This window comes from Tenrec ecaudatus, chromosome 12 (assembly GCF_050624435.1).
Source record: "Tenrec ecaudatus isolate mTenEca1 chromosome 12, mTenEca1.hap1, whole genome shotgun sequence".
NCBI classification, from domain to species: Eukaryota; Metazoa; Chordata; class Mammalia; order Afrosoricida; family Tenrecidae; genus Tenrec; species Tenrec ecaudatus.
The window spans coordinates 119,200,696-119,314,491 of record NC_134541.1 but is presented as its reverse complement, the minus strand read 5'-3'; the positions used below and the strand labels follow the sequence as shown (position 1 = coordinate 119,314,491).

The 113,796-nt window shown below is 44.7% G+C and overlaps 1 protein-coding gene across 1 annotated transcript; it reads left to right on the top strand.

The window, feature by feature from the left end:
* Nucleotides 1–9,677: 9,677 nt before the first annotated feature.
* On the top strand, nt 9,678–104,910 carry COG7 (component of oligomeric golgi complex 7). The gene is made up of 17 exons (XM_075564611.1): nt 9,678–10,026; nt 10,909–11,057; nt 12,790–12,906; nt 16,109–16,277; nt 32,471–32,553; nt 33,241–33,363; nt 48,142–48,340; nt 64,596–64,723; nt 65,867–66,021; nt 78,208–78,324; nt 81,391–81,456; nt 84,128–84,314; nt 86,241–86,381; nt 92,477–92,560; nt 99,801–99,915; nt 103,188–103,331; nt 104,414–104,910. The coding sequence occupies exons 1-17, from the start codon at nt 9,858–9,860 to the stop codon at nt 104,578–104,580; spliced, it is 2,313 nt and encodes a 770-aa protein (XP_075420726.1). The 5' UTR covers nt 9,678–9,857; the 3' UTR covers nt 104,581–104,910.
* The last annotated feature ends 8,886 nt before the right edge of the window (nt 104,911–113,796 follow it).

Here is a 113,796-nt window from a genome sequence, read left to right as displayed (position 1 = left end):
TTGGATCACTTGTTGTTCCCTTGTCCCTGGGTTTATTAACACCACTACCTTTCCCCCCACCTCCCCGTCCCCCATGTCCCCACGGAACTATCAGTCAGGTTGTTTTCTCCCCCGATTGTTCATCCAACCTATCTTATTTAGACAGACCTGCGGAGATAGTAACACGCACAGAGACAAGATAGAGCACAACCAAGCAACAATGTACCACAAAACAACAAACCAATGACAAAAAACCAAACACAACAAGAAAGAAAAGCTTGTAGTTAGTTCAAGGATTGTTGGCCTTTCGGAATGTTTTCCAGTCCTCCAATCTGTTGGGACACCATGCCCTGACCCCAAAGTCCACCTTCAGCTTTCCCTGGGGACCTCGCTGCTCCATTCCCTTGCTGTTTTGTTGCACCCTCTTGATGTTTTGCCTCAGTGTGGCGGATCCGATCAGGTGCAATTCCCACACTGTGTCTCCGGTGTTGTCGCCTGTAGGGCTATGGGTCAGTGAGGGACATCATGTCTCATAGTGAGGCCGGCCATGTGGTCCTCTCTGTCGACTGGCTGTTCTAATTGGGAACATCGACCTCCTGGCCTGGTGGGCCATCATGTGCTTCACTCTCTCCTCCTCCCACTTCATCTGCTCCTGTGTGCTCCGATCAGATATGTCTCTTTTCCAGAGCTGTAAGCTTCTCTATAAAGTTGAAAGTCCACCAGCACTAAAAAGTGGGCATGGGAGCTGTAAAAGGGAAGCTATCTCAAGCAAATGTGAACACTCAGAACAGTGATGGAGTGACTTCATTTGGCACTTTTTTTTTTTACATTTTATTAGGGGCTCATACAACACTTATCACAATCCATACATATACATACATGAATTATATAAAGCACATCCGTACATTCCTTGCCCTAATCATTTTCAAAGCATTTGCTCTCCACTTAAGCCCTTTGCATCAGGTCCTTTTTTTTCCCCCTCCCTCCCTGCTACCCGCTCCCTCATGAGCCCTTGATAATTTATAGATTGTTATTTTGTCATATCTTGCCCTATCCGGAGTCTCCCTTCCCCCCCTTCTCTGCTGTCCATCTCCCAGGGAGGAGGTCACATGTGGATCCTTGTAATCAGTTCCCCCTTTCCAACCCACTCACCCTCCACTCTCCCAACATCGCCCCTCACACCCCTGGTCCTGAAGGTATCGTCCACCCTGGATTCCCTGTGCCTCCAGCTCCCCTATGCACCAGTGTACAACCTATGCCCCATCCAGTCCTGCAAGGTAGAATTTGGATCATGGTAGTTGGGGGGAGGAAGCATCCAGGATTTGGGGGAAAGCTGTGTTCTTCATCGGTTCTACATCGCACCCTGACTGACCCATCTCTCCTAAACCCCTTTATGAGGGGATCTCCAGTGGCCGACAAATGGGCCTTGGGTCCACTCTGCACTTCCCCCTTCATTCACTATGGCATACACACACACACACACACACACACATTTTTATATATATACACGTATTCTTTTTTTTGCATGATGCCTTATACCTGGTCCCTTGGCACCTCGTGATCGCACTGGCCGGTGTGCTTCTTCCATGTGGGCTTTTTTGCTTCTGAGCTAGATGGCCGCTTGTTCACCTTCAAGCCTTTAAGACCCCAGACACTATCTCTTTCGATAGCCGGGCACCATCAGCTTTCTTCGCCACATTTGCTTATGTACCCGTTTGTCTTCAGCGATCCTATGATGAAGGTGTGCAGCCAATGATAAGATTTTTTGTTCTTTGATGCCTGATAACTGATCCGTTCGGGACCACCCGATCACACAGGCTGGTGTGTTCTTCCATGTGGGCTTTGTTGCTTCTGAGCTAGATGGCCGCTTGTTTATCTTCAAGCCTTTAAGACCCCATACACTATCTCTTTTGATAGCCGGGCACCATCAGCTTTCTTCACCACATTTACTTGTTCACCCGCTTTGACTTCAGCTGTTGTGTTGGGAGGGTGAGCATTGTAGAGTGCATTTGGCACAACTTATGGGAGACTGATTTGAACCAACAATTACTTTGTGTTCTGTGTAGCTTGTATAGGCTCCATACTTATTACATAAAAGCTTTAGGATGCACCTCCATAATGCTCGTGTGTGCCTATGAAGAACTTCACCTCAGAATATGTGACGGAGACCTAACTTTGAAAAGACAGAGTTGTGTCTCATGATCCAGGGGTGAATCCAGGTTTGTGTGCCTGGATATTCACCTGACTTGAGGTAGACAGCCTCCCGTGGTCGTGTTTCAGTTTAGCTGGGTAGGATGCCATGGTCATGGAGGGAGTGTCCTGAAAATGTCCTGGTTAATTAATATTGATGCCGTCTAAGAGGCACTTAGAGCCTCACTCACATCCTTCTGGCCAATAAGTGCTTATTGTTCACCTACCATGAGCCAGGCGCTGGAAGGAACTGACAATAGCGGTGACGACTTTGAACCTCGTGGAGAAAGGAAAGTTGATGGTAGATCTGGGGGAAACCAGATTTGGCGCTGACCAGCGTTTTCCCCACTCTGAACTCCTTCCTGCCTCCAGTTCACTCTTTTTTCTCTCTTTAATACTGTATTTTTGGTAATACGTTCAGCAGAAAACAGGGACTTTTCAGCGACATTGGTTACACTCTTCACTTTGTTAAAATGCTCATTATGTCTAATCTAGTTCATTTCTCCCCTGTTTCTTGACCTAGCTCCTACTCTTCTGTTGGCCCCTAAATGTGGCCTCCCTGGATTTACCATTGACATGCAAGCCATCCGTGGCTTTGTATTACCTAAAAACCACTTGATGGACCCTGGACCCATCTACCTTGCTGGCATTTGTATTTCAGACTGTTGGGGACGCCTGCAATCTGGAGGTTCCACTCAATGCATAGAATACAATTTATCCTCTGCTCTTTAACCCAGCATCTACCTAGACCAGTGGTTCTCAACCTTCCTATGCCACGACCCTTCAATACAATTCCTCATGTTGTGGTGGCCCCCAAATATAAAATTATTGTTGTTGCTACTTCATCACTGTCATTTTGCTACTGCTGTGAATTGAGTTACCCCTGTGAAAGGGTTGTTTGACCTCCAAACGGGTCACAACCCACAGGTTGAGAACCGCTGACCTAGATGCTTTGTGGATCCCCAGTCTATCCACTCGGTAATTTTGTGTCATCTAGCTTAAGTACTACCATAGCTTGCTCTTCCCTGCATTCACATTGCCACCCCCCTGGTGGTTTGTCCCTCACCTTTTTAGAAATAATACACTTGCCTACCGGGCCTGCTGACTCTCTACTAGGGGTCCTCAAACTTTTTACACAGGGGGCCAGTTCACTGTTCCTCAGACCTGTTGGAGGACTGGACTACAGTTTTAAAAAAACACTATGAACAAATTCCTATGCACACTGCATATATCTTATTTTGAAGTTAAAAAAACAAACAGGGTAACAACACCTGGCGGGCCGGATAAATGCCCTTGGTGGGTTGCATGTGGCCTGCGGGCTGTAGTTTGAGGACCCCTGCCCTAAGCCATGCTTGCCACCACCAGGATTCCCTAACCAATGAGAATTCTGTACGTGATCCCCTGCTAAGAAATCCCGAATGGTTTCCTAATGCTTACAACTCGGACAATCTAGGAGTCATGTTCGCGTGTCAGTCTGCCAGGCTAGAGCACCTAAAATGACTGGTGTTGATATTTGCTGATAGCTTTGAACCCTTCCTCGCCCCCCCCCCCCCCCCCCCCGTGCCCTAATCTGGACAAAGGAAGAAGCAACTTGTGACTCTGGTGGGAGAGATTCATGCTCTTACTTGCACATGGGGACTGCAACTGAGCCCCCCCCCACCCCCGCCCCACTAACTACGGTAACAACCCAGGCCAGGTTCCTCTTCATCTTAGTCCATTTCAGATGGGGATGGGTGGTGGTGGCGGCAGCGCTGTGTGTGTGTGTAAATCATGGAAACTTTTATTAAAATATTGAAATGTGAAGTTATTTTTATCTTGCCAGTTCCTCCATCTAGGGCCCTGTCAGCCCATTTTTGAGAAGCCTGCAGGCTTCTGTAGATGATAAAACTTGTGTGATATCAGTCTCAATATGTAGACCAAACTTTGGGTCACTTGTTTTCGGTAGGTGGCCATACAGCACTCTGTCCCAGCCACGTTCAGTCAGTCTTTGATCATGCCGTCTTTTTTTTTTTTTTTCCAATTTCTTAGAACTATACAAGAGGGCTTCCAAAAGTGCAGGGAAAAAGGATCTTCTCCATGAACTTTTGAAGCTCCCTACCCCTCCAGCTAATCCCTCCCATTTCTCCAATAAATTTAAAGGCTTGGATTATGGACTATAGTTTTTCATAAGTCGGCATTGGAGATGATGTTGAAGTGGCTTAATGACCAAAAGAAAGGCAATTGCTATCCAGTAGAAATGCACTTGTGGAAATAGAGATATACTCACAATTTATGTAAAAAAAGTACACAAGAAAGTGAAGGCAATATTCTAAAATATAATCTGCTTCATTACTACAAATCTAATTTAAAAAGAAACAATTCTGAATTGGGTGAAGGTTCCGTACACATTTTGTTTTGCCCTGGATGGCAGTCCCCATTATGTAATGTCAGTTATCCCCCTTCTCCCCGTGCTCCGTTTCCATGGCTCGTTCTCTCCTAACCCTTCTGAATTTCGATCTGGGGGATGTGCTGGCCACTTGATCTCAAATGGTTGGCTATTCCCTTGTGTTACTGTTCCCCTCATAGACCTGTGTATTTGACCAAAAATTGAGCCCGCAGTTCCAGACCTGAAGGGGGTCAGTCACTAAGGACCATAGTCTTGGCAGCCCCACTAATCTGACCATTAAGCCTGGTCTTTAAATTATGTAAAATCGATCCAATGTAGATGAATATATCCAATACAGCCTTTTCCAAATTCAAAGAGTGTAAAATTCTTTCAACTACCCTATTTTTTTTTAACTTAAAACAGGACAGGTCCTGGGATGATAAGTTAGCCATGGTATTAATTTTGGGGAAAAGGTGCAGCCTTGTCTTTTGTACCTGGAGAAGAGTAGGTGCCAAGCAGAACAAAGCAGGAAGTAGCTTCAGAAAGGGTGAGCTCAGTCTCTGACTAAGGAGTTGTGAACCTAAGAAACAAGAGTTGTCAATACTCACACAGCTGAGAAAGAATGCTCTAGGCCTTTTATCCCCCTAGCTAAGTCATTGCTAAATGTACCATGATATCAGAAAGCTTCCATTTAAAGAATTTTATAATCTCCTTTGACTTTTTTTTTAACAGTGGTGTTGGCTTATAATCCACGTACCATACAAATCATACAAAGTAAAAATAGAACAAAGACTTCAGTAGAAATGAAAGCAGAAAACACTAGAAATGAAAACACTTAAAGTGGGTTGGAAGGGAAAACAAATGATATGTGTTAAATTGTAACCTACGTCTGCGTTTATCCACTTTCAATGTCCTCTCCCAGCATGGCTGTGCACAGCCCCGGTCAACGGTCGGGATTGACTGGAGGCTTAATCCACGCGGTAGCCCTGTACGTTAATTTTGGGCTTTCACTATCATCCATACTGCTTGGCACACTAGGTGTACAACACTCAATACTGTACTTCCTCTGGTCTTGGGTTTTATTATTCTCAATCCTTGGGTCACATAGACTGCTGTGCTTCTGTGTAGAGTTAGCTGGCACTGCTTTACCTAAATGGCTGCTTGTTTTAAAACAATCCTTTAACACCCCAGATACTATTCTTCCCACCACTCTTTGCTATGGCACCCATACCTTCCGAGCCAGCAGGTGGAAAACAAGCACGAAAAAGGAATTTAAAAAATTCTTAGGCCAACCCTGGGAACTTCAGAGTACTGCCAACTTCTTGAGCACCGAGGAGGAGTCTGCAGCAGCTGCTGCTGCAGCCCCGCAGCACAGGAATGTGGGCCTCACGTCTCTGGAGCTCCACTGCTGGGTGGGTGGTGGGTTTTTTTTTAAGGCCCAGCCCAGCTCCAGCAGCACTGCCACTCAGACGCTGCTCTGCCTTTTCACGTCGTGCTTGACAGTGGGAGCCCCTGATAGGTTCTGGTGCACCTCTCTGGTGAGCTGCAGAAGCATTCGCCTTTTGCATTATTTGTGGCCAGTTCATTTTTGCCAATGGGGTGGCCCAAGGCTATTAGACATCCTGGCGGAGAGTGGGAGTAGATAAGCCCCACCCACTATCCTTTTCTACCTCTTAGTGGAAAACAGAAGAAAAAGAGGGAAAATGCTAATGCTGATCGGACCTTGGCCCCTCCATGCAATTGGTAGCCCCAGGGAGATAGGATGGGCCAGTCACCCCCATACCAGCTTCCCAGTGTGGTATGATGTGGTGGACACTTTGGATCGGACCACCCTGGGCATTCATCAGTAATTCATCAGTCGTTAGTTCTCAGTGAAGATGTTTCAGCTCACTCAGCTTTCCTCTCCTGGGATCCAGAGCTTCTGGTATTCAATATTGACTTTCTCTCGATTTTGTCTCACAAATTTTTATACTTGAAATTTCCTAGTTTAATGTTAATCTTACTGGTGAAAGTATTTGTACAAAACTAAAATATGAAAGATGAAAATTCCCATTCCCCAATTACTCTCTCAAGACACTGATAGTTTTTTCCCCCTAGAGTTGCTCTAAGCATGTGCAAACATTCTGTGTGTTGCTTTTTCCATGTACCAATATAAAATAGCTAGGAGATAATTCCATTATCAGTAGGACTTGTCAAAAAGATGACCAGTCTTTGGTCAAAGTTATGAATACTTTTTAGACACAACTAAACACCTTGAGGGAATCACTGGGCTTGAGGGGAAGTACTGAGGATCACAGAGTTGGGGGACACCAAAGTCAATTGACATAACAGTTCACAAAGGCAATGTACTATACCTACTACGGTGAGTAGCAATTGTGGTCTTAAAAGTTGCCACTACTGGTCTCACTATCCAGTGGAAAGAACTGATGGAAATAATTAGTTCAATGAGCCATAGGAATACCAGTATCAACACTGAGGCCATAAGAACTAGATGGCGCCCAGTACCAACTGCTCTGACAAGGATCTGATTAGAAGGTCCTGGATAAAACGGGTGACATGTGGAGCAGCTCAAGTCATGAAAGAAGCTAGGTCTGGTCAAAGCTGATGGGACTCCCAAGACAATGGTCTTTAATCACTGCAGATCTGGAGCTGCTGAACTCTCCTTTTGCCCCATGTTGGAATCATCAACTATTGAAGATGGAAGGCGCAGTATTCATTCAAGTACAATGTTCAGAGGGTTAGGAAAGGAGGAATGGAAATGGGAAGCTCAGGAAGTGGGGTGAACATTAGTGTATGGATGGGAGTGCAATGGATGAGTTGAAACTGGATGAATTGCAGAGTATAACACGTGATCTTCGCTGTAAGCCTTCACCTAACAGCATTTTTCAGAAAGTCTATTTTTGCCCTCTCAAGTTTGTCCCCAGCATCTACTTACATTGAAAACTGGCTTCCCCTTTGAGGATATCTCATTATGGGGCCTGCTAGACTTTACAGACAATTGACAAACCTTGTTGACCCCAAACCTTAATGATCATAATTGGTTATCAGAGAACTGAAAACTAAGATGACAAGTTACCACTACATTCTAAGTATTGATGGGAATATAAAGTAGTATGGCCACTCCAGAGAAGTTTAAATTTAACTTAGAACCTATCGATTCCACTCCTAGGAATCTATGCAGGGGAAATGGAAACATGCAAACAAAAGATATAAGTGAGTGTTCATACAAGCATTATTCATAATTGTTCCAAACATCTATTAATGGTGAATGGATAAACAACATAAATCCATACAGTAGACACAAAGACTATTCATCATATGGTATGACATGGGCAGATCTCAAAACAAATGAAATTTACATGGCAGAAGCTAAATGAAAAAATTACATGATTCCATGTATATGGAACGTCCAGAGAAGGTTTCCCCCATTCTCCCCCAAACAAGGCTTCATCTGATGAGGGTAGAGGCTTTCCACTTCTGAGTGCTATACAGTTTGGTATCAAAACTCTTAAAAGTTGTGAGATCATTAGATTAAACCAAATGGATTCTTTTAGTACTGTGGATTATGCCATACCAATTGACCAATTTAACCCTACTCAAAGGGTGAAAAATACATTGGTTCCTATGACACAGGAAGCCCTCCCAGGTGGTCCTAAGTGTCACCTTGTGAGTTTTAGGCCAAAAGAAGCAGTGAGTGCAAAGGCTATGGTGGATTTCATGTGACGGTGTTTCTGAGAAGTGCTTGCAAATGAGTCCAAACTCTGCCATGGAGTTGGTACCATCTCAGCAATCCTATAAGGCAGGCTAGAACTGCCCCGAGTTTCTGAGGCTGTTTTTATGATTAGAAAGCGTCATCTTCCCTTTCAGGACCAGTGGTGAGAGTGGCGATACCGGGAGGGTGGGGGGAAGGTGGGGTAGAAAGGGGTAAAAGATTACAAGGATCTACATATAACCTCCTCTCTGGGGGACGGACAACAGGAAAGTGGGTGAAGGGAGACGTTGGACAGTGTAAGATATGACAAAATAATTTATAAATTATCAAGGGTTCAGGAGGGGGGGAAATGAGCTGAAACTAAGGGCTCAAGTAGAAAGCAAATGTTTTGAGAATGATGGCAACAAATGTACAAATGTGCTTGACACGATGTATGTATGTATTGTGATAAGAATTGTACGAGCCCACAACAGGAAAGTGGGTGAAGGGAGACGTTGGACAGTGTAAGATATGACAAAATAATTTATAAATTATCAAGGGTTCAGGAGGGGGGGAAATGAGCTGAAACTAAGGGCTCAAGTAGAAAGCAAATGTTTTGAGAATGATGGCAACAAATGTACAAATGTGCTTGACACGATGTATGTATGTATTGTGATAAGAATTGTACGAGCCCCCAATAGAGTTATTTAAGGAAAACAGAAAGAAAGCGTCATCTTTACCCTACCGAGCAGCTGGTAGTTTTGAACTACTGATCTTGAGATTAGCCCAACGCTGTAAACCCTAAGCCACCAGGGCGCCTCTGAAAAGCATTCAAGCGCTTTTTAAAAAGTTAGCGGAAAATTACCATTTCGTTCCATTTTCCTATTTCCTTTTTGAAGCCCGACAGCGCTCTGCATAAGGAGGCCAACGTGGCGGGGGGCAAGTAAAGCATAAACGGGAATGGTGCGGGACCGGGAACCAGATGACGTGAGTCGCCATCACCTGTCCAAGGAAAGAAGAACCACAGAGCGTGCAGGCTCTAGTGGCAGCTTGCTTGAGTTCAAGTTCTGAGAGTCTCACTTTCCTGGCTGTGAGACGTTGCACCAGGAACTTCTCTGCACCTTTATGCTGGCGGAATAAGCACATTTATAGAATGGTGAGGCTCGAGCGCGCTCGTGCCAGGCGTTAGATTGCTGCTGATTCCGGGGTTGGCACCGATCAGTCGCTCTGTTTCGGTGAAGATTTACAGCCTTGGAAACCCTTTCAGGATCTCTGAGATTGGATGGCAGTAGGTTTGCAATATAGATGGAATATATATATGTATATATGTATGTAGGCTCCATAGTAAGCATGTAGTAGGTACCCTCCCTCTGGGACACGTAAACACCCGGAACAGCGCCGTCGCCATGGTAACGGCCGCCCACTTCCGGGAGTGGTACGGCGCGCGGCGAGGGTCATTTCCCGCGCCGGCCGGAGCGCGTTGAGGAGGGGCGGCAGCGGAGGCACGATGTGTCGGTGCTGTTGAGCCCGGCCGGCCGCCCGCACGCCACCCTGTGTCCTCGCTGGGTCCCTGACGTCCACCTCCTCCAAGCCCCCTTCCGCGGCCTGCACGTCCGCCCGAGACTGGCCGCCATGGACTTCTCCAAGTTCCTGGCCGACGACTTCGACGTGAAGGAGTGGATCAATGCGGCGTTCCGAGCCGGCCCCAAGGACGCGGCGGGCGGGAAGGCGGACGGCCACGCGGCCACCCTGGTGATGAAGCTGCAGCTCTTCATCCAGGAAGTGAACCACGCCGTGGAGGGTGAGCGCGCGGGGCCGCACTGCGCGCCCCCCGCCGTGCCCCCAAAGTTTCGTCCTCCTGGCGGGTCCATCCCTTCGGGTTGACACCTCCGGCAGTGCCGTCTACCGCACTAGGGAGACTTTCCGAAAAGAGAAAGTTTCGGGAACGGTAGCTAATCCGCAGTGGGCCCTTTTATTTGGCAACAGCCTGCTTCCCGCCCCTCTCTTTTCTCCTGGTGAGTGACAGGTGCAATGGAATCCAGAGTGGGCTGCCTCCGGAGCGGCAGGGGTGGGAGACCTCCAGCCGGAACGACACTGTGTGTTGTCCGCATCTCTGTAGGGCCTGTGTGCGTAGCAGGCCAGACTTGGAACTTTACCTGGGGTCGGGGTTGCAAGCAGGTTGTTCTTTTATGCAGAAAACTTCATTTTTTTAACCCCTGACCCTGGGTTTTGGAGTCCAGTGCTTAACCCACTGTGCTACCAGGGCACCTGTGTCTAAGAGGAGGCCGCTCTTACCTAGCAGGCTTAGCCCTCAGTACCAGATTCCTCCATTCTCTTTCCTTTCAATGGATGATTAAAATTTACCAGAATTGTAGGAGACAGTTAATGCTGGAGCAAGTTGATGGTTAAGGTGCCCCGCCCCCCCAACTTGGTAGATCACCAGCCCTTTCTTTGTGTGTGTGTGTGTGTGTGTGTGTGTGTGTGTGTGTGTGTGTGTGTGTGTGTGACATGATCTGGTGGGGACCACTTCCACATCTGCTCCCCCTTCCAGCCCTCCCATTTTTCCCAGTCTCGGAAAACTGTACTTGGTCAAGCTTTCGGGAAAATTCCTTTTTACGGGCTCATTTCCTTCCCCTGGTGCGTGGGTGCTGGTGCATGTTGCTGCTCTTGGTTTTTGTTACAGAAACGAGTCACCAGGCCCTTCAGAACATGCCCAAAGTTCTTCGTGACGTTGAAGCTCTCAAACAAGAAGCTTCTTTCCTGAAAGAACAAATGATTCTTGTCAAAGAGGACATTAAGAAATTTGAACAGGACACAGCTCAATCAATGCAGGTATTTCCTCTCCTGTTCTATGTTGATTTTTAGTATTTGGAAGTGGTCCATCCACTGGTGGTTTAGAGGAGACAATGCCGTGGGATGCCAACCTCAACTCAGACTTCAGCTCAAACAACTCTTTTGTCTGATCCTTACAACCTAGTCATCTCTCTCCCCCAGTGTCTCTGGACTTTATTTTTAATATATTCTTTGTACTGTTTCAGCACATTGGATCGCATCATTTATGGTGTTTGAATGATGTTTTCAATCTTAACATTTTAGTTTCAATGCCCTTAGAAATAATTTTTTTCCTGAGAAAGGAAAGCTTTCCATTTTCTTCATGACAGTTATACTAAGTTTTATATCCTTCGCTTTTTATTTATTATTATTAGCTGGGATTTAATACCTATATCATATTCTGTATTTCAGTCACGTCAAGGAAAACTGTACAATCGCTACTACAGTCAGTTCCCAAACATTCTTTTTCTAAACGGACTGCATGACATCGTCTCCCTTTGAACACCCTCTCCACCACCCTCAAACCCTTTATTTGCTGTTCCTGTAGGTTCATTATCCTTAACTTTTTTATTACCGTGTATTTTCCACTCATTTAAAATATCCTGGATTTTATCCTTTTCTTTGTTAATCTTAACTTTTTATTAGTTTTGTTTGTTTACTAAAAGTTATTTTTATCTTAATTTTTTTCTCCTCATTTTAAGTTTTCTTTGGTCAAAAACTTGGAGAAGCCTTACTGGTTTATCTTGTTTTCTTTCTTTCATTTTAAAAATTGGCTTTTACTTTATTAAAGCTCATTTCATTCCTTTTAGCCAGCATCAGTATTTTAATTTTGTCTTGTTTTTAAATCTTAATTGTAGCTAGTTAGCTTTCTTGTTCTTGACTCACCTTATTTTCCCAGGCATTATGTATTCTATTTCATAGTTTCCTGTGGGGTGATGAGCTCTGTGATCTGATTTTGTAATGAGCGGCAAGAAGCTTGTCAGTAAGGGTGTGAGAAGTGGTGAGAGACACAGCCCCCAAAAGGAACGGCGAAGGCAACCTGCTGGCTTCTTGCCATGGCAGAGTGGCTTCTGGATCGGCGGAAGAAAGGTCTGGTTAGCCGACATAGCCAGCTATAGAATTTGACCACATTGAGCTTCTGGCATCAGGCACTTAATAAAAGGGAAGAGGCCTGTGTAGAATTCATAAGAGCTGTATGAGCCCCCAATAAAATGATTTTTTTAAAGTGTTTTAATGCACTTTATTTCATACAAAGTTTATGTCATGTGGCAATGAGCGTAGAAAAATTAAGATGTAGAAATGCCCAAAGCCTGCTGTGTAATAGAAAGATTACCTTTTATTGTAAGAAAGAAAAGTAATCAAATTTATTTTATTCTTTATTTAAAAAAACCATTTGATTGGGGGCTCTTATCCCAATCCATTCATCCATCCATCCATTGTGTCAAGCACATTTGTACATAAGTTGTCATCATCATTTACAAAACATTTTCTTTCTACTTGAGCCCTTGGTATCAGCTCATTAAAGAAAATTGTTGCAGGAAAGAGATGGTCGCTGATAAATTCTTTCAGAATCTTCAATTGAAATCTTTGTTTGGTATCGGCTGGCCAGATGTCCCTGCGTGATGAGTGTTGTAGGGGCGCTGACACTTGCTGCAGAACGGAGCGTGACTGGTGGGAGATGGCACCAAGGAGCTGTCACAGCCTGAGGGTTGACTCCTCCTCTCTCTTCCAGGTATTGGTGGAGATCGACCAGGTGAAGTCCAGAATGCAACTGGCTGCAGAGTCGCTCCAGGAAGCAGACAAGTGGAGCACGCTAAGTGCTGACATTGAAGAGACCTTTAAGACTCAAGTAGGTTTCTTGATTCGGGGTTGCTGTGAAATGTTGATCAGCAGAAACTTGGGGTTTGGAAAAGCAAATGGGACAGTTCATTCAAAGCTAAAGGACAGTGTAAATAGTGGCACTCAGAAACGTTCATGTTTAGGGCAGGGGGGCCTGAAATTGCTCTTCGTATCATTTGCCCTTCTCTTTGTCCTTGTGAAGGAGTTCAGAGGAGCCTTGGTAGAAGTGCCCCGGCAGACAAAATGGGGTACATGAAAACTTGGGCAGAGGGACCTTATACACTATGTGGTCTTGGAAAGTTACTTAACTCCTCTGGATCTGCAAAGTGTGGAAAACGGTTGTTGGGTGCCACTGAGTTGGTACCAACCCATAAACGACCTTATGCACAACAGAACGAAAAACTGCCCAGCCCTGCGCCATCCTTACAATTGTTTCTGTGCTTGAGCCCATTGAGGCAGCCATGGCGCCATTCTTTTTCACCCCTTCTCTACCCTACCAAACATGGTGTCCTTCTCCATGGCCTGCTCTCTTCCCACAGCATGGCCAAAGTGTGTAAGACGAAGTTTCGCCATCTTTGCCTCTAAGGAGCATTCTGGCCATACTTCCTCCAAGACAGATTTCTTTGTCCTTTTAGCAGTCCATGGTACTTTCAATATTCTCCTCCAGCCCACAATTCAAATGCATGGGTTCTTCTTCCGTCTTCTTTATTCAGTATCCAACTTGCGCATGCTTATGAGGTAATGGAAAATACCGTGGTTAGGTTCAAGCACCATAATCCTTAAAATAGCATACTTTTCAACACTCTGAAGAGGTCTTGTGTAGATTTACCCAACATGTCTTGATTTCTTGACTGCTGCTTCCATGAACATTGATTATGGATCCACGCAAGACAAAATCCTTGACAACTAAAACCTTTTCTCCATTTATCATGATGTTACCTATTGGCCCAGTTGTGAGGATTTTGGTCTTTACGTTGAATCGCAATTCTTAATGAAGGCTGCAAATTTAGACCTTCATCAACACTGCTTCAAGTCCTCCTTACTTTGTGCAAGCAAGGCTGTGCCATTTGCATATCACTGGTTATTAATAAGCCTTCCTTCCGTCTTGAGACCACATCCTTATCCTTATGAGCCAGCTTCTCTGAGGATTTGTTCAGCATGCAGATTGAATAAGTACGGTGAGAGGATACAATCCTGATGCGCACCTTCTTGATTTTAAACCGTTCAGTGTTCCCTCCTTCCGTTCCCACAACTGCCTCTTGAATCCGTGTGTAAGTTCCTCAGAAGCGCGATGAAGTGGTCTGGAGTCCTCATTCTTTTCAGGGTTACCCAGGGGGTTGCTATGATTCGATATTGAATACCAGAAAGACGTTCCTTGGTTTTATTGATGATGCCAAGGCATTCAACTGTGAGTCATAACAAACTATTGAAAATAGTTAATATGCATGTGTGGGTGGTAAAAATATACAAAAATGACCACCGTAGCATTTTTTATAGTACACTTCAGTGATATCAGTCAACATTCCTTTGTTATAGAACCACTAGTCATTTTTCAAAAGTTAGGCCACTCTAAATATAAGCTCTTCTCCCTAAAAAGTGATTTCTGCCTCTCTACCGCTCTTCTGCCTCTGGTGACCACAAATGAACTTAGATATTATCTATAAATGTGTTCAGATAATATTTGCCCTTTTTTGACTGACTTATTTCAGTCAGCGTGGATTCAAGATTTACCTGTTCCAACCTACTCCCAATATTTTGTATTCTGGCCGATCCCCCCACACCTCCCAACCCCAGAGAAATGTAGGTTATGCCATGAGGCTTGCCTTGAGGCTATGTCCCCTATAGCGCACTGCCCTGTTGGTAGTTTGCTGTGTGTCAAGGTAATTTTCCAAATCTAAGTTTGTAGACTTCAGATAACTGTCCACCCCATCCTGTTGCAGGATGTTATTGTAAATTTTATTCTCAAATACTATGTACCCCCCACTGTTTCAAGATCTGAGATGGACTAATGCTTATTCTGGCCTCCGGAATCAGCTGAACTAATTAGAGTTGAATGTTTGTAGCTCAGAAAACAGGATGTAGCTGGAGTCCTGTACTGTGTAGCTGGAAAACCAGCATACAGTTTTTGCCTGTATTTGCCCTGCCTAACTACTATTCAGTGCTGTGGGGCTGGAGTGACACTAATCCTCCCATGTCGCCGGCTTAATAAAGACCCTCGTTTGGATTCTCGGCGTTATAGTGGTTTTTAATCTCCTACGGCCTATAACAAACTCTACTATGCTAGTGAGGCTGTTCTGTCATCTTGGTCTTAGACTCGTGGACTCATCCTCCAGTGCTTCCCAGCCCCCAGTGTAATCTCGCCTCTACAGCCACCCCAAAGGACCTTCTAAAGTGGAGACGATCGACTGGCTTCCCCTGCCTGCTCCTTTGTTTTAACTTCCAAGAGTCTTCCTTTTCCACTGGATAAATGATAGGCCCATTCTTACACAGGAGTGTGTCAGGTTGTCTTCAGCTTTTTGTCTGGACGCTCCCTCCATTTCCTTCTGTTCTGCTCTCGTCTTTTATAACCCCGTTCCCGCTCATGCCTTAGTACACATCTATAGCTTTTTGTAGAAGGGTAGACTGGTAATCATCCTCGAGCGTTCAGGTAAAGTGTCATCCCTTTCACATGTTTCCCTGCTGGCTCCCCACTCCTCAGCAAAAGCAAGTGTTCTGTAGCCTGTGCTCCTGTGACATTTGAGTCATACTTGAAACTTTCTTTGTTTTATTTGTATTGTGATTTAGGTTGAGCCATACTTAAACTGTAATAGCGTCTTTCCATCAATTTCTCCCTTCACCCACTGTTCTGTAGTCTGTCCCCTGGGGAGGGGGTTCTATATCGATCAGGATTTGAATATGTTTAAGGCGCCTGACATGTATTGCTAAATTGCCCTGCAGAAAAACAGTATGAATTTATGGCCAGACACATTTCTTGGTTCTTTGTATCTTCACCCACAGTAGTTATTTTAATATTTTAAAAGCTTTATCACTTTTGTGAAGTGGGAAATGGTACTTCCTGGTTTTGACCCGCATTTATTTGAGTACTAATGATGTTGAACACATTTACAGGTGATTTTTAATTTTATGGGTTGTCTTGCCATGTATTTCATGCACACTTGATTAAGGGAGCGGGGCATTTCAAACAAGTGTCTCGTATTCTGGCCTTTTCCTAGGACATCGCTGTGATTTCCGCCAAGCTCACGGGGATGCAGAACAGCTTGATGATGCTTGTCGATACACCGGACTACTCAGAAAAATGCGTGCATTTGGAGGCGTTGAAGAACAGGCTGGAGGCCCTGGCCAGCCCCCAGATTATAGCTATGTTCAACTCTCAGTCTGTAGGTGAGTGCGCCTGCGTTCTTGTCCCGGTACACTTCTTAGGGACGCCAGCCTTCTGAGTGAGCAGTAGCTATCTCAGGGTTGACTAAATGAGGTAGATTGGGAGTAAATAACTTTTGGATGGCGCCACTTTAAAAGATATTTTATTGTGAACATTTCCTGATGCACGGAAAAGTTGGAAGCATTATACCCTGAACACAGGATCTCGACTCTACCGTGAACATTTGCTACATTTGCCTTAGGACCTAATGGTTCGCCCACCCATCCCTTTATCTGTGTGTGCATCGATCCATCTTAGTTGATTTCACAACACGCCCAGCTTGGCAGTCTCTCCCTGTAACAGTCAGTGACGCTGACTGTAGTTCTCCTTTAGGCAACCCTCGTCGCTGCCCTCTCCTGCTTTATTTTACCGTCTCGAGCGTGACTCGCCACCCTAAGCCGCAACAGGGTTTGCTTTCTCTATATTTATTTCATCTGAACACCATGCTCATAGCATTTGTACTTTTACGACTGAATGATTTGGTGCAGTAAAATGTCTCCGGGTTCATTCGCATGGTGGCACGTGTTGGGACTTTACCTCTACAGCTGAGTGATAGTCCATTACGTGTACAAGTGGACTTCAGAAAGTTCGTGCAAGAATGGGATTCGTTCATGAACTTTTTGAAGCGGTCCCCCCTCCCCATGTATAATACCACATTTTGTTGACCTAGTTGCCAGTTCAGGAGCCCTGATAGTGTAGTGGTTTTGCACTGGGCTGTGATCTGCAAGGTCTGCTGTTCGAAACTACCAGCAGCTCCTCGGGAGAAATACTGGGCTTTCTACTCTTGTCAGCAGTCTCAGAAGCCCACAGGGGGTTGCTGTGAGGCAGCATTGACTCAATGGCAGTGCGTTTTGCAGTTGTCTGTCGATGGACGTGTCAATTGTCTTCGCCTTTCAGCTGTTGTGAAAGGTGCTGCAGTCAGTCCTGGGATATTCCAATCTATTTGTGTGGGAATATTGCAGTTCCTTTGGTCTGCGACAGGGGTGTTTAAAGGTATAAAGTCCAGTTCGCTTAGCGGGGTTTCCAAATCGGCTCCCTCTGGTGTGGCCTATGAAGGATGCTTGTCTTCATTTTTCGGTGGATTTCAAAGTGTGTCAGAATCTTTCATTCTGAAGTAGTCTAACAAGGAGCCCTGGTGGAACAGAGGTTAAGATACTTGAAGGTTGAGGAAGGTTGACAATTTGAATCTAGCTGCCAATTTTGGAGGGAAGATGTGGGAGTCGGCTTCTGTCAATATTACTGCCGGGCAGACCTTATAAGGTCGTTCTGCCTTACGTAGTTATTATGAGTCCGAATTGACTTGATCTCGGCCCAAAAAGCCACTGCCATCAGTAGACTCAGGACAGACTAGAACTGTTCCCTGGGGTTTCTGAGACTGTAGATCTTTACAGGAGCAGAAAGCCTCTTCTTTCTCCCTTGGAGAGGTTGGGGGCTGTGAACTGCTGACCTGCAGTTGTAATCCACTACACCATCTTCACTGACTTACTGATAGCTAGTAAACACTCATGAAAACAACTAGAATTCAGTATTGGTTTGTTTTCTTTTTGAACATATATTTTATGTTTAAGGAATTACATACCCTTTAAAATGTTTTAATTATGCTTTGGGTAAAAGTTTATAGAGCAAATTGATTTTCCTTTTAACAATTGTTACACATTTTGTTTTGTGACACTGATTGCAATCCCGCAGTATAACAGCACACTCCCCACTTCTTTCCTGTGCTTCCTGCTTCCGTTTGCCCTCCTTTCCTGTCCCTCTCTGCTTTCTGAGTTCTGGCCCTGGCAGTTGCCCCTTTGAGCTCACAGGGCTGATGGTTCTAAAGAGTGTGTGCCTCCCCTGTGTCACTCTGATGATCCAGCTGTGTTTGCCTGAAAGCTGAGCCACGCGTGAGTTCACTTCCAAGCCTGAAGGACTCCATGAGACCAGTGCGCCTCGACTTTTTAAAATTTGAATTTTAGGTTTTGTTCCATATTTTCTTCCACACTCTCCATACTTCACTGTGATCCCCGTCAGAGCAGTTGGCAGCGGTAGCCAGGGCCCATGGAGTCCTGTGGCAACTCACACATCTCAGATGTGCTATTTAAGTGTTGACCCCTAAGACTTTTTCCCCTCAGTAATTTTCCAACAAATAGCTTTCTCTAATGCTCTTTTCCCCTGCTCTCCATTGCTGTTGGTTTCACGGGCACCAGATAGATGAAACTGTGTTTCTGTGTCACCGCTAGTTTTAGAACACGTTCTCTGTTCTTGTACTCACTATTAGCCCTCCGATTCTCCCACCCTGCCTGCCATTTCTCCAAGGGCCTGTTAATTCGGTTACTGCCTCTACAGATTTACCTGTCCTGGATTTCATACACAAAACCCTAAAAACAAGAACCAAGTGAAACATGTCCTGGATGCCATTTCACAGCTTGTCGGGCTTGCTGCTGTTGGGGTTCAGTCTGTTCTTGGGGTGTTCAAGAATCAGGTGGAACATACTCGAGATTGTATTTTGACTCTTGTGGACTTATTTTAATTTGCTTCAACTTTAACCTGAACTTACATAACAACAGATGGTGGTCTGTTCCACAGTTGGCCCTTGGCCTTGTTTTAGCTGCTGCTAACGAGTGTCTCCCATCATCTCCTTCAGATGTAGGATGCAGTCGGTTTTATGTGTGTATTCATCTGTATATGTAAGTCCACGTTGCGTTTTGGGTTGATAAATAACGGTATTTGTGATGAAGAAGTCTCTGGTCTTGCAAACTTCTTTTTTTTCCCCAACTTCTTTAATGCAATCTCCAGCTTCATTTTCATAATCATCAGCATACTTTCCAACTACTGTTCCTTCTTTGTTTCTAAGTTTCACATTCCAACGCCAATATTTATCAGTGTCTTGATTTGCATGCTTGGCTCTATATAGAGTTTCCATGGTATTGTGAGTCTTTACAGGAGCCAACAGGATTATCTTTGTATCATGCTGGTGGGTTTGAACCGCTTACCTTGAGGTTAGCACTCAAATGCCTTAACAGCACACCAGGGCTCCCTATCTGTTCGTTAGTGCTCCATTTCCCCCTTTGTCATATTTTCTCTGAACTCTTTTGTTTCTTGATTCTTCCCCACCCCCGCTCCCTGCAATGTGTGATTTTACAGAGGCTTAGCTTCCTTTCGACTGATAGACAGGATTTTCTAAAGCTTCTGCTCTTTCCTTTGTGTTTCGAATTAATTTTTTTAAGCCAACGTCTATGCTTTAGTCAAGAGTTCCATATTTTTTATTGTGCTGAAATACATATAGCAAAATAGTTACCATTTTAACCATTTTTGAGTGTATAATGTATGACATTCAGTATATTCATAATGCTATGTGACTCTTAGAACTCTTTATTTCTATGTTTGTTTTATTGCCCCGAACAGAAACTGTGCTATACCCAGTGCAAATTTCCCCTTATCCCAGCTGCTGGTAGCCTGTGTTCTACACTCTGCCTGTTCTAGACACGCCGTGTAAGTGGAATGATACAATATTTGCCCTTTGTGTCTGGCTTATTTCACACAGCATAGTATATCCAAGGTTCATTTATATTATAGCATGCATGAGAACTTCATTCTTTGGAAATAAAAACATTTTGTTGTGCTTTAGGTGAAAGTTTACATAGCAAATAAATTTACCCGCCAGTAGCACATATTCAAATTGTTCTGTGACATTGGTTGTAATCCCTGTTTTGTACAGTGAGCTCATATAATATTTGTCCTTTTGTTTCTGACTAACTTCATTTGCATAAGGCCCTCTAAGTCATGAGGTGGTTCATGGTGTCATCGTTACTCTTTTATATTGGGTAATATTCCATTGTGCGTACCTATCAACGTTAAGTTTTCCATTCTTAGCACACACGTGTATTTAGGTTAGTTCCATCTTCTTAATTTCCATATTCTTAATGCCGCGATGAACATAGGTGTGTGTTTATCTGTTCGTGCTATGCTCCTTATTTCTATAGTGAGATTGCTGGGTCATAGGCTATTTCTCGTCCCAGTTGCTTGAAGAAGCGCCACATTGCTTCCCACAGTGTGTGTACTGATTTCAGTCCTACCAGCAGGGTCTGAGGGTCCCAGTTTCTCTACACTCCTTCCTTCTTTCCTGCCGTTTTTGAACTTTGAATGAATGCTGGGGTCGTAGCTCATTGCTGTTTTGATTTGTGTCTCTTGGATGACTGGTGATCGTGGATATGCCTTCATGTTTGTTGGCCTCCCAAATATCTTCTTTGGTAAACTGTCTGTTCCTGTCTTCTGCCCAGTTTTAATTGGGTCACTCATCTGTTTCTGGTTGAAGTGTTGTAGTTTTCTGTAGAATTGAGAGACTAGTCCTTTGTTAGATATGTCATTACCAATTTTCTTTCCCCCTCTGTGGGTTCTATTTTTACTTTCTCTGTGAAATCTTTTGATGCACACATATCTTAATTTTAGATCGCATTCAGAAGACTCTTCTGTCTTCTGTGTGGGTGTATTTTTCGTTATGGTTGATATTGTACTTGTCATGTATTAGCTCTAGGATTTACATTCAGGTCTTCAATCTATTTGAATTCGTTTTTACATATGGAGTGAGCTTTGAGTCCTGTTTAATTCTTTTGCAAATGGAATCCAATTAAGCCAGCCGCATTTGGAGGAGACTAGTTCCTCCTCATTTAATGTGTTTTAGTCCTTTGTTGAAATGAGTTGTCTGTAGTTGGATGGATTTATTTCTGGATTCTCCATTCTGTTCCATTGGTCTGTGTGCCTCTCATCTTATCAGTACCCGGCTGTTCTGACTACCACAGCTACCGCCTATGTTTTGAGATTGGACAGGGAGATGCCTTCCTTTCTGTTGTTCTTTAGTAGCCTTTGCTTATCCTGGGCCTCTTTCCTCAGAGAGTTGGTGATTCGTCTTTCCATCTCTTAGAAATATGAGTGGAGCCTTGGTGGTGTAGTGGGTATGTGTTGGGCTGCTAGCCATTCGGTCAGCAATTTGAAACCACCAGTGTTCAGCTCAGTAATAGAAATCATCTTTCAAACGCTGAGGCAATCTAATCCCATAACGATTCAGGCTTGAAGACCACAGGGGAAGTTCTACTCAATCCCATAGGGCCGCTATGAGTTGGAATCAATGGCAGTGAGTTTGATTTTCCGTTGTTTTGAAAAATGTTGCTGCGATGCATTGTATTTACAGATCACTTTGGGTGTACTGACGGTTTCCTATCCCCAAACATTGTAGATCCTTCTGTTTGTGAAGAGAACAGAAGAATTCTGTTTCTTGCAGTAGCGTTTGGTTGTGTTCTTTGTAATAGCCTTTTGTTTCTCTGGTTAGGTTTACTCATCTTTTGAGCGGCCATTATATTATGAATGGTATTGTTTTCTTGATTTCCTTTTCTGTGTTCTGTTGGTTAGTATACAGTAATCTGGTTGATTTTTAAAAAATAATTTTATTGGGGACTTGTACAATTCTTATCACAATCCATCCATCCATCCATTGTGTCAAGCACATTTGTACATTGGTTGCCCTCATCCTCAAATCATTTGTTTTCTACTTGAGCCCTTGATATCAGCTCCTCATTTTTTCCTCCCCATCCTCCCTCCCTTATGAATCCTTGATAATTTATAAATTAATATTATTTTGTCATGTCTTATACTATTCAATGTCTACCTTCACCCACTTTTCTGTTATCTGTCCCCCAGGGAGGGTGTTATATGTGGATCCATGTAATTGATTCTCTCTTTCTACCCTACCTTCCCTCGTGCTGAAGGGTTCATCCGTCCTGGATTTCCCGTGTTTCCAGTTCCTATCTTTAAAATCTGGTTGATTTTTTTCCCCCCTATCTTTAAAATCTGGTTGATTCCTATATGTAAAATCTGGTTGATTTTTAATATGTTGATCTTACAGCCTGCTGCTTTGTTGAATCTTTCAATTTTCCAACACTTTTCTTGTTGATTCTTTGGGGTTTTCTATATGTAGAGTCATATAACCTGCAAAATAGAGAACTTTGAACTTAATTTTTGCCAATTTGGATGTTTTAAATTATTTTTTGTTGTTTAATACCTTAGCAAAAATTTCCAGTATAATATTGAATGACAGTGTCGATAGAAGGTGTCCTTGCCTAGTTCCTGCAAGGGATATTGGAATATTTTCACTTTCTCTCCATAGAGCAATTTCTCCTTCAGTCTTGTAAGATAATTTTGCCAGGTGTAGAATTCTTGTTTGACTGTTTTTTTTCCTTTAGCACTTTAAATAAGTCACCCCACTGTCCTTGACTTCCATGGTTTCTCTGTGAAATCTTTTGTTAATCTTATTGAGGGTCCTTTGTATGTAAGGCTTTCTTTCTCTCCATTTAAATTCTTGGTCTCTGGTTTTAGACAGTCTGGTTGTTAGATGTATGCTCTGTTGATAATGTCAGCATGCTCTGTTCCCTTTTGCCGTGATATCTCTGCTTACGCTCCTTAGTAGAGTCCTCTTTCCTTTGCCTTTCCCCTGGTGGAGTAGTTTATTTTGGGGGAGGGGGGAACACCTGTTTTTTGTTTTTGTTTATTCATATTTGGATGTGGATGCTTTCTGTGGGCCTGATATTTATCCTAAATAGATTATATTAGAATCTCCGTGGAAGCCTCTTCTTGTAACCTGGCTCTATTGAGACTTCTGTCACCCTGATTTAAAGGCTTAAATTCTGTTGCGTTCTTTAGTTGCCTACAGAGAATGAAGGGAAGACTGGACTGGAGTTTGGAAAATCTTCATTGTTTAGGCATTTTATTCCTCACATTTTCTCATGAATGTGTTGCAATGTGCCAACTTTGTTGAATAATTTGGTAAAATAATTTCAGGAGTAACGTGGGCTTTTATTATATAAAATCATAGGAAAATAATAACTTAAAAGTCAATGCTTTGTGCATTTCTGCTCATTAAATTGTAATTCACTGGCACATCTTACAATCTAGCTAGGTGTCACCACAGCTTGCTTTCTCAGCATTTTATGGGCTTCCTAGAGATAAAGGGGCTTAAAGCATAAGGTTGAGGACCTGTTAACTCAGTTGTTTTATTTCCCATTCTTTTAAGTTTAATCCTCGGTTGCCTCTACACTTGACCAGCGGGTGGCAGACAGAAACCAGGGTTGTACTGTAGTATAGTAAGGTAAACTCACCAAACTGCCATCTAGCCTGTTCTGACTCACTCATATGGACAGGCCAGAACTGCCCTTGTCTACTTCTGAGGCTGTAGATCTTTACGAAAGCCAAGAGCTTCATCATTCTACCTTAGAAGGGCTGGTGGGTTCCAGATGCTAACCCAGTGGTTAGCATCCCTAAGTATAACCCTGGTGGTGGTGTGGGTTAGTGTTAAGATTGGTAGTTCAAACCCACCAGCCCCTGTAAGAGACAAAGATCAGGCTGTCTGTACCTGTTAGGTTAGGTTAGGAGGAGGAATGGAATCAGGAAACACAGGGAGGAAGTGCAATAAGTGAGGACATTGTGGCATGAGTTAACACAAAATGCGTATGAATTGTTCAATGGAAAACTGCAACCATTCATCCCTTCACGATAAAGCAGCAGCAGCACCTCTGGATAGACTTGAACCACCAACCTTTTGGCTGACAGTCAAGTGCTTAATGCTTTATGCCACTCAGGAGTTTGTTAGTTGTTAATTAATAACTGTGAAAATGTTATTGCCTAAATAGAAACTCCTGTATCTATCTATGTATGCTTTGACTCCTTAGTCTCTGATCTTTCCCCGTGCTCACTCACTTTAATGATTTTAATGGTTATTCTCAAAGTAGACCTTGATTTCCCCACTTCTGTCCCATTTAAAATATCTGTTTTGTCTGCCTCAAATGCATCTATTCACTTATGAGAATTTTAGCTTCACAGGGAAATTATTATTTTGAATACTAGAGGGAAAATGATACAGAATTGTATGTACTGGATATGTATATACTGGTTCTCAAAATGTTTATACATGCAATTGGGGGGGGAACTAGAAGAACATAGTAATATTTATCTCTGGGTGATGGGTATGCTGGTAAATAATTTTCTTTTTTATATTCTATATTTTTCTAGTTTTTAATAACCTGTACTTATTACTTTTATAATCAGAAAGAATTCTCCAAAAAATAATCCATCTCTTCTTCAAGGTCCTCCATAGATATTATACTAAATCTTTCAAAAAAGCTTCCTCAATTTTACTTCATCCTATTTGGGGACGCTTACATCATTTTATACCTTTTATCTTGTGATAAAATTATTTGTGTAATTGTTCGCATCCCAGCCCCCCTTCCAGCCCCCCCTCCCCCTTTTGTTTTCTTTTTGTTTTGTCTTCAATTTTGCTGTTTATCTGCTGTGGTAGTTATATAATCTGGTGTCAATTTGGGACTTGAGAGGATTGAGAGTGAAGGGGTGAAGTGTAGTCTGTCAATCGGATCATAGCCAATGAGGCCTCTGTGTGGGCATGGCCTTCTCCTGAGAATTCTGGGAAATCTGGATTTTTCTCCTTGGAGACTGCTCACTCCCTGAGAGACATTGCAGCTGACAAGATACATGGAACTACGCTAATGTACTTAGCTGGAGAAGCCACATGGACCTACCATGATGCAACCAGACCTCTGCAGTCAGAGAAGCCAAGTGAGACCCCTGCCAGTGCTGAGATGCTTACAACACCACTAGATCCAAAGACTTTCTACCCACTGGCCTGTGATTGTCCTGCATTTGGCGTTATTGCATGTGTTTTGTGAGTCTGAAGAGGACTTTATAGATTGGTATTGGACAAATGGGCTGATATAGGACTTATGGGACTGGACTGGGTTGGGTGCTTTCTTAATGTACAATTACCTTTATCTAAACCCTCGATTATACTCATATGAGTCTCTATGGACTTGTTCTCCAGTCTCCCCAGACGGACACATCCGCCTATATAAGATAGGCACGAGAGGCCAGCCTGAGGAGAAAGCAACAGGACCCACAGTTCAGGGCGCAGGGTGGTGGGAGACTGGTGAGCAAATAGTGCCAAGGACAGGGGAGCAACTAGGGAATTAAAATCAATGGCGAGAGGGGTCGTAGGGACCCTGGTGGCATTGGGGCAACAGTAATCCAGCTGAGAAGAATTACTGAGAGGCAACTGAAGGGTGAGTGTGATGGTGGGACCGAAGGAAGATACGAGGAAACAGAGGTAAGATCTAGGAAGCAAAACCATTGATAGAGTTAGAAACATAGGTGTGTACATATGTAAATATATTAATTCATAAAAATAGAGGTATTGGCCTGTGTACATATATTTATATGGCAATATATGGAGTAAGTGGATGGACTTTGGGCTTCTACTCCAGGCCTCCCTCAATGGAAGAATACTTTGTTGTATTAACTTGGCTTTCGGTGAAACTCTCCTGACACGATGGCTGAAGACAAAATGGTTGCATAAGCAAATGTGGTGAAGAAAGATGATGGTGTCTGGCTTAAAAGATAAAGCATCTGGGGTCTTAAAGGCTTGATGTTAAACAGGTGGCCATCTAGCAGAGAAACAACCCCACATGGAAGATGCACACCAGCCCGTGTGATCACGAGGTATCAATGGGATCAGGTAACAGGCATCAGAAGACCCAAAGCAAATAATATTGTTGAGACTGAGGGAGGTTAGAATGGACTCAAAACTTATCTGGAGACACTTGGACATCTTCTCACAGAAGGGATAAGTCAGCCAGGGTGCTATATAGTACCGGCAAAACACAATATTCATCTGGTTTCTTCACCTGCTATATCATGACCCCAGTTCTACCTTACAAATCCGGCTGGACCGGAGCATGTATAGTAGTACAGATTGGAGCTCTCAATACATGGGATCCAGGACAGATAAACCCCTTGGGAACAGACATGGGAGTAGCAATACCAAGAGGGTGGGGGGAGAAAAAGGAACCAATCACATTGACTGATGTATTACCTCTCCCCCTCAAAAGAGGAAGAACAACAGAAATGGGTGAAGGGACACAGAGGATGGTGTAAGATATGAAAATAACAATTTATAATTTATCAAGGGTTCATGAGGGTGGGAGTGTGGGGAAAGGGGGAAAAAAGAGGAGCTAATACCAAGGGCTCAAACAGAAAGAAAATGTTTAGAAAATGATGATGGCAACATATGTATGAATGTGCTTGATACAATTGATGTATGGATTGTTATAAGAGCCCCCAGTAAAATGATTAAAAAAATAAAATAGGTGATTCAGATAAGGTAATATACACATGATGGCTCAGCCTCTGGGGCATATTCTGGTAAAGGATTGTGTGTCTAGGCGTTTAGGGTTTTGGATAAGAAGGCTGATTCCAGGAAGGGTGCTTGATTGGAATTTACAATGTTCAGTGAGGCGCTTCGATGCTTTATCTGAGGGCTAGCCACTATAGCAGCCAGAGCACCATCTGGGGCAGGGAGCATCTGGCCCGGAGACCCAGCTCACATCACAGGCCTCACTAAAGAGAAGCAGTTCCAGCCACCGCATTAGATGTGAGTTAATTAAGTTTTTGACCAGTATGGCCCCAAAATGATGTTATAAATATCCAAATGGCCCCTGCCAGAAAAAGCGAGTCTCCGCCTCGGTGTTAGAGTGTTGGTTGCTGGATGCCCTTGAGTTGATTCCATGTGACAGAGTTGAGCTTCCCTATGGAGTGTTCTCAGTTGTCATCTGTATGGGAGCAGAGCAACAGGCTTTCTTCCAAGGAGCTGTGGCTGGGTTTGAACACCAACCTTTCAGTTTGTTGTTCAGTGCTGTAACGTGAACCACCAGGGCACTGCTTGTTTGCTATTTTTAGGTACTGTGGAGTTGGCCTCCACTCAGTGGGACCCTAAGTACTAGCCGGACTAAACTGCCTGGTCCTGTGCCATCTTGAGAATTATTCATGTTTGAAACCATCGTTGTAGCCTCTGTGCCACTCCATTTCACTGAGGTGTTGTGTTTTTAACGGTTTCTCCCCCTACCTTCATATCCCCCAGCCCTGTCTTTACTTAGAACTGTGTACCCCTCGAATTACAGTTCCCATTTTTGCAGAATACATTCATAATTTGATGTTTGCATGCTACTTTTTGATATTATGTGTTGATTTCCTATTATGGCTAATTTCTTCATCTTATTGCCTAGGACTACACTGGGGTTATGGTGAGATTATATACATGGAAAAGATTCAGAAGAAATCCTCTGAATTTAACATGGAACCACTAGCTTATCAAGAGTATACTTCCTTTTCACTCTCTTTTATTGTTAGTATTTGGAGAATTGAGTGACAGTTTAAAAAGCTGTACACATTTTGTTTCATCACATTGATTGCAATCTCCACACTAACCTCACTCACCCTCCTTCTTCCCTGGGGTTTCCAGGCCCAGTCCTCTCTTTCCTAACTTTGCCGAATTTTGTCCTTGGGTAAATGCTGCACAGCGATATTCCCTTGGTATGATAATCTCCTCTGCATAGCGAAGACCTTGTATGTTATCCTGACCTCGGTTATGCTTCATACATTCAACAGGAGGATCCTCTTTATCCAGGGAAAGTGAATAACTTAGAATCAGAAGTGTGAAGGGTAACACTCTCAGGCACCTACGAGGAAGCAAGATGAGGTTGGGCAAATCGGTTCATAGGAGAGAATGTTTTAATTCTTTGTCTTGATAGAGCATGAAATTGTATTATGATGTCATTTGCCTGTTGGCATTATAACTTTATTATGTTGTATTGATTTATAATTCAAAATCATCTGTGACTATATGGTAGTAAAAACATACTATCTATTACAGTTTAGTCAGATGAATTGAGAAAAAAACCACATCATGTTCACATGAGACCTGTTTCAGTTTAGAAATCTTTTGATTGTCAAAAATCCAATTCAAACTGCTGTAAGGAGGAGATGTAGTGGGAATGAACTGGCTTAGAATAGAGAATTCTGGAGGTCACTTACTTCAGACTTGGCTTGATCCAGGAATGACGAGCCCTGTTGGCATAAGGGTTGCACATTGGTTTGCAACCTGTAAGGTCAGCAGTCTGCTCCACAAGAGAAAGACAGGCCTTTCTGCGCCTGTCAGCAGTCACAGTCTCAGCCGCTCCCAGGGGCAGTTCTACCCTGTCCTAGAGGGTCACTGTGAGTCGGCATCGACTTGATGGCAGGAAGTTTGGTTTTTGGTTTTGATCCAGAAATTATGTCATTAGGACCCACTCTTTTTTCCCTGTCATTTGAGTGTGTGTCTCCTTGTCTATTGGTTTTACTGTGGACACCTCTTCATGTGGTGGCTTAGCAGTGCTAGGCTTCTGTTTTCACAGCTGCAGGGAAACCTCCGGATGAATGCTTGTTGCATTTGGTGAGCAGGCTTTTACCTCCGTGGATAGTTACTTCCATCCAGTGAATTTGAGGCTCTGATGGCCAGGCTTGGGTCACACTCCTGGAGCCATGGATGGAGTCAGCCACACTGGGAAGCATGTACATGGAGAAGGAGGAGAGGGGGGTAGGGCATGTCTTTCCAGAGAAAAGCCAGTGTTGTCTTAGCAAAAGAAAGGTGACAGATGCAAGGTGACAAAAAGTTACTCTGACCACAAGACCCTGCAGTATCCAGTGGATGGCCTTGGCCCCAGGAAGTGCTCCGTCATGTGTTTAAAGTTGAATTGGCAGCATTGTCAGGCTCCTGGTAGTCCATTGTCTTTCTTTCTTTTTACTTTGAGTTTAAATTTTACTATTACTTTCAAAAACAATATTTTATTATGTTTTCATTGGAGGTTTACGTAGTCATTTAGGTTCCCATTTAACAAGTTTTAAACAAATTGATCAGTAATGTTGATTATATTCTTCTCAATGCATGAACATTCCCTATATTCTTTTCTGCTTGCTATGTTTCCATGAATCTAGTGTGTAGCTTTAAAATAATTGAACCTCTGGCAGCTCCTAGTCAGTATACTGATGCAACTGTCGAAGGATGATCTTCAGCAAAATTTTACTTGTGCATGTCATATCGAGGGCATCGTTCTTTAATTTGAGCATTCTGTTGAGTCACCTTTCCTTGGACTGGTGATCCAAATACGGATCTTGTACAGTCTGTTGACCAAGTAGTTGTCTTCCAAATTTCCTGGCAGAGACGAGTAAGTATTTCCAGTGCTTCATCATCCTCTTGAAACCTTTTGATTGATACACCATCAATTCCTGGAGCCTTGTTTTTGGCTAATGCATTCGATGCAATGTAGATTTAGTTTTTCAGTACCATTGGTGCTTGTTCATATGCTACCGTTTGAGAGGGTTGATTGTCAACCCATTCATTTTGATACAGTGGCTTTGTATTCTTTCCATCTGCTTTTGAATATTTGCCCATAAGACCTTTCAAGATTGCAAATCAAGGTTTGAATATTTCCTTGAGCTTAAGATATGCTGAGCATGTTCTTTTTATTTTCTACCTTTAGGTCTTTGCACATTTCTTGTTTTTCCAAACTGTTTTATTGGGGGCTCATACTACTCATCACAATCCATACAACATCCATTGCCAATAAAACTCTTAAAAAATAGATTATATATTTATATCAGTACACATTTTTCTTTGAACAAGCACCAAAATGTTCAGTGCTTAACACAGTGTGATAGATAATTGCAGGTTTTTAAAAAATCATACCCCTTCTTTATGTTCTCTATGAAGATACTACTTATAATTAGAAAAGCAATGCTTTGTAAAATTGCCTTTGATTTAATTCATATGTTTAGTGCCAGTCGTGCTAATTTCTAGGAACAGGGAAATCAGACAGGAAGGTCACAGTGCTCTCGGAACTTCTGTTTATGTGGATGAAGATGATAGTAAGATCCTGACTAAGTAACTAAATAAATACAACAGAGTGGGGACCCAAGACCCATCTGTAGGCAGTTGGACATCCCCTTACAGAAGGGTTGCGGGGAGGAGATGAGCCAGTCAAGGTGCAGTGTGAAACAAACTTTCCTCTAGTTCTAAAATGCACCCCCCCACTCCACTATCATGATCCCAATTCTGCCTTACAAATTTTCCTAGACCAGAGGATGTACACTGGTACAAATGGGAGCTGGAAACACAGGGAATCCAGGGCAGGTGATCCCTTTAAGACCAGTGGTGAGAGTGTCGATACCAGGAGGGTGGATGGAGAGTGGGGTGGAAAGAGGGAACCGATTATAAGGATCTACATATAAGCTCCTCCCTGGGGGGTGGACAACAGAAAAGTAGGTGAGTGGATAAGTTGGACAGTGTAAGATATGACAAAGTAATAATAATTTATAAATTATCAAGGAGTCACAGGGAGAGGGGAACGGGGAGGGAGGGGAAAACTGAGGAGCTGATATCAAGGGCTCAAGCAGAAAGCAAATGTTTTGAGATTGATGATGGCAACAAATGTACAGATGCGATTGACACAATGGGTGTATGGATTGTGATGAGTTATACAAGCCCCCAATTAAATGACTAAAAAATAAATAAATACAGATAGGGACTAATGCTTTAAAAATGTCATATATATATACCATAGTGAATGAAGGGGGAAGTGCAGAGTGGAGACCCGAGGCCCATGTGTCGACCACTGGAGATCCCCTCATAGAGGAGTTTAGGAGAGGAGATGGGTCAGTCAGGGTGTGAGGTAGTACCGATGAAGAACACAGCTTTCCCCCAGATCCTGGATGGTTCCTCCCCCAACTACCATGATCCGAATTCTACCTTTCAGGACTGGATAGGGCAGAGGTTGTACACTGGTACATATGGGAGCTGGAGGCACAGGGAATCCAGGGTGGACGATACCTTCAGGACCAAGGGTGTGAGGGGCAATGCTGGGAGAGTGGAGGGTGAGTGGGTTGGAAAGGGGGAACTGATGACAAGGATCCACATGTGACCTCCTCCCTGGGAGAGGGACGGCAGAGAAGTGGGGGAAGGGAGACTCCGGATAGGGCAAGATATGACAAAATAACAATCTATAAATTATCAAGGGCTCATGAGGGAGGGGGGAGCGGGGAGGGAGGGGGGGGAAAAAGAGGACCTGATGCAAAGGGCTTAAGTAGAGAGCAAATGCTTTGAAAATGATTAGGGCAAAGAATGTACGAATGTGCTTTATACAATTGATGTATGTATATGTATGGATTGTGATAAGAGTTGTATGAGCCCCTAATAAAATGTTTTTTAAAAATGTCACAGAGAAGAGGAGGGGCCCCAGATTAGGAAAAGCCTCCCTGACAGGTGAGAGCCCGTCACTCCTCCCAGACATAACAGACTCAAGGGCAGAAAAGAGCTTGATTTATTCTTGTAGGCTTGTGTGTAGAAGGCTTGCTTCTATCCGTATTTTTTAGTTCCTGTCCATATTAGATTGAATCATAAGACATGTCTGTTTCTGTAGGTCAGCCCTGGTTAAATAGCGCCACTTCAGAAGGTTCAACCTGTACCGTAGTCTAACAGTCCTCCCACTGACCTCCGAGTGACTCGGACTCCTTGGGCTGTCGTTTCCACACCTGGAAAGGAAGGTCAGCCTGCTAAATGAGTTATTTGGATCCATCCTCTCTATCGCAGATATTTTCTGATATGAACCAGACGAGGGTGAGCCCAGTGAGGTGCTGAGGGAGGGCCCAGAATCACTCACATAACCTCCCCCTTTTTTTAAGAGGTATCTATTTATTTTATTTATTTAACAATTTATTAGGGGCTCATATAACTCTTATCACGGTTCATACATATACATACAACACATGACCCCTTTTACTGACACTTTGCACCCCAAGCTTGCCTACCCCTAGTCTGAGCCCTGCTTTGAGTTTATTTTAACATCTGCATTTGAGGATTCATTTCTGGATGTGTATTCTTGGTGATGTGATAAACAAAGGTGCTACCATTGAGTCCATTCCGACTCATAGCCACCCTGTAGGAGAGGGTAGAATTTACCCTGTGGGTTTCCAAGACTGTAGCTCTTTGTGGGAACAGAAAGCCCTCATCTTCCTCCGGTGATAAGACGCAGTGAAGTAGTGATTTTAAAAGCTACACATGCATCATCAGTTACTGAGTTACGTGCTTTGCTCCTGTTTTTACTGTTTTCTCTGCCCACAAGATTTCATTACTTCACTAAGAACTTCTGCATACTTGCTTACTTAGATCCACAGTGATGCTGGTGAATGCTTGTTTGTAGCTGCAAAAGAAAACTTGGTAGCAGTAATGTTTTATTATGTTCTCCTTTAGATCAGGCCAAAGCATATGTGAAGATTTTTACTGAAATTGACCGGATGCCCCAACTCCTTGCATACTACTACAAGTGTCATAAGGTGAGAGCTGTGAACAGTTAGGATGCTGTAATACAACACTGAGCTACAGAAGGCGAGGTAGTCGCCTCCACACCCGCTGGTCTCTGTACTTTGAATTAGCCAGTAGGGGATGCTCTTGGTCCATCCATCCTGTGGATTCACTTGCCAACAGAGGTGGGTGGGGGTGGGGTGGGCGGAGGAATCAGTTTTCAGTCTCCTGTTTTGAGAGATGGATTAAATGGACAAACTTGACAAGTTTTAATTATCCTCATTTTTAATTTTTGACAGAGTTTCATGTCTTATGTTTCATTATATGAATTTTATAGATTTTCTTGAATTTGTTGACTTTAGGTTACTGTAAAACATAAAGGCTTTCCAAGCTAACCTTAATTTCTTCAAGCCCAGAGCTCATGTGTCTTGAAGCAATAGTGTTAAGACATGAAGCCTAAATTACACACTCATGCTGTCCTCAGAGCTGTTCAGAGGAAGGTAGTATCCTGTTGGCGTAGTTTTGAGACAGAACAAGAGAAGAGAGGACCGCTTGGAGAACAACAATTTCAGTGGTGGCCCAGCAAGTGACTGTAAATGTCTCCCCGAGCCCTTTTTCTTCTCGAAGTGAGCGGTCCTCCCTGGTGACCACTTGCTGGGTGGAGGCACGGGTATTTTCATAGACGTACCTGATAAGGCCCCTGCGCTTTGCCTCTGCAGGTACGGCTCTTAGCAACTTGGCAAGAGTTGTGCCAGAGTGAGCTCCCCCTGGACCGACAGCTCACCGGACTCTACGATGCCTTGCTTGGTGCCTGGCACAGCCAAATCCAATGGGCTACGCAGGTAATGGCTCATTTGGTTTCTAGAGAGAACGACAAAGAATGGGTGACTGCCTCAGAAATGGTCTCTCCTAACTGCAGAGCGCCTCGAAGAACCTCCCCATTGCCACTGTCACCAGAGGGATTGACAGATAAGCTTCGAAACCCACGTCAGTAAACTCATTAGGTCCCCATTAAAACCCTTCTTATCTCTCTTATCTGTATCTTACATAGAATCCAATGTGACAGTGTTGCTTGTTGTTCAGCAAGTGAGCCCGTGGAATTCCTGAAGGCCCTTATCTTCAGATCTCCAAAGCAGGAGGCCCTTAGTCAGGTGGTGTTTCAGTGACCGGGATATTTTTTTAAAGTTGTTTTATTGTGATTTGTGATTAGTGAGTGAGAGTGTACAGAGCCAAGCATTTTTGTATTTAACAGCTGATACACAATTTGTTCTGTGACAACGGTTGCCGGGCCCACAATGTAATGGCCCTCTTCCTGTTTTCATCCCACATTTAGTCTTTCCCTTTTGCCCTTATTTCTTGCCCCTTTCCTGCCTTTCTGGACTTTTTCCCTAGGCAACTGCTAACCTTCTGATCTTGTCTCATCGATTGTTCTGAGGAGTTCATGCCTCCCCTGCTGTTATTGTAAAGTAAAAAGATACATGGAAACTTTTAGTCAAAGGGACCAATGGACCATGTGAACCCTAACTTCCAAGGCCCTGGACCAAAAGAACTAGATGGTCTTTGCTTTCTCTGCCACTGCTGACTGCTCTGAAAGGGATCACACACAGGATCCTGACTAGAGTTGGAGAAAAATGTGGAGCCAAACTCTAAGTTACAGGAAACTACTGGTCTGAAGGAGCCTTGAGTAACCCTCATGTCCGTCACCCTTTATCCTTCTTCAGGCCTGAACCTGAACTCACCTCCAAAGCTCAACGTTTAGTGTTCTTTTTTTCGGACAAGGAGAGACCAGTAGTTGCACCTCAGGTGGTACGGAAACAAGGTCATTTTTCATTTTAACTTTCGGTAAAATGTATTTGCTATTTTCCATTGTCTTCACAATACGCCAAGAGTGAGAGTAGTAGAGCAACTTTAAAGGTAGGTACCCTTTGAGTAGAGGAAAGGTGAAACAGGAACTTTATTTCTAGGAGAAACTTTCATCAGTCATTTCCTCCAAGTCTCTAGGCCTTTTCTGCCATAAGGCAAGACCCTTTGTTCTCTTGATGCTAGGAGCATCCGCAGACCCTCTCATAGAAGTAGTTCTTATTTTGGCGTAATGACTTATGGATTAGCTTATTATTAGCTTATTTTTCAAAATTAGTTCTGAATCACTCTTCAGATGCACATCTGTCATTTGCTGGAATGAACTCAACTGTAGTAGAGAATTCCTTCCCCAGAGTCATGCCACTTAAGTTGGCTGACTCCTCCTCCTCTGAAACCTTTCTTTCTCCTTGAAGCAGGCTACTTCATAATGAGGATGTACAACCCAGTCAAGGAAACAGCAAGCCTGTCAGTTTCTCAAGAGCTTTAATGCGATCATCAGTTTCATGTGACCCTGTCCACCCATGCTCCTTGAACTGTCCTCCCTTCTTCTAATCCTTGTGGCAGGAGAATAAAAACAGTTCATGTCCTTGGATATGAATGTTCTTCATCATCTAAAAGCAGTCATAGACTTCTCAGACTTATGTCCAGGTCCCAGTTTTTAAGGTGTGAGTTTATGCTCGTTTAAGGCTTTGGCTCATGACCTATTTTCTTTTCAGTGTACAAGCATAATAGTGGGCTGTCATCTCCTAAACTCAGTACAGGGCAAAGGAAGACCAAAGGGACAGGGTGACTGTTTCCCTTTCATGATTTAAAAACTTTGTATTGTGAATTAGGTGAAGGTTTGCAAGTAGATCATCGGTTTTACATTCCACAGTTCACACACATTTTGTTTCAACTCCTCCGTTGTAATCCCTCAGTGTACTTATCCCTCAGTCGCCGGTCTTCCTTCCTACCTGTGTTTGCTGTTTCCATTTCTCCTTCTTTCCTACCCCTCAGAACTTTGTCCATGCGTAAATGTGCTCCTTTGCTCTTAAATGATTGATTCTTTTAACACGGGTACAAGACCAGTCCAGACCTACAGGGAGACCTGCAGGCCAGAGTCTAAGGGTTCCCACCAGTTTCTTTTATGATTCGGGGTTTTGTTCTACGTTTTCCCCCACTCTCTCGGATCTTCTCATGGACTCTTCTTCAGACAAGGTCATGGTGGTCAGGCACCATGTGTTCCTTCCGGGCTCAGGGCTGTGTAGGCTAATGTTTGCATGATCCCTCAGCCCACTGGACTGCATGTTTTCATATGGCTTTCCTTTTCATCATTGATCTTTTCCTCTGCTTGAGGAGTTGCCAATAGTTGGACCTTAGGTGACTCCTCACAAGCTTGTAAGACCCAGTCACTGTCATCAAAGTAGGAGAAGAACATTGCCTTTGTGAGCTAAGTGGTGCCAGCTGACCTTGGTCACCCCTGAGAGTATTGTCCTGATCCCCAAGGCTGAGCAATGCAAGGTGTTTGGTTATATGTAAGAAGTGCCCACAACTTTACCCCCGTGTGCTCCATCACCTTCATGAGTATATTTGCAGCAAGTATAAATAGACATATTCAAATATCCTCTGTCAAATCTCTATTATGCATGGGTAAGTTCCAACTCTCTCCTACACCCTTTCACTCCGTGGGTCTACCCAGGCATCTACCTCTAGATCACCACTTGCAGGACTGTGTATATCACAGTGTTTGCCTCTGTGGCTTTTAACTCGTGCAAACGTCCCCTGCTTCCGTCATTTTTTGCTGACTGCCCTCCTTGTCTACCTTCTAGTCCGTGACTTTCCTTCTCGTCCTATCTCTCCCTCCCTTGAGAGTTATCGAAGCTCTTCATCTCCCATTAGCTTTCCACATACCAAAGGTTGAAAGACTGTCCCTGTACTTGCTTCGCAGTTACCCCAGTGAACACTTTGCTAGATAGGCTTTTTATGAGTCTAGTTTCTGAGTGGTGCAAACACTTAAAGTGCTTGACTACTAGCTGAAAGGTTGCTTGCTTGAATTCACCCAGATGCACCTCAGAAAACAGGCCTGGCAATCTCCTTCAGAGAAGTCTATGAAACAGCTCTACTCTTAACACATCAGGCCACTGTCAGTGAAAATTGACTTGATACCAGTGCAGGCTTCCACTGTTCATACCCCTCTCAATTGACCAATCCATCTCATTCCTCTGATGCTTTTCAAAGTATCTCAGCAGACGTCCTTGCCTTCTTAGTATACTATACATATTACTCACTAAAAATGAGAAGAAATAGCTGTAAACATCCGTTATTAATTGGAACATGGAATGTACTAAATATGAATCTACAAAAATTAGAAATTGTCAAAAAAGAATGGAATGCTTAAAGATCAGCATCCTAGACAATAGTTTGAATCAGATAATCCTATAGTTTATATACCAGGAATGACAAATTAAAGAATGGTGGGTGTCACATAAATCATCAAAAGAATATTTTAAGATCTCCCTTTAAAGTACAGCGCTATTTGTGATAGGATAATATCTATATACCTGCAAGGAAGATTAGTTAATATAATTATTCAAATTTTTACATTAACCACTAAAGTTAGTAATGAAGAAATTGAAGAATTCTCCCAGCTTCTTTAGTCTGAAACTGATCAAACATGCAATTGCGATACATTGATAATTGCCGGTGATAGGAATGTGGAAGTTGCAAACAGAGGATTAAATGGTAGTTGAAAAATATTGCTTTGGTGATTGAAGTGAAGCTGGAGATTGCTAGATAGAATTTTGCAAGAGCAGAGATTTATTCATTGCACATACCTTTTTCATCGACATAAAAGGCAACTGTACATGTGAACTTTGCTAGATAGAATACGTAGGAATTGAACTGACTGTATCTGTGGGAAGAGACAATGGAGAAGTTTAGCATCAATTAAAAGAAGGCCAGAGGCTGACCGTGGAACAGACCACCAACTGCTAATATGTAAGTTTAGGTTCAAGTTGAAGAAGAAAATAAGAAGTCCATGAAAGCCAAAAAGGAAGCTGGAATTTGCCCCCTGACTGTGCAGACCATCTTATGAACAGAGTTAATGTATCGGACACTAATGGCAGAAGACTGAGGAGCTGCAGGATGACGTCAAGAATGTCATGTATGAAGAAACTGAAGTATCACAAAAAAATAAGGAAGAAAGTGAAAACCAAAGTGGATCTCAGAAGAGACGGAAACTTGCTCTTGAACTTTTTGAGTAGCTAAAGCAAATGGAAGAAATGATGACAAAAGATCTGACCAAAAAAAAGACTTGACCAAAAAATTTCCAAGAGCATTTTGAGAAGACAGTGTAATAATGAAATGTGCAAAGGTAGGAAATTAGAAAGTCAGGAAGGAAGAACGTGCTCAGCACATCTCAAGTAGAAGAAAAGAATCAAGCCTTAATTTGGGTAGAAAGTTGAGCAAGGCAGGAAACATCAAAAGAAGACGGAAGGAATACACAGAGTCACTGTGCCAAAGAGGATTGATGTGGGAGAAAGGAATCCAGACTGTAATGAAGGCATTACTGGACAACAAACAACTCCAGGCGTGGACTGAGTATCAGTTGAAATGTTTCAAAAAGCTGATGGAGCCCACTGGAAGCACTCTCTCATTTTTGGAAGACAGCTGCCTGGCTAACTGACTGGAAGAAGCCCCTGTTGGTGCCTATTCTGAAGAAAAGCAATTCACATGCCAGCGAAAGTTTGTTGAAGAAAATTTAAAAATCGCTGCTGTGATACATTGTCAGAGAGTTGCCAGGAAATCAAACCCGATTCAGAAGAGGATGTGGAATCAGAGATATTATTGGTGACCGCAGGTAGATCTTAGCTTGAACTATTATCAGAACGATGTTTACTTGTTTGTATGGACTCCGCAAAGGCATTCATCTGTTAATACCATAAACTATGGTTAACTTTGAAAAGAATGGGAATTCCAGAACACTCCATTGTGCTGATGCAGAACCTATATATGGACCAAGAGGTGGAGTTTAAGATAGAACAAGGGAATACTGCACATTTTAAAATCAGTAAAGGTATGTATTAGGGTCAGATTCCTTCACTGTATTTATCCAACCGATGGTGAATAATGATAGGAGAAACTAGATTATATGAAGAAGGAGGAGGCATCAGCGTAGCACTCAAGGTTAAATATTTTGACCAGAAGATTCCATACGTGATGTTCTGACCATAAATCACTCTAAATCAGTAATGTTGTCATTCACTGTGTTTCCAGACCCTCGCTGGCTAGCTGAGAAAGTCAAACTCAGCACCTGCGTTCATTTTCCACTGACGGTTGCTGTAGAGTCGTGCGGTTCATAGCAGTGGTGAAGGTAGATGACACAATCTTACTGGCTGAATTCAAGGAGTATTTGTGGCACTTGCTGCTGAACATCAAAGACTGTAGCCTTCAGTCTGGATTACAACTCAATGTAAAGAATTCTCACAACGACACTAATAGCATTGTGATCAAAAGAAATGATAGGCATTGTCAAGGATTTGATTTTGCTTGGATCCACAATAAGTGTTTGTGGAAGCAGAAGTCAAGAAATCAAAGGATGTATCGTATCGGGCAAGTTTAGTACACAACATCTCTTTAAAGTGTTGTTACTTTGAGGATTGAGGTGTGCCTGACCCAGGCCCTGGTGTTTGCCATTGCCTCAGATGCATGTGGAAGGTGGACATTGCATCAGGAAGATCAAAGAAGAATCAGTGTATTTGAATTCTGAATTTTAGTGTTGGCGTAGAATACTGAAAAGGCCATGAACTGCCAGAAGCATAAACATCCCTGTCTTGGAAGAAGTACAGCTAGTGTGCTCCTTAGAAAGAGGACAGGGAGGCCTTGTCTCACATACTTTGGACACGTGAGGAGAGGCCAGAGACTGGAAAGGGACATCATACTGGGTAAAGTTAGAGGGTCACTGAAAAGAGGAAGACCCTTGATGAAAGGGATTGACACAGTGGCTGCAAAAATGGTTCAAACATAGCAATAGATGTGAGGAGGGCGCAGGGCTGGGGTTGCTATGAGTCAGAATCGATTCTGTAGCATCTGAAAACAACATTGAACAAAAAACTCAACAATTAATATATTTTCTTTTTTATTGCATTGTCTTTCCTAAGAACTGTTGGCTTGCTTCCAAATTGCAAAAATATTCTTTTATTATTTTTTCTTATAAAAGCTTTGTTTTACTTTTATGTATCGCTCTTGGTCCAAATATTTAGAAAAAAATTATACACACACACACACACATATATATATATTTAACCACAATATTTAACCTGGGTGCTTCCATGAGGAACTATGCATGCACTTCTAGGTGAAAGGAGACTGAAGACGTGTGATGATTAAATGCAATGGATGATCTGTGATTGGATCGTGCATGATTTAAATAGCAAAAACTAGAGGACAGTTAGGGAACTTTAAACATGGGCTGTATTACATAATGATAGTTCACCTAGGTCAAGGTCACGTTTGGTTAATTGCACTGTGGTCAGAGAAGAGGATTCCTTTGTTCCTAGGAACAATATGCAAGGGTCTTTAGGGATGATGTGTCACAACAACCAGAACACACATCCCTCTGCGGTCCAGTCGAGCCTTTCTCAGGACAACTGCATAGGGCCGAGAAGAACTGCTCTACAGGGTTTCCTAGGCTGACTTCTTGTGGAAGCAGATGGACACTTCTTTCTCTCACAGAGTGGCTAGTAGATTCGAATCACTAACCTACCAGTTGACAGCCAAGTGCTTAACCGCTGATTACCAGGGATTCTCTTGTGCCATTGTTAGATTGATGTGAGAGCAGCCGGGAGATGAGGCAAATCAGGATCAGGATCAGCCCCAGAATGATTGCTATGAGACAGGTCAGATACACCTCCCTCCTCCCACATTTATGCCAGCTCTGACCACAGCTGTCTCTCCCACACGCTCTCTACTTCTCTCCGAGGTTTGATAGTCTGTTGCAGTGCCCACATGGTACTCAGACAATACTCATGATGGCGAAGTGCAGTGCATAATTTATGGCTCTTCCAGTCACACTGGTCTTTGTTACTCAACCAAATGACTTGTCCCTGATGGACCTGGGCAAGAAGCTCGGGGAAGAGACCAATTCGCTGATAGGCTTCAGCTGTGAGTGATTGTTACCAGGGCTCATTGTCCTTTCCCTCCTGCTGGGTGTAAAGGAAGCCACCCCGGAAGCACAAGTGGGCTCTTACTCCCAGCAAGAGAAGAGAACCAGGGGTGGAGAGTGTCCTTTGGATTCTAGCTGGTTTGGATTTTTCTGCTGGACCTGTGGTTCTTGGGACTTGAGTCGTAGCCTATCATCGGCCTGATTTCACCAAACCTCCATCGTTTTGTGGATGAAGAGGGTCTACTAGACCAATGCCTTTTAACTTTCCTGGTGCTGCAACCTTTTAATACAGTTCCCCATATTGTGGTGACTCCCTAACCATATAATTACTTACGTTGCCATTTCATTGCTATAATTTTGCTGTTATGAATTGGGCGACCCCTGTGAAAAGGTCATTTGAGCCTCAAAGAGGTTGCAACCCACAGGTTGAGAACCACTGTTGTAGACCATTGTTTCCCTAAATGGGCAATACTACTTCCAGGGGGATATTGGAATGGCCCGGGGGGGGTGGTGGTGGTGGTATGCAAAAGCTGATACCTACACTTAATCCTGGCTCTAGTGCAAAATATTTTCATTGCCAGGGGAGTGCTGAGTAATTTTTATTTTTTTCCTGAAAAGGGGGTGGGTGGTAGGCTGCGTTAGTAGACTAGAGAAACAAATTCATAGACATACATATATGTATAAGAAAGAGGTTTATATACAAGAGCAGTTGAACATTGAGAAAACATCCCAGTCCAGATCAAGTCCATAAGTCCGATATTAGCCCATATGTCTGATACCAATCTATAAAGTCCTCTTCAGACTCACGAAACACATGCAATGATGCCGAATGCAGGAAGATCACAGACCAGTGGGTGCAAAGTATTGTGGATCCAGTGGCAGTAGAAGCATCTCTGCACTGCCAGGGGTCTCCACGTGGCTCCTCTAGTTCCCAAGGCATGGGGTCTATCAGTGTAGTGCCATGTGTCTTGTCAGTAGAGCGTCTCTCAGGGAGTGAGTTGAGAGAGAGAGAGAGAAAGTGTCTCCTGCCTCCAAGAGGGAAAATACAAGAGTCCCCAGGATTTTCAGGAGAAGGCCATGCCCACACAGAGACCTCACTGACTATGATCTGATTGACAGACTAGACTCTACCCCTTCATTCTTAATCCTCTCAAGTCCCAATTTGACACCAGATTATGTAGCTATGTGGTATAGGTCAAGTGTGTTTGGAACCTCTGTTCCAGACAAATGCTTGGACTGAATTTGGGACTTAGCAGCACCCCCACACTGCACCAGTCATTTTCTTTCACACTGTATATTCTGGGTGGCCTGTGTAGCAAATTGCAGAACTGGGTAAATAAGGGAATAAACAGACTGAGGGGAGGAGTGGTGGTCCGTATTGGGAATAGTGGAGTGGTGTAGTATTTTTAGAGAGTTGGAGAGTTGGGATATAGTTAATTGTCACCTTCTGGGAAGATTATATTAATTTCTCCAAAAGAAATAATTTCTGCATGAGGTTTGTTAGGGAAGTTAACAGGTTATAATTCAGGACCGGAAATGCTCAGGATGGTTGGAAACAGATGTGGTAATAATTGTATAATTCTACTTGACGTGATTGAAATAGGATAGGATATGTTACATGCATTAAATCCCAACTGATAATAAAGAAGAAATGCTCAGGAAATAATTCTCCAGTCAGGACAGCCTCTTCTCACCCATGCCCATAGACCTGGCTCTCTGGTGCTTGAATCTTAGTTACCTGGCCCCATTGACTCTGCTTGAGCAAGTTTACAGAACTCTAGCTCTCAGCCTTTATTCTGCTGGAACAAGTGTTATCAAGCTCTTTTAGGTTTTCTGATTTGAGAAAATCCCTCCAAAACACTCCACTTAGCCAGTAAGCCTCGACCAAAGGTACTGAGCTCTAAGCTGCACGTGTAGGCAGACATGGGAGGGGGGGCACACTCCTCTTTCAGTAAGCCTCCTGCTTAAAGACACTTAGCTTTCTCACTTCTGGGTGGGAAGCCCACTGCCCTGTCTCCTGCTGGTCTCCCATCACTTCTGCAACTGCTTCTCTGTTTCCCGTTCCTCTCACTGTCTCCCATGCCACAGCTTCCCTGAACTCTTCAAACGTGTCAATGTCAAAACAGAAACAAAACAAGGAGCAATGCTGCACTGGTGGTGGCGGCGGCAGCGGACTCTCAGGCTGAAGGGTCTGATTCTGAGATGGCCCATTTGAAACCTAGTGGATGGTACAACTTAGCATTCTCCACACTATGGTACCATATACCTTATTTGCCTGGTCCCCCCGCCAAGGGCGCCATAGACCTTTTGACATTATCAGCAAGCCATCTACCACAAGCCCACCACCCTCCCCAGGAGAACACAAGCACCTCCCATGTAAATAATCATACTCAGCCATTAAATAGGAATTACAAAGGCTCAATAGCAATGAGTTTATGGCTAAAAGGGCCATATCAAGTAACTCACTGTGCTGTCCTGGTGCCGATGAGTAATTCTCTAATAGTTTAGAAGAAAGGAAAGTGAGGTAAAATGTTAATAATTTGGTACCTCTTGCAACATTTAAACATTTGAAATATAAAATGATTTACAGTAACATTAAAAAATAATTAATTTGTCATGAGGGAGTGGGGAGTAGGGAGGAAGAGGGGGGAAATGAGGACCTGATGCCAGGGGCTTAAGTGGAGAGCAAATGTTTTGAGAATGATGAGGGCAATGAATGTACAGATGTGCTTTACACAATTGATGTGTGTATGGATTGTGATAAGAGTTGTATGAGCCCTTAATAAAATGATTAAAAAAATAAGTCATTTGATCATGATGTAGATGGTGCATTGAGGGTTGGTCACAAGGTAGGAACCTTTTGCCTGATGACAGATGGTAATGATAACGTAGTCAGAGGTACCCAGTTCAGGAAGAGTGAACCACTGTTAGTTCCTGCTACATGACAGGGGACTGACAGAAGGAAGTCAGAAGGGAGATTTTTGTGCTGGTTAGAGAGAGAGCCAGCAACAGAAACAGATGTAGGAAGATTGTTGGGAAAACAGTTCATTCCAGTGTTGGATTGTCAAGTGAGAGTGGCTCACCTCACTGTCCGGTAAATGTAGGAAAACCGTTGTTCAGGAAGTACAAGTAAGCAAGTCGCTGGCAGCGCGGCCATCTGGGGAGATGCCCGTTTTGTTTGGTTCTTTCCTCGCTTTGTCTTGCATCCCAGCTGAGAGGGTCTGCTATTAGACAGTCTAATACAAGATTCCCGACCCCAAACACATGTCTATTGGAAGCTGTGTGAATTTGCTGTAAGAGTTTAGATGCTTTCCATTTTCGTGATAATCTTAGAAAAATATATAAGCATATTTTGGATGGTGTGCATGACCATCACCTTTTAACCAGTACCTCCTAAGTGGGTTCGATGGATGCATTTGTGTTAACTGATACATTGGAGAACACTTAATATTTAATGTCTCCATGATACAAGTTGTGGTGCCAAGTGAATGCCGAGTAAGTCCTATAGTCTACTTGGTGATGTCATATAGCCCGCTTTTAACTTTTTACTATGAATTGGGTCAAGGTTTACAGAGCAGGTCATCAGTTTTATAGTAAAAGACTCAAATGCATTTTGCTTCATCTCATTCATTGATTGTAATTTCCTCAGTGTTACACCAGTCATCTTATTGCCTACCTGGTTCCCGATTTCAGGCCTTCTCTCCATACCCCTTCTGAACTTTGTTGTTGGGCACATGTGGCCTTGATCACAAATGACTATTCGAAGTTGTGTGTGTCTCACCAGTGTAATTGTCTCCCTTAAGGACCTGTCTAGTGTTTGAAAATTGAAGCACAGGAATAAGTTCATTTCCAGACCTGAAGGGTGATTGAGGGCCATATTCTTGGGTTCCACCAATGTGCCACTAAGCCTGGTCTTCTCTGTGATTTTGAATTCTGTCCCACATGTTCAGTCCATTTTATCCCGGAACTGCTCATGTGACTTCTGCAGAGTAGTTGGTAGTGGTAGCTAGACTCCACGGGTTCTTCTGGCTTCAGATCGTGGAGATTGATGGCCATGTGGGCCATTAGTCCACTCAACTAATTGTTTTCAAGTGTCTTTCATTTTTCTCACTTCTTGATAAAGAACGTTTTCTTGGTAGGTTAAGTAGAGAGCAGCACTGTGAGAATTCTCACCACATGGCCCAGAGGCGTGCTCAGCCCAAAAGGGCCTGTGCTGTAGCAGTCGGACCAAATGAATAGCAAAAAGGGAGATTGGTTACAGTAGAACATTGTTTTTATCCTGTTATTTTGAATTCTGTTGGTTTTATAATGAAAACATTTATATTTTGCATTTACAACAACACTTGGGTCTGTGCTCACTCCCCAAACAAAACAAAACAAACAAACGCATACACAATAGACTTTCAGCGAAGGGATCTATAATACGTAGGTTGGTAAGTAAGACTCCCAATGAATAAGTGAATCTGTAACCAGAGGCTCTGGACAGACTATCCCTGGTGATCCTTAAGAAGAAAAAATTCAAATGTTGATGGCAACATGTGTACAAGTGTGCTTAATACAATTGCATGATGGATTATTAAAAGATTTGTAAGAGCCCTCCCAATAAAATTATTTAATTAAAAAAAGAATAAAACATTCATCAAAAGACTTTATCAAAGAAGTAAAAAGACAAGATGGGGCTTTCTGTTCTCATACATACTTACAGTCTCAGAAACTCAGAGACAGTTCTACCCTGTTCTATAGGGTCTCTATGAGTCGGTGCTGACTCAATGGCAGTGAGTTTGGTTGGTTAAGGGTAGGACTGCACAGCCAATTAGTATAGTTGCTGTGGATAAATTGTATACTTACAAAAACATTGAATTAGCCAAACTTATGGATATATTCATAATAATGGGGGAGGGGGGAAAAGGCTGCTGAGGGTGCTTATGCACAATGACGCACCTTGTGGTATTTGGTTCCTTGGTTTGGAGGTGTAGGGAGATGGTTTCATGGGACATCTCAATGAACCTAATAATGTGTTTAGTGCTTCTGTTCCACCTTCTAGTTTGTTGTGTAGTGTCTGGGGTCTTTCAGGTGGCCATCCAAGGCACAAAGAATCGGTGTGTACTCAGAGCACAGAGGAAGAAGGAGAGTTGGGAATAGGAAGGGGATATGGAATCTGGCTAATTGGTTCCATAACAATTGCTTCCTTTGCCATGCCATGCAACCAGAACTGGATGGTGCCTGCTCCCAGTCCCAAGCATGCATATGTGTATCTGTGTATGTATGTCTATGGGATCCAGTTGAAATTAGCAACTCAAAAGATTAGATAGGAACCTTAGTAGACAGTTAGAAGAAGAGGTGAGATTGGTTGCCTAACTCAAAGAACTTAATCAGTGCTACTGAGGTGTAGAAACTTGTATCGGTACATTTTTTGCTATGTATCTTTTTATAAACCAAACTAAAATAATGTACATTATTATTTTTTAAATCACTTTATTGGGGGCTCATAACAGCCCTAACACAATCCATACACACATCCATTGTGTCAAGCACATTTGTACATTTGTTGCCATCATCGTTCTCAAAACAGTTTCTTTCTACTTGAGGTCTTGGTATTAGCTCCTCACTCCCCCCCCCCTTCCCTCACAAACTCTTGATAATTTATAAATTATTATGATTTTGTCATACCTTATACTGTCTGATGTCTCCTATCACCCACTTTTCTGTTATCCGTCACCCAGGGAGAGGGTTATATGTAGATCATTGTGATTGGTTCCTCCTTTCTCCCCTACCTTTCCCTTACTCTCCTGGTATCGCTACTCTCATTGTTAGTCCTGAGGGGTTTATCCGTCTTGGATTCCCTATGTTTCCAGCTCTGATCTATAGCGGTGTACATCCTCTGATCTAGCCAGATTTGTAAGGTAGAATGGGGACCATGATAGAATTGGGGGGGGGAGGAGGAAGCATTAAAGTACTAGAGGTAAGTTGTATGTTTCATTGGTGCTATATTGCACCCTTACTGACTCGTCTCCTCCCTGCAACCCTTCTGTAAGGGGATGTACAGTTGCCTGCAGATGGGCTTTGGGTCCCCACTCTGCACTCCCTCTCATTCACAATAATAAGATTTTTTTGTTTGTTGATGCCTGATCCCTTTGACACCTCGTGATCACCCAGGCTGGTGTGCTTCTTCCATGTGGGCTTTGTTGCTTCTGAGCTAGGTGGCCGCTTGGTTATCTTTAAGCCTTTAAGATCCCAAACGCTATATCTTTTGATAGCCGGGCACCATCAGCTTTCTTCATCACACTTGCTTATGTACCCACTTTGTCTTCAGTGATCGTGTCAGGAAGGTGAGCATCATGGAATGCCAGTTTAATAGAACAAAGTGTTCTTGCATTGAGTAAGTACTTGAGTGGAGGCCCAATGTCCATCTGCTACCTTAATACTAAACCTATAAACATATGCACATAGATCTATTTCCCCACTTTATATATAAATATGTTTACAGATGTATATGCCTATATTTAGATCTCTATAAATGTCCTTTACCTCCTAGTTCTTCCCTCTATTACCTTTTACATTCCTCTTGTCCCACTATCATGTTCAGCCTTCATTTGGGTTTCAGTAACTCCTCTTGGTTACATTGCCCTTGATCAAGCTTTACCAGGCCTCCTATACCCTCCTTGCCAGCAATTTTGGATCACTTATTCCCTTGTCCATGGGGTTGTTAACACCCACTTCCTTTATCTCGCCTTCCCCTCTCCCATGTCCCCCTGGAACCGTCGGTCCTGTTGTTTTCTCCTCCAGATTGTTTAACCCACCTATCTTATCTAGATAGACCTGCAGAGATAATAATATACACAAAAAACAAGACAGTAAAAACAAAACAACCAAAAAACCAACGAGAAAAAAACCCTGTAAATAGTCCAAGGTCTGTTTTTTCACTTTTAGGAGTGTTTTCCGGTGGCGTCTGATGGGGTGCCATACGCTGACCACACAGTCTATTTTTGGTATTCCCTGGGGACTTCGTTGCTCTGTTCCCCTTGCTGTTCTGTTGCACGCCTTTAGTGTTTCGCCTCAGTGTGGTGGGGAAGGTACATTATTTTTTTAAATGATAATGAAAACAGCCACCTGACTGAAAAGTTGCATCCAGAGGAGAGCAAGGTTCGCCGCAGCTGCAGGCTGGTCTGTAAAGGTACTTAAAGGTCATTTTAATGTTCACATTCTGCACTGTCGTCCTCTCAGGTTCTCCTGAGACAGTTTTTGGTGACCATTAAATACTGTGTAAAAGCCTTGGACAGATCTGAAAATACCTGGGCACTTGGGGCCAGTGATAGACAAGAAATAGCCAATTGTTTGGGCAACATATAGAGCTTGTACTTTCTGAATGTGTTCAACCCTGCTCTGGGTTTATAGCTCTCGGCCAGACAACTTTTCGGATATCAGGGAGACTCCCTTGAGTGAAGTAGGAAACTGCATCTTTTCTTTAAAAAAATATTTTATCGTGTTTTTGGTGCAGCAAATTAGGTCCTCATTTGACAGTGTCGATACTATCTATATATTGTGACAGAGAGACTCTGTTTCCAGGGTTGCTCCTGTTGGGTACCTGTGCTGAGCAGATACCTCTCTTCCGCTGCAGGTCTTCAGGAACCCTCAGGAAGTAGTGACGGTGCTGCTGATACAGACCTTGGGGGCCTTGGTGCCCTCTCTGCCTATCTGCCTGGGTTCCGCTTTGGAGAGGGCAGGACCGGAGATGGAGCTCACCAAGCTGCTGGAGTTCTATGACACCACCGCCCACTTTGCCAAGGGCTTGGAGATGGCTCTTCTCCCCCACCTACGTAAGTCTCCCCTCTTTCCAGCTCTCCAGCTTGGCTTCTCTTAGTTGACTGTTAGGTGGTGGGGAGGCATTCTCATCCTCCACAGATGTGGAGGCCTTGTCCACGAAAACATTAACGCCACGCGAGTCCTTGTTTTCATATTTGCCCAGACACTGCTGCTGTGGTGCTTTTGCACACCCAGGGAACGATGGGCACCTCTGCTGGCGGGTAGAGTATGAGCAGAGGTCTAAGAGCAAGGCAGATAGACATTGGTGGAGATTTGTTGGTTGGTAGCAGGTTACTGTATATACTCAAGTATAAGCCCACCCGAATGTCAGCCGAGGCACCTAATTTTGCCATAAAAACTGCATTAAAAATGTGTGGAAAAACTCGGCTTATACACGACTATACAGGTACTGATAAGAGTAAAGTTTTCTTTCTATAAAGTCATCGTAAAGACTCAGACAGTCCAAGCTAAAATGGAAATGGAAGAGAACAAGTCGGTGGGAAGGGCTTTGGAAGGGGCGACAACAAACGTGCCACCAGGGCAGAGGAGCTGCCCTCGGAAGAACAGGTTAAAGGGAGTGGGCTTTCCCAAGTGCTCCCAGGTAGCGACGTGCTGCTGCTGTCATCTGGGCCCACAGTCCAGTGGTGTTCCACTTTCCTGGTCGTTTTCCCATCTGTAGCAAGAACATTAAATAATTTTAAATAACACACACTGCATGATACATGCTGCTGTCAGATCAGGAAATCCCTTCAGGAAGACCTTGTTCTGCCGTTTGGCAAGTGTGTGTCACTCACTTCGTGCATTTAATAGTTACTCTTTTTAATTGCATTTGGGTATAATTGTCAGGACATTCCAGGGAGTGTGTGCATTGTTTGTGTTCTTGATGACTCATGCGGCGGTTGGCACGCTCACTTGTCAGGCCTGGCTGTGGGAGAGGTACAGTGGAGGTAGGAAGCTTCCAGAGGCTGTGATGTCATCAACAGTGGTTCCAGGGTGTTGAGGCCGTGCATCCTGCTGGAGCAGGGTGGAACGAAGGTGAGGCAAGGACCAGGTTGCATTTCTCTGACTGCTAGGGACCATTACTGAAGAAAAGAGAACCATCCTCTCAAGAACCGGGGCAGGATTCCCTGTGTTGCGGCCTCTTGTCTGTAGCAGCGTGCATGCTCTGGTCTAATCCGATTTGTAAGGTAGAATTTAGGTCATGATATGGGGTGAAGGAAGCACCAAAGAGCTAGAGGAAAGTTGTGTTTTTCATCGATGCTATACTGTACCCTGAATCCAGGATACATAAACCCCTCAGGGCCAACAAGGAGAATAGAGATACCAGGAGGATTAGGGGAGAGTTGGGGGAGAAAGGAGAAATTCATCACAAGGATCAATCTAGAACCCTCTCCCAGGGGGACAGATAACATAAAGTGGAGGGGGTGTCAATGGAGGACAATGTAAGACGTGGAAAAAATAATCTATAACTTATCAAGGGTTCATGAGGGAGGGAGGGCGGGGAAGGGAGGGGGAAGAAATGGGAAGCTGATATCAGGGGCTCAAGTGGGAAGAGAATGCTTTGAAGATGATGGCGGCATATGTGCAAATGTGCGTGACACACTGGATGAATGTACAGATTGTGATAAAAGATATAAGAGCCCCAAGTAAAAGTATTTAAAAAAAAAAAACCAGGGAAGGCCTTTTTTTATGCAGCTGTCAGGAGTAAAGATTATTTATGACCACTCTTCAGATTTTCAAAAAGGGGCATGCAAGTGGGTGAAGGGAGTCATCGGACAGTGCAAGCTGTGACAAAATAATAATTTATAAATTATCAAGGGTTCATGAGGGAGAGGGGAGCGGGGAGGGAGGGGAAAAATGAACTGATGCCAGGGTCTTAGGTGGAGAGCAAATGTTTTGAGGATGATGAGGGTAATGAGTGTACAAATGTGCTTTACACAATTGATGTATGTATGGATTGTGATGAGTTGTATGAGCCACTAATAAAATGATTTTTAAAAAGAAGTATATATAAAAAAGGGCATGTATTTTTATATAGGGGGAAAAAAGAAAACGTTGGAAGAGAAAGATGAAAACTTAAGATTAAAAAGAGTTCAAATTTCCCCTAACTTCCATCTCTCAGAAAGAGCCACTTTTAGCACTTGGTGGTATTTTCTTCCACAATGGTTATTCCTTGGTATTTGCCCAGGGATGTGTGCCTGGGCTCCTTATAGATACCCAGTTCTGTGATGCTCAAGTTTCTTACATAAAATGAGTAGTATCTGCTGAAAACCTGTGCACAGCCTGTCTACTGCAGATCATTTCTAGATACTATGTGATAGCTGTTACTATGTAAGTGCTCATGAATAGCACTCTATCCTCCTCCCAGTGTTTGAGGGGTAGATTTTAAGCCCTTTAGGAGTCCCTTGCAACATCACCCAAGCTGAGAACCCAGAAGCAGTACAGCTGAAACCACACCAAACTAGAAACTCACTGACAAGTCAATTGTGAAAACCCACATCCTGGAACAAACAGACAAATTAAGTCTTTAAATGTTTCTCAGGTTGTTTTGTAGGAACCCTGGGCCCACCCATGTGCCACCATGTAAGGACTATGGTACACATGCGACATAGCCCATAACAAGTCCTGTCTTGTAATCCCAGAATCCCTTGCAAGCACGATCCAAGAAGACTTCACCTTTCCCCCTGAATTTTAATGAATGTGTATAACTCGCCCCCCCCGCCCCCGTTACACCATGGAGGAGATAGAAACCCCACCCTGCACCCCAAGCTTCAGGGAGATAGGTACAGCCTTGCTTAGGCCCTTCTCATTTTCTATCAGCTGGTATCTTCTCTACTAAAACGTTTCCTATGTGGAAACTCTGTGCCTATCCTGGTCATTTTTTACCAGTAGAAGGCAAAATTCCTCCTTTGTAAAGTTAGGCTGGGAAAACAACATCCCTAGCAACACTTTGGTCACTTTACTGCTTTTTAAGGAACCAATCCCACCACCAAACCTTACCCTTGAATACTTTCTATCTGTTGTTAGAGGCTGCTGAGTAGATTGCGACCCATAGCAACCCTGTGCACCACAGAACAAACACTGCACAGTCCTGCATCGTCCTCACAACTATTCCTGTGCTTGTCCATTGTTGCAGCTATTGTGTCCATCCGTCTCTTGAGGACCTTCCTCTTTTTCTCTGCCCCTCCACTTCACCAGCACGATGTCCTTCTCTAGGGGCAGGTCTCTCCTGAAAACATGTCTAAAGAATGTAAGACAAAGTCTCACAATTTTGCCTCTTCTTTTTTTTTTTCCTGGTAAAACGATGGTTTTGTTTTAAAAAGAACTTTTTATTTGGGACTCTTACAGCTCTTTGTTTTGTTTTGTTTTGTTTTGGGGGGGACTCTTACAGCTCTTATAACAATCCATACATCAATTGTATCAAGCATATTTGTACTATGTAGCCATCATTATAATAATAAATGTTTCTAAACATTTATTCTATTTGATCCCTTGGTATCAGTTCCTGTTTTTCCCCTCCCTCCACCACCCTCCCTCCCTCACAAACCCTTGATAACTTATAAATTATTATTATTTTTTCATGTCTTACACTGACTTATGTCTCCCTTTACCCACTTTTCTGTTATCTGCCCCCTAGGGAGGGATTTATATGTAGATAATTGTGATAAGTTCCCCATTTCTCTCCCCACCTTTCCTTTACCCTCCTGGTATCACTACTCTCATTATTGGGCCTGAGGGGTTTATCCGTCCTGGATTCCCTGTGTTTCTAGCTCTGATCTGTAGCAGTGTACATCCTCTAGTCTAGCCAGATTTGTAAGGTAGAATGGGGACCATGATAGTGGGAAAGGGGGCGGGGGGAGGAAGCATTAAAGAACTAGAGGAGAGTTGTATGTTTTATCGGTGCTATACTGGACCCTGACTGGCTCGTCTCCTCCCTGAGACGCTTCTGTAAGGGTCCACCAGCAGGGGATGAGAGTTCCTATCTCACCACAGCCCCTCCAACACTTGTCGCTTTCCGATTTTTTGAATTGGGCTATCTTTCAGGGTGTTAGGTGGTATCTCATTGTTATTTTAATTTGCATTTGTCTATGGCTAATAATTTGGAACATTTTCTCATATGTTTATTGGCTACTTGCATTAATGCCCTTCTGAAACTTCTCTTCAGGTCCTTTGCCTGCCTCCTCAGTTGGCAATTAGTTTTTTTCTTTTTGGAAGCTTGCAGAGAGTATTGTAGATTTTAGCAATAAGGCCTTTGTCTGATGTGTCATTGCTAAAGATGTTTTTCCATTCTGTGGGCTCTCTTATTACTCTTGGTGAATTCTTTCAATATACGCAGGTGTTTTATCTTCAGTATATTCCACATGTCAAATTATGACTCAACTGTATTTGTGTCCTTCCCTATTTCTGATAGCCTGTGTATTTCCTGTGCCAAAGTTCTCAGGTTTGTCCCAATTCCCTCATTGATGGTCCTAATAGTTTGGGGTTTTACCTTGAGGTCTATGATCCATTTTGAGTTTATTCTTGTGCATGGAGTGAGATAAGGGTCTTGCTTCATATTTTTTGCAGGTAGATAACCATTTTTTCCAGCACTACTTATTGAATAGGGCATCTGCTTCCCATTTGATATTTCTTTGGTCCTTATCAAAGATCTGCTGTCTGTATGCTGATGGTTTTATTTCTGGGTGTTCAGTTCTTTTCCATTAGTCTTAGTATCTGTCATTATACCAATACCATGCGGTTTGACCACTGTGGCTGTATAGTATGTGCTAAAGTCAGGTAAAGCAAGCCCTCCCACTGTGTCCTTCTTCTTGAGGAGTTCTCTGCTAACTCTGGGTGTCTTCCCTCTCCATGTGAAGTTGGTAATCAGTTTTTCCATTTCTTTGGAGAAAGATGAGGGTAATTGTATCAGGACTGCATTAAACTTACTATATAGTGTCTTGGGCAGAAGTGACATCTTTACTATATTGAGTCCTCCAATCTACAAGCATGGGATATTCTTCCATTTGTTGAGGTCACTGTTGGTTTCTTGTAATAGTGTTCTGTAGTTTTCCTTTTACAAATCTTTTGTTTTTTTAGTCAGGTATGTCCCTAGATAATTCAGTTTGTGCGCGGCTATTGTGAAGGGTACCACCTTTTTGATCTCTTCTTCTGTGGTCTTGTCCGATGTATATAGCAGTCTGATAGACTTCTGTTTATAGATTTTGTATCCTGCCACTCTGCCATATTCCTCTTATTACTTCCAGTACTCCCCTTGTGGGGTTTTTGGGATTTTCCATATATAAAATCATATCATCTGTGAATAACGATAGTTTCACCTCTTCCTTTCCCAGACGAGTACCTTTGATGTCTTTTCTTTGCCTTATGTTGTTAGCTAGGACCTCCAGCACGATGTTAAATAAGAGTGGGGGCAAGGGGCATCTTTTTATGGTTCCCCTTTTCAGTGGGATTGTGTTCATCTTTTCTCCATTGACTACCACGTTTGCTGTTGGTTTTTCATATATAGCTTGTATTATATTGAATTTTCCTTCTATTCCTATCTTCTTGAATGTCATAAACAGTAATTGGTGTTAGCTATTGTTGAATGCTTTTTTAACATCTATCAATATTATCATGTGGTTCTTATAGTTCATGTCAAAATGGCGGATGATACTAATGGTCTTTCATATGTTGAACTATCCTTGCATCCCTGGTATGAGTCTCACTTGGTCATGGTGAATTATTTGTTTAATATACTTTTATATTCTATTGGCCAGTATTTTGTTAAGGGTTTTTTCATCAATGCTCATTAGGGATATTGGTCTGTAGTTCTCGATTCTTTTGGGTCCTTGCCTGGTTACAGTATCAGAGTTATACTAGCTTCATAGAAAGGGTTCAGGAGTTTGCCATCTTTTTCTATGTTGTGGAAGGGTTTCTGTAGGATTGGTGTCAGTTCTTCCCTAAATGCTTGGTAGAATTCTCCTTTCAAGCCATCTGGTCCAGGGGATTTTTTAACCTTGACTATTTCTTCTATTTCTTTGGGTCTGCTGATATTCTTGACGTCTATCGGGGATAGTCTAAGGAGGGATTGTTTTTCTAAGAATTTGTCCGTGTCTTCCAAGTTGTTGAATTCATTGGCGTACAGTCCTTATAGAGCTGTGTAATTATCCTTTTGATTTCATTAGGGAATGTTTTAATGTCCCATGTTTCATCCCTCATCCTTGCTACTGAAATTTGTACCTTCCTTTCTTTGGTTAGGTTTGCCAGTGGTCTGTTGATTCTGTTTATCCTTTCTAAGAAACAACTTTTAGCAGCAGTAAAATTTTCTATAGTTTTCTTATTTTCCCTCTCCTGAATTTCAGCCCTGATTTAAAATTTTTTTTTTTACTTTTGTTATTAGTAGGATCATCCTGTTGTCTCTGCTCTAGTTGCTGTAAATTTTGTGACAGCATGTCAGTCACAAGTCTCTCTTCCTTTTTTTCTGTGCATGTATTGCTATGAAACATCCCCTGATAACTGCCTTTGCTATAGAAATTTCCTAATTTCATCTCTGATCTGGGCCAGTGCACACTCCTTTTGCAATAGAGTTATTCATCCTCCAATTGTTTCTCCTTGTTTTCTCCATCTTCCTTTTGTTGATTTCCAGACATCTGGCACAGTGGTTGTAGAGAGAGGTCTGTATGATATCAATGTGCTTAAATTTATGCAGATTCGAGTTAAGCCCCAGTATGTGGTCTATCTTCAAATATGTGCCATGTGAGCTTCACAGTAATGTGAATTTTTTCGTATTTGGGTGAAGAACTCAGTAAATATCAAGTCAGATTGTCTAGTTGTAGTGTTTAGGTCTCTAAGCCCTCTTGTAGAGTTTCTTTCCCTGTGATCTCTGTTTCTCAGAGAATGGTGTCTTGAAGTCACCTACTATAATTGTTGAGACTGTGATTTCTTTTTTCATCTTTTGGAGTGTTTGACATATTCAGCAGGTCTCTCGTTTGGGGAATATATGTTTAAAATGATTAGTGGTTCTTTGTCTACCATTCCCTTGAGCATTATATAGTGTCCCTCCTCTCTTTTTATAGTTTGCACTTTGAGGTCAATTTTATCTGAGATTAGGATGGCAACCCTGCTTTTTTTTGAATTGCTGTTTACTTGGTATGTTTTTCTCCAGCCTTTGATTTTCAGCCTATTTTTGTCCATAATCAGATGTATTAACTGTAGGCAGCAGATTGATGGGTTATGTTTTCTAAGCCAGTCTGTTAACCTCAGCCTTTTAATGTCGTAGTTGAGTCCACTGATATTCAGGGTTATTACATCCATCTGTGGACTCTGTGATGTCATCGTATACCTTTTGTGTTGAGTATTTCCTACCTCCCTTTCTTATCAGTGTGCATGTGTGTGTGTGTGGTTCATTCTTCACTTCTTTTCATCCTTAAGCCAATGTGATTTTGGGGGCTGTTTTCTCTTTGTTGTCTTCTGGGTGGGGTTCTATGTGGCAGTCTCTTATTTGTGCTTGGTGAGTGTTGTTCTTCTGCCCATACTGGTCGGCAAGGATATTTTGCAGGGTTCCGTTTTTTTTAACGTATTTTTTTTTTAGTTTTTCCTTGTCTGGGAAGACGCTTCTCCATCTAGATAAATAATTTGGATGGATAGTGTATTCTTTGGTTTGTGTTATTTTCCTTCAATTTTTGGAATATGTTACTGCAATCTCTCCTCTTCTTCATAGTGTCTGCTGATAAGTCTGAGCATGTTCTTTTTGGGAACCTTTATATGTGACTTCTTGGTTTTCCCTAACTGCTCTCATGATTTTCTCCATTTCCTCAAAGTTGGATAAAGTTAACTATTATGTGACTTGGTGAATTCTTGGGATTCAGTCTAGCTGGTATTCTTTGAGCTTTCTGAATGGGTACCTGGTTTTCATTCATTAAGGTGGGGAAGTTTTCCTCCAAGAATTCTCTCACTATTTTTGCAGTTGACTTCTTTGTGGTCTTCCACCAGTAATCCACTTATTCTGATGTTGGTCCTCTTCATAGCGTCAGACATAGCTCTTAGGTTTTCTTCAGCTTCTCTGATTATCTCAGTAGACTTTTATTCACATTTGTTAAAGTGTGCTTGGCTGTCCTCTAGGCACTGATGTGGTTCTTTGCCTCCTCCAGTCGGTTGGTGCAGTCTGTGAGTCTGCTACTGGATTTTGTTATCTTGTCCCTAAGCTCTTGTATTTCGCTCTGGTGTATGGTCTTTATCTCCTCTATCATTTCATCCCTTTTCTGTATTGTTTCCCTCTTATCCTATATGATTCCAAGCAGCATTCTGAAAATTTCTTTCTGTGGCAGATCAATGTCTGCTGCTTTTATGCATGTCATTAGGTTCAGGACATCTTCTGACATTGCCTTTTGTTTTTCCTGTTTTTTCATTGAGGTCATTGGGGTGGATTGCTGTTTATGTTGTGTTGTTTTAAAGGAGCCCGGTGCCATTTTTCAGAGTGTTGAAGAGCACTGGGCTCTTTGTGGGAGACTCATAAGAATGCTTCTTCGAACTGCCTGCAGCTAATTGCACTATGGAATTGGCCTACCGCTTTTTCCTCCCGTAGCTTCACTGTGTTCCTAATTAACCAGTATTCTGTTATTTGGAGGGCAAGTTGGATGGTCCTCTCAGGGGACACTGGTTGGGTGGTTATGGACCCGCGAGGGTGGTGCTGCATTGGTGATCTCTCAAGCTGTGATGGTGTGGCCCCTGCAGCTTGAGGGCCCCAGAGGTTGCACGGGGGTGCCTGCTGAAATGGGAGTGCCGCAGAAGGCAGGTGGGTGTGCCCGTTTTGGTTTAGAGCAGTGGTTCTCAACCTTCCTAAAACCATGACCTTTAGTATCGTTACTCCTCATTATTGTAATTTTGCTACTGTTAGGAATCGGGCGACACTTGTGAAAGGGTTGTTCAACTCCGCAAAGGGGTTGTGACCCACAGGTTGAGAACCGCTGGTTTAGAGCATCACGAATGGTGAGCGGCATTGCCTTGGTTAGCTAGATTTCCACGTAGGTTGGGCAGAGGTTCCCACAACAGTGTGGAGCACTGGAGAGTGTTGACTAAGCTGCCGAGTTTGAGGCTCTACAGCAGGTGAGAGGAAGTTCCCTCAGTCACGTGGGACCACAGAGGACGGGTAGGCCCCCCCCACCCACCCCCCAGCTACATAGGCAGGACTTACCCTGGAAGAAGGCGGGTGGAATTTCCTCTGGAGGAAGGTGGACAGGGTATTCCCAGCCTCCCATTAAACTGCAGCTGGTGAAGCTCCTCAGCTTGTTGAAGGGCAAGCGTAAATGCCCTAGGCTAAGGGGAGTGACCTGAAGGTTGACATTAGTGTGTGAAAGAAAGGGGAAGGAAAAAAACCAAAAAACACCTGCGTTTGCTGAGACTGGGTTGGGGGTGGGGGAGAGAAAAAAGAGGGAAACAAAGTAATAATGTAGCTGAGCCTGATCTCTGACCATGGGCTTGGAGGGATTTAAACCCTGCTCCAAGGCAGTAGCAAGCTGTGGCTGTGTTGAGATAAAGCCCTGGGGCCGACTCCAAAGGATCCTGGCTCTGGCTGAGACAATGGTGGGGCTAAGGTTATATCCTAACTGGCTTCCACAGTGGTAAGCCAAAAGCCCCAGCTCCTCAAAGCCTAGTGGATCTGTGCCTACTTAACTTTATGATGCTCCTCCTGCAACCTGGTTGTGTGGAATTTCCCTCTTAGTGACTCTCATGTGCTGATTTCTGAGGAGTCCCTCTGGTATGTGTTACTCAGTCACCAAATTATTATTTTCATATCTTACACCAACCACTGTCACCCTTCCTCCACAGTTTCTATTGTTCCTCCACCTGGGTGTATACATGTGTGTGTAGGGGGGGGTGTTAAGTATCGATCATTGTGATTAGTTCCCCCTTACTCTCTTCCTCTCCTCACCTTTTCCCTACCCTCCTGGTATCTACTCCCATTTTTGTACCTGAGGAGTTTATCTGATGTGCATTCCATATATTGTCAGCTCTTATCTGTACATGTGTACATGATTAAGTTTAGGCCAGGTGAAAGGCTGGAATGGAGTCATGATAGTGGGGTGATGAGGAAGCCTCAAGAAACCAGTGGAATATTGTATTGTTTCATCGGAGCTATACTTCGCCTTGGTTGACTGATTCCCTTCCTTGTGACCCTTCTGTGAGGATATGTCCCATTGTCTACAGTTGGGTTTTGGGTCTCTGCTCAGGCCCACCTCATTCTCAACAAAATGGTTTTTAACAATCTTGCTTCTTAAGGAGCACTCTGGCCATTCTTCCAAGACAGCAAGGTTTTCCCTTTTAGCAATCCTTGGTACTTTCAATAGTCTTCTCCAGCAGTACAATAGTGTCTTTGGTTTTCTGTGTTCACTGTCCAACTTTAATATTAATATAAGGTAATAGAAAATACCATGGGTTGGGTCAAGCTCGTCTTAGTCCTCGTTCTTGCTTTTCAATGCTCTAAAGAGGTACTGAGCAGCAGATTTACCTAATGCAACACAGTTTTGATCTCTTGACTGCTGCTTCCATGTCCATTGATTGTGGATCCAAGCAAGACAGAATCCTTGACAACGGCAACCTTTTCTCCATTTATGTTAATGTTAGCTATTGGTCCAGTGTGAGGATTTTAGTCTTTACATTGAGTCGTAATCCATACTGAAGACTGCAATTTTTATTTTATTTTATTGGGGACTCTAATAGCTCTTATCATAATGCATACATATGTCCATTTTGTCAAGCACATCTGTACATGTTGCCACCATCATTTTCAAAACATTTTCTTTTTTACTTGAGCCCTTGGTTTAAGCTCCTCATTTTTTCTTCCTCCCCCATGAACCCTTGATAATTTATTAAAAATTTTTTTTCATGGATTACGCCAACCACTGTCTCCTTTCACCCACCTTTTTGTTGTCCATCTCCCTGGGATGGGGCCATATGTTGATCATTGTTATCAGTCCTCCCTTAATCCCTCCCACCTCTTCCCTTACTCCTAATATCGCTACTCTCATTATTGGTCCTGAGGGGTATATCTGTCCTGGATTCCCTGTGTTTTCAGCTCTTATCTGTACCAGTGTACATGTTCTGGTCTAGCTGGATTTGTAAGGTAGATTTAGGGTCAAAATATTGTATGTGTGTGGAGGGGATGTGGGGGGAAGCATTAAAGAACTAAAGGAAAGTTGTATGTTTCGTCGGTGCTATACTTTACCCTGACTGGCTTGTCTCTTCCTCATGACCATTCTGATAGGGAATGTCCAATTGACTAATGATGGGCTTTGGATCTCCACTCTATCCTCCCCTCATTCATATTGATATGATTTTTTGTTTTGTTTTGTGTCTTTGTTGCCTGATACCTGATCCCATCGACACCTCGTGATCACACAGGCTGGTGTGCTTCTTCCATGTGGGCTTTGTTGCTTCTCAGCTAGATGGCTGCTTGTTCACCTTCAAGCCTTTAAGACCCCAGACACTATCTCTTTTGATAGCCGGGCACCATCAGCTTTCTTCACCACATTTGCTTTGCACCCATTTTGTCTTCAGCAATCGTGTCAGGGAAGCTGAGCATCATAGAGTGCTGGGTTCGTAGAACAAAGTGTTCTTGCATTGAGGGAGTACTTGAGTGGAGGTCCAATGTCCATCTGTTGCTGTAATACTTTATAAATAAATATATGTACATAGATCTGTTCCCCTATCGTTATTTATAAATTATTTACATATATACATGTCTATATTTAGACCTTTATCAATGTCTTTTGCCTCCCAGGTATTTCCTCTATTTCCTTTGACTTTCCTCTTATTCCACTATCATGTTTGGCCTTCGTTTGGGTTTTGGTAATTCCTCTCGGCTACATGCCCTTAATCAAGCTACCACAGGAAATTTAAAATTTTTATCACCAAGTGCTTCAGGTCTTTGCTGTGGTTAGCAGCGCAGTGCATAATCCACCATTCCACTAGGGTTCCAGCCCTGACTATATAAGCACATGTTTGTCATAAATAGGTATTTAAAAATGTTAGGCCTATTGTTGTATAGTTTTGTGTTTTTCCCACTAAAAAATAATATAGCAAGTGTTTTCTCATATCACTAAAAGTTTTTAAAACATGGGTTTGATTGACTATTATTGTGGTGTATTATACATTTTGTGGTAGTTACATAATCTGTGTTCAATTTGAGACTTAAGGGTGAAGGGGTGGAGTCTAGCCTCTCAATCAGGTCACAGCTTGATGATTTCATTTAGAGGTGCCACGGCGATAAATAGCTCGTTGGAGGTGGGACACAGACACACTCCATGGGAGACATTCCAGCTGACAAGATAGATGGAACTACACTAGTGCCTTGGCTCGAGGAGCCACACAGAGACCCCTGGCAGCACTGTGATGCTTACACTGCCACTGGATCCACAAGACCTTGCACCCACTGGCCTGTGATCTTCCTGCATTCAGCATCATTGCATGTGTTTTGTGAGTCTGAAGAGGACTTGATAGATTGGTATCGGACAAATGGGCTAATTTTGGACTTATGGATTTGATTTGGATGAGCTGGGACATTTTCTTAATATTCAGTTGCTCTTTTATGTAAAACTTTTCTTATTCACATATACATGTCTCTGTATTTGTTTCTCTAGTGAATCCGGACCAACACATTTTTAACACAATTATAAGTAAGACTATTATGAGCAATCGGACACATTGTTTTTTTAGTTCAGTTGATTATTCCTGGAACAAATTTGAAAATTGGAAAGACTAAGAAATAAACATTTTAAAGATTTATGCCATATTTTACCATTTAGGAATTTTCTACCTGCTTTTGCGTCTCTCAGTGACACATAATGCTGTTAGTTCTGACTCCTGCCATTTTCTCATGCCCTCACCAGCAGTAGGCTCTTAGCTATTTTCTTCTATGTTTCAAGTTCTTAGACAATTAATAAATTCCACTTTATTTCTTTGATTGCTAGCAAGTTTTAAAATTTAAAAAATATTTATTTTGAATTGCTCATGCTCTTCCTATTCTGTTTGGGAATTTATCCTTTTCTGATTAATTCATATGTAATCTGCTTACTGTATAGAAATATGTTATTATATACATATTCCAAGCAACAAAACTTTATTGTAGAATCCCACATTTGCGCATTGTGTGTGATTTCCTCATAATTAAATTGGATTGCACAGTTTGGGTAAGAATACTACTTTAATAATGATGATGAGTGTACTTCCTGTTACATCACCACAGAATCACATGATTTCCAATTATTAATGATGGGTTAGATTAGTCTCTTGAGTTGTTGTGTGTTTACTAGATCATTCCTTTGTGAAGTTATCTTTGTAACTAATTGAACTTAAAGCAAAAATGAAATACACTGGCCTATTTCTGTTTTTTATTTTGATACTCATATTAGTTCAGATTTGGTTAGGGTGTGCCCTCAGTTTGGTTGGCACACACACACCAAAAAAAGTGTACAAGGGAGTATTCCCCCCCAAAACGGGTTTTTTTTCAAAGCTATAAAAATTATTTTACAAAGTAACAGTATCACCTTCAAAGTACTCCATCACACTTAATACATTTGTCAAATCTGCAATTCCATTCTTGGAACCGATTTTCAAACTCATCTGTTTGGATGGCTGACAGCACCTCCCTCGTTTTTTAATTCACTTCTTCCACAACAGCAAATTGCTGTCCTTTCATGTCCTTCTTCATTCTTGGAAACAAAAATAAGTCATGGAGCGAGGTCAGGTGTGTGGGGCAAGAGAGGCATGCTTTTTTTTTTTTTTGCTAAAAACTGGCACACTGAGAAGGCTGAGTGAGCAGGTGCATTATTATAGTGGCAAAATCGATCCCCTGTCTGCCATAAATCAGGCCTTTTTTGTCACACACTGTTATGCAATCTTTTCAGAACCTCTAAAGAGAAAGCTTGATTAACAGTCTGACCTGGTGGAGCCAACTCCAAATGTACTACCCCCTCACATCGCACTGGGTTTTTTTGGTACCCCCCTCGTATATATTTACATATTACTATTAGTCTTTTAATACCTGCTTGGTTTTGAACACAAACATTTCCAGGAACATCTTGTGATTTCCCTGTCTCAGGGACCTGAAAATAAACCACTTTCACAAGGAATCTTGTTATTTTAAAGAAGACACCATAGCATGAAGCCAATATCACTGTTGCTTGAGAGTTGTGACATATAGGCAGTTTTGTTTATCATAGGAAATAAACATTTACATGAAAAGTTTATACTGACATTTCCAAATAAAATCTAACACTACAGAATTTTTTTTATCTCTTGCCATTCCCACTTGTATATCCCTTGTCTACAGTGAGGATTCTGGTTTCCAACAATGTGTGTGCCTTTTCTACTTACATATATAATTTTTTCATGACAGCATTGTGAATTGGTCAAAATGTATTTAACTAATTTGTTAATTTAAGTAAAAATGGCCTAATTTTTGGAATTGGATGCTGAAGGCACAATGCTAAGTAACAGCAGACATAGTCGTATGACATTTTCTCAAACATCAGTGCCATGTGGTCGATGATTGCTCTGGGGAACCCGCAGGGGCAGTGTTACTCTGACCCAAAGGGTCGCTATGAGTCAGCATCAACTCAGTGGCAGTAAATGAGAGCGTAATGGGATCTAATTGATAATAGCAACTTGAAAAATTAGATAGGAACCGTAGAGATACTGAGTTTATGTTAATAAAGTAGAAGCAACTCAGTAAAGGAAAAGAATGGTTGCGTACTTAGAAGAATCATCAATGTCTTTAAATTGTACATGTATGAATTGTTGCTTTGCACAAAAGAAAAAGATTTAGATTCACAGTCACAGTCGTCCACATACTGTTCTGCGACGTCCATAGCAACCCATGTACTGCGTTAGCGCTCTCACCATTTCTACCCCACCTGCCCCGTTTCCGTCCATCCAGGGAGGACTCACTGGAGGTGTAAACCATGTGTAGTTCCCCTGCACTTTTATCTTTTAAAACAACTTTTAAATGGGCCAGAAAGGATATCAAATACGATACTACATTTTAACCTAAATCTGCCATAACTGTCTGTACAGTGTTCTCTGATAGCAAACTATTCACATCCTTCCACTATGGTCAGAGGGGAGTCACCAGAGGGGATCCATTTGGAGACCCTGCAAATGCATTTTGCACTTGCACTGTCATCCATCGCCTTCTGAAAATGGGTGTTCACAGTTTAAGCTCAATACCTCCCCTCCTGCAGATTTGGGCTTTAATAATTTATAATCCTTGGATCACACACAGACTGGTGTCCTTTATCCATGTGGACTTAGTTGATGCCTCACTGTATTAGACAGGGTTCTCTACAGAAACCCAGGACCCTTATGATTATACACACACATACACACACACAGCATGACGGAATATAACAGCTAATTAGTGCACACAGCAGTACAGAGGGTTCAGTTCAACTCACTTCCATAAAACAGTTAATATACTGGAAGCCCATCAACTCTCAAAGGCTGTTGGGTCCAAGGTTAAGGAAGAAGACAGCTGAGTCATTTGTAGAGCAATGCAGACAGTCCGGGCACAGGCAGCAAACAGCAGGGCGGGTCACCAACAGTCAGCCAAATGACAGGGCCCGACAGTCCCCAGCTCAAGCGCTATGTACACCAGTAGTATGGCAAAGCAGTCCTCGAAGGAACCGTAAGTTTTAGTAACACGGTCCACCGGTTGGGTGCCCTACAGGTAGTGTAGCTCACAAATTGAGGCAGAGAACTAGCTAAGGCAGCCACACACTGGTCCAATCACCAGAGAGCAAGGGAAGAGAGATGGGGTTCACCAAGCCATTTATCTCTTTGCCTTCCAATCAAACTGCAACCTTATTAATCCCACACGTTCTTATTGGCCAGGTAGGCACCATAAACCTAGCTATCACACTCACTTAGATGGCGGCTTGTTTGAAGACAAGCCTTTAAGACCTCAGACACTATTCTTTCTGAGAATCAGGCAGTATCCAGTTCTTCCTCACACTTTGCGATAGCACCCATCTCTTCAGAGATCCCTTCTTAAGGACGAGAATCAAGCAGCGCCATGTCATAAGAATGAATTGTTCTTAGATTAGGACTAGAATTAAGTGAGAACCCCCCCTCCCTGATATTTTGGGGAGCATAATTTTAGCACATACTAACAAAATGTAATCGCTCCCAAAGATGAAACACAGCAAGAGTTCCAGTAGAGTGTCTTTGTTGGAGTTGCTTTCCATTGCTTTATTTTAAGATTTTTGCTTATTATTTTTAATTTCTGATTTCCTGAAGATGAGCACAACCCAGTGAAAGTCACGGAACTGGTGGATGCTGTATATGGCCCGTACAAACCCTACCAGCTGAAGTACGGTGACATGGAGGAGAGCCACCTCCTCATCCAGATCAGTGCGGTGCCCTTGGTAAGGACGTCACCCTGCCTGTGGCCGGACAGTTCAGTCTGTGTTTGCCTGGCTTGAGGCTAAGTCTGAAAGGGTTGGAGGTGGGATGCACTGAAGAGGGTGTGAGGTGAAAAATGGAATCAGGTGGATAAACAGTGGGTTCTAGATGCTTTCATGGGCTCTTGCAAGCCAATGTGGAATGAGATCACAGAAATGCTGTCAATTTTAATGTAAACCCCCCAATAAAGGTTTGGGAAACAGAATGAAGTCTTTGGGTGAGAAGTTGCTTATCTCCTCTGAGATTGTATTAACAGTAGGCTTTCCTTTAATGAAAGTGGTGCTGGTGGCATAGTGTGTTAATTATTGGGCTACTTACTGCAAGATCAGTGGTTCAAACTCACCTGCTCTCGGATAGAAAGATGAGGGTGTCTGCTCCAGTAAAGATTCACAGCCTTCGAAACTTTCAGGAGTGGTTCTACTGGGTCCTGTAGGGCCAGTATGAGTCAGAATCAACTTGACGGCTGTAGATTTGAATTTGGTTTTCTTTTGAGGAAAATAGGTAAACAAACACAAGCTTAGCATTCATGGATAAGACCTAAAAGAGAGTTTTACTGGGAAAGAGGAATACAGGTCACCAGGGCAATAGAGGTCATTTCAGTCTCAAACAGTATTTTGTTTTCAGGTCACCTGAGGTGAACTGACCTTTAAGAATGGATCAGGCAGCGATCAAATTAGGTTGCCCCTTGCCGTTTTTCTAGGGACGTCCTTAGGAAGTCTGAACCGCTTCAGCTATATTCTTGCCCCTGATGGAAGCATGTCCTTTTACTACTTTCTCTGGGATTGTCTTTGAGTCCTTACTGGAGAGCAAAAGGGAGAGATGTAATCCTAAGAATCAGATAAAGAAAATGAAAGTACAGAGTAAATTGGACATCTGACTCTGCTTCTGTATTAAGAGTTGAGTTCTGTGATCTCATTGTCCTCTTTGACTCCCTGCCCCTGGTGACTGAGAGCTGTCGCCGTAGCTGGGACTGTAGTCCCACCTGTCTGTTAGTAATTAGTGAGTTTACTTGGCGCATGTTTGGAGGTCTCCGCCTGCCTCGCTGTGGTCAAGTCAGATGTTCTCTTCCCTAACTCACTTCTTGTTTGTCTGTGTTTGCTGACCAGGAGCATGGAGAAGTCATCGACTGTGTCCAAGAGCTGAGCCACTCTGTAAACAAGCTCTTTGGCCTGGCATCCACAGCCATTGACAGATGCATCAGATTCACCAACGGCCTGGGGACCTGTGGCCTGCTGACAGCCTTGAAATCTCTCTTTGCTAAGTAAGATGTCAGTTATTAGAGAGACACGTGACAGTATCTGTACAGTGAAAGGTTCATGTACTTTGTGTTCCGCTACAGACCCTGTAGAAACACTGGTGCATGGGCTCAAGACCGCACTCGAGGATGTGCATTGCAATGTTGTTTATCATGGTGAAATATTGGAAGTAATTCAAATGTGCATCGGTTAGACCAGGTCTAAATGAGAGACGGTATGTAGTCATAGGAGGGAGCCCCATGCTGTAGTAAACGGAGTCGTAACAGTGGTGGTGGTGGTGGCGTAGTGGTTACATATACACATACTGCGATAGTTCATTGTGCCAGCCTGGCCGATAAACACAAGTAGGATTAACTGAAGGGCAGAGGGATAAATGGCTCGGTGAGCCTCGCCTTGCTTATTCTGTGCCTCAGTTTAAAGGGGTACACTACCTGTGGGATGCCTAGCCTGTGGACTGTGTCGCTGTAAGTTGAGGTCCCTTTAAGTCCACACGATTGGAATGTTCATCTCTGGAGCTGGGGACCGACAGTGGATGACAGTTGGGGACCTGCCTTGCTGTTTGCTGCCTGGGTATATATAGCCCAGCTCTCTCTACAGAAGGGGACTGGCAACTGGCGGCTCTCAAAACTTGAAGGACTGCTAGTGTCTCACTGCTTTATAATTTAACTGTTAATTTCTTGTATTATCTATGTGTATATTATTTAACGGTTTATTTCTCAAATTATATACCTATCTTTATAAATATATTTATATATATTTACTAGCAATCTGGTTTGTCTCTCTAGAGAACCCTGTCCAATACACATATCAACGTGGGTTGACCCCCAAATGCACTGCTGAATGAAAAAAATTAAGTTACAGGGTATATACAGAGTCTACCATTACCTAAAAAACTTTGGTGGCACAGCGCTGAAGCACTCAGCCTGCTAACTAAAAGGTTGGTCGTTCAGCCCCACCAGGTGCCCCATAGGAGAAAAATGTGGCGGTCTGCTGCTATGAAGATTTGCAACCTTGGAAACCCTGTGGGGCAGTTTTACTCTTAAAGCTGGAGTCAACATGACAGCATTGGTTATCTATCTCTTTCTTTATTTTTTAAGCATTATAGTAAAAGTTGTTTTTTTATTTGATAGCAGGGTTCAGCAAGCTTTCTCTGTAAAGCTCCAGATAGTAAATATTTTAGGCTTTGTGGTAATTACTCAGTGGTGTTTTGTAACACGGCAGTGGCATAGACAAAACATAAGTAAATGGATGTAGCTGTGTTATAGTAAAATTTATTTACAAAAACATGAGTGAATCTAGACTCCTGATCTAGATTTACAAAGAACAAGACAAACATTAAAATGTATGACGTACCCCTATACCAGGGGTAGGGAATGACTGGCCTGTGGTCACATAAGGCCTCTCAAATCATGGATACCACCTAACATCACTCACCTCGCTAAAGGGAAGTCATACTAGCCATCACATTAGGGTGAGATAATTAAATGTTTGACCAAATCTAGCAGGTCAATTTTTAAGTTGATAATTTTGTATGATCTGCAAATGACATTGTAAATATCCAAATGTCCCTTAGAGAAAATGATTTTCTCCCCCAGCCCTAGTGGTAGTCAACTATGAGTCGTGAGCCAAATCTGGCCAACCATCTGCTTTGTAAAGTTTTATTGCAACCATGCTCATACATGTACCAATGTTTCCTTTGCACTACGTCTACATTTTTGTTTGTGGCTCCTTTTGACCATGATGTCAGAGATGAATAATTGTAACACAGACCTTATGACCTATAGCCTAAAATCTGAGAGTAAATCAGAAAGTATTGCTATAAAACTGTAGAAATCTTTATTAGACAAAACTATAAAAATGAAAGCTACTTTTTGTAACTTGACATATCTTCCATCTCGGTCTAAGGACTTCTGAAAATGGCATTTCCATCTCTTTAACACTTCCCCTAATAATTCTGTGCCTTTTCCCTTGTGCCATGTCAAAACAGCAGTTTTGCATCCTTGAATGACTCAAATAGTGACCCTTTTCAATGTCCTTTGAGTTTGGGGAACTAAAATGTCTAAATGGGCAAGATCAGGGCTAGGACGGATGAGTTAAAGTATTCCAACAAAACTCTCACGGGACAAGTTCAAAGAATGAGCAGGTACATTGTTGTGATGGAGAAAATCCCTTGGGCCACTTTCCTGGCCTTTCCCTCACCAATGTAGTTTTCCATTTAAAAGACACGCACACGAAAAACCTTCGTAATAACCTCCCATGACTATCCTGTGTCCTTCTTCCCCAAACAGCGACCACAACTTGCTGAGCTCATCTCTCTGTCTTGAGTTTAACTGGTTTAGGAGTCAGTCCCCTAAGAGGCCCTGTGACACCACAGGTCAGTGGTTACCTTACGAGCTGCTCTCAAAAACATTTGAAGACCCAGATGTTTAAAGATGTTTGCTTGCAGTGAACCTGTGCGGGTATGAACTGGAACTCATTGGCAACACTTTTGGACATCCTGTGTGTCCTATGTGTTCTTTGACAGAAAAAGTTTGTTGAACTCTGATGTGGGAAGGTCAGATTACAAATTCAAAGCATTAGTTATCTTTGAGGAAATTAAGAGAGGGACTAGATTGTATGATTTTATTCAGAGGACTTAGCCTTATTTTAGAAAAACATTTGAAAGAAGTGTAAGCTTATATATTTCTTGTGTAATGAAAAATATAAACAACAAAGCACTATGCACCTACTTGTTATGAGGTCTCACAGCATTGCTGTTGAGTCAGTGCGGACTCTTGACAAACCCCGTGTGTATGGAGAAGAAGAACTGGTCACGAAAGACCACACATTCATTGATTCTAGAAATATGGAAAATGTCCAGAAGAGGCACTCTAGAGTCTGAAATGAGATTAGTGGTTGCCTAGGCTTCGTTAGGGGGAGGTATTAGGAGCTAGGGTTGATTGCTCAAGAGTGTGGGGTTCCTTTTCAGGAGAATGAAAATGTCTGAACTTGCAATGTGGTGGTGATCTTTCAACTCTGAATGCACTCAACTACAGCCAATGGATTACAGACTTTAAATGGTAAATTGTGTGGCTTCCGAAATTATGTCACAGGAAAACTGTTACTGAAAAAAGGGTGGTGGTGGAACTAAAAGCAGGCTCAGTAAGGAGAGGAAGCAAGCACGCAGCATCAGACAGGATTCCCTGGCCTGTGTCGCAGAGGCGTAAGGGCCCTCAGGAGCTGCTGTGCTCTGCTCGCTGGTGTGGGACATGTGCATTCTGATGCCCTCTAAGACACCTTCCTCCGAGAGCCTGTTCCAGAATGAAGTTGCCCTGCGTCTTGAGAAAGTTCTTTTATTAAATTGAATGCTCTTTTGCTGTGAAGTATAGGGATCTCTTGTCATTCCAGAAGTAGCGAGAACGTCCTAGTGAGCCAGCCCGAACACCCTTTTGGTACTCTCAATCACTTAGTTACACAGTCTCCGGGCAGCAGTACCTCTTGAGGGCAGGTGTGGGCATTGGGCATGCTCTACTCACAGATGGAGGGGCATATAGATCGACTCCAGATAGGGTCTGTACGAGGAGACATCAGTGACACTGTCTTTTTCTGTCTCTGTCACCAACCAAGCTTTTGTGGGTGGTAATATATGTATATATATCCAGGAATTTTATTATAAAATAATAAAAAGAACAATTTGAGAATAATTTATAAGACTAAAAAGGGATAAGAAAGAAAGTCTCCGACCCTACCCTGCCAGTGCACTAAGCCCACTTCTAATAGAAGTTGTCAGTTTTGAGCAGTTCTGGGTTGGTCTTCCAATGCTTCCCTCCAAACTTCCAACAAGATTTACACAGTCTGCTCTAGGCATGACCTCTTACTTGCCCCTCTGTAAAAGGTGAGGAATCGACCTTCTATTTTTCTTCTGCTTTTCCCAGCTAATGCTAGTTAGATGTTTACCTTTGGATTTTCTTTGATTTTAAAAATTTTATTGCATAAAGAAATATATTATCTTCATGTACAAAAAGAGAAATTATTCAGATATACAGAGAGCAAGGACGTACTTGTTAGGCGCCGTCGAATCGGTTCTGACTCATGGAGACCCTGTGTACAAGGGAACAGAATGCTGCCAGTCCCGCCCCCTCCGCACAGTTGTTCCGGTGTTTAGCTGTGTCAACCCATCTCTTCAAGGGCCTTCTTCTTCTTTACTGCCTCTGCTTCACCAAGCACGATGTCCTTCTCTAGGGACTGGTCTCTCCTGACATGTCCAAAGTACACGAGAGAAGGTGTCTCCATCCTGGCTGTACTTCTCGCAAGACAGATTTGTTGTTTCTTTCATCAGTCCATGACACTTTGCTTGTTCTTTACCAGCCCCATAATTCCAATGTCTCAATTCTTTTTTATTTAATGTCCAACGTCCACATGTATATAAGGTGGTTGAAAATGCCATGGCTTGGGTGAGGTACACCTTAGTCTTCAAAGTGGCATCCTTGCTTGTCAATACTTTAAACAGGTCTTGTGCAGCAGATTTACAGTGTGCTGTTTGATCTCTGACTGCTGCTTCGGTGAGCACTGATTGTGAATCCAAGCAAGACAAAATCCCTGACAGCTTTGTTTTTCTCCGTTTATCATGTCTGTTGGTCCAGTTGTGAGGATTTTAGTTTTCTTTACATTGAGTTGTAATTTATACTGAAGGCTGCAATCTTTGATCATCAGCAGCAAGTGCTTGAAGTCCTCATCATTTTCATCAAACAGGGTTGTGCCATGTGTGTATCACAGGTTGTTAGTAAACCTTATTCTAATCTGGAATACCACGATCCTTAGGGAATCCAACTTTGGGCTTCTTTGTACAGATTGCGTGGTGAGAGGATACAGCCCTGATGTGCACTTTTTCTGATTTTAAACTGTGGTTCCTTGTTCTGTGTGCCTAACTGCCTTTTGATCCAGGTAGAGGTTCTACGTGAGCACAGTGAAGTGTTCTGGGATTCTCCCTCTTCGCAAGGCTGTGCATAATTTGTTCTGACCCACACAGCTGAGTGCCTTGGCACAGTCAATAAAGTACAAACAAACATCTTTTTTGGTGTTCTCTGCTTTCAGCGGAGGTCCATCTGACATCAGCAATGATCTCTCTTGTTCCATGGCCTCTTCTGAACCTCTGACAGCTTCCTCTCAGTGTTCTGCTACAGCCAGTGTGGGGTGATCAGCGGTGAAATTTCACTTGCATGTGATATTTTTCTATTGTTTGAGGACAGGCAAAATAATGGCTCTCTTTCGGTCAGGTGGCCGACTTGCAGACGCCCGATAGGGATGAGTGAGTGCTCCTAGTGCTTCCTGCCTCCAGCGGCACAGCAGTCCCCATGCCCCCAGACAGCGCCGGAGAGAGGGCAGAGCCTCCCGAGCACTTACCATCCTCTATGGAGACCGCCATGCAGAGAGAGGATGGACTGAGCCTCGTTTTACTTTGCGTGTCTCTATCTGGGTTTCCTACCAGGGAGCCTTGACATATTGCTAATCTGACGTTGTTATCTGTTTCTTCTCTGTCCGAAGAACTCTTTCAAATGTTCCTTGAAAGATTGATCTGGTTTGAAAAATTCCTTTTATTTATGCTTATCTGGAAATATCATAAATTTCACTGTCGTATTTCTGGAATAAATTTCCTGACCTGGAATTAATTTTCTTGCAGTTTTATATGGGTCATCTCTTTGTCTTCTTGGCTACATGATTTATTTTATTTATTTATTATAATTTTAATAAATCACTTCATTGGAGGTTCTTACAACTCTTATAACAATACATGCATCAACTGTAGCAAACACATTTATACATATGTTTCCATCATCATTTCCAAAACATTTTCTTTCTACTTGAGCCCTTGTTATCAGCTCCTCTTTTTCCCTCTCCCTCCCCAACCCTCTCACCTTTGTGAACCCTTGATAATTTATGAATTATTTTATTTTCATATATTACAGCGTCTGCTGTCTCCCTTCACCCATGGTTCTGTTGTTTGCTGCCTCTTGAGGGGAAGGGTGTTGTATGTCAATTATTGTGATTGGTTCTCCCTCTCTCCCCCATCTCCCCCCCCCCCCCCGCCTTCCTCCTACCCTCATGGTATCACACTTCCCATTACTGTTCCTAAGGGGTTTATCTCTCCTGGATTCTGTGTATCAAGAGCTCTTATCTATAAAAGTATACATGCTCTGGTTTAGCCAGATTTGTAAGATAGAACTGGAGTCATGGTAGGAAGGAGGAAGCATTAAAGAACTAGAGGGACGTTGTGGGTTTCTTCGGTGCTATACTGCCCCCTGGCTGGTTCGTCCCTAACTTGTGACCCTTCTCTGAGGAGATATCCAATTGTCTACAGATGGGCTTTGGGTCTCCATCCTGACCTCCCTTATTCACATCAAAATGATTGTTTATTTTGGGTCTTCTGATGCCTGATACCTAATCCCGTCGACACCTCGTGATCACACAGGTTGGTATACTTCTTCCATGTGGGCTTTGTTGCTCCCCTACTAGCTGGCCACCTGTTTAACTTCAAGTCTTTAAGACTCCAGATGCTGTATCTTCTAATAGCCAGGCACCATCATCTTTCTTCACCCCTATTAGCTTATGCACCCATTTTGTCTTCAGTGATGGTGTTGGGAAGATGAGCATCACAGAATGCCATGTTATTAGGACAAGGTGTTCTTGTGTTGAGGGAGTTCTTCTGCTACCTTAATATTTAACCTATAAATCTATGTACATAGGCCTATATACTTACTATATATTAATATAGTTATATATGTTCATGCCTATGTTTATACCTCTATGAATGTCTTTTGCCTCCTAGTTCTTTCATCTATTTCCTCCAAGACTTTCCTCGTGTCCTATTATCGTGTTCGACCTTCAGTCGGCTGGCTCTCTGTACTTATTCTCGGCCACATTGCACTTGGTCGAATCCCACCAATAACCTGCATGATTTCTGCTGAGAAAGTAGAGCTTAGTCTTACTGGTTTTCCCACGTTCATGAGAGGATTCTTTCCTTGTCTTTGGTTTTGGAAAGTTTGGGATCTTTGTTCATTTCTTTTTGTGATGGATCTTGTGTGGGGTTCGTTAAGGGTCTTGGATGCATAGCTTCCTGTCTTTCATGATAGAAGGGAGATTTTCTTCCAATAATTATTTGAGAGTTTAAACTGTGGGCATTACAAGTAAAAGTTGTGTTCTGGAATTCTCATTTCAGGTGATTTGTTGCTCTTGATAGTGTACCACATAATTTGTAGACTTTCTCTGAGGGTTTGTTTGTTACTGTTCCTTTTTCAGACTGTCCCCTAGTAGATTGGCATTGACATTTGTTTTCACTCTCACTAATTCATCTTCTGTTGATTCAGTTTTATGTCTTTGCCCTTTCAATGCATTATCTGTTACTGAACTCTTAGTAGTAATCTTGTGGGCTTATACTTGTTTTTAGATACTCTCCAATTATTTATTTATTTTGCCAGTGCTTGTAGTATTTTCTTGAATTCTAAAATGTTGGTTGTTTTTTTTTTCTGTAGCTTTCTCAGTCTTTCTCATAATCTACTGAAAGTACCTAAATATCATTTGGCTTCCTTATTCGGTAGCTCCAATGTCATTTATTCAGGGATTTTCTGGCTCTGCATTTTTGTCACTTGTGTGAGTCACTCTCTCTTTTTTTTTTTTTTGGTGTGTGGGAGCTGAAATTGTTGTCTCCAAAACATTGCTGTGCTGCTGTATGGATATTTAAATAGCTATTGTATGTTGGTGTGTTCTGAGACACTTCCTATTTGTCTCCTGATAGGTGTGATAGAGAACGGCAATAGTACAGTTGAGAGCAGGTTTGGCTGGCATGGGCTGCAATCCTTGATCAGGTGGTACATGAGTGGGTAGTTGCCCTCACCTAGAGGGTGGGGCTGCAGGTGATATGTTTAGCCTGGCATTGCTTTGTGGGCATTGTTGTTGTTTCTCACCAGGTATAACAAGGGAAAAACAAACCCAAAAAAACAAAACAGGAAAACAGTCAGTTGTAAAAACAAATGACCAAGTCAAAAATACAAGCAGGAGAAACAAGCAAATAAATCATAAGGAAAAAGAAAGAATTTAAAAGAAAGAAAAGGGAAAAAATAAAAACAAGGGATAAAAAGAAAGAAGGAAAAAGAGTTTTGCTAACAAAAACCCAGGAAGTAAGGAAAGGAAAAAGAAAGTGAAAAGAGGATGTAGAGAAAACATATGAAAGTTACACATTGATCAGATCACTGAAGACAAAGCAGGTGCATAGCAAATGTGAAGAAAGCTGATGGCGCCCAGCTATCAAAAGATATAGCCTCTGGGGTCTTAAAGGATAAACAAGCGGTCATCTAGCTGAAATGCAACAAAACCCACCAGCCTGTGTGATCCTGAGGTGTCAATGGGATCAGGTGTCAGGCATCAAAGACCCAGAACAAAAATCCTGTCAGTGAGAACCAGGAGGAGCACAGCATGGAGTGGAGACCAGAGCCCTTCTGTAGACAATTGGACATCCGCTTACAGGAGGGTCACAAGGGAGAGACTAGCCAGTCAGGGTGCAGTCTAGCACCGATGAAACATGCAACTTTCCTCTAGTTCTTTAGTGCTACCTCCCATCACTCTCGTGACTCCAATTCTACCTTACAAATCTGGCTGAACTAGAGTGTGGACATTGGCACAGAAAAGAGCTGGAAACATAGGGAATACAGGATAGATAAGCCCCTCAGGATCAATAATAAGAGTAGTGTTACTAGGAGGGGAAGGGGAAGGTAGGGACAGAATGGGGGAACCGATCACAATGAGTTACATATAACTCCCTCCCAGGTCGATGGACAACAGAAAAGTGGGTGAAGAGAGACTTGGGTCAGTGTAAGACATGAACAAGTAATTATAATTTATAAATTGTCAAGGGTTCATAAAGGAGGGAGGGGGAAAATGAGCGGATACCAAGGGCTCAAGTAGAAAGAAAATGTTTTGAAAATGAAGATGGCAAGATATGTACACATATACTCGACACAATGGATGTATATATGGATTGTGATAAGAGCTGTACGAGCCCCCAATAAAATGATTTTAAAAAGTTAGACATTGAATAAGGAAGACCAAAGAAGAATGAATGCATTTGAGTCATGGTTCTGGTGAAGAATACGGGAAGTACCTTGGACTGGCAAAAGAACAAACAACTCTGTCTTGAGAGAAGGGCAGGCAGTGGGATGACTCCTCACAAATAAGGCTGGTGAGAGTGTCTAATGTGCTTCGGACATGTTGTCAGGAGAGAGCAGTCCCTGGAGAAGGAGAAGGACGTCATCTTTAGTAGAGTAGAGGCGCAGCACAAAGAGGAAGGCCCCAACAAGATGAACTGCCGCAGTGACGCCACCGTGGGCTCAGGCCTGGGTGGTGTTTTGCGTTCTGTTGTACGTCAGGTCACTGGGGGTTTGAACCGACTAGTCGAGAAATTACTGTGAAGCAAATCTGAGCGAAGCCGAAATTGGAACCCTGTTCAGTTGTAGGAAGGATTTGGGGAATGGTCTTGTGGAAGGCAGAGGTAGGAAGGAACACACAGGGGAGTGGAAGTAGATTGACCTAACCCAAACTGTAGAATATTACAGCTGACCGGGTGAGTCGAGAACTAAGGGCCATCTTGTTTTGACTGAGAAGTAGTTTCTGGCGTTGGACCCACCCAGCGTCAACCGCTGGCTCTGATCATTACTAATTGGGACCTTGAGCAGGTCAGTGTTTCTCTCTGAGTGTTGGTGTCTCTTCTTTGAGTAAACCAGATGGATCCCTGTTTACAGGGGTTCAGAATATTAAATGAAAGCAGCATACAAAAGCTCTAAGCACAGTGATTTGTATATGGTTTAACATAGCTAAGCATGGTACCATGAGGGGAGAGGCAGGGAGGGGAGAAATGAGGAAATGATCACAATGATTGCTGTATAACACCCCCAGCCCAGGGGGATGAACAATAGAAATTCCGGTGAAGGGAGACAACGGATGGTGTAAGATATGAAAATAATAATAATTAGTAATTTGTCAGGGGTCCATGAGGGTGGGAGGGTGGGAAGAAAAAGGAGATCTAATACCAAGGACTCAAGCAGAAAAAAAATGTTTTTAAAATGATGATGGCTACATATGTATAAATATGTTTGATACAATTGATGTATAGGTTGTTACAAGAGCTATAAGAGCCCCCACTAAAATGATTAGTTAATTAAAAACAAACAAGCAAACAGCCAAGCCATACTCATTGCGTCAAGTTGATTCTGACTCAGCAATACTGTAGGACAGAACAGAGCCGCTCCATAGAGTTTTCTAGACTGTAAATTTCTATGGCAGCAGCTAGCTCCATCTTTGTCCTGGCTTGGGGATTCAAACCATCAAGTTTTGGTTAGCAGCTGAGTGCTTAATCCCTGCACCACCACCTCCCTGTTCTCACATGGTAGACATTTGGAAACATTTATTGTCAGAAAAAATTGGAGGGTCCTAGGATAAAGTGATGTGCTTAAAAACTACCCTTTCTTGAGAAATTGTATGGTAAACTCATTTGGAATCCTGGAGCAAACGATAATGGGATATGATATGCATTTGCATATAGCTGTGGTAAGCAGCCCTGAGTAGAGAGAATTGCCTCTCCCAAAATGGTCTGTGGCCTGCTCGCCATTGCAGGACCGCTGCGATGACCTTCTGTGACCTTCTGTGGCACACATGGGTTGTTGGATGGATGCCTTGCTCTGCTTTACAGATCGCCACAGTCACTGCACGGCAGCACACACACTTGTGCAGCCTCCTCTAGCCAAAGCGCTGTTATGTTCATCAATATGCCCGTCTCTGTGCCCTAGGACAAGTCTGTGTGCAGGGAAGGTACCAGTAGTGGGCTTTTGATCTCTTAGGCCTCTGCTGGAAAGCCCCGAGGGGACTGATAAAGGGTGCAACAGCATCGTTTGTAGTTAGTGGAGTGATCGAGCAGCTCTTTGAGTGACCATGCTCTCCGCTGTACAAACTTATCTTCAGGGTCATCACCCTCAGCTTGCCTCATTTATGACTTGTGATTTGGGCTTAGGCTTCTGGAAATATGCAGAGATGTTGTAGATTTTTAAGGAGTCCCTTGACTGTCAAAGAATATGACTTCCCCTTGGCCTTCCTTACCGGGGACAAGCACTTATTTATGCCTAGTCCAAGAACTATATATTTTTTAAATTCCTCCACCAGATGTTATACTTGTCAGTGAATTTGGATGTCTGTTACTTCATCTGCTTAATCTAGTCATGACAACAATGCTGTGAGGCAAGATAGAAGAGATGATTAGCTTCATTTCAGAGTCAAGGAAAATGAGGCCCAAAGACATCCAGGAACTGGCCCGAGGCCGCAGTGCAAGTCTTCCATTCATTTAAGAATAGTTTGGGTTTCTACTCCATGCCCAGCCCCTAGGCGACATCCTAGGGGTACAATCAGGATTTTTAAATGATGGCTACATATGTATAAATATGTTTGATACAGTTGATGTATAGGTTGTTATAAGAGCTGTAAGAGCTGTCCTGCTGTCCCAGGGCTGCAATGTGCCAATGGCAGGCAATTAGCATTCATTAAGTACAGTCACTGTAGTCATGTTAGGCGCTATAAGGTACTATGTGGTTGGTGTACAATGAGAGAAAATACCACAGTCTGAGTGAAGGCGAGTTGTCTGGCCCTGAATTCAAGTCCATGCTCTCTTGTGCCGTGAACGTTATACCCCTGCCTGCCGTGGAACTCGGCTCCCTGATTGGAATCCAGGGGGTGAGAATGCCACAAAAGTGCCCTGTCGGTGAACTGTTTCACAGTATCCAATGTGACAGCGTGTATTATGGTGAGACTGCCCGGTTAGAAGATAGCTCTTTGAGCCAGCTTCCAAAGGTGTGTTTATTAGCATGAGGAGGTAATTTAACAGCCTCGTCTCCCACCTTCCCAGTCACCAGAGCCCAACTAGCAGCCCCTCCCTTCCTCTCCATCTGGAGCTCCTCTCCGAAAGCCGCTCTCTGCCAGCTAAGAGACACGCTTGCCAAATGCAGAAGGGTCTTTTTGTGGTCCCAGGTTTATAAGTAGTTTCACTCCTCAGTAAATGCCTCCAAAGACACTCAGATTATTAGCAATTTGCCCCCAGTTGTATAAGCCCAGAAGTCCTTTGATGTAAGATATAAAGACATGGCTGACGTCTACCCGCCCTCCTTCTCTCCCTCTAGGTACGTGTCTGATTTCACCAATACTCTCCAGTCGATTCGAAAGAAGTGTAAGCTGGATGATATCCCCCCCAGCTCCCTCTTTCACGAGGATTGGACGGCTTTTCAGAACTCCATTAGGTAAAGTGGAGGTTGTCCTTCAAGCTTTGCCTGTTGTCGTTAACAGAAAATGCAGTGTAGTGTCGAAAAATGATGGACCGGTTGAGAAGGGCTTCACAAAAAAAAAAAAAAAAGAAGGATTTCACCTTTTTTCTTGACCTTTTTTGTGGTAAACTGTATACAATAGCATGAAATTTGCCATTGCACCTAGTATTTTTACGTAATGCATGTTAGTGACAATGTATGTATAATTTATCACACTGTGCTGCACACCCACCTCCACATCCACTGTCAGTTTCCAAAACATTTCTCCCTTTCCCCCCAAAACACACACACACACAAACTCGGCACACAGGCAGCAATAGTAAGAACCCATGGTTAAAATAACAAAAGATGTAGTTGAACTTGGTCGTTGAGAACACGCTGTCAGTTGACCTCCTTCTAGAATGACCTTTGCCTCAGCGCCTGACAGTGTCAGATTTTCCTTCTATTTCTTTAAAGCAAATCCTCTGGCTCTGAAAAGAGACCAATAAACCACCAAAAACCAAACCTACCAAGACCAAAAAGACCCCTCTAAAAAATAGAGACAACGATGTATGGACTGTTCTTCAGTGACTGGATTATTTTATATCTGGTATGAGATTTTGTTTTTCTTTTCCCCCTAAGCCTCTGGGCTTTTACAGGCCTAGTATAATGCAGAGTTTACCTTTTTAAAACAGACAGCTAACAGGACGCTGTGTAAAGAGTAAGGCAATTTAGACTTTCTGCAAGGGACCACATCTGGGAGTATCATTGGCAGGGACCTGAGAAGGTTTGGGCCTTGATACATACATCCACTGCTGGCCTGTGACCAGATCTGACTTGTAGATGTGTATTCTTTGAATTCATTGCCAGCATTTAAACTAGATTTAACACAAAAATACAGATCACCTTAAAAAAATACAAAGGGAAGTCTGGTCTGTTTTCACACAAGGCCACCTCCAGAAGCGCATGTGCTCTTCCTTGTACTGTGGTTCTCCCTGCTCCCAAGTGGCCTGCTAACTAACTGCGCTGTTAAGCTAAGAACCAGACCCATGGCCATGGAGTTGAAGTTGAGGGCTTCTTTGGCTGTAGTCTTTGCACAGGCAAATTGGCTGTCGTGTCTTTGGTCTGTGGTGCTGCTCCCCCAAACCAAACTCCCTACCATTGAGTCCATGCCTATTCATAGCAACCCTACAGACAGAGTAGAATTGCACCTGCGAATTTCTGAGACTGTAACTATTTACAGGAGTAGAAAGCCCTGTCTTTCTCCTGAGACGCAACTGGTGGTTTCGAACTGGTGACCCTGTGGTTCCCAACCCATTGCATAATCACTACATCACAGGGTTCCTGTAGTGCTGCTAGGTGAGTTCAAACTGCCTGCCTTTAGGTAAGTGGTCAAGTGGAAACCACTTGGGCCATTCAGACGACCTTACCTTACTATATTTTTAAGCTGAAATGAAAAAAAAAATCTAGAAGTTTCTTTTCCTTAAAACCACTAGTAATTGCCTGTATGAGTTCTAAGAGAATGACTGCTCTTTGCATGTCCAGCTTCAGTCACTTACATTCTTGCCTGATCCCTGGCCTAGGTGACATTTGCTGGGTGACCGTGACACATGTAGCTCTCAATGTGGTGAGCCAGGCCAGAGCACGGCTGGGTCCCAAAGGCTGGCCACCTTTAGTCAGGGCAGATCCTGGGCCATCCAGGGCCATGATCTCCTCACGGACTCTCTCCCGTAGTTTGATTTTTAAAATGTAATACACAACAAAGGAAGTCCCCCTTCAACAATGTGACACAAATTGTTCAGTGACATTAGTTACCTTTTTCAGTGTGTCAGCTTTCTCTTTACTTCCATTCTGACCATGCTCTTTCTAGCTATCTAGTTTCCCTGCCCTGTTGACTTTCACATCTTTGTCTCAGAGTAATTGTTGTCCATTTGGTCTCATGTAGATGAGTTTTTAAGGGTGTGTGACGGTCTCTGGTGACAGTCTGTATGTTAAGAACCAATCTATTACTTAACTCAACAGTAGAGGTGTGGTTCCAGGTTTAAAGCATCTCAGGACAAGAGTCTCAGCCAGACATCTAGTCTCAAAGGGTCCATGAAGGCTGGGCTTTTTAAGAATTTGAGTTTTGCCCCACATTTTTTGTCTTACACATATGTATACTTACACAGATACATACTAACCACACACACTTTTTTCTTATTGCAAAAAAATGAAATGAAATTAAGATTTCTCAGTGCTAATTGTATCCCCTATCATCTGTGATAGTTAGGCATATAGGAAAATATTATGTACAAGGTGTTCGGTTATACCTGAAGTGAGTGGAATATTTTACTTTCTCATAAACTTTTCTTATGATGGAATGCCCAGATCCCCTGGTGAGGATAGGCACTTAAGGAGAAAGTTAAAAGTTAACTAGATTTAAGATATTTTTAATCCCTGGATTTGCCCTTCCAGTATTAGTGTGGTGTTGAAGGACTCAGTAGCTGGAGTCTGAGGCCAAGCATAAAATTACTTTGGAAATTCAAGGATTATTAGAAGCAGATATCACAAGCACTCAAGCTTGTCTCCAGGAAACAAATGGAATCATCTTCATGTACATTTCATGTGAGCAGAGAGAGAGAGAGCCCTCATATCAAAACCATTTCCCCACCTTTTTTGACAAATAGGCACCAATCTGTGAAATAATGCATTTTGATTTTTCAATTTTTAGAGGCCAGGGATTTATGATCCCTTTCCTCAAGGATAAAGTCTCAACGTGTTTCAGTATTTTGAAAAAGGTGAAATTATGGAGGTAACCCTGGGAGAGTTGTGACCCAGGCCAGAGAGACCTGTGCCTGGCGGATGATATTCGATGCAATGAGCTTTTACTCATTACGTTCATTTCTAGTCGATGAAACTCCTCAAGTAGGCTGTCACGTGGCTGGAAACTTTTCCTGTGTTCCCAGAGGCCAGAGCCCTCAGAGAGTATGGAATAGCTGGAGTTTTTAAGAGTGAGTCAGTGTCCTGTAAATGTCCCCCCTTCCCCATACTCCGGTTTGAAGCGTGCTTTTTCATTTTGTTTAGGATAATAGCCACCTGTGGCGAGCTCTTGCGGCAGTGTGGGGACTTGGAGCAGCAGCTAGCAAACCGGTAAGAGGAAGAGCTTTCCCAGAGTCCCCAAGGGTCTTGCTTGGGGAGGAACTCGATCCAGTGTGCATCACAGCAAGAACAGCATATGGTCAACGCTGACAGTCCCAAGTCTTGAGGATGGCCTGTACCTGGATACAAGTGGTCACCAGTATCATCATTAAACTTTTATTGGGCACCAGAGAGGGCAAGGACATTGCCATGGGAGTTGGCAATGGTCACACATAATTTTGATTAGATAGGGAGGTTTCAGCTCAATGAGGAAGCAGTACACACTGTCTCCAAATGATGAATGGGCTGGGTTCTGACGGCTTATTTGTCAGTCAGTTGTTACAGCTAAGAATAAATTTCCCCATAGAAGCTAGCATGACAAAGGGCTGTGAGGTCCCTTGGCTAGCCTGTAGAATCGAGTATAACCCAACCAGCCTGCTTTCTGGTTGCTGGCGCAGAATTCTGTGCTGCCCAAGAGGATGTGGGTCCAAGAGCAGTCTCTGGAGTCTGCCGTTGAAAAGTCTATTCTGCCAGCCTTCTTGGTTCTGACCTCTGCCAGGGCCTGCTTTGCCAGGGCTTTTATATTGCCCCAACATGTAGACTTTCATACCAGCTTTAAAAAAATAGTGGAAAAATCCCATTCATGTTCATTTATGTTTTTCCATGAACTCTTTGAAGCCCCATTGTGCTTGCACATTTAAAAAACAATGAAGTTACTCTAAAGCTTGCCTTTTCACTTGTGTTTTCGCCATATTTCAGCCATCTTGCCGTGTCGAGGCACACAAAGGATTTCCTTAATCTTCGAAGGAAAGCCAATGTGATATCCTACAGGGTCTGGAGAAAGCTGGTTAGAGGGACACACGTGGACAAGGATGAGCCTCTCAAACTGCCTCTCGCAGCCCACCGAGGTGGAAAGCTAGGTGCCAGCTATGGTACAAGATCACCGCCTGGGCAAATCTCCACCGAACGTAGGGTGGGCAAAGAGCCACAGGCACCATCTGTGTTCCCATCAGGGAGGCTGCACAGTGGGTGGCAGGGCCTATAAAGCTTATCTTATCTCTCCGTCAATCTCTTTGCAAGGACCCCTCCCTCCTGGCTCTTTGGGCAGGAGCTGGAGACGCTCCAGTCTGTGCTTTAGTGACTGGAGTGTCCGTGGTTCTGAAGATCACTTCCTGGCTCGTTTTGTCATTCATCTGTGGTGTCTCCTGAGGAGTGTCTCTTGCCCTGGGCACCAGAGGTAAAAAGATGCAGGGGGACCGCTGTGTCTCCTATGCATGGCCTAGGGGCGCAGTGCCTGTTTCTAGAATAGTGATCTTTCTTCCAGGATGAGGTCGGATTAGACCAAGCCAACGGTATAGTTACATGCAGGGTTTTAAACAGTTGACACATTTCCTTGGCTGAGGAATCGGCCATGTTTTACGAAGAGGAAGTGGGCAGGACGGAAGTGTTAGTCACTCCTCCTCTGCTCACACAGTGACCTTCCCCAGTGAACTCGGATCTTCCTGCGGGCAGGGACTGTTTGCACATTCGATAGCCCAAATGTCTCTGAGGACTTAGGAAACTTTTGTTTACAAGACTCATAAGGAATGCGATGCTCAGGATGAAATAAACTTGATGGTGTGGGTGTGGGTGGGTGAAGTGGATGAGCAGAAAAAGATATCTCCAGTTCTCTAGAGATATGTCCAGTTCTTTACAGTTGGGGCTGTGGTTATTTTGAAAACATTAGCTCCCATCTTTAATACTTGGAACATCCCCGACTCACTGCTTTCTTTCACTTGGCTGCTCCAGTGCCGTCGCTTTACCCTTAGCTCACGGAGCCCGAAACACATATTGCTGCCGCCTGGCAAAGGACGGCTGACTTTTCAGAGGTCACAGTCCACACCGAGGGTCACCTCTCATTCTACACACAGTCAGGGAGCGCCTGCCACACGCCAGACTGGGGGCCAAGAAGTAGATGATGGACATCCAGCCAAAAGGCCCCATGACCTACATGACCCTAAGGGCCGAGGCCGGTGGTTGCTCTGTCAGCGGCAGCTTCTGAGGAGGCCCCTCCCCAGGACTGGGTCGAAAAGTACTCACGTAGGTCCCATCATCACACACACACGTAAGTGTGTGCAGTGAATGGTCAGGCCATCTCGGAGGAAGGTGAAGGTGCAGCTTCCTTGACCACGCTAGGCTGATCGGCACCACCAAGACCTGCCCGCCTCTAGGCGTTTTCCTTGGAAAAGGCTGGAGGAAGGTACAGCTCCTGGCAGACCACTCGGTAGCCCCTGACCCACAGGGAGTAGGTTTCACAGGGCATGGGCCCCAGGAAGGCTGGTGGGTGAAGGACATTGGGCAGCAAGCCCACTTGAGAAAAAGGCCTCCACAGAGTGCACGGTTTCGCGCTTGTGGTTGATGGAGAACTGCCCTGGTGGAGGTCGTATGTCCCTGTGGGGAGGTGGCAGGGTCAGCAGAACGAGTGTGAAAAAGGAAACGAATCCCCCTGAGCTCTTGTGCATCTTTGATCCCGTCCCCTCCTGCACAGAGAATGCTGTCCTCATTCCCTAAGAGTATGGCTCAGAGCCCCATCTCCCTCAGGAGGAGACCCTGGGGGTTCGCGTAAGGAGTCATCTGAATGCCCGTAGAAGAAAGTCCATGACAGCATGGAGGAGGCGTTTAATGGTCACCACTCTCGTTGCAGGATTTTGTCCACAGCTGGGAAGTATCTCAGTGATTCCTACTGCCCACAGAGCCTGACCGACTTTCAGGAGAGCATCTTGACAGATAGGAAGAGCACTGCCAAGAATCCCTGGCAAGAGTACAATTACTTCCAGCAAGAGAACCCTGCGGAATATTCCAGTTTAATGGAAATACTTTATACCCTCAAGGTACGAGACCCGACTGATGGCATTCTTGCGAATGAAAGCTTGTCCCTTGTCCCTGATCAAGGCTCTCAGGCTCCAGTGCATCTTGCTGTGATTTCTCTTTCTCCTTTGTGTTGGGGTATTAGGGAGCGAACTGACTAAATGGAGTTGGTATTAGGGAGCGAACCGACTAAATGGAGTTGAAAACAGTTTAGAAACAGAGGTGGGGGCGAGGTAGATGGAGCTTCGTGGTGGTTGACGAGTGTGACTTTCAGATCTGCAGCCAAGGGGCCTTGCTAATATTTCCCTTGGGTTTAGTTTGTTAGTAGGGTAGGCAGCCCTGGACAGCCTCTGCCCTCATGCAGGGACAGCCCCGTTTGAGTGAAGGTAGAGAAGGGAGCAGAACCCCTAAAGGACCCCCAACTCAGCAGTTAGAAAGGTCACCCCTTTTCCCGAGAGAAGGAGCAAGACATGGAGAGAAAGCAGCAGCACAAGTTGGCCAAGAGCACTTGAAAAGATGAGGATGTGGGTGAGTGTTCCTTCAGAGCTGTGTTTGCCTGCCATCAAGCTGCACTGGGCTTTGGACTCTGGAGTTCAGGGACAGGAGACCCTCTCAACAAAGGAATGAGCGTGTAGCTTCTTCTGAATGACCTCAGTGCTATATGTTGGCCCCAGACAGCCTCTTCACAACCATTTCCCTGCTTGCCCGGCCGCTTGGCATCCGCCTCACTGTGTTGGGGGGATGTCACTCTTCTCCCAGTACGGGCCTGGAGCTCTGACGCTGCTCTCTGAGGCTACTTCCGCACACCTCTGGGGCTTTGTCCTCATCCTCCCGGGGTCTTCTTGCCCTTGCACCTTGGCCCCCTAGCTAGCTGCATTTGAACTCGACAAACACTTCTGAAAGCAATTCTGTAAATTCACTCATCCATGCTTCTGTGATTAGGTCAAAGCAGCGCTGTTTATCTTTATTGCTAATCTGATTTATGTCTGTTTGTTGTAATCGGTTCATTTATAATAGCAAAACTAAGGTTACATTTTCCGTCTCTCTGTTTTCTCAGGCTGCTTGGAATTCCTCGAGACTTGCACAGGTTGTACATTCTTTGGCTTTTAGCTGAGTCTAATCGACCTGACCTCCTTGGGAATTAGGGTTCTGAAGATCACGCTTGTTTATTCGTGAAGCGTCGCACCTCTGTCTCTCTTCTTTGGTACCTTGGAGACAGGCGTAGGTTAGTTGTGGTGATTTCACCTAGACGGCCACCTCAGGAGCTCAGGTCAGCCCAGAGGCATCAGCATCGCCTGGAACTTAGAGAGGCTCCTGGGCTCCAATGTAGCAGACTCTCAGCCGGAACCTATGCAAATGTATTGTAGCATATTTCTCGGGATTCTGGGGCACAGTCAGGTTTTTCAACCACTACTGTATAGAAAGAAGCCTCCCTCGCTTTAAAAAATATTTTTTGGGGTTTCTTTTTGTTGTTGAGAATATACATAAGAAAAGACACCGATTCCACAGGGTCCCTACATGTCACAAATCAGTGACATTGACAACGTTCTCCTTCTTGGAATTGTTCCTCCTCTATTCACACCAACTCGTGGTGGGTCCTCAGCGGTTCTTCCCTAACCTTTTGAGCTGCATGTGCCAGTGTGATGCTGTAGAGAGATCTCACGAGGACACAGATGATCGACACGACCCTTTCCTTGTTAAGCTAAACTCTTGTTAGATGTTAAGAGGACTTCAGGGGACATTTGGGTTTAAGGTTTAAAGAGCATTCAGGCTGATCGTTTGGGGGATTCATCCAGCCTCCTTGGCTGCAGAAAACCTGAATTCCATGTGAATTTGACCTTGCAGCCTGCCTGTGTTTCCCCCTCGCTATTTTTTCAAAAATGTTTAATTAGTTCATGCTTCTGTTGAGTTCAGAGCCTAATAACCGGCCTTTCACGTTGGTCCTTCAGGAAAAGGGATCCAGCAACCATAACCTGCTGTCTGCGTCTCGAGCGGCACTCACTCGGCTCAACCAGCAGGCCCACCAGCTGGCGTTCGACTCCGTCTTCCTGCGCATCAAGCAGCAGCTGTTACTCATTTCTAAGATGGACGTGAGTTTTCATCCCTTGCAGTGTTTGCCCGGAGGTCCCACCCCTTGTTCCTGCATGCTTGAGCCTGGGGTGAGCTGCTGCCCGTCCCAATGCCCGTCCCAATGCAGGCTCACACTCCTAGAATGGAAGTCCCACGGCAGAGGGTCACCAGCCTTCTCAGCTTGTCATTTAGCTGGAACATCCCACCTCACTTGTAGTTAGTATGATGCTTTATTTGTAGATTGTCTCAGGGTTATAAATTGTGCTTACTTAGTTTTTCAGTTCTTGGAAACCACATAGCAGTCACTGTCTTCTCGGGGAGCCGTAGAGAGATCATGTGCTGCAGGATAGGCTAGACCAGCTCCCACGAGCTCACTGGCCTTTGCAATGGTGGTTCCCATGCCACAGGCACTTCTGGAGACCTAGTTCTGCAACTTTACCCAGGAGAGTGCCCTACATAGATGTGAGATTCTGAAGGGTTCCTGGGCACCTTTTCGACTTGGTATTCTTCGAAAAGCCTCCCCTTCTTCGCCCTGCAACCTCTTCCCTTCTCCCCATAGTTTCTTTCCTTGGCCTGTCTTCCTCTTGCCCAGACCTCATGTCTCCCTAGTTAATCTTCCTCGCTGGATCCCGTCTCTTCCCCTCAAGTCGATCCTGATTTGCCCCCTTTTTTGGTGGGGGAAGGGCAAGATCAGTTAAAGGTCTTCAGTAAGCCAAGTGAAGCTCTTTGCAGGAACCAATAAAGGGAGCTTGCAAAGACAGGGATGGCATAATTCCAAGCTCTTTGCTGTCTGCTGCCCTCTGGGAAGTGTAGTGGCCCTAAGACAAGGACCACTCACTCACTGCCTGGCTTTGGTCAAGTCTCCTGCCTTTCATGGGTGTCAGCATCGCCAGCCACAAAGGGATGTGACTGAACTACATGCTTTGCGAGGTTCTTTCCACCCTTGAAATTCTGTGGTTCTCGGTCTTGAGGAGTTTCCTGTGCAGAATCCTATGAAGTCGGTTCGGCCCAGATTTTCTTTTCTGGGACCATGGAAAGTAGAACGGAGGTGTCTCAGCTCCCATGCAGGCAGCAGAAGTGTTGTCGACGGTCACTGGCCACAGCAGATCCCATGACTGAGCATCCACCTACTCATCCTTAAATGGGCATGCAGCCTGTGGTAGTCTGGGCTGACTAGAGAAACATCCAGAGACACTCATATGTGTGTCAGAGAGTTTTATATCAGAGTAACTGTACATTAAGAAAACATCTCAGGCCAGTCCAGATTGTCATAAGTTCGATATTAGCCCATATGTCCAATGTCAGTCTATAAATTCCTCTTCAGACTCACGCAACTCATGCATCAATGCCAAATGCAGGAAGCTCACAGGCCAGTGGGTGCAAAGTCTTGCGGATCTGGTGGTGGGGAAGTACCTTAGTGCGTGTGTGGGTCTCCACATGGCTCCTCCAGCTCCAGGGCTCTGGCTCCAACAGCTTAGCTCTATGTGGCTTGTCAGTAGGAATGTCTCACAGGGAAAGTGGTGTGTCCCACCTCTAGGGAGAAAGAAAGGCATTCCCAGAATCCTCAGGAGGAGGAACGACTTCTTATTTTTTAATAAAAATAAACTTCTATTCATTTTTGGAAATGCAAGCAAATTAAAGCAGTCACTCCTTCCAAAAGCTCCTTGCTTAGCAATGATCCATGTCAGCATTTGGTGTCTTTATTGAGGACCCCTCGGCATGCCCACCCACACCCATGTGGAAAGTTGGATGGGCATAGATCAGATAGGTAAGTGGATTTTTTGTTGTTGCTTTAGAAAGCCGTATTGTGCTACACAACTTAAGAAAGAGAAGCTGACGTGAAGCCTTGTTGAACTTAAGATCATTGTTGCATCATCACTTCAGCTATCAGTTGCCAAAAGAGGTTTCTAAGCGTGAGATAAGGATTGTGCAGACTCCTCAGAGAGGCGCTGTTCACTGCTCTGCTGGCCGCCTTGTGCTGTGGGCAGACACTGGTGGCCGTGGACCTGCTCTAACGAGGGGGTGCCAGCCTTCCTTCACCTCTCTCATTGCCCCTCCCCGGCCTTCTGACCTGACTGCTTTGATTATTTTCATTTTTGCAGAGCTTTAAGATACTGACCTTCTGCTCTGAGACCTTAATTCTCTCAGTTGTTAGGTCTTAGCGATATACTTAAACGGGCTTAATGCTAATCACCTGCCCTTTGCCTTGGCTTCTGCATTCCACAGTTCATTATTCTGATTCCCATCTGAGGAGCTGGCTGGCACCCTCCCATTCCGGCCTCACCACAACCCGGGGAGGCTGCTGGGAACGGACACAGCCCGCTGTGGAGATTGGCGGGAGCTAGCCAGAGAGTGCCAGCACAACAGCTCGCAGCACAAAGGCAAACACTTGGGCCTTGACGATTTGGAAATTAGACCTTGGTCATTCAATGTTTGTTTTTATCTTTGCCAGTACACTATATTGTCCTTTTATATTATCAGGCTATAAACCAGTACTATATTGAATTTCAGAGCAGATTACTGAAGTTTTTCTATATTAGGCTGTTGAAAGATGTAGCGAAAAGCCCATGTGAAGGCAATTAAAAAAAACCCCTTAGAATGATTAAAAAAAATCATTGCTCTCTGATGTGCTCTCTTCAGGCCTACCTGCTCAGCCTGCTTTTAGCCCCTCCCTAACGTCCTGCCTCCAGCCCACTGCTTGTCCCTTGCATGAATTCTGACCATACCTGCCTCTGAAACCCCACAGGTCATTCCTTGCTCCTGCCCGGCCCCCAGGGAGTGATCCCAGTGTCTCTGGAGCCATCACCTCTCTCTGTTCTCTGCCCCCTCATTGTGCCCCTCTCTGCCAGTTGAACCCCCAAACAAACGCCCTGCCGTTGTGTCCAGTCTGATGCATGGCGAGCCCGTGGGTTACCGAGCAGTACAACTACACTCCATAGTGTCTTTTTGGCTGTAATTTTACAGAAACAAGCTGCTAGGACTTTCTTCTGTGGCACTACTGGGGGGCTTCGAACCACCAACCTCAGCTGGTAGCTATTTCACCACCCAGACATCGGTTCTTTGCCAGTTAGCCACGAGGATTTGTTGCTTCTTCCTTTAAAATGTCCCATCATCCTCTGTGGCCGCTGGCCTACTGTGGGCTTTCCTCACCTCTGAACTCTTTCTTGAGCTTTCAATCTGCCTGTTCCTCACCCCTTTGTCCTCCTCCGAGCTGTTGTGTCAGTCTTCATATAGTGTTGCTCTAATTGTGTCTCACACCCGGCAGAACCCTGACTTTTGGAAAACTTTCTGTTTTGGAAATTTCCATGAGTACAAGGGACCCTGCGCACCCCTCACCTGGCTTCAGCAGCTATCAGGCCCTGGCCTTTTTGTCGCATGCAGATCCCTTCTCTAAAGCAAAACCACAGTAGCACACCCACCTCTAAAAACGAACATTAAAATAAATCCCACAGTGGCACTAGCTGGTATTCAAATTTCCAATTGTATTATCTATGTCGTGATTTGTTGTAGCTGTTTGAATCAGGGTCTCTGTAAGTTCTGCTTTTTGTGACTGGTTGATGTCTTTTTTTTTTTTTTTTTTCAAACAAAACCGTTTTGGGCACTTCATCCAGATATCATACAATTCAAGAGTGCTGTCATATCAAAAAGAGTTGTACAATCATCGCCACAATCCATTTTAGAACATTTTCTTCTTCCTTGTACTCATTGCTTTTTGCGCCTCATTTGACCCCAATTTTCCCAGTCCTACCCCCAAGAAACTATCAATCTAATTACGAACGCTATGAACTTACCTATCCTGGATTTCATATACAGAAAAATATACTAATCAAACAAACAAACAAAAACAATAACGAAATAAAACAGAAAGCCTGAATTGAAAAGACAGTATAAAGTGTTAAACACTAGAACATCTTTAAAATGGGTCAGAAGGGAGGTCATCTGATGAGGAGCTAAATTAACTACATTTTCCATAATTCACTTTCCAGTGCGTGCTACATGATATAGCAAGGCTGTTCACATCGCAGGTTCATGGTCAGAGGCTTGATCCATGTGTATCTCCCCTTCACTTTATTTTTTAACTTAGACAACTTTTAAATTGGTCGAAAGGTAGATCCAATAAGAGAGTACATTTTAACCTAACTGTATTTACTGTAATTGACTTTACAATGCTCTCTGTCTGATAACAAGGCTATTCACAACCCTGGACTATGATCAGGGGACGTTCACTGGAAGTTTAATCTGTGTTTGGATCCTGCAAATGGATTTTGGATTTTCATTATCATCATAGCTTCCCGAAAACCAGGTGCTCACAATTTAAACTCTGATACCATTCCCTCCTTCAGATTTGAGTTTTATTCTTTACAGTCCTTAGATCACACAGGTTGGTGTGCTTCTTTCATGTCGATTTAGCTGATGCCTCACTTCGATGGCTGCTTGTTTGAAGGCAAGCCTTTAAGACCTCAGACACTATTCTTCTGATAGCCGGGCACCATCTCGTTTCTCACCACCCTTAGTTATACCACTTGTATCTTCAGCAATCTCGTCATGAGGACCAGCAGGCTGAGGTGTCTTTTACATCTCTTTTGAACTATTAGCTTTCCTCCCACCTCTATGCCTGCCTGCCCGCCCCCATTCCACTCCTCACGCCTGGTAATTTATTGAGGATAAAGCTGTTTCTTAAGTGTGCTGTTCCACGCTATATCCTACCTCTTTTCCGGCTCCCTCTCTAGCTCCCAGCATCTCCTGTGTCTGTGGCTGTTCTCTCCTTTGTTCCCTCTGAGCTCTTGCTTCTTTGAACTCTTCCTGTGTAAACCTTGGGTCAGACACTGGGAGTTCTTACACTGGAAACCTGTATGTGTCTACATATGTGGTGGGAGAAGGAAGGGGGAAGGTGGGCAGTATGGAGTGTGTAAGAGGGTGGTGGTCTGGAGGGGTGCCTTCTGGAGTATAAGGACCAAGCCTTAGGCCACAGACCTAGTACAAGGTACTATATGTAGATGGTTGGCTTGTTAGTCATCAGGGCATTTAAGAGACTTGGGAGCAAGGGAGACTTCTCAGACAGGAACAGGAATCTAGACAATGGCAGGGAAGGGTGTGAAAGGAAAGAACTGCAAAGAATATCAGGCAGAGCTGAGTCGGTGCTGGAGAGTGTGGGGCAGGATGCTGTGGGTCGGGCTGGCCTGGGAGCTCGGTGCTTAGACATAGCATTGACATCTTAGAATGCCGCTAAAGGATCCAGTGACCAGATCGGTGTCAGGTGGTTGCAGAGAGCCGAAGAGAGTCCAGCTAGAGAGGGCTGGGGGGTGACCCCGCCTGGAATTAAGAAACTAGACTTGGTGGGGAAGCTGTGCCAAGCGAGGTCTGCAGCCACAAGAATGCCGGCTATTTGCCTGACTTTCTGTGCGTGATCCTGAAGATATCTCCACTTTAGATGACGGGAGCCCCTCGATCAAGGGATCAGAGAGAGGGCAGAAGGAAGCGGTGGGCTTTGGAGGCTCCTTCTCACTCTTTCCTTCGAAGTTGTGAGTCCTTGAGGAATAGCTCCAGAAGGCAGATGAGGAAGCGCTAGCGGCAGTTTTCATGTGGACACAGTATTATGGGGGAGCGTGGTTTTGGATATCCTAGTAGCCAGAAGAGGCATCCTAAGCCTTTCTCCCAAGATCTGGGGTCACATGTGGTCTCTGTAAGGGCATGGAGGGGGGTGCTGTTTTCAGGATGCCATGGCCAAGAGTGAGTGAGGCTACCTGCACCCAGTGAGTATGAACATCTTGCCCTTCTCCTTCCCCCATTCCCCTCACACCCAACCAATCCAAGAAATGTTGGGCTAGACTACTGGACTTACCATTTCACAATGAAGTGAGGTCCCAGGGATCTGGTCCTGCTCTATTGAGCTGTAGGAAGGCAGAGGGAGGGGAAGGGGTGCAGTCTCAGGTGGGCTTCAAACTAATGATTTCAAGAAGAGAGAGATCCCTGGTCCCTGCCTGGAGTGAAAAGGATGCCTAGTGGGGACGCCTGTCCTCCCCCAGCCTTCCTCTGTGCCCCTGGCACAGTGCTTGGCACTTTCCCTGCTGCCTGGTTGCTGGCTGTTAATGATTTCCTCTCCTTCCTTCCTTAGAGCTGGAGCACAGCCAGTGTTGGAGAGACTCTCACGGATGACCTGCCCACCTTTAGCCTCACCCCCCTAGAGTACATCAGCAATGTAAGAGGGCCTCCAGGGGCATTTCTTTGTGCTGGTCAATAGCATTGCGGACTTTGGAGCTGGCTCATCTAGGTCTGCACTGGGCCTGGACCTTTGCTTCTGGATCATCGACAGCCCTGGGTGGGCTTTCAGGAAATGCCACAGAACCACATGGTGATTTCAGGGCCTAGGACACTGCCGTCCACCCTCTCCATCTCTCCCAAGATGAGCTGTGACCAGTACCTAAAGGGCATAAGAACTGGGGCCCCATAGAACATTCTGGGAAAACAGAAAGCCTGTGGCTAGTTCCTCCTTGAGGACCTCACATAAGATCAGTGTGTGTGGGGCTTTGAATGAAAATATGGTGTGCTTTCATAAATACCTACTATGTGCCAGGCCCTGAGCTGAGTGCTTTCGTGTGTGTGTGTGTGTGTGTGTGTGTGTGTGTGTGTGTGTGTGTGTCTTGTTAGTTGCTCTTCTGACTCATGATGACCCCATGGATGCAGAGTAGAACTGCTTTGAAACGAATCTCTTGAGCAGAATGTTGGTATAGAGCTTTGACATTGAATGACAACAGAGTAAACCATACGGAGAGCAGAGCACCTGGAGTCTTTCCCTCCCCCCCCTGGCCGGGTACCCCATACCATGAGGGACTTCTGGAGTTGTCTAGGGTGTGTTTGAGATAGGCCTTTTCTGCCTACATTCTCATCGTAGAACCTGACCCCTGGATAGGAGTGAATCTTACTGTAGGCAAGAGAAAAGAATTTAGGAAATGAAGATTGAACCATACGATGTCACGTGTGGCAGTCCCATGGGCAAGCAGAGAGGAGGACAGCCTACTGCTCTCTGTCCTTCTGGAGCAGCAGCAAGCCCATGCCGGTGACCGCTGCTTGCCAGAGCATTCGTGCCTCGGACCCTGCTCTAGGAGATTGTCCAGGTGTGGGCCAGCTCTTTCCCACCAAGGGAAAGAGTCTTATTTTCAGACTCAAGACAGTCTGCACTGCCACCAGCTGTCACTCATAAGATGATAATGCTGGGTTGGACTTGGGAGGCCCTGAGGTGATTATAAAGTTGAGGAAATGGGAGTCTGCAGAAGTAAGGAAAGTCAGGATGCGTTTCCAGGCCTGGGACCCCTCCGGCTTTCTGTGACCCTCGCAAGTCATAGCTAGCTACCACTGTACCTGAGGGCTGCGGGCGGACCTAAGTTGGCAAGAACTTTCATTGACCACTCATCATGTGCGAGGGCAGCAGCAGCGTACATCGATGCCTGTAAACAGTGTGTGGTCATGCAGGCGGGTCAAAGCAGTACTGCCACGGGGGCTTCCGTTCATACACGCGTGGACTCCCTCCAAAGAACACCGCTGTAAGCATGCCTCTGTGATCCTGGATGGCTGCAGACCCCTTTTCTCAGTAATACACTTGTCTTAGTTGCATTGTTGCTATAGAGGTACTGTCAAGTCTCCTTAGGGCGCCTTACCAAAAAAAAAAAGAAAACCTTTTTGTGGCACGGATGAAAAAAGATTTTGAGGTCAGAGCGAATATCAAATTTTTAACAAAACTCCAGTGGACACCTTCCCAAATCATCGAAGCCTGTAACAAGTTCATGGGATGGCTGCCCCACCTCAAAGAACCGTTTTAGATGGCTCGAGCATTTTAAAGAAGGTAGCAAAGATGTGTCAGGCATAGGAAGACCATCAGCTTTGATGAATGAAGAAGCTGGCAGAAGACTGTCGAATTACCATTGATGAGCTTATAGAAGTTGGGCTCTCATGTGGCTCAGTATTTTCCATGTTAAGTGAACATTTTGGCCTTAGCACGCTTTCAGTTGGGTGGGTTCTCAAAGAGTTGCTCTCTTTTAGGCAAGATCCATGCTATTGAAGATGATTGTATGCACTGAATCGCATCTTGGACTTACCAATATGACCCAGAGAATATGGTCCAATCAAAGCAGTGACTTCCTAGGGGGGTCTGTTTGCCTAGTGGTTATATTCAAGGCGGAGAGGGCTTGGAAGGTTGTTTTGTCTTTTGGGAGTCCAAAGGCGTAAATGTGATAGCTTTTTCTTAAAGGACACAGATGATCACAGGGGGTTATTCTGAAGAAGTTCTAGGAAAATAACAAAGCTGCTTTGGGAAGAGAAAGCCTGGGAAAGTTGTGGTGAGGAATTCCCCCCCATCACAGTGTACCTGCTCGTTCTTCAGGGCAGCAAGGGTTGTCTGTCCTATGAGAATTTCCTTGGAAAACCGTACCCCATTGACCCCACAGATCTGATCTTGTCCCTTCGGACTTCTTTTCTGTGCCTAGAACTCAAATATTTACCAGGAACACAGTTTAGGTCCTTCAAGGATGCAAACACTCGTTTCACCATGGTGTCAATTGAAGAGGACAGAATGATTCAGGGAAAGGTTTGGGAGAGAAACTGCAAAGTGGATAGATCTAGGCGGAGGATGTGTTGAGGAACATAACCTCACATTTATTATTTTTAGTAAAGGCAGCTGGTGGTTTGTAGCAATACTTTTCGACTGACCCTTGTAGATCCTATTTTATCTCAACAACCAGTCTGAGCCAGTAGGCAGTTTCATAGGTAAGTACCAAGGCTCAGGGGAAGGGACGGGGTAGGGCAGGAAAGAACAGTTTCTTGCTGGCTGCTCTGCTCATCAGGATGCCAGGTTAGTATCTCACAGTGTGTCTATTACTCAGTACCTCATCATGTCCTCGACACAACCCTTCAATGAAGTATGAGGTCACTCTCCCCTTGCACGTGATGACACCACTCCCCAGGCAGAAGTGAGCCTCCCAGGCCATACCACTGTAGAGCCAGGACTCATCAAGTGTATCAAAATAGGACATCAAGAAGCAGTTACTGAATGTGTGAGAACAGTAGACAGATATCACAGATAGGCTTCATTTCCACATTGATTCCCAAAAGCCATCGACCAGATTTCTGCGATAAGCCTGGGTCCTGGCAGTCCTGCAGAAACTACAGCAACCCAACGATCTAAGCCCAAGTCATTGAAGTTTGAAATAGGAGAGTATTAAAATTTTGAGCCTGAATGACACTTTGAATGGTTGATGAAATGTGTGAGAAAAAAACATTTGGGCAAGGTAGAGTGATAACGCTTTATTTCCAGTAAAAACGGGTCTATGGCTTGAGCCAAAAGGTTATGGCTACAGATGTAAGGTGTGGCAAGGACAGGCATATGCATAAGGTCTTTGCCCACAGTAGATATTCAGGAAGTCATTGCCGAATGGAATTTGAATGGAGGAATTGTAGCCCTTCCTCTTCCTCCAGCCTGAGGAATAATGGGTAATTTGTTGTTCTCTTCTACTTATTAGTTACTGATTAGTGAGGTCAGTGGTGATCTATTTCTAAAAACTCACAGCAGACTAGGAGGAGGATACGGAATGTGTGGCTAACTGCCCCCTTTTCCATGAAGCCTGGTAGAACTGAACGGTGCCAAGCTCCCCTGACTGGACATTTGAATAAGAGATTCTGTAGAATGTGCCTGATGTAAAGGGTTTGACAAACGCAGGGAAAATGTCGAAATCTTCATTTTGAAGTCATGGAATCTGGACGAACCCTTTAAGCTTTTAAGCCTAAAATATCCCGGGAGTCTTCTTAAAACCAAATAATTTAGTTTAACTAGTAAAGATGGTCTACCTTGAGCATGGTTACTCTTTCAACAGCTCTGTATGGCATCAAATTGGCCACGGCAACTCAAATGATGAGCTGGCAGTTTAGGGAGCAGTTGGTGCTAATGGGGGAGGGGCGGCTGAGAAGAGGAGGGTGGGAATGGTCGCACAACTCAGGAGTTTAATCAGTGTACGTACAGATACTGTTGAGTTGGGGTATGTTCTGGAGTACAGAAGGAAGCTGCAACAATTTCACGTAAAAATGCCATGATTTTAAAAAAAATAAAAAGAATTACCGTATATACTCGAGTATAAGCCGGCCCTAAAATCAGCTGGGGCACCTAATTTTACCACAAAAACGACATTAAAAATGTGTTGAAGAACCTGACATACACGAGAATATCCTGGTGGTGAAATTCACAGAGCAGCTCCTCAGTTTTACATTCAACAATTAAAAATCCCACAATCTGTTCATTCGATTTTCCTACGAACCCTTTGAAGCCTCCTGTAGACTCTCAACAACCATGCAAAGGGAATTTAGAAATGAAAACAACTCAGTAGAACCTGGTTACTCTCAGCCACACATGGGCCGTCCCAAGTGGGAATCAAGGAGAGACCAATGGATTTCAAAGGCTCCCGCCAAGCCTAGGAACAGATTGTGTTGATGAAATGAGAGCAAGGAATGCTAATTTGATTTCTTTTACCATCTGTTTACCTCTTAGGCACAAATTAATAGTTTTTTTTTGGGGGGGGGGCTGGTTAGCACGATGGACCTTAGAATGTTTAGTATTTATTATTTTTTTAAAATGCTTTTATTGGACTACCACCAAACCACATTAAATGTGTGGGGCTGAGGTCACCCTTCTGTGGTCCTCTGGGCTGGGGAAATTTTGAAGTCTGCGGTAACGTGTGGAGACCACACTCTTAAAGAGGGATTTATCCTAATGAGGTGATGCAGAGTAAAGCCAGCAGGATGGCCAAGGGTTGGGAAGTCTAGCACATAAGGAAAACAACCGGGCAGTTGCCTGAGTGATGACACCAGGGAGTGTCAAAAGGTTCGTGGAAAAGTACCATGGTCGTTCTTTTTTTTTTTTAAGTCCCATGATCTTTCCATTCTATTTTTTCCACCAACTTTTGGATGTCCCCTGTAGGTACAGCTCACACTTAGGTAGCACTGCATGCCTGGCATGGCCGCCGTCATGGTTCAGAAGGATAATCTTCACAACAGCTCTGTGAGTTTGACGAGGAAACCAAGGCATGGCGTTCAAAGCAGTTTTTTCCTGAATGTACTAAAGAAGAGTGGTGTGTCCTTAGACTTATTTTTAAAAACCCACAAAACCCCACTGCTGTGGAGTTGATTCTGATGCGTAGCAGCCCTATCGGGCAGAATAGGAATACCCTGTGTAACACAGACAGACTCCCACATCTCCTGCGGAGGGTGGGTTTGAACCACTCATCTTTTGCTCAGTAGCTGAGCGATTGACTTTTGTGCCACCAAGGTGGTTTTCTTTCCCTGATTAATGCATCGTGCACGCAGATGGCCCTTGATAGGAGCAGCAGCACATGTTGGTAGGTATCCTGGTCTTTGCAACAGTGGAAACATTGCACGCACCTGACATACTGTTTTCTGCTCAGTTGATCACACCCATCTCAAGTTGATGGACTGGGGCCTTGCATTGCACACGTGTGCTTGGCACGGTCACTGTCCACTTGTCCAAGCTCCACTCCTCTACTCTGAGTCTTCGGGCCCCCAGCCTCTGTGCGTGCAAGGCAGCCCCTTTGTGAGGGACCATTCGAGCTGGGGCAGTTCCCTCTGAGAGGATGTGTGCCCCGGCTACCCAGACCCAAGAGCCTGCCCCCAGGGATCCCTGAATCCAGCCTGAGGTGCCGCGCAGAATCACAGAGAGGGATGGATGTCCTTCGTGAAAAGATGGTGCATAGGATTGGGCTCGAGTCAGAGGAATACACAGCATCCCTGCCCAGCATCTGCAGTCAGACTGCACCCTGTCCTTTAGTGTCGGTGTGCAAAGTCTTTGGGAGAGCGTCACCACCCTGGCTCCTGAGAAGGGAAAGGCAGACATCATGGCATCTCGCTGTGGTGGCTGCTGCGGTTGTGGCTGTGGAGCTTCTCGGAGCATCTGGTCATGCGTGAGTCCTAGAGGTGAAAGCTTTGTTCCTTTTGATGGACCCCTGTGTCTGTCTGTCACTTTGTCATGCTGTGGGGGCTTGCATGTTGCTGTGACGCTGGAAGCTGTGCCAACAGTAGTTTATATCCCAGCAAGTGCACTCACAGAGAACAGGTTTCAGTGGACCTTCTAGATTCAGACATACTAGGAAGAATGGAAACCCTACGGAGCCCAGGAGACTATTGCCTGCTAGGATGCTAGATGATGTGCCCTCTTGATCGGAAGGCCACGACAGTGAGCTGCAGCCTTTCAGTGATTATGAAGGTGGCACCAGACAGGGCAATGCCTTTATTCTTTTGTGGGAGGAGTTACCACGAGTCAGAGCCGGCTGGATCGCAGTGAACAAGGTCTGGGTCCAACCTCTGCCACCAGTTTCTGGTGCCTGAGGCCAGGTTGAGAAGATCTTATTTGGATCGTTCTCTGCCTTCCAAGTCGTATCACATCTAATTTGTGGACTGCGTGTTGTACTCAGAGACTTCCTTTCTCACTATTAGATGGGATGTCTGAAGGTCAAGCCTTCTTTAAAATGGAAGCATGTGCTTAACTTAAAGCACAAAGTAACTATGAGCTGTAGTGAGAATGGGTATATAAAATATCCCCGGGATGAAGTTACGTGTAACTGACAAGTATGTGGCTAATGCTAAGTCTGGTTCTACTACCCATGGTGATTCCCCGCCGGCCAGGAAGGTTTTGTCAGCCTTTATCTTCCAGAGCTTATCTCACGAAAACAACATGGTTTTCCTCCCACGTTACTTTGTAGTTTCAAATAACCTTTTCAGATAAAACTCCATCCTTCCTCTGGTAACATCACCTAGACGAGAGAGAACCAGATCTGGACTTGGAAGACGGGGTTTTAATTCACGAGTGGCCGGCCGCAGTTCATTGCCCTGGATGATTTGCATTTACACAGCCCCGTATATTTTTGGGGGGGGGGGCAGCAGTATGGTGGTTACACATTGGACTGCTAACTGCAAGGTCATCATCAGTTTGCAACCTCCAGCGTCTCTGCAGGAGAAAGATGAGGCTTTCCACTCCCTTAAATAGTTAACCATCCGCGAGACCCACGGGGCTGTTCTCCCCTGCCCTGCAGGGTCGCTGTGAGTCAAACTTGACTCGCTGGCAGGGAGTTTGGGTTTTGGGGGTGCCTTTTGTAAAGCACGTCAGTATTATTTACATCATATAAGGTCAAGAGTGTGTTGAGTGCATTCCAAAAATACTGAGGCTGGTAATGAAAAGGGCAAATCTCAGGTCTGCGTGCAGTCGGCCACGATTTCATTTGAAGGTGTTGTCATAACCAGGTTTAGGATATACCCGAAAGATGGGGAAGTCAGATTTGAGGTTCCCTGAGGCCTAGCCATGGTGTCTCTTGGCCATTTGCCAAGAGCTGCACAAAGCAACTGCCCATGTGCACAGTGTCCAGCTGAAAATCCTTCTTGTGCTACAGATCGGGCAGTACCTCATGTCCCTTCCTCTGAACCTGGAGCCGTTCGTGACTCAGGAGGACTCTGCCTTGGAGTTGGCTCTGCACGCCGGAAAGCTCCCGTTTCCTCCTGAGCAAGGTAAGGCTTGCCGCGTCAGCTCATCTCCCACACACTCACAGCTCAACACGCGCATGGCTCCCAGGGAAGTCACTGTCCGGACGTAAAATAGGCCCCAAGAAAGGCCGATCGAACCCTGGTGACCTGGTGGCTGCTGACCACACGGTCAGCAATTTGAAACTTCCAGCTGCTGCTCTGGAGAAAGCCAGGGCTTAACACTCATAAAGAGGTGCCGTCTCGGAACCCCACAGGAGCGTTCTGCCCTGCCCTGTAGGGTCACTCTGAGTGGGCATCAACTCAATGGCGGTGAGCTTGGTTTAGAAGAAAAGCTGAGGCCCGTGTTCAGAATCACACCCTCTGAGGAGCGTCTGCTCTGTGGGACACAGTTCTGCCAAGGCTGCGAATGAAAAGACGGGCTTGGCCATTTTACCAGATTAGCTGTGTGCGGATGTGAGTCTCTCAATGTGATTGCACTTACTATTGGCAACCATGGAGGAAAACAGCTTAAATGTTAGCATTTGCTTTTCTGGAAGACTTTGCCATGAGGCCATGCAAGCCTCTCCAATGAGGAGTTCTACTGCTAGAAGATTCTCCTAGTAAAAGAATCACGAACGTAACTGTCTGAAGAAAACATTAGAAAGAAAAATAAGTGTCCAACAGTTGTGGGTGGTTAGAAAAATCTGGGTCCATTCATATACTGAAATACTATATGGCTATTTATTTAAACTGCTGTTTGAGAAGAACATGTAATGACTTGTGAAAAGATCCTCATCACATTAAGTGTGAAGGGCAGGTTATACAATCATGTCTACAGTGTGACTCCCTTGAAGAGACTGCTGTGCGTGCCAGTGTAAACGGAAAAGCCTAGAGACCCGCCCCTACCACTGTGATGTCTGTTTCTACGACTGTCAATGGATGTGCCCACTTTGGAAAGCAGGGTGGCATTATCTAGTGAAGGTGACAACGCATCTACCCTTTGGCCCAGCAGTTTTACCCCTAGATATAGATTGGGGTTTTTTTTTAAATGTGGAAAAATCCCATGAACTTTTAATTCCATTTCCTGCAAGCTTTTTGAAGCCCCATCATGTATCTGCCTGTGTGCCCCCATGGAGGTCTCTCCCGATGGTCATAGTGACTTGGTTGGTAAGAGCTCTGTCTGGAAGCACCGCAGATGCTCATCGCCAGTCATGGACGTAGTGTGCAGTGAAATGGTGTGTTGTACTGGCAGCGAACGCGGATAAACCTCACGGCTCTACACATTGACATGATGAGTCTCACATCACTGAGCAAAAGAAATCAGACAGAGTCCATACAACCAGCGCTCGGTCTGCATGTGCCATGTACCTGTTCATCAACGGGAGCCCCTCCTGTGTGCTGGATCTGCCCAGGGACCATTACAGCCTTCTCTGCCCTATGCTCGGGAGCCCTGGTGTCGTGGTTCTGTGTTGACTTGCAGTCTGTAAGGTTCGAACCCACCACCTTTTCTGCAGGAGAATGACCAGGCGTTCCCCTCCTGTAGAGAGTTAGTCCTAGAAGCTCACGGGCAGTTCTGCCCTGCCCTCTAGGGTTGCTATGAGTCGGAATCAACTCAATGGCAGTGAGGTGCTCTGGGCCAGGCGAGTCCTTTGCAGTGTGGGTGGCAAACAGCCGCAGTGTTTCTGCCTTTCTTTAGCAGCCCGGGGTGGGGGTATGCGGTTGTGTGAGGGGTGGAGAGGTTGGGGTGGGGCGGACAAGGGCATTGGCTCTGGCATGTGCTTGCCTTGCCTCCTTCCCCCCTGACTGGAGAGCGCACCTGTGCAGTGCTCACCTGGCAGCCCTGAGGCCCAGGAGGAGCTAGGTTACCGCCCTCATCCTCGTGCGCACCGCCTGAGTCGGCTGGCCGGCCATGCGCTGGAGGGCTGTTTGCGGAGTTGGTACTTGAGGCAGAGCTGGTGGTAAAACGGTGACCATCACAGGGTTCCCGCCACGCGGCGCACTCAGTGCTGCCGTGTCCCAGCTCTGCTTGGGCTGGCTCACTGCCGCCTGGGTCACCGTGCCTTCCAGCCTTCAGCCTCTTCAGCAGCAGTCAGAGCTGTCTCTCTCTTTTTAATTTCACTGTAAAATACTTGGTTTCTGGAATTAAAAAAATCGGGTAGCTAAACAGATAAAACAGTAATGGACCACTGCTTCACAAATGTGCACGGCCTCCATGGGCAGGGCTCCTGGTGGTCTTCCCTGTGGGCCCCACTTTAGCCTGTGTGCTGCCGGGTATCTATTTCAGCGGCCAGTGCACTATACTCCCCGTCGTCAACTCTAGTGTGCTGTGCTAACTGTTCACATTTCACAGAAAAAAACAGCCTAGTGTCCTTGCAAAAATAACCCGAGGGGAGGGATGGGGGGGGGCACACAGTTGGCAAAAGTATCACGTGGGCATCATTTGTGTAAAAATAGGGTAAAAAAAGGAGCTCATCTTTCCACAGTGTGTTCTTTTTCCTTGCTTTATAACAAAACCCTCTCGTTTGGCCCTCTTTCCATATCTCCTCTCGCGGGCCCTCCATTCCCTCGGAGGCGGGGCCTCCCCAGTGACTACCCTGTCTCCCGTCTCCCCCAACAGCCTGAGTGACTCCCTAGCACGGCTAAGGTGTCACAACCTGACTGACAGCCTACATTTGCTTCTTGCCTCTTGCTGCGTGGCAGCCACATGATTCTCATGCGCCCGTGCTGTAGTCCCCACTGCCCCTTGTTGTCCTCCCCCGTCATGAAGACAGCCCTCCGAGCTGCCACGCAGGGAGCACTATGTGGGTGTCAGGCCTGGGGCCGACACAGCCCAGCTTCCACTGCAGCCCTGCCAAAGAAGGGCTGTTGTCACCTCCACGCTGCCGCACGTGCACGCACAGCATGAGGCTGACAGTGGTAGCGCTGGCCTGGACTCCAAGCCTTGTTTGCTGTTCCGCCTCCAGGGAGGTGGGAGTCTCCTGTCCTCTCCCTGTGTCCACTTTCTAACGGGGGTGTGCAGCTGCCCTCCACCCTGTCTCCCCTGCCCTCCCTTGCACTGTCTGTCCACAGAAGCCCACCGGCCTACATGACCAGACTTAACCCGCAGCCTCGAGAGACATCTCAGCCTTACCTTTTGCCTCCGCGTGTACTTGGTTCTAAGGTTGGATTCTTCCAGTTCATTGTGTCTCCAGGGCATATTTATGCACACAGCACCTGTCACAGGCCGGGTCACCTGGGTGTGCAGCCAGAGTGAGGGGTCGGGGGCCTCTTCCTGAGCAGAATCTCTTATCTGATGCATACCTCCTCTCCCTTGGCAGGCGATGAACCGCCGGAGCTGGACAACATGGCTGACAACTGGCTAGGCGCCATCGCCAGAGCCACTATGCAGACCTACTGCGATGTGATCCTCCAGATCCCAGAGTTGACCCCTCATTCCACCAAGCAGCTGGCCACTGACATTGGTAGGTCCCTTCAGGAGGGCAGCTCTTACCCTGCCCAGCTGTCTGTCCCCAGTTCTCCTCCTAACTTCATTTCTGGAAGCTGGTTAAGAGGACAGGTTGTCCAGGGCCTGCCCTCGATGTTTAGACCGGGACATCTAGGTTAAAGCCCAGACATCTGATGGAACCTGGGAGACAGGAGCCAGCAGAGGTTCTGTGGCGAGCTTCCCAGTGAGGACTTGAGGCTAGTATGTGAAGCTGCCTGCAGGAGGGGGTTAGACACCAGAGCGGGGGAGGCCTGTGGACACACAAACCTTCACATTAAGCACCACCAGAAAACAAAAGCCACACTCTGTTGGTCACTCTGGTAGACCGCAGGCTCTCAGCTTGTAGCTCTTGACAATCCAGAAGCCCAGATGGTGCCTTGGGTTAAAGCATTGGGCTGCTAACCACAAGGTCTGAGGTTCAACCCCTCAGCTGCTCCAAGAGCAGGGTGAGGCTTTCTGCTCCTGTGAAGATGGGCAGTGTGGGAAATGCTGCAGAACCCGTTTACTCCGCCCTCTCTGGGGTGCTAAGAGTTGAAACTGACTTGAGGGCAGTGGGTTTGGGCTTGGGCTTTGGCCCAGCAGGCTAGCGGCGCTCACAGTGTGATGAGTAAGCAAGCGTGTGAAGCAGACAGGGCTTCAGTGATGGAGAGTGCCCTTCCCCCTGAGTCAGAGTTGACTCAAAGCGAGTACGTTTGTGCACACAGGCATTTGTGGGTGTGTGTATTCGTGCCCCTTTGCATGTGTGCGTGTACGTGCCTGCCTATGTATCTGCCGGCATGAATATGTGCAGATGTGTATGTTTATGCACTTGGTTGTATAAGTGACTGTGTGTATGCTATATGTGCATGCATGTGTGTGCTCGTGTGTGAGGGGTGATATTGATTTGTATTAAATTAGACTTACTGGACACAGACCAAGCTTACAGTCCTCAGTCAAGGCCTACCCAGTAAGGGCAGAGCAGGTGCCCAGTGCCAGGGTCCCAGGGCTTCTGGGACTAGAGGTGGCCCTGGGACTCCATCCTGCTCAGTGCTGAGCCAGGCTTCCTTTCTGCACCTGCAGACTATCTGACCAATGTGATGGATGCCCTGGGCCTGCAGCCGTCTCGCACTCTACAGAACATCCTGACGCTCCTGAAGGCCAAGCCTGAGGGTTACAGACAGGCCACCCAAAGCCTCCCCCGCCGCCTCACCACCACGGTAGCCGCCATGCGCGGCGTGACTTACTGAGCCCACTGCACCCATCGGAACAGGGTCCCTGGGGCCACAGCCACTCTCCAGCATGGATTCGCTTGAAAAACTGGCCAACGATTGGCCAGACTTGTTTTTACAAGACTTGGTGATTTGCATAATCTAAAAAGGGAGTAAATGACAAGCATGCTATTTATTAGGGATTATTGGGTGACTTTTGAAATGATCTGACCTTGAGAGTGGAATTAATCAATAAACAGACTGAGGGGGGTCGGTTTCTTCTTTCTTTCACTAAGTGTGTCTGAGGGGCTGGTCTGGGGGCTACAGTCAGTGGACAGAGCAACCTTTCAGATGGAAAGACTGGGAAAAGGCAGGCAGGGAGTCCTGGGTGGGATGGCGAGGCTCTGTGGGCCTAGCGGGTGGGAGACAGGAGGCCATAGGCAAGGGAGGAGGGGAGAGGGGCACTCAGCTGAGGGAGCAGCATGGCTAGGCCCTGAGCTGTGTTCGAGATCAATGGGAACACTGTAGTTCAGGGCCTTGAACGTATATGGTCTTGTTAGCAGGCCACCCTGAAGACTTGGACTATGAATTACTCTGTTTTAAAATTCATGAGATGACGTAAGTGTCATGAACTTCTTATTCATCATCTCTGCACCTGTTGGCATTGTGTAAGGAATGAACCGGCAGAACCCGGCATACGCAAACAGTTGTGAAGTTTTGTCACGAACAAGTCAGATGACGGACACTCGCTCGGTGGTGTGCCAGTCAGGGCGACCTCTGTGATGTCGCCTTTCCCTCGAGCTGGAAGCCACGTGGTCTCTCATGAACGCAAAACCCTTTCCAGAACGCCCGGCTGCCTCTATCCTGGAGGTTTCTGGCTCCCCCTCATCATCCGGCCGGCAAGGGAGCCTGGGAATGTGGAGGACCCCACTGCAGGATGAGCTCCTGGCCTGAATTGTGGGAGCAGTTGTTGGGACTGCCCCCAGCCTCAGTCACAAGAACCCCTCAAAGGACTCTCAAGATTGGCTCCTGAAATGGCCTCAGGCAAACCCCTCTCCTGCAGTGAAACACTGGGTTAGGCCCTCTCCCTTGGGTGCCCGGGCTTCATGATGGCCCTGGATACGGTAGAGGCTCTGTTAGCAAGGAGGAAAGGGGCTGTGACAGCAGATCTACCACTGAGGCAAAAAAAATATAAAAAACTGCTGTCCTGTTGGCTTTGACTGGTGGAGTAGGAGCCAAGGGGTTTTCAATGACTGATGTCTCCGAAGTTGAGGGCCCTCTCGTCGACGCACACACTCCGCTTTTTGACTGGCAGCCAAGCGCTCACCTGGGTGCGCCTCCTGGGAAGCCCACCGTTTTCCCCAAAGCCCTGGTTGAGGTTGAGCCCTCCTACACAGCCCCTTCTCACGCGGGGCTCATGGCAGCCTTGGGAACGGGAAGGTATCCCCGTGCTACGAACCACGGACCTGAGATGTAAAGAGGTCTAAGAGACTCGCTAGGCATGGTGGTGACACAGCGGTTACGTTAAGGTTGGCAGTTGGAAACCACCTGTTTCTCAGGAGGAAGATGTGACTCTCCACTCTTGTAAAGAGTTAACAGTCTCGGAAACCAACAGGGGTGGCAGTTCTAGCTTGTCCTGTAGGGTTGCTATCAGTCAAAATCAATTCGATCACGCTGATGGGTTTTTTTAGAAGGGGCTTGCTAGAATTAATCGACTCGAGGACCCTGTGAGGGGCAGGATCAGAGCAGAGCCCAGGATTGGAGCCTGTTCCTGACTGTCCCCTGATCTTCCTGGGATGGGCACAGAAGACACAGTGGGGACACCTAAGCCCAAGTGTCAGCCTGCTCTTGCCAACCTCATCCTCTCTTGAATCAGCACCTCCAGGAGGACCGGCCTGTGTCCACTGGTCTGTTGTCTGAAGGGCTCTCAGACCCTGTTCTCAAGTCCGGGAGCCCGTGTGGCTGGCCCTCAGCTGGGCGTCTGACCTGAGGCAGGGGTTTGGGTTTCTCACGGGTGGGTCACAGACCGTCCACTCGGCTTCTGCCTTCAAGCAGTGGGAGCTGGGCATCTACAAAGGGATGTTCGCTCTGCAGTAGAGCCCTCACTGTGGCGACCTGTGTCTGTGCCTGGGAGCCAGCAAGAGGGCGTCCGGCATGGCCTTGACTCCTGGCTTTGCCACCTCTTAGCTGAGTGACTTTGAAAATGTCACCACCACCCTTCTCTGAGCCTCTTTTGGATCCTCCCTCCGGGGGTTATCTGAAGACTCATTGAGATACAGCAGGAGCCACATGGTGAGCACACAGTCAATATAAATTTCACAGTCTTCCCTCCTCTTGTATACCACCTTCACTTGTGGGTGCAGGTGGAAATTAAAGCATGCCCTTTTCGGGGCAATTTCAGGGGAAATGATCTTTTTAAAGCTTTTTAAAAATTAATTTTGTTGTTGAGAGTATATACAGCAAAACATAAAAGGGTAAATGAAACCATATTGCTACTTGTGGTCCTGTTCATAGGTGCTTGGTTTATTCCAAATAGAACATGTTTAAACATGTCTCTGTCAGTGGATGGCTGCAGACAGCCTCTGAGTAATACACTGGTTTTATAGTTTCCTTAGGCTGAGCTTCACCATCCTTTCTTCCCACATGTGTAGTCAGTTGGCTTTCTGTGTGTCCCGTGTGTTCCATCTAGAGATGTCCATGTGTATAGTCCATTTTTGTGCTATTTGGAAAGGCTTCTGCAAGGAACAAGTCTTTGGTGGTACACAATTCTGTCATGCGATCTCCAGCTTCATTTCTACCACCAAAGCCATCTTTTCCAACTACAATCCCTTCCCTTTGTTTCTAACAATGTAAGGCAAACCCAAGTCCTCACAACTGGTTCAGTGGGTAAGATGATAAATGGAGAAATGATTGACGTCAAGGATTTCGTCTTGCTTGAATCCAGTCAGTGCTCATGGAAGCAGCAGTCGAGATCGAATGACGCATTGCATTGGGGGACATCTGCTGCACAAGACCTCTTTAAAGTGCCGAAGAGCGGGGTGTTACTTCAAAGACTAAGGTGTGCCTGACCCAACCCAGGGAATTTTCAGTTGCCTCGTATGCATGTGAAAGTTGGACATGGAATAAGGAAGACCGAAGAATAGGTACATTTTAATTATAGTGCTGGCAACAACTATTGAAAGTACATCAGCTGCCAAAAGAACAATCTTAGAAGAAGGACAGCCAAAATGCTCCGTAGAAGCAAGGATAGTGAGGCTTCCTTTTATGTACTTTGGACATGTTATAGGGAGAGACCAGACCCTGGAAAAGGACATCATGCTTGGTAAAGTAGAGGGGCAGCAAGAAAGAGGAAGATCTCAGCCCTGAGATGAGATGGACTGACAGTGCGGCTGCCAGAGTGGGCGCAAACACGAGAACAGCTTTCCTTCTGTAACCCACGGGGTTGCGATGAGTCAGACCCGACTCGACAGCCCCGGACAGAGACAGCAATAGCATGGTTTGGTTTTGAGAAAACTCCAGGGCATATTTTTGGTTTAAGGTTTAAAGATAACCAACCAATAGTTCGGGGAGGTTCATCCAAACTCCATATTCCCGAGGCCTGGATTCCGGGAGAATTTTAAATTCAGTCTGTCTTTGCCGGGAAACCATCTTTCTCGGGATCCTGGTCATGAGTGTTGGTGGCTCTTTTGGTTTCCGCTCTGTCTCTCTGAGGCTTAGCTGGTTGATCTCCATGGGTAACCTTTTGGCCTTTTCTCCTTGGCACATAGTAGCGAGGCTCCTTCTGCTGGACTTTGCTGCTCCTACTGTCCTGGGCCCTTCTGAGGGCCAGCAGCCCTCTGTCCTCCAGGTATGGGCCTGTATCTGCTCAGGCCACCCACGGGGACAGTGTTCCTCACACTTGAGTATCATCAGATCTTCCTGGAGGGCTTTTTGAAACTGCATTACGGAGCCTCACTCTGGTTTCTTAAGCAGGTCTGGGATGGGGCCCATGAGTTCGCATTTCCGAAAGGTCCCCAGGTCATCCTGGTACTGCTGTTCAGGGGACCACCTTCAGGGTGGATGATACCTTCAGGACCAAGGGTGTGAGGGACGATGCTGGGAGAGTGGAGGGTGAGTGGGTTGGAAAGGGGGAACTGATTACAAGGACCCACATGTGACCTCTTCCCTGGGAGAGGGACAGCAGAGAAGGGGGGAAGGGAGACTCCGGATAGGGCAAGATATGACAAAATAACGATGTATAAATTACCAAGGGCACATGAGGGAGGGGGGAAAGGGGAAGGAGGGGAAAAAAATAGGACCTGATGCAAGGGGCTTAAGTGGAGAGCAAATGCCTTGAGAATGATTGGGGCAGGGAATGTATGGATGTGCTTTATACAATTGATGTATGTATATGTATGGATTGTGATAAGAGTTGTATGAGTCCCTAATAAAATGTAAAAACATGAAAAAAAATAATCAGTGATCACCTACTGACAGCAAGAGAGACAGAGATAAAAACTTTTTCTACACTTATATTTTTAATATTCAAAGTCAATCACAATAATGTACAATTTCTACTTTCATTTGCTTTTCTGCTCTTTTCCAAATAGCTGGCAAAATAATTTGCTATTTCGTGGACATCCCCCAAGTACTTGCATGCTATGATCTGGAGTCCTGATGTTGCCACCACCTAGAATACACATTTTCCATTTCACTTCTCTAAATCTTGCTCATCTGACACTCATTTCAGATATATTCTTTAGGAATTTTGTTTTTCTTTCCCAACCAAATGTCTTTAATTTGCCTTTTAAACTTCCAGATGATATAAACAAGTTCCATGTGAGAGCTCTGGTTTTTCATATGTAGATATATTTCTTCTTTAGATTATAACTTTCTTTAGGGAAGAACCTACATTTTATTATTTCTTCTACTTTCTATGTAGTGCATGCTTCAATGACATAAATTTTTTAGATTGAGTATAATATGTTAAAGGTATGTTAAAATGGATGTTACATATGCTGATGTACCTTACCAAAGCAGATTATTTAAAATAAACCTAAATATGCAATGTTAAAAAAATTTTTAATTAATATGTGATGCACGTTTATTTTAATTTTTTTCCTTTTATAATCATTTTATTAGGGGCTCATACAACTAATCACAATCCATACATGCATCAATTGTGTAAAGCACATTTGTACATTCATTGCCCTCATCATTCTCAAAATATTTGCTTAAGCCCCTGGCATCAGCTCCTCATTTTTTCCCCTCCCTCCCCGCTCACCCATCCCTCATGAACCCTTGATCATTTACAAATTATTATTTTGTCATATCTTGCCCTGTCCGACGCCTCCCTTCACTCACTTTTCTGTTGTCCATCCCCCAGGGAGGAGGCCACATGTAGATAGATCCTTGTCATCGGTTCCCACTTTCCAAGCCATCCTCCCTGTACGTTCCCAGTATCGCCACTGGTCCTGAATGGATTATCCGCCCGGATTCCCTGTTTCTGGTTCCTATCTGTACTAGTGTACATCCTCTGATAGTGGGGGCGGGGGAGGTTGGAAACATTTAGGAACTAGAGGAAAGTTGTATTTTTCATCGTTGCTACATCGCACCCTGTCTGGCTCGTCTCCTCCCCAAGACCCCTCTGCAAGGGGATCTCCAGTGGCCTACAAATGGACTTTGGGTCACCACTCTGTACTCCCCACCTCATTCACTATGGTAAGATTTTTTGTTCTGATGATGCCTGATAACCTGATCCCTTCAGCACCTCGTGATCACACAGGTTGGTGTGCTTCTTCCATGTGGGCTTTGTTGCTTCTGAGCTAGATGGCTGCTTGTTTACTTTCAAGCCTTTGAGACCCCAGATGCTATATCTCTTTTTTCTTTTTTACATTTTATTAGGGGCTCATACAACTCTTACCACCATCCATACATAAACATACATCAATTGTATAAAGCACATCTGTACATTCTTTGCCCTAATCATTTTCTTTTTTTTTTCCTCCTTTTCTTTTTTTTACATTTTATTAGGGGCTCATACAACTCTTATCACAATCCATACATATACATACATCAATTGTATAAAGCACATCTGCACATTCCCTGCCCCAATCATTCTCAGAGCATTTGCTCTCCACTTAAGCCCTTTGCATCAGGTCCTCTTTTTTTTTTTCCCTCCCTCCCCACTCCCCTCTCCCCTCTCCCTCATGTGTCCTTGGTAATTTATAGATTGTTATTTTGTCATATCTTGCCCTATCCGGAGTCTCCCTTCCCCCCCTTCTCTGCTGTCCCTCTCCCAGGGAAGAGGTCACATGTGGATCCTTGTAATCAGTTCCCCCTTTCCAACCCACTCACCCTCCACTCTCCCAGCATCGCCCCTCATACCCCTGGTCCTGAAGGTATTGTCCACCCTGGATTCCCTGTGCCTCCAGCCCCCATATGTACCAGTGCCCTATCCAGTCCTGCAAGGTAGAATTCAGACCATGGTAGTTGGGGGGAGGAAGCATCCAGGATCTGGGGGAAAGCTGTGTTCTTCATCGGTACTACCTCGCACCCTGACTGACCCATCTCCTCTCCTAAACCCCTCTATGAGGGGATCTTCAGTGGCTGACACTTGGACCTTAGGTCTCCACTCTGCACTTCCCCCCTTCATTCAGATGTTATATCTTTTGATAGCCGGGCACCATCAGCTTTCTTCACCACATTTGCTTTTCACCTGCTTTGTCTTCAACGGTTGTATCGGGAAGGTGAGCATCATAGAATGCCAATTTAATAGAAGAAAGTATTCTTGCACTGAGGGAGTACTTGAGTGGAGGCCTATTGTCCTTCTGCTACCTCAATACTAAACCTATAAATATATGCACATAGATCTATTTCCCCATCCTCATGTATAATTTTATTTGCATATATGCATGTCTTTATCTAGACCTCTATAAATGCCCTTTGCCTCCCAGCTCTTTCCTCCTGCCCAGGAGACCACCTTTTGAGAAGCATGGTCATCCATGTCCTATGGACAAAGCTTGGTAGTCTCCGGGCCCGGAGAACAGAGGCTGCAGTGGTACAGGGTGGAGGCATGAGAAGGGAAGAAACCCTGCCAACCTCAGGGGTCTCCATGAGTGGGAGTCAACTCGAGGGCTCCTGGCTTAAGGTGATGGAAGTGGTTTGCGCTCAACTAACCCACAGTTTGCCAACTTGAATTCAGCCAGCCATTCTGCGGGAGAAAGGCCTGGCGGTTTGCTTCCTTAGAGATAACAGCCAAGAGAACCTGTGGAGCAGTTCTGCTTCGTAACGTGTAGGAGCACCAAGAGTTGGAATTGACGGCAACCGGCTTGCCTGCTTGACTTGGTGACACAAGTGGTTGTGCTCAACTGTTAATTGAAGGTTGGCAGTTTGAACCCATCCAGCAGTGGCGTTGAAGAAAGGCCTGGTGATCCGCTGCTATGAAAAATGAAGGCCAAGAAAACCCTACAGAGCAGTTCAATCCGGAACCACCTGACATACATCAGAATCGACAGCAAAGAGTTTTTTTTAAAACCATTCTGATGAGTCTCTTCTGCTGGATGGGGCCTGGTTTCCATTAAAGATGGGACATTAACCGGCTCCTAGGGCTTTGCAAAAGCAGCAGGCAAGAGCCTAAAAGGGAGGAGGGCAGGGGCAGAGGGTGCCTGGTTCCTTTTCCCATTAACATTAAAAAGACTGGAGGCTACACAGTTCCCTGGTCTGGCTGCTGAGTTTTCCTGGGGTGGAGTGCAGGACCAGTGTGATCTAGCCTCACCTACTCCTGAGGGGAGCCCTAACCCCTAACCCTCCGACAGAGGGTGGCAGACTGGTTCTGGTCTGTCTTCAAGCACCTCTGGGTCAGGACCACCCTTCCCACTCCTTCAAAATGCCTCTGAACGGCACCTCTCCTGGGGCAGTGAAGGACTGCCCTCCATAGACACACCCCAGGCAGGCCAGGCCGCCTCCCCATTCCCATCACAGACATGGGCACCGCAGGCTGGTCCAAGCGACCCAGAGACACCAGGAAGAAGGAAACTGCTTGCTTCTGCGGTTGCTGAGCTGTGGGAACGGAGCCTGGAATTCTGCTTGGGAAGAGCAGAGGGAACTTAACTGAGAAGGACATCAGCTCCAAGAAGATAGAGCCAAGCACCAGAACTAGATGCCCGGAAGCCCTGCACTTTTACTCAAGAGACCGTGAATTTCCTCTCGGATTTAACCCAGTTTAAATTGTCTCAGGACTAAAAGGTCTGACAAGAGAAGCTAGCTAATTGACAAGTATTGCTCTGCTTACTCTATAGCTTAGACACTAGATAAGAATGCTCCGGGCTTCAGAGGGACTGAAAGTGGTAGGACCATTGCCAACAAGTGGCTGAGGTCTAGGTTTGAATCCCAGCTCTGCCACTTGGGGACTGTACTGCATGTCACTGGTCCTCAAGTTACTTAGCTGTCCAAGGAGGCCATTTCTAAAGTGCTTGGCATGGTACCTCAGATGTGCTCAGTGACTGACGAAGGTGGTCATTGTGTAAAGGATGATAATGCAGTGAGCCAGAATTCGCTGGGCCAGCCTCATTTTTCTGGGTCACGCACATTTTCTGCATTGACCGGGTGCAGTCCGACCACTTTTCTTGCACTACTTTCTGGAAAATATCTGAGTCTGCCTTCCCTGACAGGCTGCTGCCGCACACAGGTTATGGTGTTCACTGGTTTAAGGATAAGGAGCCTTAGGAGTCTGTGTGGCAGCTACCAGGAATTGTGACGCTGGCCAGGGGCCCAGAGCCAGACAGGTGCCCACGTGGCTGGGGAAGGCTAGGAACCCACCCAGCTTCCCCTGGACCTTGCTCACTCAGCCCTTCGTGCAGCTGCTCCTTCCACAGGCGTCTTAGGAGAGGTCAGATGTTCTAGACCAGCGGTTCTCAACCTTCCTAATGCTGCGGCCCTTTAATACAGTTCCTCATATTGCGGTGACCACCCCCGCCAACCAGACAGTTATTTTCGTTGCTAATTCATAACTACAATTTTGCTACTGTTATGATTCGGGTGGCTCCTGTGAAAGGGTCATTTGACCCCCAAAGGGGTCGCGACTCACACGTTGAGAACCGCTGTTCTAAACCAATATTCAGACCAGTGTTCTAGACCTACAGCAGGGGGGAAGCTAGAGCCTGAGAGACCGTGGCGGGGTGGGGCGAGGGCACTGACAGGCCCCAGCAGGGCCCTGCAGGGATGAGGTGCCTATACCCCTTGGCTCTTTAGCAGCAGCTAGCTCCCTGATGGCTC

What these genes read in the sequence shown, in the direction of transcription:
- COG7 (XM_075564611.1), top strand. Translation starts at nt 9,858, where the DNA reads ATGGACTTCTCCAAGTTCCTGGCCGACGACTTCGACGTGAAGGAGTGG. An exon ending in ACACAGCTCAATCAATGCAG is followed by an intron (nt 11,058 to 12,789) that starts GTATTTCCTCTC and finishes TCTCTCTTCCAG; the next exon opens with GTATTGGTGGAGATCGACCA. An exon ending in AGATCAGTGCGGTGCCCTTG is followed by an intron (nt 64,724 to 65,866) that starts GTAAGGACGTCA and finishes TTTGCTGACCAG; the next exon opens with GAGCATGGAGAAGTCATCGA.